The sequence below is a fragment of the Oryctolagus cuniculus genome, chromosome 5 (assembly GCF_964237555.1).
Source record: "Oryctolagus cuniculus chromosome 5, mOryCun1.1, whole genome shotgun sequence".
Taxonomy (NCBI): Eukaryota; Metazoa; Chordata; class Mammalia; order Lagomorpha; family Leporidae; genus Oryctolagus; species Oryctolagus cuniculus.
This window is the reverse complement of record NC_091436.1, coordinates 162,463,700-162,607,878: the sequence shown is the minus strand read 5'-3', so window position 1 is coordinate 162,607,878 and position 144,179 is coordinate 162,463,700. Positions and strand designations below refer to the sequence as shown.

Here is a 144,179-nt window from a genome sequence, read left to right as displayed (position 1 = left end):
TTTGGCAGGCTGAGAGCTTCAACTGTACTGTAGCATTGAGGTGCTGGTGGCCAAAGGACTAGGCATCTGGGTCTTCCCTAGCCCCAGCAGGAGGCTTGCTGATCCTCTAAGGACATGCGTAGACTGAAAGTAAAGGGTAAAGACATTCCATGTAAATGGAACCCAGAAGGAAGCAAGAGTGCCATACTTTTATCAGAAAATATAGATTTTAAATGAAAAGCAGTAAAGAGAGACGAGGAAGTCTTTATATAATGATAGAGGAAATAATTCAGAATGAGGAAATAATGATTGTGAATACATAGGCACCCATATCAGAGTACCCAAACATATAAAGCAAATATTAGTACTCTGAGAGAGATAGACTGCAGTACAACTATAGTGGACTTTGTATCATATTTTCAGCAACAGCTAGATTATTCAGACAGAAAACAGCAGAGTTAAAGCATACCCTAGATTGATCAGACCTAACAGATATCCTCAGAACATTCCATCCAATGGCTGCAGAATTTACATTCTCTACAGTATATGGAACACCCTCCAGGATAAATCATACGATAGTTTGATCAAGTTTTTAAAAATAGGAATCATGGCCAGCGCCACGGCTCACTAGGCTAATCCTCCGCCTTGCGGCGCCAGCACACCGGGTTCTAGTCCTGGTCAGGGCACCGGATTCTGTCCCGGTTGCCCCTCTTCCAGGCCAGCTCTCTGCTGTGGCCAGGGAGTGCAGTGGAGGATGGCCCAAGTCCTTGGGCCCTGCACCCCATGGGAGACCAGGATAAGTACCTGGCTCCTCCCATCGGATCAGCGTGGTGCGCCGGCCACAGCGCACCGGCTGCAGTGGCCATTGGAGGGTGAACCAACGGCAAAGGAAGACCTTTCTCTCTGTCTGTCTCTCTCTCACTGTCCACTCTGCCTGTCAAAAAAAAAAAAAATAGGAATCATATTGAGTATCTTTCTGACAATGCAAAAAATATATGCAATCAATAACAAGGAAAGCCTTGGAAACTATATATAAATACATGTAAATTAAATGCCTTACTCCCAGGGGCTGGCATTGTAGCATAGCGGGTAAAGCCACCGCCTGCAATGCCGATGTTCCATACAGGCACTGTCTCGTGCCCTGGATGTTCCACTTCTGATCCAGCTCCCTAATAATGGCCTGGGAAAAATCACTGGAAGATGGCCCAAGTGCTTGGGCCCCTGCCACCCACATGGAAGACCAGAGGAAGCTCCTGGCTCCTGGCTTAGGCCTGGCCCAGCCCTCGCCACTGTGGCCATCTGGAGAGTGAACCAAAAGTTGGAAGATCTCTTTCTCTCTCTCTCTCTGTCTCTCTCTCTCTCTCTGTCTCTGTCTCTTCCTCTCTCTCTGTAAAACTTTCAAGTAAATAAATAAAAATATTTTAAAAAATTTACTCCCAAATAACCAATGAATTAAGGAAGAAATTAAAAATTTTCTTGATGAATGAAAATGGAGGGGCCAGAGCTGTGGCATAGCGGGTAAAGCTGCTGCCTGCAGTGCCAGCATCCCGTATGGGCGCCGGTTCGGGTCCTGGCTGCTCCACTTCTGATCCAGTTCCTTGCTAGTGCACCTGGGAAAGCAGTGGAGGATGGCCCAAGTCCTTGGGCCCCTGCACCCACGTGGGAGACCCGGGAGAGGCTCCAGGCTCCTGGCTCCTGACCATGCAGCTCTGCCGTTGCAGCCATCTAGGGAGTGAACCAGCAGATGGAAGACCTCTCTCTCTCTCTCTCTCTCTCTCTCTGCCTCTCTGTAACTCTGCCTTTCAAATAAATAAATAAATCTTTTTACAAAATGAATGAAAATGGAAACACAACACACCAAAGACTATGGAATACAGAGAAAGCAGTGTTAAGAGGGACATGCATAAAGGGGTCCCAATGGCATTTTAAGCACTGAGCCAAATTCTCACTTCCTGTTGCATACTTGAAGCCACCTTTAGGTCACCTTTAGAACCCAGTACAATGGAGACACTGTAAATAGTGGTTATACCGTATTGTTTAGGGAAGAATGACAAGGGAAAATGCCTGTACATGTGCAGTACTGATGGAATATGTATTTTTTCCCAAATACTTTTCACCTGCAGTTGGTTGATACAAAACCCATGGATATGACTAGGGATTCAACTTTGTTCAGTCTTTGCCCCCAGCTTCTGGGAGTTTTCTTTAAGGTCTCTGTTTGCCTGGGGTTCTGGGTTAGGCAGATAGAAGCAATATTAATGTGGGGGTAGGGGGAGGAGCTAACTACACTCACCCATGTTAGAGGTACAGAAAGCCCAACCGTGTGAGCGACTTGTGGAGAGACTAGAGACCGAGACAGAGCATGTGGCTATCAGTCCTGCTAACCTTGTGGAAGCCCACTCGTGACTGTGAACACTGAGGCGGGGGCTGCTTCCCCGCCTGCCAGTGTTCCCTGCACATTGTCACAGGTCCCGACGACCAGGGACAGTGGACGCTCCCTGTTTGCTGCTTCTTTGGACTTTGCTCTATGCATTCCTTCTCTCGGCAGATGTTAATTTGTATCTTTCCTTGTAACAAGCCAGGACCATGAATATCACATAACAAGGGGGAGAATGGGAGCTCAGAGAATTTAAACAGCTCACTGTGGTCATTTAGGTGGAAAACAATGAAATGAGCTTTTAACCTGTGAATAACACAGCACCAGGACACAAACAGGAACATTTGTGTAAAAACAGTAGAAAGAGGGGTGGGCATTGTGACACAGCTGGTTAAGCCTCTGCCTGAGGCATAGGCATTCCACATTGGAGTGCTGATCGCAGTCTGAGCTACTCCACTTCAGATCCAGCTTCCTGCTAATGTGCTTGGGGGACAGCAGATGAGGCCCTGCCAGCCCCGTGGGAGACCTGGATGGAGTTCCTGGCTCCTGGTTTCCACCTGGCCCCGCCCTAGTATGTCAGGCATTTGGGGAGTGAACCAGCAGATGGGAGAGCTCTCTCTTTCTACCAATCTGTCACTGCATTTTAAGTAGATGAAAATACACATTTTAAAAAAGGCAGATGTGTCCAGGACACACGGCCTAGGCTTGCTCAGAGCCCACCACGCTGCTTGTGGCCGTGGCGTCTGGATCACTGACGTGGGCAGATGAGACCCCTACTTGCAATGACCCAGGAGACTGGTGCAGGCCACATCCTATTCAGCTACTGCCCCTCAACACCACGGTGCTGAGTCCAAGCTGCAGCTGGAGTTCTACTTTGCTTTCCTTCTTTGCTACTGCTCTTTGTTTTTATATAAGGCTGCCTCAAAAAGCTCATGGAAAATGAAATAATTTATAAGGTTTATTTATTTATTTGAAAGGCAGAGTTACAGACAGGCAGAGAGAGAGAAAGAGGTCTCCCACCTGCTGGTTCACTCCCCAAATGGCCAGAGATGGACTGATCTGATGTCAAGAGACTCTTTCAAGTCTCCCATGTGGGTGCAGGGGCCCAAGCACTTGGGCCATCTTCTACTGCTTTCCCAGGCCACAGCAGAGAGCTGGATCAGAAGAGGAGCAGCCAGGACTCAAACCGGTGCCCATATGGGATGCCAGCACTGCAGGCAGCAGCTTTACCTATTTCACTATAGCACGAGCCCCAGAACATGGAATTTAAATATAAATTTGTTTTTGGTGAAGAAAAATTCTGAAATCCATGCATGTGAAGGGTTTTCCAAAGGTTCATGGGAAATTTGAAATCCTTACATAGTTTTTTTTTTCATAATACAATTTTTATGAACTCTTTGAGTGTCTCATAAAAATATGGAAAGATATTTATTCATGCCTGCAAAGTAAACATAACTCAAAGTTGAAATTATTGTTCCTTTGAAAAATACATACCAAAATACAGACTGATCTTTCCCTTACTAATGGATTTAGCTTCAATTTCTGTTAGTTTAGTTCTGAGTTTTTGTGCCCAGTTTCTGTTCTGGATGGCGTGTTCACCATCAGGTATCAAAAAAGTCAGCATAGGCCGGCGCCGCAGCTCACTAGGCTAATCCTCCACCTTGCGGTGCCGGCACACCGGGTTCTAGTCCCGGTCAGGGCGCCAGATTCTGTCCCGGTTGCCCCTCTTCCAGGCCAGCTCTCTGCTGTGGCCCGGGAGTGCAGTGGAGGATGCCCAAGTGCTTGGGCCCTGCACCCCATGGGAGACCAGGAGAAGCACCTGGCTCCTGCCATCGGATCAGCGCGTTGCGCCGGCTGCAGCGCACCAGCCGCGGCGGCCATTGGAGGGTGAACCAACAGCAAAGGAAGACCTTTCTCTCTGTCTCTCTCTCTCTCACTGTCTACTCTGCCTGTCAAAAAAAAAAAAAAAAGTCAGCATAGTCTTTATAGTATCTAAAGCATAGTCTTTAGAGTATCACTGGGATAAAATGGCTTATAAGTTTTAACCATTAGGAAGGCTACTACTGAAAAACGGAAATGACAAGTGTTGGTGATAACATGGAGAAACTAGAGAACTTGTGGTTGCTGGGGAGGTAAAATGGGGAAGCTACTATGAAAAGCAGTGCAGCAGCTCCTCAAGTAGTTGAAAATAAGATGACCGTATGATGCAGGAATTCTACTTTCTGGTACGTATCACTAAGGACTAGACAGGAACTCAACGAGATACTTACGCATCCATCCACATTCATAGCAGAATTACTCACAATAGCCAAAAAGTGAAAGCAACCCAACTGTCTATCAAAGATAAATGGATTGTAAAAGTGTGGCCTATGCATACAATAGAATACCACTTAGCCTTAAAAAGGAAAGACATTCCGATTCATGTTACAGGACGTGATGCCAAGTGAACCAAGCCAGTCAGTCACCAGTGCACAAATGCCAGATGACTCTAGCTGTGTGAGGTAGGAGAGGACTCAGAACCACAGAGACGGGAAGTAGAATGGTGGGTGCCAGGGCCCGGGAGGTAGTGCCTAATGAGCAGAGTTTCAGTTTTGTGAGATGCGGATGGTGGTGATGGGTGCAGAGCCATGTGAATGTACTTATGCCAGTGGAACGCTCATTTAAAAGCGGTGAAGAAGAGCAGTTCTATGTTACATACATTTTACTGCAATTTTTTAAAAAAGTTCCTTCTAAGTAGAGACTCAACTTGGGGGCCCTGGAGACTCAGGCTGTCTCTCGGCAAGCAGAGTCGCTGTGCTAAGAAAGTCTTAGGGTCCGATTTTGTATTTCATCATGTCATATTTAGAGTGGTTCTAAGATAAAACATATTCAAGTCCTTTGTGGAATGCTCATCTGAAGGAAAAAATAGTTCACTCAAGAAAGAAATGATATCCTCTCAGATGGAACAGCAAGGAAAACATAAGGTGCACAGAAATAGAATGCAAAGAGACGGAGTCCTCAGGAAATGAAAACCAAGTGTTCAGAGGTCGCACGTTGCAAGGAGAGCAGCCGCTGTGGAGTGCTTAGAGTGAGGAGGATGCAGTGTGGGATTGCCTCGGAGCCTGTGGTGCCAGGAGCCCACGCTGGCCAGATTCCTAGGCGATCAATCCGAGCAGAGGAAAACCAGCCCCGCAATTATGCATCAAATGAACAACACCAGAAAAGCACAGGAGCAGGCCTTCGGCCTAGTGGTTAAGGTGCAAGCACCCCGGATCAGAGCGCCTGGGTTGGATATCTGGCTCTGACGGTGACTCCAGCTTCCTGCCAGCGCAGACACTTGGAGGCAGCACAGGTGACTCAAGTAATTGTGTTTCTGCCACCCGTGTGGGAGCCCTGGGCTGAGTTAGCCTGACCCATCTCTGGTTGTTTCCGGCATTTGGGGAGTGAATCAGCAAATGGTATCTCTCTCTCTCTGTCTCTTTCTCTCTCTCTCTCTCTCTCTCTTCTCTATCCTACCCCAATTAAATAAGTAAATACATGTGTAAAGTCACACTATGTCGCATTTCAGGGATAATACTAGTACCTCTATACCCTCACTCCCTAAAGATGCTACCTCATTGAGGTTGAAGGGCAGGAGCTGGCCTTGGAGAACCATAATACTTCTATAGTTGGGTGCACTAAGATAGGTTAATAAAGCAATTATTTTAATAGTCAAATACTTCCAAATACACCATATGTTTAAGTACCTATTAATGATATTATCACATTGGTCATTCCGCAAATATTTATTAAGCAGTTTCTCAGTGGCATGTGTCTTCTATACGTTTGTTTATTTAGAGACAAGTAAGAACTAGTCAGTGCCCACAAGTGGAGGAGGCAGGGAAAGAACAGACGCACAGTTCCAAGAGGCTCTGCTGAGAGCTGTGTATGTGTGAATGCAAAGAGAGAATCCCACGCGATCTGGCCACAGAGCTCAGGACACGCTGCCTAGAGGAGGGTTCTTTAAGTTCTGAAGGAAGAACGTGAGTTATCGGAGAGAAGGGAAAGGAGATATTGGAGGCAAAGACGACATTTGCCAAAGAGCTGGGGGAATAAGCACACCCGTCCGGGCGCACCCCTCTCTGGGTGTACACAGCAGAGTGCAACAGCACGTCTGAAGCATCACATGTGTGGTGCATGGCGACAGATAAGATCAGAGGGGGATGGGCTGGGTAAGCCGGAGCAGAGGGGCACATGGCCCAGGTATACTCACAGGTACTGCTTTGTTTTTAGACTGCAAGACATGACTTCCGAAGCCCTAACAGATTGCCTGGTATCAGACTGGTCTTCCCCCTGTAGAGGGTTATACAGCTGGACAAAAATCTATGAAGCCAATGTGTTTTGGCATTGGACACAAGGCCATCACAGAACTGTGGCCCCTGAAAGAAGGGGCACTCGGGGGCTACGTCCTTGAATCGCTCTGGCCGCTGCCCAGGGACAATTTCCTGACTGTGGTACAGGCAGCTGGGCCTGAGCTGAGGAGGTGGGGACCAAGAGTTCAGGGCTGTTCAAGTTATGGGAACCTGTGAGGCCAGGCCACAAGAGAAGTAGGGGCAAAAGCAGGCCCTTTGCCAAGGGTAGGGCTGTGTCCACAGAGTGAGGCTACACCAGACTCACCAGACAGTAATGTTAGAGGGCGGAGAAACACAAAGTCCTGACGCTGACCCAAGAAGAAATAGAAAATCTAAATAGTCCTGAGCCGGCGCCGTGGCTCACTAGGCTAATCCTCCGCCTTGCGGCGCCAGCACACAGGGTTCTAGTCCCGGTCGGGGCGCCGGATTCTGTCCCGGTTGCCCCTCTTCCAGGCCAGCTCTCTGCTGTGGCCCGGGAGGGCAGTGGAGGATGGCCCAAGTCCTTGGGCCCTGCACCCCATGGGAGACCAGGAGAAGTACCCGGCTCCTGCCATCGGATCAGCACAGTGTGCCGGCTGCGGCGGCCATTGGAGGGTGAACCAACGGCAAAGGAAGACCTTTCTCTCTGTCTCTCTCTCTCACTGTCCACTCTGCCTGTCAAAAAAAAAAAAAAAAAAAAATAGTCCTGTATCTACCAAGATTGGACAACTACCTCCTCATAAAGACCACTCCAGGCCTGGGTGCCTCACTTGTGGACTCCGTGGAACATCTGAGGGAGAAATAATCACAATCTTAAACAAATTCTTTCAGAAAGTGGAAGAAGAAGGAAGCTTCATAACTCATGGAATGAAGCCAGCATGACCCTCATGCGCGATCTGACAGGAGACCACAGAGCTGAGGGGTTCAGCACAATATCTCTCAGAAACATAGATGCAAAAAATGAAACCAAATCCTGCGGTATACAAACAGGAAATGACTACGCGAATGTTCTCCCAAATATGCAAGATTTGTTTTACATTCAAAAACCAGTCAATGCAACTCAGTACATTATGAAATCAAGGGAAAAAAATCATAATCTCGAGGTATGAACAAAAGACATTTCTAAAACCAAAAAATCTCAAAGCAAACTCAGAGTTGAAAGAACTTTCTCATTTTTATAAAGAGCATTGATGAAAAACTTGTGGCAAGTGTGATACTTAAAATATCAATTTTCCCCAAAGAATAACTAAGTAAAAAATAAAAATATTCATCACTTCTATTCAATATTGTACAGGAGGTCCTACCTGGTAGAAAAAATAGAATTAAGGAGCTTAGAAATATAAAAAAGAGAGGAATTGAAACTATCTGTTTCAGTGTGATCATGCTCATTGAAAAAATCCTACACATCTGAGAAACATTTATTAAAATTAATGGATAAATTTAGAAAGGACACCAGCTATGTGATAAGCATACAAATGTAAATTCTCTTTACTAGCAACAGATAATTAGTGAATTTTAAAATAATACATTTAAAATGGCAGCAAAATCATGGGATAGGAATACATTTAATGAAATACATGCATGACTTCTGCACTGAAATGCACAAAACATTATTACAAGATTTAAATAAATGAATAAGAAGGTCGAAACAGAAGACATGTACCATGCTTATGAATGCTATTTGATTAGTTCTCCATGAAGTGATATATAGAGTTGATGCAAACTCAAACAATATTCCAGTAGATTTTGTTTGAAAAGTTAATGAACTAATTTCAAAATTTATATGGAAAATTTTTAAATATTTATTTATTTGAAAGGAAGAGTTACACAAAGAGAGACAGAGACAGAGAGAGAGAGAGAGATCTCCTCCATCTGCTGGTCCACGCCCCAAATGGTTACAACTGGGGCTGTGCCAGGTTGGAGCCAGGAGCCAAGAACTCCATGCAGGTTTCCCACATGTGTGGCAGGGACTCATGCACTTGAAATATCTGCTGCTACTTTCCCAGGTGCATTAGCAGAGAGCTGGCTCATAAGTGATGCGGCTGGGACTTGAATTGGCACTCATATGGGATACTGACACTACAGGTAGCACTTTAACCCATGGTATCATGATGCCAGTCCCTTCTATGACATTTAAAGAATTTAGAAAAGTTTAAATAATTCTGAAAAAAGAAAAAGCTGGTGGCTTTATATTACCTGACTTTAAGACGTTTTATAAAGCCACAGCAATTAACACAAGGTGGTATTGCTGATGGGCTAAACATGCTAGCCAATGGAATAGAAAAGAGTCCAGACATACATCCACCTATATGATTGATTTTTTCAAAGCCACAAAGAGTCATCAATGGGAGGAAAGACAGCCTTTTTGACAAATGGCATTCGAACAACTGGATATTCATATAGGAGAGAGATGAATCTTCAATCTGACCTTTCTATTCAGAAAAATTACTTTAAGATGGTTCCTTGGCCTAAAGGTGCAGCCTAAAAATATAAAATTTCCAGAAGGAAACATAGGAGCAAATTTTATTCTTGTTCTAGTACCATTGGTTGAACTCTGTGATTAACACACAATTATTCTTAGGTGTTTAAATTTTAACTGAAAAGTGATCCCTGTTAGGAATTTGGAAAACATTATGCTGAGTGAAATAAGCCAATCCCAAAGGGACAAATACCACTTGTTCTCCCTGATAGGTGACAACTAACTGAGCACCAAAAAGGAAACCTGTTAAAGTGAAATGAACACTATGAGAAATGGTGACTTGATCTGCCCTCACCCTGACTGTTGATGAGCAGCTTAATATGTTATCCCTCTTAGTATTTTTTTTTGTTTGTTCTACTTAATACTTTTGGTTGATACTGTAATCAATACACAATTCTTCTTAAGTGCTGAAACTTAAATGAAAAGTGATCGCTGTTAAATATGAGTGGGAATAAGAGAGGGAAGAGATATGCAATTCAGGACATGCTCAAGCTGACTTACCTCAAACGGTAGAGTTAGAAACATACCAGGGGATTCCAATTCAATCCCATCAAGGTGGCATGTACCAATGCCATCTCACTAGTCCCAGTGATCAATTTCTGTTCACAATTGATAGGACTAAGAACCAAAGGGATCACATAAATAAGAATAGTGTCTGCAAATACTAGCTGATAGAATAAAAAAGGGAGAGAACAATCCAACATGGGAAGTGAGATACACAGCAGACCCATAGAAGGCAGATGTCCTAAACAGCACTCTGGCCTCAGAATCAGCCCTTAAGGCATGCGGATCCGGCTGAAAAGCCCATGAGAGTATTTCAGGTATGGAAAGCCAAGACACTCTGGGAAAAAAAAAAAAAAAAAACTAAATGAAAGATCTCCACGAGTGAGATCCCAGTGGAAAGAATGGGTCATCAAAGAAGGAGATACCTTTCTCTGAAGGGAGGAGAGAACTTCCACTTTGACCATGGCCTTGTCTAAATATGATCAGAGTCGGTGAACTCAGGGGGCTTCCATAGCCTTGGCAGCTCATGACAAAAGCCTAGGGTGATTACTGATGCCATAAACAAGAGTGTCAATTTGTTAAGTCAACAACAGGAGTCACTGTGCACTTACTCCTCATGTAGGATCTCTGTCCTTAATGTGCTGTACATTGAGATTTAATGCTATAACTAGTACTCAAACAGTATTTTCCACTTTGTGTTTCTGTGTGGGAGCAAACTGTTGAAATCTTTACTTAATATATGCTAAACTGATCTTCTGTATATAAAGAGAATCGAAAATGAATCTTGATGTGAATGGAAGGGGAGAGGGAGTGGGAAAGGGGAGGGTTGTGGGTGGGAGGGACGTTATGGGGGGGAAGCCATTGTACTCCATAAGCTGTACTTTGGAAATTTATATTCATTAAATAAAAGTTAAAAAACAAAAACAAAATTTTATTCTTGGATAAAGATTTTCAAATTGCTAAAAAGAATTTAAAAATCATTTACCATTGAGGGGGCCAGTGTTGTGGTGTAGCAGGATATGGACGCTAGTTCAATTCCTGGCCACTCCACTTCAAATCAAGTTCCCTGCTAATGACCTGGGAAAAGCAATGGAAGATGCCCCAAGTGTTTGCTCCCACATCCACACAGGAGACTGGACCTCTGACTCCTGGCTTCAGCCTGGTCTAGCCCTGGCTATTGTGGCTATTTGGGGAGTGAACCAGCAGATGAAAGACCTCTTTCTCTCTGTGTGTGTCTCTCCCTCTCCTTCTGTAACTCTGTCTTTGAAAGAAAGAAAAAAAGGAAGGAAGGAAGGCGGGCAGGCAAAGAAAGATTTTATAAACTGGACTTCATTAAAATTTAAGACTTTGGCTCTTCAAAAGAAATTGAGTCTGATGATTGTTTTCATGGTGTATATAGATCAACACTTACCAAGTTACACTTTATTTTATACTTTATATTATTGTCAGTTATACTTCAACAAAGTTTTAAGGAAGAAGAATTGGAAATAAAGGTATCATGGCAACTAAAAAAGCCATTTAAAAATACAGACTAAATATGTACTGTGGAGAAAATACAAAGGCAAGCTACAAACCAAGGGAAAATATTTGAAATGAATGAATCTGACAAAGCAGTTGTATCGAGAATACACAAAGAACTCTTACTACTCAATAATGAGACAAACACAAAATAACATGGCTTGAAAACTAAAAGCACACATGCTTCTCAAAAAAGATGTACAAGTGACCAAAAATAACATGAAAGGACGCTCGATACCGTTAGTCATCAGAGAAATGCAAATTCAAACCACAGTGATACCACCAACACCCTGGGCGAGCTAAAAATAGGCTAGCAATAATCTCACAAGTGGAGTCCAAGAGGTCAACTCACAGAAGCACAGTGGAAGGGCGGTTCCCGGGCCTCAGCGGCAATGGGCCAAGGGTACAGACCTGCAGTTGTAATGGGAAAAGCTCAGGAGGCCTAAGGTACACGTGGACTATGTTAAGCAGTGATGGGGTGAGCATGTGGCCCAGCAGTGAAGTAACCCCCTGGGACACTTGCATCCCGTAGCAGAACAACCGTTAGGGGTCCCAGCTGTATGCTGCTCTCTATTCGGCTTCCTGCTAACGCCCACTGTGGGACGCAGCATGTGGTGGTGCAAGTAGTGGGTCCCTGCCACTCACGTGGGAGACCCAGATGGAGTTCTGGGCTCCTGGCTTCAGCCTGGCCAAGCCCTGACTTGCAGGCACTTGGACAGTGAACCAGTTGTTGTAGTGCAACAACTTAAACCACTGCTTGGGCCCCTGCACCCACCAAGGAGACCCTTATGAAGCTCCTGGCTCCTGGCTCTGGTCTGGCCCAGTTCTGGCTGTTGTGGCCATTTGGGGAGCGAACCAGCTGATGGAAGATCTCTCTCTTTCTGTCTCTCACTAACTGTGCCTTTCAAATAAAAAATAAAAATAAAAAAGAACACACCCTTACAGAACACCAGTGGTGCGGCGGGATCCCCCATACTAATGCAGAACCTGATGCAGAACTTGGGCCAACCTGGATCACCTGGCTAAGCCTTAGCTTCCTCCCTGTGCTGTCACTTTGCCAGGGTTCAATTAAATGAGAAAACCCATGCCAAGCTTTTAGAACAGTGGCTGTTATAAATACACAATGCTCTTACCATCACCGCAGGCATTTGGTTTAGTTCTATCCGGGAAGGTGCCACAGTCCTGCTGTCTGTCCTTCCCAGGTTGACAAACAGAGTGAAATACACACGAATGGCCAATCACTCCTATAAACTCACACATCCATCAGCCTTGTCTTTAACACACGGTGGTTATTAATGAGGGACACAGTCATCAAACCACACCCCTAGGGCTGGGGTGCCTGGAGACAGCGTCACCCGGTGTGCTCACTGCAGGATGGGGGGATTGAAGGGGTCTCATGACAGAAGGGGTCCCGTGACTGAGGGACAGACACTGCAAGCGAGAGGGCACTGAGAGAGGTGGAGAGCGTAACACAAGAGCGGCAGAGACAAAGCAGAGTGGATTCAAGAGAAGGGGGAGGAGCAGGTGAGGGAGGGAACGCAAGAAAACTTCATGTGAAAATTACCTTCTTAAGTCAACACACGACCTAGGGAAAGGACACAATGGTTGTTTTCAACCAAAAGAACCATTGGACATATTCTGTACGCCCCCCACTGGACACAGAGCTAATTCCAGTGGCAGAGAGAAATCCCAAGTCAGTAAAAGAGCTTCCTGAGAGTCAAGGCTGTCCAACAGTGGAACTGAGAGTGATAAGAGCTGGTGAGGGGCCGGCGCTGTGGCGCAGTGGGTTAACACCTTGGCTTGAAGTGCCGGCATCCCATTTGGGCGCCGGTTTGAGTCCCGGCTGCTCCTCTTCCAATCCAGCTCTCTGCTATGGCCTGCGACAGCAGTGGAAGATGGCCCAAGTGCTTGGGCCCTGCACCCGCGTGGGAGATCTGAAGTAGCTCCTGACTCCTGACTTCGGATTGGCGCAGCTCCGGTCGTTGCGGCCATCTGAGGCGTGAACCAGCGGATGGAAGACCTCTCTCTCTGTCTCTACCTCTCTCTGTAACTCTTTCAAATAAATAAAATAAATCTTTTTTTTTTTTTTTAAAAGAGCTAGTGAACACCAGGGACCCTGGGGTGACACTTGCAGAGTTAAGACCCTGGTGACAGAGAGGTCTTGGGAATTGCTGGCTTGTGTATTTCAGTTCCCTGCTCTGATACTGCTGTTACCCAGAGTGTGGTAAGCCCTTTACAGGCAACTTTTCATTATGCATGAGTGGGTTCTTCCTGATAAGGATCTGATGAAATCCTCACACAACAGACTGCAGGGTGGCTGTGGTGGTGCTCTGGCTCGCCGCTGACTCCTTGCTGACTTCCCTACTGGCCGCAGCATCAAGTTAGCAGGAATGGGAAGGGGAAATTCTGAAAGGAAGCCCAGTTGTGCAGAGGAAACGCCAATGGCAAAGCACTGTGCATTTCGGCTTCTATCCGCCTCCATTCCTCAGGGTAAGGAGGGAGTTAGGCAAAGAGGGCAGAGAGATTCTCACCAGGCCATGCTGTGAGTTTTGTGGGTGGCAGCCAGAGTGAGGTGGGTGGGAGGGGAAAGAACAGGAAGCCAGATGAATTTTCAGGTGTACTAAACACAAGTATTTGCACGTAGAGCTTGCAATCTATTAAGTTCATTTGGATCAAATGCTATCCTGATGACTGGAAACTGATGTATTTTGGATAAGTTACAATCAAGAACTATAATGAAAGTGTATCTTCAAGCCAGCATATTACACTGACTTGAGGCTTCAAAAATAGCTCCTTATAAAATATTCTGAGAAAGTTGCTGAACGCTCTCAGATTGGGTCACCATCCAAAAGTGATTTTTTTTTTCCCCTGCAGGACTTAATAAGGCATTCAGTCATGTAAGGGCTGCCTGCCTAGGGAACAGCAGCACCAGCCTGCAGAGGGCTCCTGGCTGCTCCTGGTCTCCAGTTTCATTGTCATTGTCATGGTCAGCTCCCCACTGCAACACTTGAATTCGGAAGGCCTCCTACAGTGCCCCCAGGCTGACTGTGACCTTGTGTGTTATGAAAACACAGGAGACTCACTCACCACCCTAAATAAACAGAAGGAAGGTCTATTCGTGGACAGAGAGAGGAGGAGATGGAGGTGGCAAAAGAGAGAGATTGAGCCACAGAATATCAAGGAGCAGCATCCGGGAGGTTTAGTCTTGAGCTCAGACTTCAGTAGGAAACCAGTATGCTCCATGGAGGCTCTTCCGGGACTACCAAGGGAATCGGTGCAAGAAGGCAGACTGGCTTCATTGCCTGGTTCATCACGCTGACCCCCCGGGAAAGGCTGTTGGTGCTCTCCCAGGGCAGAAGGCTTCCCACATGTGAACTCACAGCAAACTCGCACTGAACCAATGTTGGCCCAGTGTCTCCAATTTCAGAGCTTGACACGAGGAGCAAATAGTTCTTTATGGTCCTGAAGTTCATCTCCAAAATCCGTGGTGTCCACAAGCACATTCCCCTGGCTTCCTCTCTATCTGCTCCCAGAATTCTCTCTTCCCTTGGCCCAGTCTGTGACGGGTGTCCCTGTGGCCCAGTCTGTGATGGGTGTCCCTGTGGCCCAGTCTGTGACGGGTGTCCCTATGGCCCAGTCTGTGACGGGTGTCCCTGTGGCCCAGTCTGTGATGGGTGTCCCTATGGCCCAGTCTGTGACAGGTGTCCCTTGGCCCAGTCTGTGATGGGTGGAACCTCTATGGCCCAGTCTGTGATGGGTGTCCCTGTGGCCCAGTCTGTGATGGGTGGAACCTCTATGGCCCAGTCTGTGATGGGTGTCCCTTGGCCCAGTCTGTGATGGGTGTCCCTATGGCCCAGTCTGTGACGGGTGTCCCTATGGCCCAGTCTGTGACAGGCGTCCCTTGGCCCAGTCTGTGATGGGTGGAACCTCTATGGCCCAGTCTGTGATGGGTGTCCCTTGGCCCAGTCTGTGATGGGTGTCCCTTGGCCCAGTCTGTGACGGGTGTCCCTTGGCCCAGTCTGTGATGGGTGTCCCTATGGCCCAGTCTGTGATGGGAGTCCCTTGGCCCAGTCTGTGACGGGTGTCCCTTGGCCCAGTCTGTGACGGGTGTCCCTTGGCCCAGTCTCTATGGCTGTCTCAGGCAGAAGAGACAAGACCCAGACCGCTGAGGTTTGGGCTCAAGAGCTGCCTCCTCAGAAGAGCCTTCTCTGAGCATCCAGACTCGTCTAGAACCCCCCACCCAGCCATCACTCTCATCGGAGCCGGTCTGAATAGTTTCCACAGCCCTTCGCCCAGTCTGAAGTTACCGTGGGTATCTGCCTGCTTGCTGTGGCTACAGACACTGGTCTGCGGGTTCTCCCAGGAGCAGGCAGGTTTTTTTTTTTTTAGACACTGCTCTGGGCTTCTGCAAGGGCAGTGCCTGGCCTAGGTGAAGAGCTGAGCAGATGGATCAAACCTGTGAACGGATCACCAGGGCAGTGGGTCAGGGAAGTTTGCTTTGAGGGGTGAACAGATTAGACAAAGAAAAGGAAAGAAAAAGGTGACCAACACACCCACAACCTGCAAGCACCTACCCTCCAATTCTCCCATCTCCGGTGGGTCGCAAGTGCACGGGGGCTCCCAGGCTCGTGGCTGGTGTCGGAAGTGAGGGGAATCCTGTGGAAGACCAAACCTTGAGCCTTGACTGTGATGCTGAGTCGGGGAGTTGGTCGCAGGACACCTACTTGGGGTGCACACAGAGCATCCGCCCACTGCCTGCGGGGTGCACACGTTATCACACAATCATGCCAGGCCACGGAGGGAGTTTTGGAGGCCTTGCTCCAAATAGAAAATTACTGAACTTTTTTTATTTTATTTCTGAGGATTCCAAGTCATTGAATGACCATAATTAAGGAATTCTCAATGTGTTAGGGGTAATGCTTTTGTTTAAAATTTTATCTGCAAAATCGCCTTTGTGTGTGAGATCACTTTAAGGATAACCACTTAATTAAAGAAAAAATAAACTCAATCTTTAAAATTTAATATGTGAAATTATAGCTAAGAGGCTTTATTGCTTTAATTCTGCCACCAATTTTTAAGACAATGACTTAACCCATTATGTCCCATCACTTTATATAGGATACCTATAAAGACTTAAATGGAGCTATAAATATAGCACTTATGGTAAATATGAAATACATAATTGTGTCACTGAAATATTCACAGAGTTGACACTCGGGACATAGGGGGTTAATAACAGATTTTTGGGGGACTTGAAGAGGGAAGTGGCACTGACACATTAAAGCTAGGTATCCACGATCAGATATGACCCCACTTCAGAAATAATTAAGAAAATAATTCAGTGCGTCTTCTGTTTGAGCATATACAGCCACAGAGGCATAACTCACATTGTCTCTGCTTCCCTTGACCTTTCCGACAATTTGCCTTAAGCATGTTGAACGTTATCACTTTTTCCTAAACGCTTTTCCATTCCAAAAATACGCCGATCTCAAAACATACCTGTACTTACAATAAAATGTCCAGAAGATGGTAAAATCGCTGAGAGAGGACAAAATCTCACTTTGTTCCATAACAAGCCTTCTGGAAACAAGGCTTAATGTTTCTCCATCAACTGGATTTTGAAAAAGAATTGTTCACTAACCACACCTGTGCATTCTGTAGTGACAGGAACGGCTTTTCCTCTCTCTCTCTCTGTCTCTCCTCTCTCCACACACACACACACACACACGCATGCACACACACACACGGCAGCCAATGGAAGTGGCTTTCTCTCTCTCTCTCCTCTCTCCACACTCACACACACACACACACACACACACACGGCAGCCAATGGAAGTGGCTTTCTCTCTCTCTCCTCTCTCCCCACACTCACACACACTCACACTCACACTCACACATGCACACACAAACATGCGCGCACACACACACACAGGGCAGCCGACGGAAGTGGCTTTCTCTCTCTCTCTGTCTCACACACACACACACGCACACACGCATGCACACACATGCACATGCACACACACAGGGCAGCTGACAGAAGTGGCTTTCTCTCTCTCGGTCTCTCCTCTCTCACACTTACACACACATGCGCACACACGCGTGAACACACACACAGGGCAGCTTCTTCAGAGCGAGCAGCCTTCATTCTCCTGCTGGGTCCTGTCCTGCCAGGTGGAGAAAATCCCGAGGACAAGGCACCGTCATCAAGGTGGCAGATTAGCTCCACAGACATGAAAATGGGCAACAAGAAAGGGATACCAACGATTCTGAAGACCCCAAGAGAGGGCCCTTCAGGCCGAGCTGGTGGGGGGCACACGGAGGCAGGCTCACGGAGGGAGGGCTGCCCCCATCCCCCGCCCAGCAGAGTGTGCTGCCAGCAGGCACCTGCAGCCTCCGGCTTCCAGACGAAGTATGTGGCTCCCCACCTGCCTTCCAGATGGCCGGCCCAGAGGAGGCGAGAGCCACAAAATGACGATTGTATTTTAAGGGCTCTGGGAATGGAAAAACCCTACAACAAGTAAGTCAAGTCTATATCTCCACGACCTTAAAGTTGCTTGGGTTATCTATGAGGGTCCTTCAAAAGCTTCAGGGGGGAAATGGAATTAAAAGATAAGTTTATTTGGGTACAACAAAATTCAAAATCCATGAATAGCTCACTTTTTGAGATCACTTGTATACATGGATTTAAGCTTGTGGCACCAATATAAAGTTAATTTTTAACTCGGTTTTCCTTGAACTTCTTGAAGTCCCCTCATTTATGAAGTGAGTGAACTGTCCAAGAAATGCTACTGCTGCGCTCAGATGGTTAATCAGTCTTGATCAGACCGAGAGACTAATGAAAAAATGCCTCAACCGACGTGGGCAGAAAGCAGGCAGTGGGAGCTGAGGTCTACCAGCCCCAGCCAAACCCCAGTCAGACAGCTGCAGCCAATGCCTGAATCAGTGCAGGCCACCGTGTGGCAGCTCCAGCACGACCTGCTGACCCTCCGCCCCGCCGCGAGACAGCTGCAGCCACGCCCTGCGGACAGCTCGGCCACGCCCACCTGGCAAGTTCTGTTCTGAGCACTACCCAGACTCTGTTCCCTGCACCATTCCCTGCCTTTCTGTGCACCACCAAGCCCCACCCCTTCTGCAGTGTTGCACATGTAGAACCAATAGTAGCTGGAAATGTCCAATATGGCTGCAGGGTGTCCTTTTTTTTTTTTGACAGGCAGAGTGGACAGTGAGAGAGAGAGAGAGAGAGACAGAGAGAAAGGTCTTCCTTTTGCCGTTGGTTCACCCTCCAATGGCCGCCGCAGCCGGCGCGCTGCAACCGGCGCACCGCGCTGATCCGATGGCAGGAGCCAGGTGCTTCTCCTGGTCTCCCATGGGGTGCAGGGCCCAAGCACCTGGGCCATCCTCCACTGCACTCCCTGGCCACAGCAGAGAGCTGGCCTGGAAGAGAGGCAACTGGGACAGAATCCGGCGCCCCGCCCGGGACTAGAACCCGGTGTGCTGGCGCCGCAAGGCGGAGGATTAGCCTAGTGAGCCTCAGCACCGGCCAGGATGTCCTTATAATAAAATGACCATGGAGGGGCTGGTGCTGTGGCGTGGCGGGTTGGGGTCACTACCTGCAGTGCCGACATCCCATATGGGCGCTGGTTTGAGTCCTGACTGTTCCTCTTCTGATCCAGCTCTCTGCTATGGCCAGGGAAAGCAGTAGAAGACGGCCCAAGTGCTTGGGCCCCTGCACCCATGTAGGAGACCAGGAAGAAGCTCCTGGCTCCTGGCTTCAGATCAGCTCAGCTCTGGCCATTGCAGTCATTTGGGGAGTGAACTAGCGAATGGAAGACCGACCTCTCCCTCTCTCTGCCTCTTCTCTCTCTGTGTAACTCTGACTTTCAAATAAATAAATAAATCTTTAAAAAAAAAGACCATGGGAGCACTCCTACTCCCATCATGCACCTGATGCCATGACACTTCCAATATTTCCAAAAAAGTCCACACAATGGGCAGTACTTCAGTCTTGCCCTGAACTCCACCCCTTTTGAATATTCAATTAAGCTCCACCCAAGACACTACTCACTATGCCTCCCCATAGTATAAAAGGATGGCCCCAACCTTGTTGAGGATTTTTTTCTGGCTTGGGGTCTTTTGGGTTTTGGCTTCTTGTCCATTCTCTCTGCAGCTGGCCTGCACTTTTCCCTTGCTTTTCCCTGCACATCACACTTTGAGTTCCATCATGCATGGAGGGGAGTATCTGGAATTAACCCAGCCGGGAACCCCACTGCTCAAAATACAACTAAAGCATGCAGTCCTTACCCAACCAATCTACCAAAGCCGCACCCTAACTTGCCCAAAACTTGCTGAAAATATGTTGTATGATGTAAACATGGCCTTGTTGGAGGGAAGAGTCACAGTCCACTAAAGACCCTCTCCTCACGGCATTTAAACGACCACCATGTGAAAGAAAACACCATGTATGAAGAGCAAGGAAGGAGGCAGCACCTGAAGAGAATGGAGTAGGCTTGGCCTAGCTTCTGAGACACCACCATGGATGCCAGCATCCCACATGGGAGCGCCCAGGACTGAGTCTGGCTCCAGCTTCCTGACAATGCACACTCTAGGGGGCAGCAGGTGATGGCTCAAGTACTTGAGTCCCTGCTACCTGGGTGGAACAGCTGGATTGAATTCCAGGCTACTGGCTCCACACGGCCTGGCCCCAGCTATGCAGCTATTTGGGGACTGCACCAGCAAATGGGAGCTCTCTCTGTCTCTGTCCTCTCTCTCTCGCCTTCAAATAGAAAAAAAATGAAGATAAATAACTGGTTTTGTTTTTAACTTGAAGGGAAGAACATTCTGCCTTCCTTAAGGTGACAGACTTTATAGTCTCTTCCAAAGGCGAGCAGAACACACTGCATTAATACACAGAATGACCAAGTTGCTGAGTATCAACATGGGAACGGCCCCATGTAAAGATGAAGTATGCATCCAAATTCCCACCATCCAGCAGGCTGTAGAACATTCACTTTGAGTCATTGTTGAAGAACAAGCTGTGTCGCTGAAGACTGATGAAACAGAACTCAGATTCCTGACTCTCCACGCCCTCGTCTTAATCGTGAAGAATTGACCCTTTTGTGCAGGCTTACATAGCACTCTAGCGTTGACGTGACTTATAGCACAGTGTTGAGCTTATGGTTAAAACAGTAAATTCCTTTACAGAAGTTCTAGGAGGAGCCGGCACTGTGGTGCTTTGACTTAAACCACTGCCTGCAGCGCCGGCATCTCATATGGTTCCCGGTTTGAGTCTAGGCTGCTCTACTTCCAATCCAGCAGCTGGGAGAGCAGCAGAAGATGGCCCAAGTGCGTGGGCCCCTGCCACCCACATGGGAGACCTGGAGGAAGCTCCTGGCTCCTGATTTAGGACTGACCCAGCCCTGGCCCTGGCTGCCATTTGGGGAGTGAACTAGAGGATGGAAGATGCCTCTCTCTCTCTCTCTGTAACTCGATCTTCCAAATAAATCTTTATTTAAAAAGAAAAAGTTCCACGAGATCCTAAAGGACCCTTTTAGAGCAAATCTACAATGGAAGCTCTCAAAGGTGATGCCTACCCACGCATCTCAGGACTGGAGTTCAAGGCGGCTGCAAAGCGCTGTCTGGAACCCCGCGTCTCCCTGAAAGGCACGTTTTCTAAGTGAAGAGAGCATCTTGCTCTTCAGGCAGCTCAGAACAACTAGGTCCAACGACTAGGCTGCCGTCAATTGGCTGTCTAGATTATCAAATCGATTCGTATAGAATTAAGGATGTGCCAACAATAGAGAGGATGATTGACATCAACCCCCACCTTGGAGGGGCACTTGAGACACTGGCTTCTCACACCCGAGGGCCTGGGCACCGCTCCCGGCTCCAGCTCCCGCTGATGCAGACCCTGGGAGACGGCAGAGAAAACTCATACGACACTGGGTCCCCACCACGCATGTGGGAGACCTCAGTTGATCTCCTGGCCCCAGTCTAGCCCTGTCTGTTGAGGGCATTCAGGGAGTGAACCTGCAAAAAGGAAGCTCTCTGTCTGCTTCTCAATTTTTTTTTAAATCAAGGAAATTAAAAAAAAAATCTTAGATTGACTATCCCATGCTTTCCCAAGGATCGCTTTCTCTCTTTAGGGTGGCTCGCCTGCATTCGCTGCAAACAAAGTCAGGTACTCCTGACCGGACCCAGGAGCAAACGGGGCTTTGCCTGTGTTGACAGCATGGCCCGGGCGTCCCGGGCGCCCTCTGCTCCCTGGCTAAGGCTTCACCCCTGTCCCTGGGGGCCCGCCTTCCAGAACGCGTCTGGCTCTGGCGTGCGCGCGCGGGTGGGGGCGCCCTGCCTGTTATCTCCGTCTGGCAAACAGAACCCCCGAACTCTGCAGGGCACGGAGGATGATAAGGCACTCTCGGCCGACTGTGCCAGAGCTCCTGGCCCGGGCTCTGAGGAAGGCCATTGTTGTCGCGGGGCTGTTATCTGCCGCCTGGCAGAGGCGCGAGCGCGTCCCCCTGGGGTGGCATCCGGCGCTGGGCGCGCGGGCCGAGCGGAGGCACGGAGGAAATAGCAGCCGGTCTTGAGCGCAGAAAAGAGAAACACTTCGGATGTTTGCGCTCCGCGGCTCAGCCCGGCTTTATCTCCCTGCGCAGCCTTCCTATCGGAGAACCGCGGAAGCGAGCAGTTTATCCGCGGGGAATCGGCCGTCGTGTTTTTGGGTGACTGACATGGCCTGGAAAGTATTTTCTGGTGCCGGGGGCACTGTTTTCTCTCCCTGCGCATGGCTATCTCTGTCATTCAGCCCCCTCTTTGTCAGACGCCATGGTCTGGGAATTCCCAGTCTACCGAGACATTTCTTGTCCCCCCCTCCGCTTCCCCCTTCTGCTGTGGCCTGGGGGCCAGCTTGTGCTCCGGACACAGACAGCAGACGGCTCGGACACTGAGCTCCGAAGCGGGGGTGCAGGCCGGCGGCAGGGCCAGCGCCCCCTTCCCAAACCCCCTGCCAACGCAGCTCCTCGCTGCGCACAAGCCAGCCCCGGCGCGGGCCCCGGGTGGAGGGGGGACAGAAGGTGGATCTCAGTGAGTTCGCAGGAACCCAGATGGGGCCCACAGCGGGTGCGCGTTCATCTGTTGAAAACTGGGCGTGTCACCATCCAGACTCTCGGGGACACGCAGGGGCGGGGGCTGGCCACCTCCCTGAGATCTGCAGAGGCTGAGTGTGTGCCTGTGCTGTGTTTAGGAGACACCTCGAGGTTGAGATCCGAGGAGAGATGTGACTCAGGGACATCTCGTCCTAACCCTGTGGTGACCGAGTCTTGAGACAGTGCCCACGGCTCTCTGTTTCCTCCAGAGCATTCTGGTTTTGCCCTCTCGTATGTATTAATAGCTCCCTCTTTCATGTTCAAAATGGTCTTCATTCCGGTGGGTGAATGGCCCCACCAGTGCGCAGCTGATGGGATTAAAGATGACCTTTCTGGGCCACTCAGCTGCACTGTTGAGGTCCCTTTACCACCTGGGCTTTTCCTTAATTTGGTCTCAACAAACAGGAGCTAAGCGTTCATAGGGCAGGTGCCGTCGCCGCGCTGAGCAGAGGGGACCACATGCGCATGACAGCGCTCACCGCAAGCCTGCGCCTGCCTGGCCGGAGGGACAGACTTGTCTCTGGGCATCCACCTGACGCTGAGGGAGCTGTGTCAGCGCAGGCAGGCACTGCACAGCACCTCGGCGCTTGCTCTCAACGTCAGCTTACCCAAAGAGCTGCCCACTCGCCTGGAGAATGATCCGGGGGACGTCTCGTCTTGCAAGAGGGGCTGGGGGTGGTGGCAGCTGCAGTGTGCACAGGGGGGCTTCTGGAACCCGCAGAGCAGGTGCGCTGCTCACTGAGCTTCACGGCCACGCTCAGCACTGGGAAGGCGGGGTGTGAGTTGGGCACACGAGATCTCCTCCATTTTTAAAATTTAAATTATCTATTTGTTTGGGCTTGGCTACTCCCAAACATGTAAGCTAAATCCACTCTAAAGAAACTGAAGTCCAGGAGTCTCAGTGTTGTCGTGTGTTAGAGCACACTGTAAGCCAGGTAGCTCTTTTAAGGATTTTTTTTTTTTATTTGACAGGTAGAGTTACAGACAGTGAGAGACAGAGAGAAAGGTCTTCCTTGGTTCACTCCCCAAATGGCTGCCATGGCCAGTGCTGTGCCGATCCAAAGCCAGGAGCCAGGTGCTTCCCTGGTCTCCCATGCGGGTGCAGGGCCCAAGCACTTGGGCCATCCTCCACTGCCTTCCCAGGCCACAGCAGAGAGCTGGACTGGAAGAGGAGCAACCAGGACTAGAACCTGGCATCCATATGGGATGCCGGCGCTGCAGGCAGAGGATTAACCAAGTGAGCCACGGCGCCAGCCCCAGGTAGCTATTAAACCATAGAAATGCCTTAATTATAGGGCTGGGGGCTGGGAGAGGTCCAAGTTCAAGGCCTGGGCAGAGCTGGGAGGGGCTGCTTCCTGGTTCCTAGATGGTGCCTTCTTCCTGTGCCCTGGCCATGAAAGTGACAAGGCAGCTCCCTGGAGTCTCTCTCTCTCTCTCTCTCTCTCTCTCTCTCTCTCTGGTTTGTTTATTGATTTGAGAGGCAGAATTACAGACAGACAGAGGGAGATCTTCCATCTGCTGATGGCTGCAATGGCTAGAGCTGGCTTGATTCAAAGCCAGGAGCCAGGAGCCTTTTCTGGGTCTCCCATGCAGGGCAGGGAGGCACTTGGGCCATCTTCCATTGCTTTCCTGGACCATCAGCAGAGAGGCTGGATTGAAGAGGAGCAGCAGAGACATGAACCAGCACCCATATGGGATGCCGACGCCACAGGCGGAGGCTTAGCCCACTACGCCACAGCACCAGCCCCTGGAGTCTCTTTCCTAAGCCCTCTTGTGGCACTCATGAGGGCTCCACCCTCATGACCTCATCACCTCCCTAAGCCCCCGCCTCCTAACACTATCACTTTGGGGTTTGGGATTTCAACATGGGGATTTTGAAGGACACAAGTGCTCGGACCATAGCACCAGCCTTTTAGGAGTTTAGTATGAAAAATTCTCCCTGATTCCATTTTCACTCAGGCCTCTGGCCATTTCCCCTGCAGTCTATTAACAGTCTTTACACTAATGCAAAATTTATTACTTACTGAGTTTTCTCATTATTTTTTTAGTGGCTGAGCAGACGTGCCTGCGCTCTTAAACTCTGCCTGTTCATGCACTTTCTACAAAGAGCTCTCCCGTCTCCCTTCTTCATGTGATGAATGGCCACTCATCCATTCAGATAATTCACATGCCAACTCCTTAGGAAAAACCAATCCTGCTCCCATGAGGCAGGACCCGTCCAAACTCTCTCTGTAGATTGATCCATGAGGGCACTCAGTACGGGGCACAGCGATCTGTCTGTAAGTCACTGCCCACAGCTGCAGTTTGAACTCCTGCCAGCCAGATGCTGTCTCTGAGTCGCTTCTAGCACAGAGTTCAGCACACGTTATGTACCATTTCAACAGATGCAATCATAGCGTTGGCAAAATCGTTTCTAAAAAGTATACAGCTCAGTAAATTGTCCAGAGAGCACAGACCTGTGCAGCTGCCCAGCCAGATCAAGAATGATCAAACACCTGCCTCTCAGGAGCCCCGCCTTGTGCCCCCTCCTGTGCCTGCCTTCTTCACTCCCAGGGGCAAGCACTGTGTTGAGCTCTGCTAAGTTTACCATTGTGAACATTACATAAGTGAAGCCATCTTTCCCTGAACACGTGCTCGCAGGAATCATCCACACTCCTGGGGTCCCTGCATTATTTCATGCTGGGAGTTGATACAGCATTGCAGTCTAGGACTACGACTACAGCACCATTTGTGTTCCTACTGCTGGGGGTACTTGGGTTCTTTTCAGATCATGCTCTTGTAAACAGTGTTTAATGGTGCTCATGGACACACCTTTCTGTTGAGAGTAGACTGGCTGGGTTGGGGCAGACTTTTGTTCAGCTTTGGTGTGTGTGCCAAAGTGGCATATTGCGTGTGTGTGTGTGTGTGTATGTGTATGAGAGAGAGAGAGAGAGAGAGAGAGAGAGAGAGAGAGAGAGAGAGAGAATGTAATGATGCATTGTGGTTTTAACTTGATTTCCCCATAATTAATGAGCCTGAGCATTTTTCATAACCTTCCTGCCCACCTCAATAAACTCTGATGAATTTTCTGTTCAAATGTGTTGTCCATGTTTTTTTTATTTTTAAAGATCGATTTATGGCCGGCGCCGCGGCTCACTAGGCTAATCCTCTGCCTGCGGCGCCAGCACCCCGGGTTCTAGTCCTGGTCAGGGCGCCGGATTCTGTGCTGGTTGCCCCTCTTCCAGGCCAGCTCTCTGCTGTGGCCTGGGAGTGCAGTGGAGGATGGCCCAGGTCCTTGGGCCCTGCACCCCATGGGAGACCAGGAGAAGCACCTGGCTCCTGCCATCGGATCAGCGCGGTGCGCCGGCCGTGGCGGCCATTGGAGGGTGAACCAATGGCAAAGGAAGACCTTTCTCTCTGTCTCTCTCTCTCACTGTCCACTCTGCCTGTCCAAAAAAAAAAAAATATTGATTTATTCATTTGAAAGGCAGAGTTAGAGAGAGAGAGAAGGAGAGAGAGAGAGAGAGAGAGAGAGAGAGAGAGAGAGAGAGAGAGAGAGAATCTATCGCTGGTTCACTCCCCAGATGGCTGCAATGGCCAGAGCTGCACCGATCTGAAGCCAGGAGCCAGGAGCTTCTTTCAGATTTTCCACATGGGTGCAGGGGCCCAAATATTTGGGCCATTTCTTACTGCTTTCCTGGGCCATAGCAGAGAGCTGGATTGGAAGTGGAGCAGCCGGGACTCTAACTGGAAGAGAGAGAGAGAGAGACAGAGATGGAGAGACAAAGATCTTCCATTTGCTGGTTCACTTCCCAAATGCCCACAGTGGCCAGGGCTGGGCAAGGCAAAGTCAGCAGCAGGAACTCAGTTTGGGTGACCTATGTGGGTGCCCGGGACATCACCACTCATTTGCTGCCTCCCAGGGTGCACATGAGCACCCTGGAATGGGGAGCCACGTCAGGACCCCACATAGGCACTCTGAGATGTGGCTATCCCATGTGACATCCTAACCACTGTGTCAAATGCCCGCCTCTTCACTTTCTTGATGTTATTGTTTGGTAACAAAAAAATCCAAATTTTAACAAAAACCACTATAGCAGCTTTTTCATTTATGGTTAAAACTTTTAGTTTCTTATGTAAGAAATCTTCCCTTTTTCTGAGCTCATAAAGATATTCTCCCAAATGTTCTAGATTTATAAGTTTATCTTTCATATTTAAATCTATAGTCCACCTGGAATTAATTTTGCATGGTGTGGACGTAGGGGTCAAATTTTATTTTTCTGTATGGATACCCAATTCTCCCAGAACTAATTGTGAAGACCACTTTCCCCACTGCAGAGTAACACTTTAATTCTCTTTCAGTTACAATATTGCCTAGCCTCTACGGTGTTTTCTTCTTTGGCTTTGATTTATTTATAGGTATGTTGGAATTATTTCTAGTAATACTGTTGCCGTTCATTTCCAGTTTCATTCATTTCTTAAAAAGAGCTATTTATTTATTTAAAATGCAGAGTGAGAGAGAGGGAGGTCTCCATCTGTTGGTTCACCCCCTAAATGGTCACAACAGCTGGGCCTGGGCCAGGCTGAAGCCAGGAGTCGGGAACTTCATCCAGGCCTCCCATGTGGCTGGCAGGAACTTAAGTACTTGAGCCATCACCTGCTGCCTTCCCAGGCAACTCAGCAAAGAGCTGGATCAGAAGTGGAGTAGCCTGGGACTGAAATGGCACTTGGAGACGTTGTAAGCAGTGGCTTAACCTGCCGCACCACAACACTCGACCCTCTAGTCTAATTCTATTTTTTTTTTTTTTTACAGGCAGAGTGAACAGTGAGAGAGAGAGAGACAGAGGGAAAGTTCTTCCTTTTTCGTTGGTTCACCCTCCAATGGCTGCCATGGCTGGCGTGCTGCAGCCGCGCACCACAGCCGTTGCAATGCGCTGATCTGAAGCCAGGAGCCAGGTGCTTCTCCTGGTCTCCCATGGGGTGCAGGGCCCAAGGACCTGGGCCATCCTCCACTGCCTTCCTGGGCCACAGCAGAGAGCTGGCCTGGAAGAGGGGCAACCGGGACAGAATCCGGCGCCCCGACCGGGACTAGAACCCGGGGTGCTGGCGCCGCAGGCAGAGGATTAGCCTAGGGAGCCGCGGTGCCGGCCTAGTCTAATTCTTTTTAAATTAATAGTTTAGATTAACATGAGTACCTGTACATTTTATGGTGTACAGTGAAATATTTCAGCATATACACAGCATAAAGCAGTCACGCCAGGCTATTAGCACGTCCATCTCTTTCATCACAGGCTACAGTTCCTCTCCTGCTCTGTGGAACACCAGAACCCATTACTTTCAGCCAACAGCATATTGGTAACCATTCCAAGATCTCCCCACAACCTTCTCCAACTCTCTTCCCAGCCTCTATGACCACTACTTTAGATTCATATCAACTCTGTGTGTGTGTGTATGCATTTTTTAACTTCTACGTATGAGGGAAAATGTGGAATTTGTTTTTCTAGGTCTGGCTTATTCTGTTTAACATAATGATCTCCAATCCATCCGTTCTGTTGCAAATATCAGAATTTTGTCCTTGCTAATGACTGAGCAATTTTCCATCTTCTTGACTCATCCTTGATCTAGAATAATCCATATCTTGGCTATTGTTTACAGAAGTACAATAAACAGGGGCCAGTGGGTTGAAGCCCCAGCCTGCACTGCTGGCATCCCATATGGGCACTGGTTCTAGTTCCGGCTGCTCTACTTCCGATCCAGCTCCCTGCTAGATTTTTCCCTGGGAAAGCAGTGGAGAATGGTCCACGTCCTTGGGTCCCTGCACCCGTGCAGAAGACCTGGAAGAAGCTCCTGGCTCCTGGCTTTAGATCTGCTCAGCTCTGGCTGTTTGAGGCCATTTGGGGAGTGAACTAGCAGATAGAAGACCTCTCTCTCTCTCTCTCTGTCTCTACCTCTCCCTGTAACTCTGTCTTTCAAACAAACCAAAAATAAATAAATAAAGTTTTAAAAAGTGCAATAAACATGAGCGTGCAGGTATGTCTTCTTAAGCTGACTTCGTTTTCTTTGGATGTATTCTCAGAAGTGAAGGTGCTGGGTCCTAAGATCTAGTTTTAGTTTTTTGAGGAAACTCCATTTAAATCCTTGGCTCATTTCTTAGCTGTTTTGTTGTTACTATTTTTAAAGTTCTTTATATATTCTGGATTTTAATCCTTTATCAGATGTATAGTTTGTAAATAGTTTTTCCCATTCTGTCAGCTGTCTTTTCACTCGTTGATTGTGTCCTTGGCTGCAGAGAAGCTTCTTGGTTTGATAGAATCCATTTGTCTCTTTGTGCATTTAGGGATTTATTATTTTTTAATGTCCTGTGCATTTAGGGATTCATTCTAAAAAATGCTGCATTTGCCAAAATCTCAAAGTGTCTCCCCTCTTTTCCTCTAGTAGTTTCATGTTTTACATTTAGATCTTTGATTCATTTTAGCTTATTTTTTTATTGGGCTAAGGTAGGGGTCTTGTTTCAAACTTCTGCACATGGAAATCCAGTTTCCCCAGCACCATTTAATGGAGAGACTGTTCTTCCTCAAGGGAGGGATTTTAGCGCCCAGTGTGCATGATATTAACATTTTGAAAGGTTTTGAGCCTGGCTTTATGACTCAGCATGTGACCATTTTCTATAACTATTCCTGGGTACTTAAGGAATTACATGTGTTCTACACATTGTGTAACGACAGGTGCACTGTAGTATAGATGTCGATTTGATCAAGCTTAATTGTTGTGTTTGAATCTCCTATAGTTACTGCCTTTTTAGAGCAGTTCTCATTTATTTGAGAAGAAACAGAGAGATGGAGGTTGTGAGCTCCCACTTGCTGTGCACTCCCCGTGGCTGGACTGGAGCAGAGGCTGGGAAGTGGGAATATCATCCGGGTCTTCCACAGGGCAGCAGGAACCCAACAACTTGAGCCCTCTGCACTGCCTCCCAGGGGCTGCATTGGCAGGAGGCTGTAGTCAGGAGCCCGGGCCAGGAATTGAACCCAGGTACTCCACTGTGGGACACAGATATCTTAACTTGCATCCTGACCGTTGGGCTAAATGCCCAATCCCTTACTGACGTTTTTAAAGGGTCTTTTCCGCCAGTTAGGTTATTTGCTGCAAATGTGGAATTCTTACAGTCTGCTGGTGAAGTCTGTGTCTCTCTCTATCTCCAGGAAGTTATTTTTTGGGCTGGGTTACATGGCATAATGATCAAGGCACCACGTGGAGTGTCCACTTCCCAAGTGTAGGGCCTGAGTTCGAGTCCCGGCTCTGCTCCTGATTCCAGCTTCCTGATGAAGACGACCCCGAGAGGCACTCGTGACAGCGGAAGCAGCTGGGTCCCTGCCCCACCTGAGACGGGCTGACTCCCAGCTCCAGGCTTCAGCCTGGCCCAGCCAGGGCCGTTGCAGACATTTGGGGAATGAGCCAGTGGATGGACAATCACTCTGCCTCTAAAACAAATAAGATGAAAACAGACAAACTAAAAACTAGAACTTTAAAAAAGGAAGTTGGCTGTCGATGTTATTGTTGATTTGGGGAGAGAGTCTGCCTACCCCCATCTGTGGCGGCCTTGAAGATCTTTCTCTTTGGCTTTCAGCAGACTTTTGCTCGAAGCTTTGTTTTCTTTATCTTGTTGGAGGGTTGTAACGATTCCCGAATCCATCACTGTGTTGGTCGTCAGTTCTCAGCTGCTGTTTCTTGCAGTGTTTTATCTCTGTCTCCTCTCCCCTTCCCTTCCAGAATGCTATGTCCACTGCTAGATTTTTTCACTGTATTCCTGTTTGTCTCTTTCCTGTATTTTATAAACTTTTATTTTTTTATTTTTCATTCTACATATTTTCTTCTGTTGCTGCACTAGTTCTCTCTTCCATTGTATCTGGTGTGTGGAAATCCTATCCACTTAATTTGCTTTTGTATTTTTCAGTGTAGAATTTCCATTTTGTTCTTTTTATAGACTTTACATTTCTTTGCTTAAATTTCCAATCTTTTGTTTCCTTCAACATATTAATCAGGATTATTTTAAAATGTGAGATAATGCCACTATCAGGATTATATTTCTTTAAAAAAAAAAACTTTCTCTTTCTCTCCCTTCATCTTTCCTTCCCTCCCTTCTTTCCTTTCTTTCTTTCTTCAAAAGGCAGAGAGAGAGAGAGAATCTTCCACCTGCTGGTTCAATTCTCAAATGGCTGCAACAGCCAGGGCTAGGCCAAGCCAGAGCCGGGAACTAGAACCACTGTCCAGATCTCCCACATAGGTTGCAGAAGCCCAAACACTTGAGCCATCTTCTCTTGCTGTCCCAGGAGCACTAGCAGGGAGCTGGACCAAAGGAGGAGTAGCTGGGACTCAGACTAGCATCTCAGTGTGGGGTGGCAGTGTTTTAAGGGGCAGGTTAGTGCACTGTGCCGCAACGCTGGCCCTTTATCGTGTTCTTTTAATCACACTGTAGACTCCTTATGTGTACGATTATGTTTGACTGAGTTCTGGGGATTCGAAATGAAAACTTGTGGACAGAACCTAAGGCCTAGGATGATGTCATACTCCTCCAAAGAGGAATGCAAGTTTGTTCCTGGTAGACATCTAGGCACGTCAGCAATCTCAATTATCTTAATCCAAGCAGGACCGGGGTGATCCCAGCTGAAATGCAGTGTCTGTGAGAGGTGGTGTAGCCTTCAGGGTTCTGACCCAGTGTTCTGGAGGCCTGCCTGTCCGCTGGCATGTAGAGACCTGCTTCAATTTTGTACTGCCTCGTCCTCTGATTTGATCAAAAACTCAGTAAGAGCCCCATGTTGTGGTGCAGTGGATTAAGCCACTGCTTGTGACTCCCAGATTATCTGCCTTTTTATTTTAAGATTTATTTATTTATTTTAAAGAGTTACACAGAGAAAGGGGTGGGGGAGAGAGAGAGAGAGAAATCCTCTATCCACTGGTTCACTCCCAGTTGGCCGCAATGGCTGGAGCTGCGCCCATCTGAAGCCAGGAGCCAGGAGCTTCTTCTGGGTCTCCCACATGGGTGCAGGGCCCAAGGACTTTGGCCATCTTCTGCTGCTTTCCCAGGCCACAGCAGAGAGCTGGATTGGAAGTAGAACAGCCAGGATTAGAACCAGCGCTCATATGGGATGCCGGCACTGCAGTCAGCGGCTTTACCTGCTACGCCACAGCGCCGGCCCTTGCTCTGTTTTCAATGCAGCCCCCTGCTAATGTGCCTGGGAAAGCAGCAGACAACAGGCCAAGAGCTTGGACTCCTGCTACCCACTAAGAGACCCAGATGGACTTCCTGGCTCCTGGCTTCAGCCTGGCCCAGATCTGGCTGTTGTGGCCATTTGGGGAGTGAACCAACAAATGGAAGATTTCTCTTTCTCTCTCTTGGTCTCACTCTGCCCTTTAAATACACACATACATACATACATCTTTTTTAAAAACTGAATTAACTTATCATCTTTTCAGTTACCTCTTATGGAAGATTCAGAGGTCCCTACGTTAAAAAGTGGGCCCATTTTCTCACCCTGCCTTCATTTCTTTCCCCAGATTTTGACACTATAATTAGCTACTAGCCTGTCAGTACCCCAGTGGAGTCAACCATTTTTTTTTTTAAATTTGTTCTTTGAGGAAAGTTGGTCTGAACTGACCGATGCACCATTAACAGAAGCAAATTCCCGGCGTGAATCCTTTGTTACAATCATAGGTTAAGTACTTAGCCATTCACGGTGCTATGCTGAGGACACAGCAGGACACACGATGCCTTCCATATACATTAAGTGCATAATTACTTCTGCTGATGCCATCATATAATTGTAGCACTACTTGATAATCACAGAGCGTATCGCTGGCATGGGTTTTGACAGGAGGGTAGGGACTAAGCACTATTTCTTAATCCCATGGGTGTTCGGATGTTAGAAGTAGATGGAAGGATCATTTGCATTCACCCAGGTACCTTCATCCCCACTTTACAAAGCAGCAGCACAGCCCCAGGGGGCTGAGTCACTTGTCAAACATCAGACAGCCAGCCTGCGGCACTCACAGATTTTCACATGCGTGATCACATCTCCGAGAGCTCAGATCTCTCACAACACACCGGTTTTCGTCATTTGAGAATTCTTCCGAATGTGAGTGGGACTTCAAGTGTTTCTGATCCTAAGGCAGTGAGGCTGGAACACTTGATGGGACAGGGTGTTCGAGTCCTTAAGTACAACTGGAAGAAAAAGGGCACAGGCAGGAACAGGCTGATCTGTTGAATAAGCTGATGGATTATTTTCATGAGAACAATGAAGAAAGTGGACAGGGAGCAGGGAGAGTCACGGCTACCTTGTCCCAAAGCACCTGAAAGCAGAAAGCGAGGCCCCTGGGTTGTTGTTTAACTCGTGCACCTGACCGTAACAAGGGTAAAGCTTAGCAGGAGTGACAGCCATCGGGGCAGCGGTGCGAGAGTGCAGGACGGAAAGGGATGGCCAGTAAGAGATGCTGCTCATGAAGATAAACGTAGAAGGAAAAGCTTCGTGCAACACAGGGATTGTTTCTGGACCCACACACCACACAAACGTAGGGCAGCCCTTATATGGTAGCGCACTTGAACTAGTCATGGGTGAATTCCCCAAGTCCCTAAGTCCAAACCATTGTCTCCCCTCTCCTGTGCTCCCACCCTGCCACAGGACGTGTGCTAAACAGAGATACCTGCTCGGGTGCGGGGTGCTTGAAGGAGAGACTGCTCTGGTGTTGTGCTACTGGCATCGCTCTGAACGACTTTATCCGTTCACTCGTCCGCGAAGCACTCGTTCAAATGCATGCTAGGAGCTAAGGAAGCTGATAACAGACAGGACTCCCGCGGCCAAGACGCCGCTCGGCTGGCTCGTGGGATTTCCTGGAGCCCATGTTGCTCTTGGCTGTGCAAAAAACAAGATTCTTAACTTTTATGATTACATAAAAATCAGAGGTTACAGCATTTAGAGGAAAGTACTCAGGATGGCTGCAGGCTGCGTGTGCCACTGGGGGACGGGTATGACCGCAGGGCCTGTGCGAGGGTCCCAGTACCCGGCATGACCTCGCATACTGACAACCAGTGTCCCTTTTCCTAGCATGGTGGGAATACAGCAACGTGATATCTCAGGACTGCTCTCAAAGATCTGGGTGACCAGAGAGCCACCGCTCTGTGCAGCAAGGAAGAAGAGGGTGATGGCACTTGGGAATGCTGGCCGTATGCTACAGTCAAAACGAGCTGAGGACAGAAGGAATGCCAACATCAGATGACATTCTTGTTTATCAGCTAACTAAAATTAAATCACATCAAACACACCATTCCTCAGTAGCGCTCAGTTCATTCCAAGTGCCCCAAGTCACAGATGGCTGGTGCCTACTGTCCTGGTCAGCCTAGGCACAGAATACAGAATGTCCCACCAGGCAACATGGCAGGTGCAATGTGTCTTAAGACCACTGAAGGTTGGGATTGTACATGGTGCTGATGGGTTTAGACAGCAAAGAAGAGGAACTATTTAAAAATATGATTATGTGGAATATGAGGTTTTGTTTTTTAAAAATTCAGCTATAAATCTGAACATGTAATTTAAAAAAATGAAGGCTCTTTGGGTGACTGTTTCAAGTCTTCTCTGTGGGACAGGCAAGATGCTGTGCCCTCGTGTGTGGCCACACGGGATCATCGTTACGTCATCTCAGTGCCACACGGCTCCTGGATAAGGGAAAACGACCTGCAAAGTAAAACACTGCAGAGGGGGCGTGGCTTCATCCTGCAAACAGGACGGGGATTCAGAAAATACATGGAAAGACAAAGCCTGCATTGTAACACAGCAGCCTGAGCTGTTGCCTGCGACACCCCACCCGACATCACAGCTCCAGTTCAAGTCCTGGCTGCTCGGTTTCTGACCCAGCTCCCTGCTAACGTGCCTGAAAGGCAGCGGAAGACAGACCAAGTTCCTGGGCCCGTGCCATCCACGTGGGAGACCCAGACAGATCTAGTTCCAGTCTCCTGGTTTAGCCTCGTGGTGGCCATCTGGGGAAGTAAATCAGAAGATGAAAGATCTCCTTCTGTCTCTCCCTCTCTCTCCCTGTCACTCTGCCTTTCAAATAAATAAAACAAATCTTTAAAAAAGATGTTTATTTTAGTGTAAAAAAAGTTTGAAATCCATGCACACAAACTTACACTGTCTGCCTCCTAGTAGCTTCAATAATATGGGAGTTTTTTAAAAAAGTTTTCTATGTTTAAACTTGGCTCAGCCGATTAATTTATTGCAGCCTGAGCCCATTTCTTCCCACTTTCCTTCCTTCCTTTCTTTGCAAATTCATTTGAGAGGCAGAGTTACAGAGAGAGAGAGAGAGAGAGAGAGAGAGAGAGATCTTCCATTCTCTAGTTTGCTCCCCAGAAGTCTGCAAACTGCCAGAGCTGGGCCGATCCAAAGCCGGGAGCCAGGAGCTTCTTCCAGGTCTCCCATGGGGTGCAAGAGCCCAAGCACTTGGGCCATCCTCTATGCTTTCCCAGGCCATAAGCAGAGAGCTGGATCAAAAGAGGAGCAGCCAGGCCAGGAACTGGTCCCTATTTGGGATATAGAATCCATGGAGGAGGCTTAGCCTTCTATGCCACAGCACCCGCCCGAGAGATAATTCAAGGTTTGCCCCGGACCTGGTCATGAAGGAGAGACAGGATGGAGCTATTCTGCAGTGGATTTTGGTTAGTGCAACTTCTCTAGCTCATGTTGCCATGTTGCATTCTACGTGGCAACTACTTGCTCAAATCCAAGTCAGTTTGATATAGCCTACTTTCAATCTGACAACACAAGACAGCAGTTCATTCGTGCAGTATTCTTCGCGTCCTGGGCACGAATGAGACCTGTGGTACCGTCAAGCCTATAACCCCGGCTGAATGAGATTGATTAGCACTGGTGTCTTTGATGCCTCCTGACCGCCCCCTGGTGGAGGGATTCATGTCTAGATGGCAGCAGAGAAGGAAGCCAGTTATTTCCTGAATATCTATTCCGTCCCTCAGTAACCTGGGGTTTGTTGTCAGCTCTACAGGAGAAGGGAAGCCCAGGATGTCCCTTTGAACACGTGCGTCCTCGACCATGGCAGGGGGCGCCCAGCTCGGGGTCCTGCCCAAACGCTTGGAACAGAGGGGCCGTTCTCTCCAAGGTGCAAAAAAAGACTTAACCAGCGTTGCTGCTCTGCCTGGCCTGGAATCCTCCCCTTGGCAGTGGCTAACACCCAGTGATTCAGAGGAAGTCCTGTCAGCTCTTCAAAGCAGACCTAACTCATGGTGTGATGTTATTCGGAGGCATTGGAAGAAGCCAAGAAAGGAGGCAGGCTGGGGAGAAATTCCTTCCGTTGCACGATCAGCTTACATGCCATACCATCGGATTTGGTTATCCTTATCTTTTCTCACATAGCTACAAATGTTATGACTGGTCATGGCGACCAGACTTCCAGAAAGAAGTCCAGCCCCACTATCTGCCTCCGTGACTGCCCGTGCGGCTAAGTTGCTCGGCCCAGAGCCGTGCTGTGCGGATAGCTGCACAGTGGAGTGGGTCAGTTACCAGTCCTCAACTCCCTCAGGTGCTTCTAGCTCTCACGTTAGCACGTGAGGCATTAAAAAAAGCCTTTTAATTTTGCATCAACTCCTTTCGGTTGAGCAATTTAATCTAAATAGCCATTAACCTCTTTTTCTTATAGTAACTTAAAAATTAACTACTTTAAAAAAAAACCTATGAAGTCCTGATTACAAATATTGAGGGGCTACAATAAAAAGGAAGGTGAATATCTCTCCCATTGCACACCTGTGAGCCCCTGGCTCCCAGCCCCTACCTAAGGCAGCCATTAGTAGCAGCTGCTGCTGTACACTTCAGGAAGATGACACACACACACACACACACACACACGCACACTCACAGCTGCATAGCACGCCAGTTTGAACATACCACATTGATTTAGGTAGTTCTATACTGATGAATGTTTATGTCGTCTCCAATAATTTGATCTTTGTACACATCTTTTTTTTAAATCATATATTACTTATTTTACTTAAAAGGCTGAGAGACAGAGAGCAAGCTCTTCCAATTCTGATTCACTCCCCCTGAATACCTGCAGCAGCTAGGGCTGGGCCAAACTGAAGCTGGCCGTCTGGGTCTCCCACATGGGTGGCAAGGACTCAAGCACTTGAGCCATCATTTGCTGCCTGCCAGGGTGTGCATTAGGAGGAAGCCGGATCAGAAGTGGAGATACGACTTGAATCTAGGCACTCCGATTTAGGAAGTGGGCATCCAAGTGGCATCTTGCCCGTGGCACCAAATGCCCACCTCAGACATTTTCATTTACTGACGCAAGTATGTGCATTTGCATTAACAGATCCTTCTAGAATGCCCTCCAAAGAGTTTACGTCAGAGTTTCTCGTCCCACCAATAGTGTGTAAGAGGTGCTGTTCCCCATGACCTGCTAACACAGTCCCTTCTAATCAGAGTTCACAGTTCTCTATCTTGTGCCAGTTTTGCCTGAACAACACACAAGGTACAGGGACTGCCAGGTTATTCCTGGTCCTGACACTGAGCCTCCACCTTGTCTCTCGGGACATCAATGTCACTTGTAGAAGGCCTAAGACCTAATAAAGCAGAAACAAACAGGACCAACAAACCAAACAGCGAACGTGGACAAACCAACTACAGGCACCGACAGATCTCTGGGCTCCGTCGGATCTAGGAACTAACTATTTCACACCCATAATTATTTGTGTGTTTCTGGAGGCAGAGGTGGGGTGGGGAATCTATATATTTCATCACCAGATCCCCAAAATGTTCTGTTACTTCTGCCAAAAACAGCTGAGAATCAGTGATATGTGCTAACAAGAGAGAGAAGGGGCCAGTAGTGGTGGTGCAGTGAGTTAAACTGTTGCCTGCAAAGCCAGCATTCCACACTGGAGCTCTGGTTTGAGCCCGGCTGCTCCACTTTTGATCCAGCTTCCTGCTAATGGCCTAGTAAAAGCGGCAGAGGATGGCCCAACTGTTGGGGCCTCCGTTACCCACATGGGAGACCTGGATGAAGCTCCTGGCTCTGGCTTCAGCCTGGCCCAGGCCTGCTGTTGCAGCCACGTGGGGAGCGAGCCAGTGGATGGGAGATCCCTCTCTCTCTGTAACTCTTTCAAATAAATAAATTTTCAGAGAGAGAGAAAATTAAAATAGGATTAAAATCCAAAGGCCTGACTTTATGTCAGTATCAACTACATAATGCATAGAGCATTTAAATCATTGATATGTAAAATCAGTGAAATCACTCTACACATCTCTTTTTTTTGTTTTTTTAATTTGACAGATAAAGTTAGACAGTGAGAGAGAGAGAGAAAGGTCTTTCTTCCATTGGTTCACTCCTCAAATGGCGGCTATGGCTGGAACTATGCCGATCCGAAGCCAGGAGCCAGGTGCTTCTCCTGGTCTCCCATGCAGGTGCAGGGTCCAAGTACTTGGGCCATCCTCCACTGCACTCCCCGGCCAAGCAGAGAGCAGGACTGGAAGAGGAGCAACCGGGACTAGAACCCCGCGCCCATATGGGATGCCAGCGCCGCAGGCGGAGGATTAATGAAGTAAACCACGGCAGTGGCCCCTCTACACATTTCTAAACAAAATCTGTGACCCAATGTGGTTCTGCCAAAGTTCTGTTGCATCAAGTAGAGATGTTAGCAACGACAACTTAGCTTCCTGGTTCTGTCATCTCCTAAGAGAACACGAAGGCCCCAAAGCAGGAAAGCTGTGACCCGAGGGGAACCGGCAGCTCTCTCCCCTCAGCGCACTCCGAGGACCCGCGTCCCCCCATGTCACAAGCCTGAGATTCTGCAAGACACAGGCAAACCCTGTCCTGTAGGGTCCACTGCAGGAAGGACCAGCTCCCAGAAGCCACTGCCAGCCGGAACCGGCTCTGAAACTCAAAAGGGCAGGCTCAGTGCCGCCATCTTGCTTTCGATAGGTGTGCTGGGGGAGCCCAAAGCAAGGAGCCGCATTTTGAGTCCTGGATCTGCTGCTGGTGAACTTCGGTTAAGTACCGAGCCTCTCTGAGCTTCCGTTCTCAGCATCCGATAAACATGGTAACCTCTTTACTGCTGGCTTCAGGGCACTGAAAGGTTCAAAGAAAATCAATGTGAGCAGTTTTTTAAAATCACCATAGGGGGAAACTGAGGCAGAAGACTGTGCTAGGTTATCCAGCAAGAGAGGAGTAAGAGTGGGGGGCCGGGTGCCATCGAGTGGTTCCAAGTCCATATTCTTCCCCATTCCAATAAACTCTTTCCTAATGATACAGTTATTGCTATGATTATTACAATTTTATATGCTTCAAATCAGCTACTGGTTAAACTTCAAAAAATTCATGAAAAATGTGTACTACAAAAAAAACTACGCAGGATTTCAAATTGCAGCAAGATAAAACTAACTTTTAATTCCATTTTCCATGAACTTCTTGAAACAGCTGCATATACTAATAATTGACAGCATCGGACTCGGGCTGTTTGGACGGGTTAGCTAAATCCTCTAGATGGACCCCTGTCTCCCATGTAGGAGACCTGGATGGAGCTCCTGGCTCCTGGCTCCTGGCTTCGACCTGGGTCAGACCTGACTCTTGCAAGCATTTGGGGACTGAATCAGTAGAGGGAAACGCTTTCGCTCTTTCTTTCTCTATAATTCTTTCAAATAAATAAATAAATATATTTTTAAAAAACTGTGTTAAATCTTGGTTCCACTGTATAGTTTATTCACCCTACTAAGCTTGACCCAGATGTGGTTATCTTTCATTTACAGGTGAAAAAAACTGGAGCACAAAGAAGTAAAACACAGCCAGCCGCTGAGATTCAGTCAGTCGCCTGTACCACTGCTTACTGGCAGCTTAACAAGTTGTGTAAACTTCAGCCAACTCCCGGCCCTCTGCACTCCTTCAGATTCTCTTGTATAAACAGACAGAAGTGCCTGCTCTGTAAGATCAATGAGACTGTATACATAAGGCTGCTATCAAAGAGCCTGCCACTCGGCGGAGGCTGCAGCCCCCTTTGTCTCTTTGCCCCCCTGCCCAGTCACATGGCACTTGTCTTCTACGTCCTGCCTCCAGCACGAAGCCCCCTGCGAGGGGGAAGGACCGAGCACAGCGATCTCTCCTTCCCCTAAAACACAGTTCCAGCCTTCACCTCTAAGTTGCTACCCAGCCGTTCCCTTTACTTCTAACTTCTGCTTCCTCGACTCAACCTTTCCACAGGGCAGCTGCCGCAGAGCGTGCTTCATTCAGCCACGTACACGGGGACAGCTGGGTAAATGTTGACTGGCTGGGCAGCGCGGGCCCCTGGGTGCAGACACTGCTGGGCCCACGTTGTGCTGCAGCAGGTTAACCCACCACCTGCAATGTCGGCCCTCCACATGGGAGCGAGGGGCCGAGTGCCAGCTGGCCCACCGCAGATGCAGCTCCCTGCTAATGCACCTGGGAAAGCGGAAGATGGCCCACATATCTGGGCCCTGTCACCTATGCGGGAGACCCAGGTGGAGCTCCAGGCTCCTGGCTTTGGCCTGGACTGGCCTCAGCCATCGCAGCCATTTGGGGAGTGAACAAGCAGATGGAAGATCTCTAACTCTGCCTTTCAAATAAAGAAATATTTTTTAATAAAAAGAAAGATACGGTAGGGGCTGACGGCGGGGGAGGAGCCGGGCCCAGTGCCGGGTGCAGGGGCGAGAGACGAGTGTCCTTATCCTAGCGACTGAGGCTCGGGGCTTGTAAGCAGGTTGGAGTCTGTAAGCAGGTTGATGTTTCTGAGGAAGGCAATTCAGCAATTTCCAAGAAGAGCTAAAAGAATGTCTGAAGAAACAATTAGAATTCTGTTTCTCACGAGAAAATTTGTCAGGATCTTTACTTGATATCTCAGATGGACAGTGATCAATTTGTCCCAATTTGGACTGTTGCCAACAAGGAAGAAATAAAGAAGCTGACCACAGACCCAGATTTAACTCTCGAAGCATTGAGACCGTCTCCCATGGTTCAAGCTGATGAGAAGGGCGAGAAAGTGAGACCAGGTCGTACGCGCTGCATTGTGACCCTCAGAGATTCCTGAAGCAACACCAGTAGAGGAAGTGAAAGCTCTGTTCAAGAATGAAGCTGTCCCAAAGCGATCAGCTGCGCATTCGCACACAATAGCAACTGGTATATCACCTTCCAGTCAGGCACAGATGCACAGCAGGCTTTTAAATACCTAAGAGAGGCTGGAGCCGCGGCTCACTAGGCTAATCCTCCGCCTGCGGCACTGGCACACCGGGTTCTAGTCCTGGTAGGGGTGCCGGATTCTGTCCCGGTTGCCCCTCTTCCAGGCCAGCTCTCTGCTGTGGCCAGGGAGTGCAGTGGAGGATGGCCCAAGTGCTTGGGCCCTACACCCCATGGGAGACCAGGAAAAGCACCTGGCTCCTGGCTTAGGATCAGCGCAGCGCGCTGGCCGCGGCGGCCATTGGAGGGTGAACCAACGGCAAAGGAAGACCTTTCTCTCTCTCTCTCTCTCTCTCTCTCACTGTCCACTCTGCCTGTCAAAAAAAAATACTTAAGAGAAGAAGTTAAAACTTTTCAGGGCAAGCCAATCATGGCAAGGATACAAGCCATCAACACTTTTTTTTGCGAAGAATGGTTATGGATGAATGGATGCTAGTATGTATAACCAGCCCGTTCAAACTCACGCACAATACGCCGCAGCGGTCTTTACGCAGCCTGTATATAATGCTCACCAGCAGTGCTCAGTCCACGTGTCGTGCCTCAGCCTTGCTCTCCAGATCCTGCACCTCACTTTGAAACACCCCTGGCTCCCTTTCCCGATGGTAGTTCCATGAATGGCTTTAATTCACCAGGATCTTTTAAAACAAATGCTGCTGCTATGAATATGGGTCGACCATTCCAAAAAAAATCATGTGAAGCCTCATTTTAGGTCATCTGGTGGTTCAGAACACTCAGCAGATGGCTCTGTGTCATTGGGGGATGGACCACTGAACAGGTCTAGTCCAAGGAACTTTCCAACGGAACGGCCTACCCCTGTAGTAACAGGGCACCAGGAGCAAATTCTCCTTCCAAAGGAGGCTCCCACTTCGCAGGTGGAACAGAATGGAGAACACTTTTCAGAGGTCAGAGACGACGAGAAGAAGACAGGATCCCAAGACCCCATTCCTCCAGCGCTGAAGCAAAGCCTCCCACCCCGAAATTTGACTTACTAGCCCCAAATTTCCCTCCTTTACCTGGAAGCTCATCGAGAATGTCAGGTGAACTTGCTTTGGAGAATAGGATGTCTGATGTCGTTAAAGGTGTCTACAAAGAAGAGGATAATGAAGACTTGAGAGTGAGTGGCCCAGTGCCTGCAGAGGATGAGCGGACAGACTGCACTTCTGCCCAGCAGCTCAGTATGACTCCTAGTCCTCCCAGTGCAGGTGCACCTCCTGTGTGAAGCACAACTCAGCAAGAAGAGGGTCTAATAGAAGACTCCGCTGTTCCGAAGGATGCTGTCAACCAGACGAATATACCAGGTTCTTCCCCAAGTACTGCAAAGCCATCCGGGACAAATACTTCTTCACCTTGTAGCAGTAACATAAATTCAGCTGTCACTGTGGCTCTACAGGAACCCCGAAAATCAAGTTATGCTGAAGTGTGCCAGAAGCCCCCTAAAGAGCCATCTCCAGTTCTTGCGCAGCCACTATGGGCACTTCGCTCCAATGTGGTGTCTCCCACCAAAAATGAAGAGGATGGAGCTCCTGAGAAGTCTGAGAAAGCACATGGAGAACCAGAAGCGAGTGCTAGGAAGGATTATTCTGGCTTCCGAGGCAATGCCATTCCCAGGGCAACAGCTGGAAAATCAGGGAACAGAGACGCCAGTTCAGCCATAGGGCTGCACCTCAGGAGTGACTCGACGTAATGGTAAAGAGCAGTATGTGCCACCCAGATCACCGAAGTAAAAAAAAAGAAACAAGACAACAAAACAAGAAATTATTTGGAAACTTCTCTCTCTTCCCATTGAACTTGAGCCGGATAATTTGAACTGTTTTGGAGGGGAGGGTGGAGACAAGAGTGAAACAAGAGAAAGAATGTCCTTAAATCATTGTGGATTTTGGAGCTGTGAGCAGTAGAATCCCGAAATTCATCTCTAAAATGATTTTAAAATGCTGGAGGATTCCAATCAGTATAAATATAAATATATAGAGAGAGGTAGATATATATACGCATATAAAAATATAATTTTTCTATTTTTGTTTTTGATTTTAATTTGCAGAGATTTTCTGCCTGGAATCAATTTTGAGGGTTCAGATTTAGCTTGGAAAAAAAAAAAAAAAACATTGTACATCCTTCGGTATAGGAGTTGAGGGAGTGAGAGAAAATATTTTTTGAAGAAGTGTTTCTGTAAAATTACAAATTACTTTCTTTAATCTATTCAAAGTTTGGCTTGAAGAATGCCATCTCTGACCCTATGGCCTTGTGTCGCAAAGCAGATCCGTGGCTGGGGTGCCTGTTGTGGGCGTGAGTGTGTGATTTAAGCCAAATCGGTTGTCATGTTCATAAATGATTTGAAAACTGAATGTAATACTTGAGTAGATTTTTCAGTTTGAAAATTTAGTTTGTCTTTTTGACCTTACTAATATTTCTTTCAACAAGTTGTTAAGCTCTGATTGTGCTTGGAGATGTGACTACCAATCAGTTTGATACCCAAGGAAAGAGTGGGGATTATTTTAAAACTGAAAATTTCATCTTCGATCCGAGTGGACGTGTCAGGTGGACTGAAGACATTTGAACTGCTCTGTGGTTTTTCTTCTCCTCTTAAAATGAGAAACAAAAAAAAAAATTATTATTCTGTATTCTTTGCCTACCCCCAAAAACAAAATAACCAACCACTTACTGAATTGTATGTTTCTATCTACTTTGACCAGTCTAGTCAAATCATATAACTGTTATACATTTCAGAATTCCATGTTGAAGTATTTTACTCTTCTGTTCACATATTTAGAATTTTAGGTTCTAGAGTGATAAGGGCAGATTGACCCTACAGTAATTTATTTGTGTTAGTGTTAAAGATGGAAGAAGCATTATAACTGACTTTTCAAAGTGTTAAATAGTGTAGTAGAAGAGAATTTTTTTTAAAGGCTTAATTTGAGGAGAACTTTTTTTCTGTTTACACTCTATTTGCCACCTTCTTTCCCTCCCCCTAAACACACACACACACATACACACACAGTTTGGAATTCACTCAGGCAGAACATGCAAGTCATGAAATTTTTGAGTTAAGATAAGAAAGGTGGTTGAGCAAAATTAATGCATAATTCTCAGACAATAAAGTTGTAGCTCTCAGATAGGCAAGTTTACATGCTGGTATATAGAAAATAGCTAAAATATTAAAAACCATGTTGCATTCATCTGTTTTAAGTCACACCATGTTCAGAGTTCTATGTAAGATGGAATTTGTTTTTCATTTTAGGGGATAGTTCAGAATAGCAGTAACTATCTCAGTGAGTCACATATGTACAATGGAAACTGTAAATTGTGAACACTGGAAAGCACCATTGTGACAGCATAAACATCTTAGTAATATATTAATGAATGTAAATGGAGGTTAAAATCACGTTACTGTGAAACTCCTCTTCCAGCTCTGTGCTTTGGAGATCTGTATTAATGGGTAACTAACTGTTAAGAGCTTTGAAAACACTGCACATTTCTTTACAGGCTGGAATTTTTATTTCTTTGTAACTTATTCAGCTGGGCAACTTGCTTTTGATTTGGTGGGTTGATAACATGGTATAATACATTTACAAAGTTTGGAACTATTCATTTCTATACGCTATTTGTTTTTAATCATCTACTAAATGAAACATACAATACTACCTGTGCTGAAATTTGGGGGAAGTTTAGGTCCTTTAAAAAAAAAAGCTATTAGGCCGGCGCCGTGGCTCAATAGGCTAATCCTCCACCTTGCGGCGCCGGCACACCGGGTTCTAGTCCCGGTTGGGGTGCCGGATTCTGTCCCGGTTGCCCCTCTTCCAGGCCAGCTCTCTGCTATGGCCAGGGAGTGCAGTGGAGGATGGCCCAGGTGCTTGGGCCCTGCACCCCATGGGAGACCAGGAAAAGCACCTGGATCCTGGCTCCTGCCATCGGATCAGCGCGGTGCGCCGGCTGCAGCGGCGGCCATTGGAGGGTGAACCAACGGCAAAGGAAGACCTTTCTCTCTCTGTCTCTCTCTCTCACTGTCCACTCTGCCTGTCAAAAAAAAAAAAAAAAAAAGCTATTAGCCGGCGCCATGGCTCAATAGGCTAATCCTCCACCTTGCGGCGCTGGCACACCGGGTTCTAGTCCCGGTTGGGGCGCCAGATTCTGTGCCGGTTGCCCCTCTTCCAGGCCAGCTCTCTGCTATGGCCAGGGAGTGCAGTGGAGGATGGCCCAGGTGCTTGGGCCCTGCACCCCATGGGAGACCAGGAAAAGCACCTGGATCCTGGCTCCTGCCATCGGATCAGCGCGGTGCGCCGGCTGCAGCGACGGCCATTGGAGGGTGATCCAACGGCAAAGGAAGACCTTTCTCTCTCTGTCTCTCTCTCTCACTGTCCACTCTGCCTGTCAAAAAATTAAAAAAAAAAAAAAAGCTATTATTAATCATTGATTACACCTATGAAAAAAGTGCTTATTTTGGTTTACTTAGATAATGCTGCGATTGGTGGAAATGATAAACACTAGAAGTGTTAGCACCCTGTGAATGCACTGGATTTAAGAGAATAAACTTTTTTTAAACTTCACTTGGCAAGGATTATAAACTTAATTGTTGCACTTAAAATGAAACATTACTTTTTTTTGTACAGTGTGTCAGAGGTGTAGACTTATTATTTGTATGCTTGTGTGACTTATATGTAGTCCACAAACTTCTAAAAATCTAAAGGTCCTAACTGAAACACAAGGGAAAAAAGTCTTCTTTTTGAAGAAAGAAAGTATATTCTTGCTTTTCCTCCGAAAGTTATTAAAAGTAGGAATTTTAAAGACATGACCATTTTTAAATTTCTTATAAAATATAGTATTTTTAATTTAATTTGCCTCTTTACATCCAATAGTTCCCATTTGATGGGGTATATAGGGAAGAATGTGAGTGTGTGTGTGTATGCGCATTATATATGTGTGTGTATATATATATATTCACAGTATGTATTTAGCATTTATTTTATTACAGCAGATTCAAGGTTTGTGTCTAAATGATGCCTGAGAGATGTTGGCTTTTTTTCCAGCATTACTCTAACTGATGAAGGGTGAGTGTTTGTTGTAGTTCAGCTATTTATTTGATTGTTTAGATGGAGGGATTTAAATATATTTTTCTCTTCACCCTTATGACTTAACATTTCCTTGGGCTGTTGAAAGCTAAAAGTAGGTAGAGATGATACTGATTGTATGGTACAGTGATCTGCCATAGTTGTTATCACATGAAGAGAACAAAGTCATACAAGTTCATCACCTTGTACTTCACAGGCAAGGTACAGGGAGACATTGCAAAGATATGTCTCTCTTTTCTGTCCTGATAACTGAAGTTTTCCTGATATCTAGGACCTGTCTTTAATCTGATTTTATGTCATGTTTGCCAGACATAGACAATGGAATTTAAAATAATGATCCATCTAAATTTATTTCAACTTGATCTTGGAGGAAGATAAGAGCTTTCTGTGATAATGGGTTTGTTACCATCTTATGTACTTGATTTGCAAGAGATCAAATGACATACAGAATTCTGATTTATTTTTGGTTCCTAAAATTAAGGTAACTTGAATATTGTTTCACATTCCCTTTTCTTTTTAAATAACCAGGTATGCTTTGCAAAAGCTTAATGATGGAATGTTGGCATCTCACTGGTTTAAAAGAGAACGAGGAAAATGCTGCTGGACAGAAAGCAGTTTTTAAAGGTTTCTCCACACTTTCTTCTAGTTTTATTAGTTATGGCCTTAATAATTAGTCAATAATTGGCTTAAATGTCCACTGGTTTTACTTTGACACAGTTGAGCAACACTGGGGTTAAGTCTCTGGTATTTGTGTTAGCAATATATATTACGCATATTTTAAAAGTACCTGTTTTTGTTTTTGTTTTTTTTTAAACAGATAAAATTCAAAAGAGGACAGACAGTATTCCTTTTGAGGGGGTTTTAAAAATTCTTAACTATAGTATACAATGGAGGTTTTTTTCCTATTTTTGTATTTCCTTAAGATTTGGAGGCCATTAATTTAACTTTCTGGTTTTTGACATATGCTAATGTGTCTAGTCTGAGCTTTCAAGACATTTCAATTTTCATTAACTGAATGAGGCCATTTTAAGAAGTTGAAAGAAAATTTGTTTTGAAGTTAGAACAAATTCTCTTTGAAAACACATGATTATTAAGTACCTTAAAGTTTATTTTTAAAAGCTGCAAACTTTTTATGAATCTTTGAGTAGACCATTTCTAAAAGTGTGTGTTAAATGGTTTAATTTTCAGTTTTGCAGCACAAAACACTGGTAGTATATGTAAAGAAATAACCACATGAAAGGATTTTTGTTGTTTTAAACTGATTCAGGTGTCCCTTGAGTGATATCTCTTAAATGTTGGGGCCGGGGTTGCGAGTGGAGATCAGAACCAGTTATCTGGCTTCTATGTTGTCCATTGCTTAGGTTGTTCCTGTTGTCAAAACTACCCCCACCCCCCACTCCAAATGGTGTGACACATGCTCATGCATAAAATGTTAAACTGAGTACATCCTTGTATTTGTATTTGTTCTCAACATTGCCAAGGTGCTATGGGAAATTGAAGTAACAAAATTAGAAAAAAATAAAATTATTAAAAGCAAAAAAATAAATAAAAAGAAAGATACTTCTATTATTTATTTATTTATTTATTTATTATTTTTTAAAATTTATTTGACAGGTAGAGTTATAGACAGTGAGAGAGAAAGAATGAAAGAAAGGTCTTCCTCCCATTGGTTCACTCCCCAATGGCTGCTACGGCTGGCGCGCTGCGCCAATCCGAAGCCAGCAGCCAGGTGCTTCTTCCTGGTCTCTCATACGGGTGCAGGGGCCCAAGCACCTGGGCCATCCTCCACTTCCTTCCCAAGCCACAGCAGAGAGCTGGACTGGAAGAGGAGCAACCGGGACTAGAACCCGGTGCCCATATGGGATGCCGGCACTGCAGGCAGAGGATTAATCAAGTGAGCCACGGTGCTGGCCCCCAAGAAAGATACTTCTATAGAAAAGTTTCATTCTACATTAAAATTGTTAAAAAAAATGGTAAATATATATTCACAATCTACCATCTATCTTCCGTGAGTTACAAATTAATGAGATAACTGGGCATAAATTCTAATTTTAACTTTCCTGTATGTGTGGCCAGTGATGTACATAGTTGCTAAAGCCCAAGCAATTTTTGGTGTTTGCTTCAAAAGCCTTACCGTATCTTACTGACCTGCTCCTTTGCCATGAAAATAATGACTACAATAGAAAATAGTAATAGCCCCCAGCTTTAAACATAGATGGCAGCCTATTAGGATTTAACTGCTTCATAGACGGGTTGATTATTCTTGGCTGGTGATTTCCTTCTGAGGTAGACATAAAGACGAATAAAGCAACTGCAATTTATAGAATTGGCTAACCATTGTGTTAAGCCAGTCCTGGGAGTGGGCCAAGAAAAGAAAGCCAGAAATGATTCCACTGACACAGACCAGAGCCAAAACAAGGAAGACAACCGACTGAAGGTTCTAGCGCAGTTCCTGCTCGTCGAGTTCTTAAATAGACCCAGGCCATGGAAACCTGGTCCCAGCAGATCCCACAGGAAGAAGGCAGTGCCAAGCCCTCAGGCCTGGCCCTCTGCCAGCAGGAAGACTCCTGTAGCCACAACTCCAGGGCCCACTTTCCCCCCGTTAGTGCAGGGGGCACACACCTGCCTTGGCATTTAGCTCTTGTAACGACTCTTCAGACATTCTTACATTTACCCATTATTAGTTTTTTTTCAATGAGACAAAGTGATCCATTTCTTCCCTAGAGTTTCTCAATCTGAGTCCCTTGGATTGAAAAAAGTTGATGGGAGTCGAAAGGAGACAATGTCAAGTGGCAATGATTTCTCTAATGGGGACACGTGGCAAACCACACCTTCCCACCAAGCAAGGGCCGGGCCAAACGGAAGAGAACCTCGAGTCAGCCATGTCCACGACTTCTACGGAAGTGATCAATTTCTGATATAATCAGAAATGAGTAGCTTTAAGGGCGAATTTCACAACTCCACTTCTAAAACTACATATTTCATTAGAGAAAACACCAAACAAGTTGTGGCTAATGTATCGGGAAGAAGAGACACCAGAGTAATACCTAAGCTTCCAGACGGGGAGAGAATTTACCAAAACCCAAGGAGGATAGTGAGTCCCTGCAAGGAGAACTCCCGGACCCACCTAATTCAGGCTGCGGCATCTCCAGTTTCTCTCCATTCCGCTCAGTCCTCTTCCATGACACATACAACATATTATCACAACTTTTATTCAGGGAGCAGGGGCAGTAATGTCAATGCAAGGTCAAAGGCTCAGAAGAAATAGGCAATCTTCTAGAAGCTTCCACATAGTATTGTACAGTCCCACTGTGCAGAGTTCTCGTCCCATTTTCCTTCTCAGGATATGAAGAACACCTTCCCACGAGAATCCCAGGTGGCAACATCTGAGTATTAGTGATGTCTTACTTTTTTGCCATGACCACCACAGCAGGCTACTTTGGTCACACATAGATGACAGAGGACCAGAGACAGGACGGCGCTCATGATGGACGTCTCCCAGTCTACATCTAGAGGAGGGAGCTCTGGGGGTTCACCTCGCTCTCACACTACTATAGAACATGCTTTTTGATGTGGATATTCAGTTGTTTTCTAGAAGGTATACAATTTCTTATCTGAAGAGTCTAAAACAGAAGTCCCAAATACTCCTTAGGGGTAAAAACAAAATCAATGTTAAATATATATATATATATATATATACACACACGTGTGTGTATACACATGTGTGTGTGTGTGTGTGTGTATATATATGTGTGTGTATATATATATATATATAATAAACCACAAGTAACTCCTGGTATGGCTCCCCAGAGTGGACATAAAGGACATGGGGCCATCACATAGCTCACAAGAGGTACAGCAGGACAGAGTCCACAGACCGAAGACAAACAACTCACCGCGGCCAGAGCTCTTCTCAACAGCTCTGGCTGCTTAGTGATTTGTTGCCCCTGGCCACTGGATCCCAGCGTAGGAGACTGGAATGTCATACCTCCATTCACAACACCGTCTCATGGAATTATTTTTTCCGGATTCCTTGGGAAGTTAAAGTATTTGAGAAGAATATCAGGAACTGTTGTTCCAGCCTGTTTTGCAAGCAGATAATTGCCTTCCAAGTCCATTCTTTCAGGAAATGATGTGTGCAGCATTGTTCCCGGAGGGGGTGGCAGTGTGTTTTAGCAGGACGCACACATGCACGTTAGAGCAAAACAAAACAGAAGCAGGCAGGCTGAGCCACTTCGCTGAGCTCAGACTTTCTGAGTCTGTCTCTAGATAAGAGGCTGGCCCCAGACAACCCACTCACATACCAAGAACATTCTTTTGAGAGGGTGTAAGCAAGACCTGTTTCCAGAAATGAGAAATTTCACCAAAATCACTAACTGTGGTCATAAATAATGTTGGCAAATTAAATGTAATTGAAACACTGCTCAGCACAGAACCATCTGCGAGGTTACACTTTTCTCTAGTCTGGGCCTGAGTCAAAGGCCAGCCTGGGGACGAGAAGTAAAGCACATTTCACCCTGAGAAGCACCTTTGGTTCCATGGAATATATTAGCTGACCTTCCTGAAGGTGACATCATTTGTGGTCCCAGCTGGATGGGTGTGCCAGCAAAGGACTTACAAAACCAGTGTTTCTTTGGCCTCAATACGTATTTCAAGACCATAGGAAGCTGTCTAATGCAGCTGGGTGCTCCACAGAGGACTGCTACAGACTTCACCTTAACCTTGAGCTTCTTTTGATCATGACCAATCAACTTTTATGGGTAGGTGACAGAGTAAATGCCCCTATGGATATCTATGAGATGACGACGACGAAGATAATAACATCGTTAGCAAACAGTAAATAGAGCACTTACATGTGAGAGTCTAGTGTAAATATACTATTGTAAATACACTTTTGAGGAACATATTGATCCTTTCAAGTTACAGATGAGGAAGCTGAGGCACAGAGAAGCCAAGCAGCCCATGGTCGCCCAGCTACTACGGGACAGAGCTGGGATTTGAATGCCCAGTGGGCCCTCTTCCCCTCAGCTACTCCGCTGTTCATAGCTCTGGTTCTGCTATTTCTGTCTGACTCAGTGATGACAGAGTGGCCATGTCTTCATAGAGGGTGGCACTTGGATGCTTTGTCACTGAATGGGAAGTACTGAACATTCTCTAGTTACAGTCCAAATGTCCTAAACAGAAACATCATAGTTCTATTACGAATCAACGTTAGCTTCCAACAGAGGCTGTGGACAGGCTTTGCTTTCCCCTGAACGACACACTGCCTTGCTCTACGATATGCTACTTCGAAAAGGAGGGACCTGCCTCCAAGGCCTGCCTATGCCTGCACTGTCACTCAGCAGTTTAAAGATGTACTATTACTTTTAATCCTTAAAGGCTTTTAAAAATGAATTACCAAAGGCAGAGTTAGGTTATAGAGAAAGGCTTCAGTTCTTTCATTTCACACTTTAAAATAATAAATGTGAAGAGACACTGGACTATAGCATATATATCCACCCACCCATCCACTCACTCATCCATCTATCTACCCATCTACCCGTCCACCCACCCACCCGCCCATCCATCTATCCATCTACCCACTCACCCACTCATCCATCTATCTACCCATCTACCCACCCACCCACCCACCCACTCACTCACCCATCCATCCACCCATCCACCCACTCACCCGCCCACCCATCTATCCAATCAATAAGCTCCATACGCCTGGCACTGAGACTCGAAAGGGGTCTAACAGACAAGGTTCCTATCCTCGTGGAGCTTGTATTCCAGCAAAGGGAACTTTAAAAACAAGTTGAGAGGGCACCGCTTCAGACTGAGTCGTCACAGAAGGCCTCTCCGAGGAGCCAGTGTTTGCACAGAGAGCTAAAGAAAGTGGGAGACGGACTCCTGACAGGCCCTGGGGGAAGAGGCCGGACAGCAAGGCCCCCAGCTGGGCGTTAGCTGAGGTGTTGACCATCAGCAGGACAGTCAGAGAGGCTGGATGAAACTCGGCAGGCACACAAGGGTGAGTGATGAGAAAGAGGGCAGGGCCTTAAAGGCCAGGCAAAGAGCATGGATTTTATTTTATTTTTTAATTTTTTACTTATTTGAAAGTCAGGCCGGCGCCGCGGCTCACTAGGCTAATCCTCCGCCTGCGGCGCCAGCACACCGGGTTCTAGTCCTGATTGGGGCGCCGGATTCTGTCCCGGTTGCCCCTCTTCCAGGCCAGCTCTCTGCTGTGGCCAGGGAGTGCAGTGGAGGATGGCCCAAGTGCTTGGGCCCTGCACCCCATGGGAGACCAGGAGAAGTACCTGGCTCCTGCCATCGGATCAGCACGGTGTGCCGGCCGCAGCGGCTATTGTGGGGTGAACCAACGGTAAAGGAAGACCTTTCTCTCTGTCTCTCTCTCTCACTGTCCACTCTGCCTGTCCCCCCAAAAAAAAGAAAGAAAAAAAAAAAAGAAAGTCAGTTAGAGAGAAAGGAGGAGAGACAGAGAAACAGAGAAATCTTTCATCTGCTGGTTCACTCCCCAAATGTTGCAACAGTCAAGGCCTGGCCAGGCTGAAGCCAGGAGCCCAGAGCCTCCTCCAGGTCTCCCACGTGGGTGCAGGGGCCCAAGCACTAGGGTCATCTTCTGCTGCTTGCCCAGGCCACTAGCAGTGAGCTGGATCCAAAGTGGAGCAGCCGGGACTTGAACCAGAGCCTGGGAAAGCAGTAGAAGATGGCCCAAGTCCTTGGTTCCTACACCCACATGGGGAAACCTGGAAGAAGCTCCTGGTTCCTGGCTTTGGTCTGACCCAGCCCTGGCCTTGTGGCCATTTGGGGAGTGAACCAGCAGATAGAAGATCTCTTCTCTCTCTGTGTCTCCCTGTCACTCTTCCTTTCAAATAAATAACAATAAAACCAAGATTTTGAGAAGGCAGAGTGACAGAGAGGGATGTTCCATTCACTGGTTTACTTCCCAAATAGTCACAATGGCCAGGGCTGGGCCAGGCTGAAGGCAGGAACTGGGAGCTCCATCCAGTCTCCCACAGGAATGGCAGGGGCCCAGGAACTAGAGCTATTACCGGCTGCTTTCCCAGGTGTGTTAGCAGGGAGGTGTATCAGAAACAGAGCTACCAGGAATTGAACAGGCACTCTGGCTGCCGGCATTGCAGGCTGTGGCTTAACTCTCTGCACCACAGTGCCAGGCCGCAGCTTGGATTTTATTGCATGGAAGAGGAAGTCATCGCAGGGTTTAAGCAGGTGAATACATGATTCGATGCAGGCTTTCTAGAAGACAGGGGGCAGCTGTGTAGAAGATGGTTGGGGGGCGGCGAGAGTGAAGGCAAGGAGGATGGCAGTAGTCGAGGTCAAAGACAAGGAGCTTCCAGTAGAAGTGTAGCAGGGGAGGGCCGGCGCCGCAGCTCACTAGGCTAATCCTCCGCCTAGCGGCGCCGCCACACCGGGTTCTAGCCCCGGTCGGGGCGCCGGATTCTGTCCCGGTTGCCCCTCTTCCAGGCCAGCCCTCTGCTGTGGCCAGGGAGTACAGTGGAGGATGGCCCAGGTGCTTGGGCCCTGCACCCCATGGGAGACCAGGAAAAGCACCTGGCTCCTGCCATCGGATCAGCGCGGTGCGCCGGCCGCAGCGCGCCGGCCGCGGCAGCCATTGGAGGGTGAACCAATGGCAAAAAGGAAGACCTTTCTCTCTGTCTCTCTCTCTCTCACTGTCCACTCTGCCTGTCAAAAAAAAAAAAAAAAAAAAAAAAAAAACCTTAAAATCTGCACCAAGTAAGCGGGGAAACTGAGAACTTACTGTTTTGAGGCAGCAAGTATAATAATAGAAAACAAGGCAGATGAGGGAGGCCGGGACTGGGGTCCAAGAAGGACTTGGCCCTAAACAGACGCCTCTCTCAGCGACTGGGAACCAAGACCCTGCTTCCTCTGCTCTGATGCGCCCTGTCGCTTTCAGGGGGTGTCCACGAGGAACACCTCAGCGCAGGCATTGGAACCACCGCTTGGGGCACCCACACCCCACAGTGCAGGGCTCTGCTCCCAATTCCGGCTTCCAGCCAAGCTGCACCCTGGCAGCAGTGATGGCCCAAGCAGATGGGTCCCTGCCACCCACGTAGGAGACGGGGACTGAGTTCTGGGATGCTGGCCCAGTCCTGGCTGTTATGGTTGTTTGGGGGACTGCATCAGCAGATGTATTTCAAATAAATAAAATAAATTAAAAAAAAAAAAACCTCAGGTCCCCCCAGTTAGGTCCTGGGTTCAGAGGGCCAGTGATGCGGTGTGGCTGGTTAAGCCACTGCTTGCCACACCAGCTTTCTACTGGAGCGCCGGTTTCAGTCCCGGCTGCCCTGAACTGATGCGTCTCCCTGCTAGGGAGCCTGAAGCAGCAGCAGCAGGCGGCTGACGTACTGGGCCCTTGTCATCCACATGGGAGATCCAGATGGAATTGTTGCTCCTGGCTTTGGGTCTGGTCCAGCCCTGGCTGTTAGAGCCATTCTGGGATAGAACCAGCAAATGGAAGTTCTCTCTGTCACTCTTTCAAATAAGTAAATAAATAAATCTTAAAAAAAAAAAAAAAGACTCTGAATTCATTTCTTTAACCAAACAAGGAAACCTGCTAAGGTGGCCCCACATAGTGCACCTGGCCCCATGCCTGGGAGCATGACAGCTTTCGTGGGCCAGCTAAGAGCCTCATCGCCACGCACCTCATTGTCTCCACCAAGAGACTCACTCCAAGTTCCAAACACTGACCCAAGTGATGTTTTAGGGAAAAATAGTGTTAACTGGGGATAACTGTGATATCTTCAAAGCAGTAAGATTTCAAGTTTCTACTTCTGCAGTTCATGGTCTACCTTAAAAACTTAGAATCTTCCAGAAATAGCAAATAATATAAACGAGGTGATGACCACCTGTGCAGAAGCCTGACGGTGCAGGTGCAAAGTAGCAGGATGCACTCACCTGCTCTTTCCACATTTCTCCAGGTCCAGCCACTGCAAAATGCAAATGCAATGCAAATGGCGAGGAGAATTCAAATCTTCCTTACCCAGATTCATGACCGGCCCTACAAGGAGAGCACTTCCTGTTTACACAGTAAGCACGTTTCCCAGGCAGAGGATATAAAAGAGCAGAGGACACATTCTTCACCCTGGAACAATTTAGTCTTCTGGGAAAGGAAGTGGGAAACCCTTCAATGAGGGCAGCCGCCGCACAAAGCCCCGTCCTGATGTCTCACTAATCGCAGGAAAGCGAACTACTTATCTGAAAGCCAGAGGAGACCCTTCAGCGTCTTTCTCGATTTCCCTCATTTGCAGCGATGGGGCTCTCAAGAGCGAGAACTCAGTGACCCGGGTTCACAGTTCTGACATGGGGCACGTTACCCAACCCTGACGCCGTGCCAGCGACTGTATAAGTCACACACACAGTACACAGACATATCTATATATGGATGACAAATCCTCGCAATCTAAATTCCAAACCGAGATCTTCATCTGCATCCCTGCCCTGTCTAGACGAGGAGTTACTATTTTCAGCTACATTCTGAAAAATCCAGCGGCAGGCTGCTCACTTCCTCGAGCCACCATTCACACAGCTGAGACCGCGGAGTGAGCTTCCTGCGACTCTTTCATTGGGCCACTTACTCTAACAGTCCTAGTACCTACAGGATGAGCACTGGGAAAGCTGGAGGTGATGTGGAAGCCGTCTCAGTGACATGTTTAAAGTCCTTGTATGACAGGAAGCAAGTAAGGCAAAATGCTAAAAACTATTACATCTTAAACAGAAGCTTCTAGGAGCATAAAGAAAAAAAAAATGCCACTCTGTACCCTATATTAGACTGACATATGTCAGACTGACTCAAACCGGTGTGCTTTCCAATTTCCAGTCTTATCTAACTGCTGTCAACATCAAAGAAGTTTAGGAATTTTTTGTTTGAATTTGCTAGGCGTATTTCCAGCCATTTTTTAAAAACACTATTTTATTTTAAAGGAAGCAAGAAACAGAGAGAATTCTCCCATCTGCTGGTTTACTCCCTAAATGCTAGCAACAGCTGCAGCGGGGCCAGGTTGAAGCCAACAGACTGGAACTCAATTTGGGTCTCCCCTGTGTGTGACAGGGACCTAAGCATTTGAGCTGTCACCTGTTTCCTCCCAGGGTGCACCTGCACCTGAGTAGAACTGGGAACAGAGGTGAGAGACTTGGACACAGGCACTCTTGATCTAGGAGGTGGGCATCACCAGCAACATCTTAACCACTATGCCAGACCCCCTAGAGCTGACCCTTGTACACATACGGGCAGAAACGAAGCTGTGGTCACCGTTTTAGCCCAGCACTTCTAGGTGTCGGAAGTACCTGGGACACTGGTGATCTGCAGATGCCTAATGAATACAGCGGACTGGAAACACTCTGCCACCTCTTATTTCCTTAGCCCTGCTGAATTCAAGATCTTTATTCTAAGTCATTCCATGATCACAGCTCACAAAGACAGCTTCTACTGGGATTAGCTTATTAGAACCATATACTGCGGGAGTGTATCAGGGTCCTTTTATTGTAAAGATCTATTTACGTGAAAGGCAGAGAGGTAGAGACAGAGAGGTCTCCCATCTGCTGGTTCACTCCCTAGATGACCACAGCAGATGGAGCGGGGCCAGGCCACAGCCAGGAGGCAGACGCTCCATTCTGGTGGCAGGGACTCAAGGTCTGGAGCCATCACCTGTTGCTTCCCAGGCGCGGGGGCCCAGCATGGCCTGGAAGCAGGGCCAGGGTGCCACCAGGCCCTGTGATGGGGAAGCAGGGGTCTCAGCTGTGGCTTAACCTGCTGCACCACAACACTCACCATTTTCATTTCTATCATTTTCCACAGATTACTGTATTTTATGTCTTTATCAATTTAGAAATTATAACTCTACTTTAATTTGAAGGAAATGTCCAAAATCCATAGAAAAACTTGATTGTGAATGTTCTCTTTCTTGGTTTGGTTTTGGTTACACAAGCTGTAACCTTGTGGTTTGCCCACCATTCTATACTTCAATGTAAAGTCCAAAGAATTACCAGGACCTCTTTAACGTGTTTTTATTTTTAATAAAACCTCCACATTAATTATATAATGAAAGAATCTGTGTGTTTAAGACATGAAGAAAATTAGGAAAAAATACAATTCTCAAAAGTAGGGACATTTCATATGCTTTCCTACATTTTGCTATTTTTATTCAGATGTGTCAATTTTTTTTTTTAAATATCTGATACATCTTTGTCCATAGATTATGCAACCATCTACACTAACCTGCTTAGATAGGGATTACAGCTGTTATCACAGCGCCACCTGCTGGTAATTAACGGTAAATTTTAGACACTCGAGATAGATTCTTCAGTGTTAAAAATTTAGTGTAAATGTTAATTTTTTTTTTTTTTTTTTTTTGACAGGCAGAGTGGACAGTGAGAGAGAGAGACAGAGAGAAAGGTCTTCCTTTGCCGTTGGTTCACCCTCCAATGGCCGCCGCTGCAGCCGGCGCACCGCGCTGATCCGATGGCAGGAGCCAGGATCCAGGTGCTTCTCCTGGTCTCCCATGGGGTGCAGGGCCCAAGCACCTGGGCCATCCTCCACTGCACTCCCTGGCCATAGCAGAGAGCTGGCCTGGAAGAGGGGCAACCGGGACAGAATCCGGCGCCCCGACCGGGACTAGAACCCGCTGTGCCGGCGCCGCAAGGCGGAGGATTAGCCTAGTGAGCCGCGCCGGCCCTAAAACACTTTTTAAAACGCTGCTTAGGCCGGTGCCGCGGCTCACTAGGCTAATCCTCCGCCTTGCGGCGCTGGCACACCGGGTTCTAGTCCCGGTCAGGGCGCCGGATTCTGTCCCGGTTGCCCCTCTTCCAGGCCAGCTCTCTGCTGTGGCCAGGGAGTGCAGTGGAGGATGGCCCAAGTGCTTGGGCCCTGCACCTGCATGGGAGACCAGGAGAAGCACCTGGCTGCTGGCTTCGGATCAGCGCGGTGCACCAGCCATGGCGTCCACTTGTGGGGTGAACCAACAGAAGGAAGACCTTCCTCTCTAACTCTGCCTGTCCAAACACACACACACACACACACACACACACACACACACACACAGCTTAAAGTATTAGTTACAATGTCTCCTTTTTCATCTCTGATTTTATACTTGGATCTTCCTTCTTTTTTTTTCTTGGTTAGCCTGGCAACAAGTTTATAAATTTTATTTATCTTTTTTAAAAAATAAACTCTTTGTTGTGCTGATCTTTATAAAGATATTATGAACAACTACACAGCAACAAACTTGAAAACCTAAAGAAATGAATAGGGTATGGGGCTGGCACTGTGGTGCAATGGTTTAAAGCCTCAGCCTGAAGCGCCGGCATCCCATATGGGCGCCAGTTCGAGACCCGGCTGCTCCACTTCCGATCCAGCTCTCTGCTGTGGCCTGGGAAAGCAGTGGAAGATGACCCAAGTGCTTGGGCCCCTGCACCTGCGTGGGAGACCCAGAAGAAGCTCCTGGCTCCAGATTGGCACAGCTCCGGCCGTTGCAGCCATCTGGAGAGTGAACCAGCAGATGGAAGACCTCTCTCTCTGTCTCTACCTCTCTCTGTAACTCTTTCAAATAAATAAAATAAATCTAAAAAAAAAAAAAAAGAAATGAATAGGGTTCTGGACACACATAACCTACGAACATGGAGCCGTGAGGACACAGAACATGGCGGCAGCACTGCTTAGAGCAGGCTAAGCCAGCGGGAGTCCCAACTGCTTCACTTCCAATCCAGCTAAGATGGTCCAAGTGCTTGCGCCCCCTGCCACCTGGATGAAGCTCCTGGATTGGAGATCTCTCTCTCTCTAACTCTGCCTTTCAAAAAAGACTCAGAATACACCTGAACAAACCAATAATGAGCCACGAAACCGAATTAGTAAAAAGTCTCCCAATAAATAAAAGCTCAGGCATGATGCTTTCACTACTGAAGTCTGTAAAACATTTAGAGAAGAATGACCACCAATTCTCAAACTATCTCAGACTCATTCTATGAGGCCAGCACTACCCTAACACCAAAGACAAAGACACCGAAAGATGGCACCAAAGGAAAACTACAGACCAAGATCCCTGATAAATATGAGTTGCAAAATTTCTCAACACTTGCAAGCTGAATCCAAGAGCACACTGAAAAGACTGTGTGTCGTGATCAAGTGAGGTTGAAATCAGAGACGCAAGGATGGTCCAACACACACAAGTCCACAAACATACTACAACCGACCAAAAGGCACAAATCCTTAGGCCATATCAACAGACTCAAAAATTCATTTGATAAAATTCAACATCCCTTCATGGTAAAGATCCTCAACAGAATAGGGAAAGGAGGAACAGATCTCAACACAACCACGACCATCCATGACAAACTCCCAGCCAACATCATGCTGCCTGGGGAAAGCTTACAGGATTTCGTGGAAGACCTAGAACAAAACAAAGAATTTTCCATCACTGAAAATCCCATCTGAGCATTAGGCAATAGAAAGAAAGGGCATCAAAATTGGGATATATGACAAATTATTCCTGCATGCAATTAGGATGATTTTATATGTTGGAGCTGCTAACCATTGGTAAATTTCTAGGGCAGAAAATCAGCATACAAAAACAGCAGCATTTTTATATATCAAGTAAGCAGAAAGAAAAATCATAAAGCATTCCTGTTCACAGTAGTGCCCCTCCAACAAGTATCTAGAATAAATTTAATGAATGAAGTGAAAGATTTCTATGATGAAAACTGTAAAACATGAATGGCAAAATCATTGAAAACACACAGAAATAGAGATATCCCAGGCTCATTGGTTAGAAGAATAGTGTGAAAATATTCATACTATCCAAGTAATTTACAGATTCAATGTGATTCCCATCAAAATAACAATGGCATTCTTTACAGAACTAGAAAAAATAAGCACAGAATTCATATGGAACCACAGCTGACCTTGAAGAGCCAAAGCAATTCTGAGAAGAAACAAAACCAAACCTGGAGGCATCACAGATCTGACTTCAAAACACAGTTGCAAAGCTACAATAACCATGACATTTAAAAAATGGCAGTACTCATGGGATGCACACACACCCAGCAGCAGGCATTTGGTCTAGTGGCTGACACCTACAGCCCATTTTCAAGTGCCTGGGTTCAAGCGGGGAGCTCCTCTCCTGATTCTAACTTCCTGCTATTGCACACCCTAGGAGGCAACAGGGATGGCTCCAGTAGTTGGATTCCTGCCATACGTGTGGGAGATCTGCACTGACTCCCAGGCTTCTGGCTAGGACCTAGCTCAGTTCCAGCTATGTGGGCGTTCAGGGAGTGAGCCGATGAATTGGAGATGTCTGTCTCCCAGCCTTTCAAATAATTAAAAAGAAAAAAAACTTCATGTGATTTAAAATGTGTAAGCCACTCTTAAAAACTGACACTTAGTACTGGCACATGTTTGTGGGGTCTAGTGCTGTCATTTGACAGGTGTATACACCATGTAATGACCAAATCACTCCCATCTCCTCAGATACTCTAATTTCTGCGTTGGGAGCCTTCAAACTCCTTCAGTATTTTAAAACGCATGTTAATCGCTGTCGAGCTCGGCTGGTGCAGAACATAATTCCTTCTCCCGTTACCCCACCTCTCACCACCCCCAATGCCTGGCCTGCAGGGCTCTATCCCACCCTTCACTTCCAGGCTGGTTTTTCAGCTTCTACAGATGAGCGGGACGGTGCAGTGTTTGTCTGTGCCCAGCTGGTTTCCCTTCATGTAACGCCTCTCATTTCCATCCCTGTTGCCATAAATGACAGGATTCCATCCTTTTCATGGTTGAGTAATATTCCACCCTGCATACACACTCTTTTAAAAAACTTGTCCCTCGATGATCATCTTGATGGATTCCACAGCTTGGCTTTTGGGAAGAGTGCTACAGTGAGCATGAATATGCAGGTGCGATTTCACTTCATTTGCAGATATACCCAGCAGTGGGACCGCTGGGTCGTATGACAGCTCTGCTCCCAGTGTTTTGAAGAACATACGTACCACTTTTCATAATGGCCACATCAATTCATATTCCATCAACAGCGTGTAAGAATTTCGCCTTCCTGCATCCTCATCAGCACTGACTGTCTTTTTGATTAGAGCCATTCTAACTGGGGAGAGATTACACATCACCGAGGACTTGACCTGCATTTCCCCAGGTGATTCCCACTGTTGGACGTTTTTTCATAGATGTATAAACCGAGACATAACTATTCAGATTATTTGACATTTAAAAACCAGATTTTTCTGTTTGCTGTTGTTTCTTACGCGTTCTGTGTATTAACCCCTTGTCAGATGAATATTTTACATACTTTCTCCCATTTGTAGGTTATTCCTGGACTCTGCTCCTTTGCTGCATGTGAGCTTCTTAGTTTGACATAATCCCAGCTGTCTACATTTTAGAAGAGAATTTCACACACTGACTTGCTTGTGGTACACGAAGCTTTCTTTTAGAAAGTTTCATAAAGAACAACTTCAAGATCCAAATATACTATGGATTTTCCTATCACTCATGGGATTTTAAAAACCAGAAACGTATTGTTTAGTCTACTATTTGATGTGCTGCTGCCAGCTCAAGTGTGGAAAAAGCACTATTTCCTTTTATTTCTTTACCATTTTGCTCCAGCTTAAAAAGAAAAAAGTGGGCGCCTTCTTGGTTATAAGGACGGAATAGATTGAACTATACATAAAGCACTTAAAAGTAGACTGTGACTTATACTACACAATTGTTTACTCACCTTAATCAGTGTTTACTACCTCGTTAGAGGTGATTTGAACCCTGAGTTTTTGTAACGATCAAATGTAACTACACAAACTTACTGCTCTGTGATGCGTATCACATTTGAAAATCCAGTAACTTCATTTTCCCTTGCTATGGAACATTAATACGAAACTATCTGAAGAAACAGTGCTTTGCTATTGTTGACAGACCTATTTTTAGCAACTGAAATTCAAAACCGCACAGAACAAGGCCAGGCCATAAGTGATGTGATTGATTTCCACTCTCTGTTCATTGTGTGACCTTGAGTTGTACAAAGCTAATACAATATTAATATGCACATCTTGCTAAAGTTCAAAATTAATAAAATAACACCAATTTGAAGGCTAAAAACCAATTACTGGAAATATATTTTCTATGATGTTTTGACTGCATTAATGCTTGAAGTATTTTTCTGGTATTTTTCATCCTGAAACAGATTTACAACCCCAAATGGCAAACAGGAGCCCCTGGAGTAGAACTCCAGGAAGGACAGTCAGTATGCTAGATTCCAAAGCAATAAAATCCTCTACCTTTTAATTTGCAATGGCAAACAGGACACAACACATCCGAACACAGGCACCATCAGGAGTCAGTTCAGACAGCAAATGGGAAAGTTCAGACCGAAGCAGCACTCAAATGGTATGTCAGCATCACAGGCGGCCTAACCTGCTACACCACAACGCTAGCCCCTAGTTAGTTTTTAAGATGCGTATGTAGGGGCCAGCGCTGTGGTGTAGCGGGTAAAGCTGCCGCCTGCAGTGCCGGCATCCCTTATGGGCACTGGTTCGAGTCCCGGCTGTTCCACTTCCAACCCAGCTCTCTGCTGTGGCCTGGGAAAGCAGAAGAAGATGGCCCAAGTCCTTAGGTTCCTGCACCCATGTGGGAGACCTGGAGGAAGCTCCTGGCTCCAGATCGGTTTAACTCCAGCTATTGCGGCCATTTGGGGAGTGAACCATCGGATGGAAGACCCTTCTCTCTCTCTGTTACTCTGATTTTCAAATGTAGGGGCTGGTGCTGTAGCATAGCAGGGTGAGCCACCAGTGCCTGCAGTACCGGTATCCCTTATGGGCACCAGTTTGAGTTCCGGTTGCTCCACTTCTGATCCAGCTCTCTGCTATGGCCTGGGAAAGCAGCAGAGGATGGCCCAAGTCCTTGGGCCCCTGCACCCGTGTAGGAGACCCGGAAGAAGCTTCTGGTCCTGGCTTTGGCCTGGCCTGCACCTGGCCGTTGTTTCCATTTGGGGAGTGAACCAGCAGATGGAATATCTCTCCCTCTAATTCTGCCTTTTAAAATAAATAAAATTTAAAAAAAAGATGCACATGTAAAACATAAAAGTTCAACAGAATAAAAAAATACAATTATTAATGAGTTAGTATTATATTTATATAATGGGCCTATATGCTTTTTTAGATCTTAGAGCAACATAAAATGAAGAAAAGTATTAGACATAGAAGCCTTGCATGTAAATACTAAGATTCAATTTTAAACTTGCAAGATAATTTTAAACTTTTATATACCTAGCAACAAAACAAAAATAAGACAAAAATTGATAGAATTACACAAAGTAACTAGGAAATCTACTAGAATAGAAGTTCTTACCCTTCTTAGAATCTGAGAGATCAAGTAGAAGAAAAAAGAACAGTAACATAACAAGCTTGGTCTAATGGACATCCAATAACTGGAAAACACACATACTTTTCAAATATTCACGAAACATTTATAGAAACTGACCAGATTCTAAGCCATAAAGCAAATATCATCACAAGCAAACAGATCAGTTTTATATGTACTGTTCTCTGACCACAGTTCAATAAAGGAAATTAAAAAAACCCATATATATATATATATATATGTCAGTAAAGAAATCACAGTGGAGGCCAGCGCTGCGGTTCAACATAGCGGCGCCGGCACACCGGGTTCTAGCCCCGGTTGGGGCGCCGGATTCTGTCCCGGTTGCCCCTCTTCCAGGCCAGCTCTCTGCTGTGGCCCCGGAGTGCAGTGGAGGATGGCCCAAGTGCTTGGGCCCTGCACCCCATGGGAGACCAGGAGGAGCACCTGGCTCCTGCCTTCAGATCAGCGCGGTGCGCCGGCCACAGCGCGCCGACCATGGCGGCCATTGGAGGGTGAACCAATGGCAAAAGGAAGACCTTTCTCTCTGTCTCTCTCTCTCACTGTCCACTCTGCCTGTCAAAAAAAAAAAAAAAAAAAAAAAGAAAGAAAGAAATCACAGTGGAAAACAGAAAATACTTAGAATTTTTTAAAAAAAATATTTGAGAGGCAGAAAGGGAGAGAAAGAGACACTGGTTCACTCCTCAAAGGCAGGGCCAGGCTGAAACGGAGTCAGGAACTCAGTCTGGGTCTCGGGGGGGGGGGGGGGGGCCGAGGACTACACGCTGCCTCCCAGCACGTGTGTTAGTAGGAAGTGTGAACTGGGATGGAGCTGAGCCTTGAACCCAGGCCCTATGATATGGGATAAGAGGATTCTCAACTGATATCAAGTACTAGGCCAGACGCCTGTCTCCAAAAATATTTCAAAGTTTTAACACATTTTAACTTTTGTAAAACTACAAAACATTATTGCATTTGACCATGACAATAATTGGTCCTGTGCTCAATGACATACACAGAAGAAATCCTGAAGTATATACTTATTAAATCGATTTTTATACCTAAATAACAAAATGACTTTGAAATGGGCAAACAAAAATACTTACCAGTAAAAATACCAAAATGAGGGAGGGCATTTGGCCTGGCAGTCACAGGCTGGTTATGATGCCCATGTCCACATCAGAGTATCTGGGTTTGATTCTAGTTCCTGAATCTAGGAGGAAGGGGCACTGAGACTCCAGTCCCTGGTTCCTGCTCCCCCTCCCCCAACAGGGGACAGCTGGATTGGGTTCCCTGTTCCTGCTGAGGGCATTCTGGGTGGGACTGAACCAGTGGTGTGCGGGGGGGGGGGGGGGGGGCCCACGTACTGGTCTCTCAAAACAAATTCTAAAAATTTAAAATATATCAAAAGGAAAGTAAATCAACTCTTTTAAAGCTATGTTGACTAGTTACAAAGTTACACAGACAGACCTGAGTATCTTCATGTTTAACACACAAAAGCATTCACTTTGTTTAGGAAGCCCCTCGGATGTTTATGGACTATATACAAATGCATGAGGTATTCACTATTCGTAGGAGATGAGCAAAAACTCTCCGGAATCTTCGCCGCACAAGGTGGGTAGCACGGTTAGGGCACAGTCCTGCTGGTCCACAGAACCCTGGTCCCTTGGTCACAGCATCCGCTCAGCAGTGTGCTGGCCATTCGCAGCATTCCAGAGAGTGCTGTGACACAAAGGGAATTTTCATCTGAGATTCCCCTCCCTCTTCACGTGTGGGATATTTTTGGAAGTATTTTTTTTTTCAGCCACTGAAAGAGAATTAAGGACATTCCAACGTGCCTTGGTGTCAGCAAGTGCTCTTTCTGGTCCAGGTACCGAGGATGACTGATGAACCTGTCAAGCCCGCAGTAGCGGACACAGAGAGTTGGCAGACGGTCAGTGTTACTGAAAGAAATCTCAAATACTTATTTCATCTCCTCTATCAACTTTAATTACATTTTCACCATGCAGCCAGGAACGGAGCTTTGACAGTAAGCCATAAATTCACACAGCAAGCACTGTCAGTGCACCGCAGTTGCCACGCTGAGACACCACGACAGACTTGGATGTTTCTTCCTTCTGCCTTTCTGTACTGAAGAGCAATAAAAAGCATTCAAAAGGCTTGCTTACCCACATTTGCCATAAACCTGACATTATTGCTTTGAACTTCTGCATGGCTTATGGCAAATAAAAAAAAAAACCTAACTTACTTTCTCAATTAGATTGTTAAATGCAAATTTCCAACCATCACAGTGATGACAGAATTGGTACATGTTTCACCATAATACACTTGCTTGTAAGGACAGACGTTAACACTAAAGAGGATTTACATGTCATGTGGATCATTTACCATGTGAGCAAACACTTCTGGTTCATAAAGAGCCCAAATCCTTCCGGAGGGGTTCCTTGGCAAGCTTCACAGAATACTCACTCAACAGCTGAAACAGGTATAGACATCAGTATCTTAAAAATAAAGCTCACCCACAGCAGACAGACACAAAAATGAGGTAAATACCATGGGCAAGAATATGGTTCTTGGAAAGGCTAAAAAGAGGTCAAGATACATTTTTGGTAAGCTTTTCCTCCTAAGCATGTTTTAAAAGCTGAAAATATTAAGTGCTGGAAGGCTCCCAGACTTAACACGTGTGCTTTGTTATCCAACAAAACATGGCGTTTGGCTGCACTGCAAACTCGCAGCCTCTCCCAGCTGGCAGTGCACGGCCAACTCGGCCGCCGTGAAGACAGTGTTGGGATCTCCACTTCTCTTAAACGTGATCTGTGCTCCAAGGCCAGCTGACTTTTGTCTAAATTCCTCATGGAACAACACTTAATGCATTCTTCTAATAGCCGGTGGGCTACAACAGGTAGCTCTTATACTTGTCTTCTAAACCACAATAATAAACCTCAATTAATTCTGCATATGAATGAACTAAAATATCCTCCTAATCTATACCTACAGTTCTCTGAGACAATCAATGGGAAAAAGGGTCAATTCTGATTAACAAAAAAGTAAAATTATCCATTTTTTTCCTCCTACTCCTTCCCTTTCCAATAGTCGGATCTAGGCACTTAAAACCAGGAAGATGTAGCACTCTGAAACACCCCATCAGGACCCCAGAAGCTCCCTTCTTCTGATGGAAAAGTGTGTTCTCCAGTGCGTTGCTAGGCTGGAAGCAGAGGTGAGGCGGCTGGGTGGGCATGTCTGGGAGTCAATGTTTCCTCGTCGTCTGCACTGCTGCGGCTCAGCTCCTTAGAAGGTCGCGAACTTGGTGAGGTCCTTCTGCATCTCGGCATACTGCCCCCGCAGCCTGGCCAACGCCTTCCTGTGCTCTTCGTCCACTGCTGCCCGCTTCTGGGGCTGTTCCTTCATAAACTCTTCCCACTGGAGGCTGCGCCGCTTCTCGTTAGCCACCAAGCGGTCATTATACATCTGGGAAAAGAGAATTGGAAAGTCACATGACGTTTTCCAATTACTTCCCTATGCAGAAGAGACAAATCTAAGTATCTCTTGATATCTGGTTACTGTGACAATCAGCTGGGAAGCCACGATGATAAAATAATATTCTAGTTTAATGTCTGGCTACAGTATGACACATTAGAAACAACTAAGGTTTCTATTATCATAACAGCATGGACACGCACATTTGTGAAATTTTTTTATTTTTTTTATTTATTTTTTTTTTTATTTTTGACAGGCAGAGTGGACAGTGAGAGAGAGAGACAGAGAGAAAGGTCTTCCTTTTGCCGTTGGTTCACCCTCCAATGGCCGCCGCTGCAGCCGGCGCACCGCGCTGATCCGATGGCAGGAGCCAGGATCCAGGTGCTTTTCCTGGTCTCCCATGGGGTGCAGGGCCCAAGCACCTGGGCCATCCTCCACTGCACTCCCTGGCCATAGCAGAGAGCTGGCCTGGAAGAGGGGCAACCGGGACAGAATCCGGCGCCCCAACCGGGACTAGAACCCGGTGTGCCGGCGCCGCAAGGTGGAGGATTAGCCTATTGAGCCACGGCGCCGGCTTGAAATTTTTAATAACTTTAAATGACAAAGTTAAGCACAACACCCAAGTAAATTTTCCTAATTCTACTTTTCCTTATATTCCATTGAACTGCATAATTTTTTTATCAAGTTTAAAGAATACTTGCTAAAAGAATCACTATTGTAAGAAAGTAAATGCCTGTCTTTTTTTAAAATTTATTTATTTGAAAGTCAGAGTTACTCAGAGAGAGAAGATGATGGAGAGAGAGAGAGGGGGGGGGGGAGGGAGGGAGGGAGGGAGGGAGGGAGGGAGGGAGGGAGAGAGGTCTTCCATCTGCTGGTTCACTCCCCAGTTGGCTGCAACAGCCAGAGCTACGCCAATCTGAAGCCAGGAGCCAGGAGCTTCTTCCAGGTCTACCACGTCGGTGCAGGGGTCCAAGGAGTTGGGCCATCTTCTACTGCTTTCCCAGGCCATAGCAGAGAGCTGGATTGGAAGTGGAGCAGCCAGGACTCAAACCAGCACCCATGTGGGATGCCGGCACTGCAGGTGGTGGCTTTACCTACAATGTCACAGGGCTGACCCCATATTTTTTAAGCCTGTCTTATTTTTAAAATGCATTAAAAAGAAACACCACACATTATTTTTTGGAAAGATTTATTTATTTGAAAGGCAGAATGAGAGAGCACGAGAGAGAGAGAGAGAGAGAGAGAGAGAGATCTCCCATCCACTGGTTCACTCCCCAAATGGCCCCAACAGCCAGATCTGGTCCAAGTTGAAGCCAGGAGACTGGAATCCACCTGGATCTCCCACATGGGTGACAGAGGCATACGCAACTGGGCCAACCTCCACTGCCCTTCCAGGTACATTAGCAGGAAGCTGGAGCAGAAGTGGAGCGAGCAGGACTCAAACTGGCACTTCCACATGGGATGCCAGTGTTGTCACAAGCAGTGGCTTAAACTGCTGTGCCACAACGCCAGCTCTAGAACCACAAATTATTAATCACCAAATGAGAACCCAAGAAGTCTGTTTAGTTCCAGGCCTTAATGCGAATCAACATATAAAACCTCTCTGTTAAGGATCTAAGTTCTTCTTGAGATGATCCTTACTATTTCCACACTGGGATGCAAAATTTTTTTCAGCAAAACAATATAGATGAAACACTATATAAATGAAAAAAGGCATAAATTTAGTCTTCTTACCCTAAATTGTATTTTCAACTATCTTTGAACTGTTCCGCAAGTTTTGACACAAAGTTTTATTAAACAAGCCAGAAAAACCCACAAAGCATCTGAGGCCTTCGCTGACTCCAGGGTGCTAATTCCAGAACTCTAACAAGAAAATGGCACCTGGTATGCTCAGATGTTACTAACACAGTTGCCAGCAGCCAGAAAAACGGTCACTAAGAAAAAGCTCTGTCCAGAATGCCCTTGACGTACTATTTTCTCTCTCTTCTGGGTGAAGAGCAGAATGCAGAGCTGGTTAAACCCGTCTGCTCTACCCATGCATGAAATGCACAGCTTAGCCACTTCTAAAAGTATTATCTACTTCATGAAAGATTACACCACTCTCGTTCTAGACAAAGAAATGAGGCTTAAAAACACTTCATTACTTCTCCATGTTGCTCAACCAATAGCTGAGCTGTAGATTCAAACTCAGGTCTGTCTTATACCCAGACCTATGCGTTTCCCATCACAGAGTACGAGGAGGAAGTCTGACATGGGCAGCTGGGTGTCTTTCACAAGACCAACAGCAAGCTCTTGCAAGAGCTTTTCTGCCAAGCTGACCTGACGTCCCTCGAGCATCAAGGTTTTCCCAGCGAGGGAGGTCCAGCGAACCTGAAGCTGAATGACAAACTCCCTTACATACGACCCACAGAGCCTTGGCATCACAGGAGTGGGGGAGCTGAGGAGGGATTTCCTCATACCATGAATCTGGGAAGTGTGGGGAGCAACTCGGACTAGACTAAGTTACTGGAATTAAGACTTATTCTATGCATCTGCTCTCCCACAACATGGCGCTGGGAGAGGAGAAAACAGCTTCTACACAGCTGCCTCCAGTTCAACCAATAAACTGCAGGAGCTGCTCCTGATTGGAGGAGAGCAGCGTACTCGGCGTGTGGGTAGCAGAGTTGGGATTGGTGGAAGAGGACTATAAAGGAGGAGAGAGACAACATGCACCAGGAACATCTAAGGAGAACACCTGAGGAACATCTGAGCAGCCCCCGAGAGAGCCGGCTGGCGGTGTGCCGCTCCCCGCGGAAGTGGGGAAAGTGGCCAGGGGGAACCGCCCTTCCACGGAGGTGGAAGGGACGGTAGCCAACCCGGGAAGAACCAGCAGCAAACCCGGGGAGGGCCGAGCAGACGAAAGAACAGCGCAGGGTCCTGTGTTGTTCCTCCACGAAGAGGGGGAGTGACAGGAAGCAGGTCAAACACAGTTTAATCCATTACCCTTTAATGTTTCAGTTTCATGAATTCTAAAAAATAAGTGAAGCATGAAGAGTTCATTAAACTCAATGGCACTTTTGGAAAAATTGTTAGTCTCAGAGAAAAAGGCATAGGTTAGAAAGAGAAAAATGCAAATAAACATCAAAATGGTATTTTGTTTTAATTTTTTAAGATTTATTTATTTATTTGAAAGGCAGAGTTACAGAGAGGCAGAGAGAGAAAGAGAGAGAGAGAGAGAGAGAGAGAGAGAGAGAAAGTCTTCCATCCAATAGTTCACTCCCCAAATGGCTGCAATGGCCAGAGCTGTGCCGTTTCAAAGCCAGGAGCCAGGAGCCTCTCCCAGGTCTCCCAAGTGGGTGCAGGGGCCCAAGCACTTGGGCCATCTTCTACTGCTTTCCCAGGCCATAGCAGAGAGCTGGATTGGAAGTGGAGCAGCCGGGACTCAAACCAGAGCCCATATGGGATGTCGGCACTGCAGGCAGAGGCTTTACCTGCTATGCCGCAGCACCAGCCCCATTTTTCTTTAGTTTTAATTTTATTAAATACAGAGGATTGCTCCTCTCCACGGAGGCGGGGGGGCCGGCAGCAAACCCGGGAAGGGCCGGGCAAAGAGAATAGCGCAGGGTCTGGTGTCGTTCCTCCACAAGTGGGGGAGTGACATAATGGTGCCATGACGCGGATATGAAACCTAGGAGGGAAGAAGCGGGAAAATACCGGAAAGAGACTAGAGAGAGCCTAGGGAAAAGCCGGACGGAAGAAGTGCGGGGAGAAGCTAGGAGAAATCTAAGATTTAAGCGAAAGTGAAAGTTAGAAAAAACTTAGACTCGGATATGGACTGTGGGGAGAAGCTAGGAGAAATGAGAGAGAAATATCGCTGGAAGAAAGCTAGGAAAAGTACCAGGGAGAGAAAAATATAAGCTAGGGAAAGTGAAGCCGCGGGGGCAGGCCAAAGCGGAGACGTAAGCAAAGTTGGGATTTGTCAGATTAGCCCGGGGAGCAAAGACAAAGCCAAACCAAAAGCGGAGACGTAAGCTAGGTTGGGATTCGTCAGATTAGCCCAGGGAACAAAGACAGAAAGCCAAGCCGAAAAGCAGAGACGTAAGCAAGGTTGGAATTCGTCAGATTAGCCCAGGGAACAAAGACTGAAGCTAAGCTGTAGCGGAAACGTAAGCTAGGCTATGATTTGCGGAAGCCGCCGAGCAGATAGGAGAGCGCGCGGGGCACAAGCAGATAGGAGCGCGGGGCGCAAGCACATAAGAGTGCAGGGTTAGCACGGAGGCCGCAGGGCGAGTGTGAAAGGGGCGAGCGCGAAAGGCGCAGAGACCGTGGAGCACACGTGGAGCCGGGAAGCCGTGCAGATAAGAGAAGTGCAGGGCGAGCGCGGAGGCCGCGGAGCACGTGCGGAGCCGGGAAGCCGCGCAGATAGGAGGAATAAAAATGCCCGGAGCTATTAGTAAAATGAGAGAAATAGGAATGCCCAGAGATAGAAGTAAAATGAGAGAAATAGGAATGCCCAGAGACAGAAGTAAAATAAGAGAAATAGGAATGCCCGGAGATAGAAATAGAGAAAAATAAAAAAGGCCTCCCCACAACACGGCAATGAGAGGACCCGGATTTGGTCTGCCTGATTAGTAAAGCGATAAACACCTGCGGGCAGCTCGAGCAGAGTATGCGCTGCAGGGCACCGAAGACAGGCATGTATCAACACCAATAAAGGCCTCCCCACAACACGGCAATGAGAGGACCCGGATTCAGTCTGCCTGATTAGTAAGGCAATAAGCACCTGTGGGCAGCTCGAGCAGAGTATGTGCTGCAGGGCACCGAAGACAGGCATGTATCAACACCAATAAAGGCCTCCCCACAACATGGTGATGAGAGGACCCAGATTTGGTCTGCCTGTTTAGTAAGGCGATAAGCACCTGTGGGCAGCTCGAGCAGAGCAGAGCATGCGCCGCAGGGCACCGAACACAGGCACGTATCAGCACCTAAAAGCCTCCCCACAACATGGCGATGAGAGGACCCAGATTTGGTTTGCCTGATTGGTAGGGCTATAAGCACCTGCGGGCAACTCTAGCAGAGCAGAGCAAAGTATGCGCTGCAGGGCACCAAAGACAGGCACGTATCAACGCCAAAGAATAAAAAGAAAGGGGGAATTGTTGGGAGCAACCGAGACTAGACTAAATTACTGGAACTGCTAGGACTAATTCTATGCATCTGATCTCCCACAATATGGTGCTGAGAGAGAGAGCAAACAACTTTCACACAGCTGCCTCACCAATTCAACTAACAAGCTTCAGGAGCTGAACCTGCTCCTGATTGGAGGAGAGCAGCGTACTCGGCGTGTGGGCAGTAGAGTTGGGATTGGTGGAAGAGGACTATAAAGGAGGAGAGAGACAACATGCACCAGGAACATCTGAGCAACCCCTGAGAGAGCCGGCCGGCAGTGTGCCGCTCCTCCGCGGAAGCAGGGAAAGTGGCGAGGGTGCTGCCCCTCCACGGAGGTGGTGGGGGGGACCGGCAGCAAACCCAGGAAGGGCCGGGCAAAGAGAACAGCGCAGGGTCTGGTGTTGTTCCTCTGCGAGTGGGGGAGCGACAGAGGATATCAAACATGCATTATTTAGATGCTACTTAATTTATTCATTTCTTTTTTATTCAAAGCCCATTCACCTGCTCGGGTCAACAGTGCAGGTTTCCGCCTGAGGAGGCAGCACTTGCCCCAGTGTAGCTCAGGGGAGAAAAACAGACACGGAAGACACGATATTAACCTTGATCCAGACTCTGGCTCACTCCTACGAGATGTATGACGCTGCACAAGTTAAAGTTGCTTTAACTTGAAAACCAGGGAAGTAACACATTCATGAATACATTTGTGAAGAGTAGAACAACACATGCCAAGTTCCTAGTTCAGTCCCTGAGACGCTTAATGAAAGGGAAGTGTTGTTATACAAATCACTAGGCAGACCACACCACTGCTCATCCCCTCGTCATGCAGGTTTTACTCTGTAGTTGAAAAATTTTTGTAGACTTTTTTTTTTTTTTTTTGACAGGCAGAGTGGACAGTGAGAGAGAGAGACAGAGAGAAAGGTCTTCCTTTGCCGTTGGTTCACCCTCCAATGGCCGTCGCACTGCGGCTGGCGCAATGTGCTGATCTGATGGCAGGAGCCAGGTACTTATCCTGGTCTCCCATGGGGTGCAGGGCCCAAGCACTTGGGCCATCCTCCACTGTACTCCCTGGCCACCGCAGAGAGCTGGCCTGGAAGAGGGGCAACCAGGACAGAATCTGGCACCCCGACCGGGACTAGAACCCGGTGTGCCGGCGCCGCAAGGCAGAGGATTGCCTAGTGAGCCGCGGTGCCAGCTTGTAAACTTTTAAAAAAAAAAGATTTATTTTTATTTATTTATTTGAAAGGCAGAATTCTGAGGGGGAGAGGGAGAGGGAAGGGGGAGAGAGGGAGAAGGAGAGAGAAGGAGAGGGAGAGATGGAGAGAAGGAGAGAGGGAGTGAATCTTCCATCTGCTGCTTCACTTCCCAAATGGCAACAATGGCCAGAGCTGGGCCGATCCAAAGCCAGGAGCCAGGAGCTTCTTCCTGTTCTCCCATGAGGGTGCAGGGGCCCAAGGACTTGCGCCATCTTCTACTGCTTTCCCAGTCTACAGCAGGGAGCTGGATGGGAAGTGGAGCAGCCAGGTCTCAAAGTGATGCCCAAATGGGATGCTGGCACTGGAGGTCGAGGCTTTAACCCACTGCGTCACAGCGCCAGCCCCACTAGTAGATTCTTATAATAATGCAGACAATACAGACAATTCATAGCAAGAGTCTCCCCCACTCCTATACTCACTACAATCCTCCTGTTGACCACTGGCTCTAAGACAAGACTTCAAGGTGGAGCCAAGGTCAGTATTCCTACTTCATGGTATCAGGACGTTACAAAAGACACTCAAGCAGCTTTTGCACACCTGGCATATCACTTCTTGGCCTCATATCCTGAGGAAAACACTTCAAAAGCTGACAACATCCCAGCCCCAATAAAAATGTAGTCTTGCTCTTGTCAGAAGTTCCTGAAGTCACCCCCACTTTCTTTTCTTAGTGTCCCAGCTTTGATGGTAATTGTAGGCATTCTTCACAATAATTATTTAAGATTTATTTTATTTGCTGGCGCTGCGGCTCACTAGGCTAATCCTCCGCCTTGCAGCGCCTGCACACCAGGTTCTAGTCCCGGTCGGGGCGCCGGATTCTGTCCTGGTTGCCCCTCTTCCAGGCCAGCTCTCTGCTATGGCCAGGGAGTGCAGTGGAGGATGGCCCAAGTGCTTGGGCCCTGCACCCCATGGGAGACCAGGAGAAGCACCTGGGTCCTGCCATCGGATCAGCGCGGTGCGCCAGCCGCAGCACGCCGACCGCGGGGGCCATTGGAGGGTGAATCAATGGCAAAGGAAGACCTTTCTCTCTGTCTCTCTCTCTCACTGTCCACTCTGCCTGTCAGAAAAAAAAAAAAAGATTTTATTTTATTTATTATAAGTAAGAATTCCGGGGGTGGGGGGGGTGGGGGAGACAGGGAGAGATGCGGGGAGGAAAGGGAGGGAGGGAGAGGGAGGGAGAGAGAAATGAGAATGAATATTTCCAACCACTGGTTCATCGCCCAAATGGCCAGGGCTAGGCCAGGCTGAAGCCAGGAGCTTCTTCCAGGTCTCCCACGTGGATACAGGGGCCCAAGCACCTGAGCCATCCTCCACTGCTTTCCCAGGCGCATCAGTTGGGAGCTGAATCGCAGGTGGAGCAGCTGGGGCTCTAACTGGCATCCACATGGGATGCCAGCGCTGTAGACGGCAGCTTTATCTGTTGCACCACAGCACTGGTGTCCCCTCACAATAATCATTAAAGAAAAAAAAATACATTCCTGTTAACACATTTGTGTATTAACAATACTGTAGTATTCACATGTAAGTAAAATTCATATACCTCGAAATAACATTTACCTGAAACTTAGTTGAAAACTATGTGGTAAGACCTTAACACCATCAAAAAAAATACCACAAAATTCATTTACGAATACTGCACTATTCATGAAATCTGCTGATTCTGAACCTAATTCCCATAATACAGTGATTCTAACCAGTTTAGTTAACTGGTTTCTAAGACTGCACCATGTTAAAAATCGCCAATCAGAAACAAAAAAGGTTGATATATGAGACAGGGGGGAATGACAGTCGTCAGCCTCACAGCAAAAGAGGAGACAAAATCCACAGCACAGTTTATGTGAGGGCATTTGGTGCAGAAACACAGCTCTCACTCTCTCTAATTCCCTGAAGACAACACCATATGCACCGTAATATGAAACTTGACATTCACAATAATGCCCAATTCATAAAGAAAATTAACCTGTGGTATTTAAATAAATTTTAAGCGTGGATATATTTTAAAATATTTCCATGCAATATAGTTAAAGATTAAAAAAAAAAAAAAAGAGCCTGTTCTTAAAGAAGGCAAAAACCTTAGCTTTGTGGTAAGTCTGACTAAATGGAAGGGTAGGGTGGTTCCTCAAGAATTAACACAGAATGACTATGGCATCCAGCAATTCTAGTACTGGGTATAAACTTCAGTGGATTAAAACCAGGGACGTGAACAGATATTTGCGCAGCTATGAAAACAAGCAGTGTTATTCATAATAGACAAAAGGTAGAAGCAACTCGAGGGTCCACAGGCAGATGGAGAGGCACGCGAATGTGGTCTATACGTACAATGGAATTATTCAGCCTCAGAAAGAAAGAACCTCTCACACACGCGGCAACAGCCTGAATCCTGAGGGTATTGTTCTCAAGAAATAAGCCAGCCACGAAGACAAATGTGTATGATTCTACTTATGTGACTTCCTAGAGTAGTTAAATTCAGGAGACAAAAAGCATGATGGTAGGAGGCGGCGGCGGGGGTGGGGTAGGGCTGAAGTTGCTGTTGAATGGGTTCAGAGTTCTGGTTTTTAAGAAGCGTCTTGGAGTTGGAGGCGGTGGTGGTTTAACACGTGAAGGCACTTACTGCCACCAAAATGTGCACTTAAAAATGGTTCAGCAAAGAAGTTTTATGCTATACCTTTATCTACTACAAACACCCAAAAACTCAAATCGAGTTTCAGGTTTTATCTGAAGTGAAACCAATGGCATTCTCACATAAATGGATACATTTGTTTTCTTTTAGAGATAAACTTTAAATATGTTAACTTTAAAAGAAAATGGAGGCCAGGGCCGCAGCTCACTAGGCTAATCCTCCGCCTAGCGGCGCCGGCACACCAGGTTCTAGCCCCGGTCGGGGCGCCGGATTCTGTCCTGGTTGCCCCTCTTCCAGGCCAGCTCTCTGCTGTGGCCAGGGAGTACAGTGGAGGATGGCCCAAGTGCTTGGGCCCTGCACCCCATGGGAGACCAGGAGAAGCACCTGGCTCCTGCCATCAGATCAGCGCAGCAGCCATTGGAGGGTGAACCAACGGCAAAAGGAAGACCTTTCTCTCTGTCTCTCTCTCTCTCTCACTGTCCACTCTGTCAAAAAGAAAAAGAAAAAGAAAAAAAGAAAATGGAGAGAGATTACTAATGAGCTATACCTATGTATCCACAGTGACTAGCATGCCCCTCATGGCATTGCCTCCATCTGGTAAAATATTTAAGTTACAGCAGAGAAAGAAATCCAGTAACTCACTGGTTTCTATGTATTCCACTAAGGGCAAGTTTAAATAGAAAACAATGGGAAGCTTAACTCCGCTGAGAAGCAAGTCTATAAATGAACTTTGGAACATAAAACACAAGCTCAGCGTTGCCCGTGGGCATCTACGTCAGGTTCTCAGCGGGGCAAAAGGAGGGGATGAGACACAGGGCTGTGCTACAGAGTTCCAGCTGTCCCAACTCAGGCGGGGCAGGTGCAGCCGGCCAGCGGGTAGAGACCAAGGCTGCTGCTAGAGCAACATCCTACCAGCCACAGCGCAGCATCCACACCAAGGAATGATCTGGCCCACAATGTCGGTAATGTCACAGCTGAGAAACTTTGGTCTAAGGAAAACTTTGCATTAATCCAACTACGATCTAAAAGGCGCTCTGGAATCTACATCGATGATACACACCAACTTTACATATGCCTCGCACAGGCACAGGAACAACTGTTTACTTGGGTAGGAAGTAAAGCCTGACTGTCAAAACCGATTTTAAACAGAACACTATGTACGGATACGTTACCCTGTACTTTCAAACTCTGCCAAGGACCATGTGTAAATCATGTGATCCGAGCACTCTCTTGAAAGAAAACTTGTAACAGAGTATGACCAAACCCAACAAATATTTGTGAGCAAGATGGATCAAAAGCATTCGTGTTTACTTCATCATCATCTCCAGTCTGGTGGAACGGGGCTTCAAAAGTTGACACCTGTGCATGAACCTAAGTATAAATTATGGACAGAAGATATTAACCGCTTCTTCTTCCTTGAAGGCATATTTTTAAAAGCCAGTGAATTTTACAAAGCAACTGCGTCTTCATTCCACTGTTCTTACTGCTAGTGCCCGAAATGTGACTTAACATTTGTGGTAGCTTTCGAGACAGGTCACATAACTAGGGAGTATGCATTTATTGTTGTTCTGAATGTACTTTCAGATATCAATTGTGGGAAATGGGACTTGGATGAATGACGCTTATCAATTTACTTCCCAGTGAATTCCACAAATTGTCTTAACATAAAAGAATTAATGATTAATGGCAATAGACTTTTTTATTCCATTACTACTCCCATCTTTCTTTGTTCCGAGAGCCATTCTAATGTATAAAATGCAGACAATAGTATAACCAAAGGCCACAATTAACTGCCAGTAAAAATGCAACCAGAGATCAGTTTTGCTTTGTACATTTTTGCTAGAGAAGAAACTGAACTTATCTTCTATCTATCTATCTATCTATCTATCCTGAAACTTAGGCAATGTTAGTTTCAAGAAAAGCTAGATATGCTTTAAAAAAAAAAAGTCCTTAACAACTCATATTTCAAATAGTCTGCTAACTAGATACGCATGGGGGGGGGGGGCGGAGAGGAGGGAGGGAGGAGCAGCAGCGGGCAGGCTGGCCTAGAAGTTTACTGCACCAGTAAGAATGTAAAGACTTTTCACTGTTCTCCGAGAGGGAGCTGAGAAACACAGCTCTCCATGACTTTCAGCTGGCTGATTCTATAAACTGGAGGAAAGACAGTCAGCTGGCTGGGCCAACTGCACCCTGACCTTGGATAATGATGCATGATTTGCAAAGCCACTCACAAGCTCTATCTGTGAGATCCAGGGGCCAGGTACTTGTTTTGTGGATGAGGGGGTGGAAGCTCAGGGCCTGCCCCGGGGCATACATCAAGGCCACAGAGGGAACCCAGCACCAGAAAAATCAACCAGGGGCTTTTTACCCCATCTGCTCATTCTCCTCCTGTACTCGGATATCTGGCTAATAACCTACATGTAAGAATAGCTCAATGTGACAAGAGGCACTATACCAATTAGGAGGAACTGTGCCAATTATAATTTAATTTTAGGTTCATTCTGCTTAAGAATGACAAGAATTGCCATTTATCATGATTTTAACTGCTTTTATGACGTCTCAGGAAGAGCAATTAACACCGAGTGCACACTCAGCTGAACCTGCTGAGGCCGCACACAGCTGAGTGGCGGCTGCGACACGAGACACGAGACTGATCTTACTTGGAAAGCCTCTGTTCAGCCGCACGGCCAACTCCTAACAGGAAGCTACTCTGCTCTCAAAAGCACAAGTGCTCCTGGTGCCCCGGGAATAAACTGTTTAATAGTCTGCAGCACATTTCGTACAGGCATTAACTGAGTGTTACCAACTGTTTTTGATGAAATATTAAAAATTAGTATTTTAGAATATGCTTAAATGTTGTGTTTCATTGAGAGTCGGTGTGGAGTCCACGAAACCTCCTTTTGTAAGCACCGCCCTGATCACCTCCAGAGACATCCACCCCGATTCTCCACAGCCAGCCCCACCACCCTGACTTCTCACCTCTTCTGCCTCCATTCACACGGTATTCCTTACCCCACAAGCGCTTTTCTTAGTGAACAATTTAAACAGCTTTAAATGTAATGGTATTTATTTACAAGGGAGAGACACTGTGAGAGATCTTTCATCTGCTCCTTTACTCCCTAAAAGCCCACAACAGCCGGGCTAGGCCAGGCTGAAGGCGTGAGCTGGGAACTCAGTTGGGGTCTTCTACTACCTTGCAGTGTCTTTCTTCCCGTCTTCTAGCAGCTAAGTTCCTGCTTATCGATTAGGGGTTGGCTTGAATGTCACCTTCTTCCTAACAAATTACTACCTCTGCCAACACCACAAAGTTCTTTGTGACTTGATTACAGCTCTCACTTGACATGGCTAGTGATTTGGGACTCCTAGGCGGTTAGCTGCTGCATATAGGAATGACCTTAAACTTAACAAAATGCTTCATCCCCAGTGGCTCCCAGCAAAGTGGAGGATTAAAAAGCTATCTGCTGTCCAGCCTGCTGTAGCCCCTCAAACACCATGCCCTTCTTCAATAAAGCTTCAGAGCTCCTCCTACAGTTCTAACTCTGTATCAGACACTAAAAACTCTGGCGAGGTTCCTACAATTGTATCTGTATGCACGGACAGGTCTGAACTATGATTGTGGATGAACACATCCCAGAGCAATACAGAAACATTCGCACATTTGTCCATATACACATATGTAACAAGGCATTATTTTCAGGCTTAGTGTTAACATTTCTTAATAATTGTAATGTGTGTCTTTATTAGTTCAATCAGTAAGTTACAAAAACACTATGAAAATCACAAGTAAAAACACCACATTATCACAGGAACTTAAATTCTTACACTACTTTTGTACATCTGAATTTAGTTAAGATATAATTCAAATAAGCAAAGCACAGCCTGGCAAGAGATTCATATACTCCTGTGACTATTCATTAAATAACCCATCCACAGGCATGAATGGTTCCCTTTCTAGAAGAAATATACATGATACATTCAAAGCTTCAGGCTCAGAGGAAAGATTTATATTTCCAATCTGGATATGTCTTGTTCCAAGTAAAAGTTCTATTTTCTCTCCTCCATGAGATAAATACCACTTTCAGGGCAAAGATGGAAATGTTGAAAAGGAAAAAAAAGGCATGCAATTGGAATTACGAAAATACTGATAGGACAACCAAGTGACCACATCTTCAATGAATTAGCCATTTCTAAATCATTTAAATCATTACACAAAAGAGAATAAATTCAAAGGACTGTCTGATGAAAATCAACTGCTAATTATATAATGGCTGACAAACGCCCAGGAGGAGCAGGCCTTTGGAGCAGTGGTTAGGAGTGGCACTTGGGAAGCCCCACGCCATGCTGAGTGCCTGGATTCAAGCACCAGCTTTGCTCCCAATTCATTTCCTGCTAATGAACACCCTGGGAAGCAGCAGGTGATGGCTCAAGTCCTTGGGTCCCCATCACATACCAGGGAACTCACATGGAGTTCCTAGCGTTGGCGCTACCCAAACTCAGCTTTGGCAACGGGTGTGAATCAGCAGACAGGAGGTATCTGTCTCTTATATCTTTCAAAAACAAAACACAAAAGTCCACAGGCGTCACACACCCCATTACCCAAACGATCTACTTTTACCTTTTTTCGTTCCTGTTCTCTCTGTTGGAGTCTACAGACTGAGTCATTAGCCGCTTGCACTGAAATAAAACAGACAGGGGTTTTCAATCAGAAGCCCTTGTTCAAGAAGAGACTTACCTGGGGATGGGGTTGGGGTGGGGGGATGCTTGGACTGTTTTAGATCACAAAAAATTGATATTATCGTGGCGGTGATGGGTGGCTAGAAGGGACAAATAAGTTTTGCTATATGGTCAGAATGTCCTAATTAGAACAATCATCATCTGGCTTTTGAGCTGCCAACCAGGGTCATTTAAGTGCCAAGTCCAATGACAAGTTGTCATCAACCACCTCAGAGCTCGCCAAGGATGTCAAGTGCCTGCTGCATTCACCTTTCCTGCTGATAGACTTTGCCTTTGCAGTGTGTCCTCATCCAGGAACTACCCTCCTCCTACTCATTTGCAGGCGGCACTTGGCATCCAGACCACATCAACAACCTTCCACTGCCCCTCCCGTTGCTACTCTCATGTCTTCCAGTTCATCTGGGCTGCCGCTGTAAGACTCCAACTTTCTCTGGCCATTTTCAGTGAGTCACTGCCCTTTCTTAAGAACCAGACTGCTAGTAATAATTACGGCAGTTATTTATAAGTATTTGACCTGAGACAAGAACTTTGCATTTATTATCTCCAGAGTCTTACTTCCCTCTTAGGAAGTGAACACTACCCCATTGTAGAGATGACAAAATTGAGGCACAGAAAGGTGAAGTTGTCACTCAGGAAGGTCACGAACTAATAGCATAGGAAACAGGGTTTCAAATCAGGTCTCTTTAACTCCAAAGTCGCGGCTCTTTCTCTTAACGCTCTATGACTCTCCTGCTAGTTCATCAACAAAACTGCTTTTAGTCCTTCAGTTACCAAACCTTTTCATTTATCAGGCCCATTTTGTTTCTGTTCACAAACAGTCTGCTTACTTCATCCAGATAAGGACATTAAGGTGCCAACCGAAATGCCAGCATCCCATCTCAGGGTGCAGGCTGGAACCCTGTCTGCTCTGCTTCCAACACAGCTGGCTCCCTGCTAATGCAACTGGGAAGGCAGTGGAAGACGGTCCAAGTGCTCGGGCCCCGGAACCCACACGGGAGACCCAGATGGAGCTCCCGGCTCCTGCTTCAGCCTGGCCCAGCCCTGGCTGTTGTGGGCATTTGGAGACTAAACCAGATGGAAGATCTCTCCCTCTCTGTCATTCTTCAATTACACACATAATTTTTTTAAGTGTGAAGGCTGAGAGTCAGTCTTAGTCCAATCTAGGCTGAGGCACCCACCTTTGTGACTGACATGGACATGGTTGCCTGTGGGAGCCTTTGTCTTTACAGAGCATGACAGTGCCAGGCACTGTTCCTGCGGCTGCTCCCACTCTGCCAGCTCCTTAGTTCCTCACTTATAAAGAGTATCACAACTAGTAAGAGAGCTTCAGAACTGACATGAGAAATAAACACGGTAACACAGTAGCTATTAACAACTTAAGTATTAATAATAAAACCACTTAGGATAGTTCTTCAGAGAGCAGTGAGCAGCCAAGAAATGTTATTTTTGCCATTACTATTATACAGAAAGTGCTTTCCCAATTTTTTTCTTCTAATTAGAATATTTTACTTGTTTCAAAAGCCTAATTCAAGCCTTCCTGTTTTTATAAAGCCTCCCAGAGCAGTCCTTTCCCATTTCCCCTTATTTGAAAGTCCTTCATCAGGCATGTGCCCCTGCCTTTGCTTCAACTGCTGAACTCCTATCCCACCCAACCTGGCCCTGCTAGGTCACCAGTTCCCAAAGTGGGAGGAACTGTAGACCTTCTTTCCCTATGGGAGTACAGTTTAAAAAAAAGGAGGATTTTGTTTTCAAAAAGTTTTATCAGTTTGTTCAAAGGTAATATGTAAGTACTGAAAATTAGGTTCCTAACCATTGTTTTTTCTAAAAGATGAAAATAAAACAAGGCAGGAGTTGATTAGCCCTGCCTCTTTTCTGTATTAAGTTAGTATTATATCTTTCCCACAGAGGGTTCTATCACTTCCTGCTGTCTCCCTCCCCTATCCCCAACACACACACACTCTAGGACACCTGTTTTGCTATTTTTAGGTGATCCATTTTTTTTTCTGATCACTCAGCTTGATCTGACCAAACTGTCACAGAACTATAGCACTTATTTGGTCATTTGTTATGTTCTTTAAAGATTCAATTAGAACACCATGCTTGGAAATTTCAATCCCTCTGAAATAATTCACTTTCTGATTGTTTTAGCTGTACAACATAAAGGGTTTACTTTCTGCATTTAATAAATTTGCCTTTCTAAAAATCTAACAAAATCACAGATGACACCAAACATTCCCTTTCTTCACAATTTGTGACTCGAAGAGGAGAAAGGCTCATTTCTCCAAATCTTCCTATCACTTCCTGTCTCTTACTGATTACACATAATTCAGTGTGAGACAATGTCTCCTGCTGCCTCCGTGTTGTGGGAGACTGTACTGACCTAGAACAAAGTTGAGATTTTATCAAATGCCTTTCTCTGAACTTAAAGATCAAGGAGATCAGCACCCCATCCAGGGTTATTGTGCCCCAAACACAGTTAACAATGTCCTGCTTTTCCTCACATAAAAGTGAATTCATTCTATAATTGTTCAATTACATACATAAGAAAATAATTTTGGTTTGGCTTCAGGAGCAGATGTTGGCTGACTGCTCACTCATTCATTTTAGTGAACAAATAATTACTGAGTGGCTACAAAGGGGCTGGCACGCTGCTGGGTGCCTGGGATACGGCGGTGAACAAAACAGAATCCCTGAGCTCATGGCATGCACAGCCTAGCTGGGAAAAAGCAGAAGACACAGACAACTACTTAGCATGCCAGGCGGTGACGGATGTGATGGAGAAAAACCAAGCAAAACAGGGAGCCACAGAATGCCAGAGGGAGGGGGCGGAAGGCTCACAATGGACGTCCCAGCAGAGCCTCCAGGAGACGAGAGAGAGCAGGGCGGAGTGCTCCAAGGAGCAGCAAGAGCAAAGGCCGCAAGGTGAGAGTGTGTTCCCCAACCAAGAGAGAACAGTGAGGTGGTGTAGGCCGGCATCTACAACACCAGCTTCCTGTATTCCGAGTGCAAGTCTGAGTCCTGACTGCTCTGCTCTTGATCCAGCTCCCAGCTAACAAGCCTTGGGAACGCAGCAGAGATGGCCCAGTACTTAAGTTCTTGTCACCCACGTGAGAGACCCCAGCACAGCTCCTGGCTCCTGGATTTGACATGGCCCAGCCCTGGCCCTTGCAGGCATTCAGGGGAATAAACCAGTGGATGGAAGGAGATATCTTTCTTTTTCTCTCTTCCTGTCATTCTGCCTTTCAAATAAATAAAAATAAAATTTTAAAAGAAAGAGAGAGAAACAGTAATGAGGCCAGCACAGTTGAAGTAAAGTGAGGGGGGAAGAGACAGGAAATCAAATCCAGAGTGGGGGGCATCACGTAGACTCCCAGGCCATGATGAGGACTTTGGCTTTTAACATACGCACAGTAAGGAGAGTCTGAGTCCATGAGGGCACTTCAAAAGATTACTGGAAGTGGAAATTCAAAGGTACATTTATTTTGGTGCAAAACTTTTTTTGAAATCCATGTATATGAAGGGTTTTCAAAATGCTCATGAAAAAAGTGTAGTATGGAAAAACTATGTGTGGATCTCAAATTTTATTTTTGTACCAAAAATAATTCATCTTTTAATTCTGTTTTTGAGTATGCTCATAGCGATAACAAGAGCTGATTTACATAAAGGGTCACTCAGGTTCCTGTGAGAAGGCACTTGCAACTCAAATATGCTTTGACAAGAACTGTAGATGAGGGATCTTCCAACAACTCACAGAAAATGTGTCCAACAAAAAAACTGTGGCTTTCAAGATTTTTTGCACCAGAAGAAACTTATCTTTTAATTTCATTTTTTTCTACAAGCTTTTTGAAGCATCTTCATTTATGAAAGGCAAATAAGACACATAAAACATCCAAAGGGCCAGTGTTTGGCGCAGCAGGTTAAAGCTGCAGCCTGCCCTGCCGACATCCCACATGAGTGTGGTTTGAGTTGGGCTGTTGTGCTTCTGATCCAGCTTCCTGCTGATGCACCTTGGAAAAGCAGCAGAAAATGACCCCTGCCACCCACGTGGGAGACCGGAAGAGTTCCAGGCTCCTGGCTTCGGTCTGGCCCGGTGCTGGCCATTTTGCATCTGGGGAGTGAACCAGCAGATGCAAGATCTCTGTCTCTCCCTCTTTATGTATAAACTCTGCCTTTCAAATAACTCAGTAAATCTAAAAAAAAAAAAAAAAAAAAAAAAAAGGCATATAAAGTTTCCATTCAGAAAGAAAATCTAACAAAATTTCTTATAGGTGCTTTGCAACACAAAATAACATGATTTAAAACATGGGATGATAAGATACAGAATGAAATGAAAAATGAGGTTACAAAACTAAAGAAACAAATCGAAATGTACCATCATTACGAATCTAATAAATAAATCAGAAATAGTAGGACTAAAAACAGCATTAAACAACTAGGATAATTACAGCTGCAGAACAATGCAGCTGAGTCCTGATGACGTTAAAGTCACAAGTAAGGGGTGGGGAAGGCAGGGGAAGGCAGGCAGGAGGGGATGATCAAAGTCCTAGCCCGGCCGTCTCTCATGGCAAGGCATTAACTAATACTAGGAACAAATGAAATATCATATAAACAAACAGTAGCAATAGGACTAACTTCTAAACTTGCTCTAATTATTTTTCTTAGAATGACCTTTCAGGGGCATTGTGGCACAGAAGGTTAAGCGGCTGCCTGTGACGCCACTAGTTTCCTCTGTTGGAGCCCGGGTCCAAGTCTCATTGCTCCACTTCCAATCCAGTTCCCTGCTAATGCACCTGGACAGCCCAAGTATCTGGGCCCCTGCAACCACATGGGAGACCAGGATGGAGTGCCAAGCTCCTGGGTTCAGCCTGGCCCAGTATCAGCAGTTGTGTCCATCTGTGGAGTGACCCAGAAGGTGGAAGATCTTTCATTTTCTTTAACGATTTTATTTATTTATTTATTTGAGAGGCAGAGTTAGACAGAGAGAGGGAGAGACAGGGAGAAAGGTTTTCCAACTGCTGGGTCACTCCTCAAATGGCCGCAATGGCTAGAGCTGGGCTGATCCCAAACCAGGAACCAGGAGCCTCACTCCCCTAGGTCTCTCATGTGGATGCAGGGATCCAAGCACTTGGATTCTCCTCCACTGCCTTCCCAGGCCACAGCTGGATCAGAAGAGCAGTCGGGACTAGAACTGGTGCCCACATAGGATGCTGGCATCGCAGGGAGAGGCTTAGCCTACTGTGCCACCGCGCTAGCCCCAGAAGATCTTTCAATCTTTCCTTCTTTGTCACTATGCCTTTCAAATAAATAAAAGTAAAGATCTTAAAAATAATTTTTAGTAACTACTATATCATACATTAAAAAAAAAACCTGTGGCTTAAGGTATTATCTATTGTTTTACTTAAAATTTTGTCCTATTAAATTCAAATAAAATTAAAAATACTTTGACTTAAATCGTATCACCTGATTTTTATCAACTTTCTCTCTCCTTGTCATCCCTTTTCCTCCATCCTCTGCTTCCTTGATCTACTCTTTCAGCTATGGTGTCTCTATCCTTCCTTCTATCTGGATATACACAAGCATTTTGCTTGCTGACTTTCTAGAGGGTCCAAGAGTAATATCTGATATGAGCGTGTTTTGAGAAAGCGCCAGAGCTTTAGCAGAAAAATGCCCAGGAGAGCTTTACCGAGGAACCTCTGCCCACTATGAAACACCCAGCTTCTGCTCCCTCCTCTCACACTGGCAATTTTTTAATGGAAAATCATTAGGCATCTTACAGTTCTGATTTGGTTTCTTCTGATTCTTTTGATTTCCTATTCTTAAAAAATCTTTAAAGGAAACTCATTTTTCTTCAGTTAATAATAGAAAAAAGCCTTGCACTGACCTGATTAAATTCCCAGGACCCTGTTCTTCAGGGACGGACTAAATGGCTGATATTATCACTTACAGAAGGGATGGAGCTTACGTTGAGAAATAAAGTCACAGACAGAGGCAGAGAAGAGGAGAGCAGTCTTTCGTCTGCTGGCTCACTCCCCAAATGGTCGCAATGGCCAGAGCTGAGCCAATCCGAAGCCAGGAGCCAGGAGCTTCTTCCAGGCTTCCCATGTGGGTGCAGGGGTCCAAGGACTCGGGCCACCCTCTGCTGCTCTCCCAGGCACACTAGCAGAGAGCTGGAGCCAGTACTAGAACTGGCGCCCATCTAGGATGCTGGCACTGCAGGCCAGGGCTTTAACCCACTGTGCCACAGCACCAGCCCCCTAAAAGTTTATATCTTTTAATGCCATTTTTCAACGAACTTTTTTAAGCCCTCTTATAGCTGGAGCCTACTTAAAGAAGCTTTTCCTGCTTCTAGGGAAATAGCTCCAAAAGCCACTGCCTGGTTTCTAAAGCTAACAGTGAGACGCAAAGTATCCCACAGATATTAGTACCCTAATTATTAACTTTGCATTTTGTAGCTCTAATTCTTCCATTCAAGAAAATACAATTATGTTCTGGATTCCAAATTCCCATTAATACCTTTTTATTTCACTGGGAAGAGTATACTTTTAAGAGGCTTATCTCCATATCAGAAATAACTTTAGTTCAAGTATGAAACAAGTCAAAATAATTGAGTTTTACTTTATTTATCTTTAAATAATCAAGATGGAAAAAAGAACAGACACATCTCAAATGCTTGTAAATAAACACTTTAAAATTTTTATAAAATATTGGCCAGCGCCATGGCTCACTAGGCAAATCCTCTGCCTTGCGGCGCCAGCACACCAGGTTCTAGTCCCGGTCGGGGCGCCGGATTCTGTCCCGGTTGCCCCTCTTCCAGGCCAGCTCTCTGCTGTGGCCAGGGAGTGCAGTGGAGGATTGCCCAAGTGCTTGGGCCCTGCACCCCATGGGAGACCAGGAGAAGCACCTGGCTCCTGCCATCGGATCAGCGTGGTGCGCTGGCCGCAGCGCACTGGCCGCGGCGGCCATTGGAGGGTGAACCAACGGCAAAAGGAAGACCTTTCCTTCTGTCTCTCTCTCACACTGTCCACTCTGCCTGTCAAAAAAAAATTTTTATAAAATATTTATTATTTGAAAGGCAGAATTTCAGAGAGAGAGAGAGATCTTCCATCTGCTGTCTCACTCCCCATTCCTTGTTAATAATTGAGGTTTTCTTTTTTTAAGCCTAGCACCCAGAAAGTTAAGGGTATAGCATTATGAGTGAAGAAAGGCATATTTATAGTAAAACACAAACATCTACTGTCAATGTGGAAAAAGGAAGGGATGTCCAAGGACAGGAAGCACACGATCTCCTAACAGACATGATCAGCAAAGATCTTCACCAGAACACACTGCAGTCAAATTCCCCACAGTAAAACATAAAGAAAAGATTGCAAAATGTGCACGAAAGAAACCCCAGATTACTTTCAGAGGACCTCCAATTAGACTCACAGCTGACTTCTCATCAGAAACCCTAGGCTAAGAGAGAATGGAGAGATATAGTGCAAGTCTTAAGAGAAAAAAAACAGTCATCCCAGAATATTATATGCTGCAAAGCTCAAATTTATGAAGGAAGGTGAAATAAAGACCTTCCATAACAAACAGAAATTAAAAGAATTTGTCACTACTCATCCAGCCTTACAAAAGATGCTTAAAGATATGCTAAACACAGAAAGATGGCCATCATTATGAAAGAAAGTGAAGGTAGAAAATACCCCAGTAAAAGTACAGAAGTATGCCAACAGGAAGTAAACAACAAGAATATGTGTGGAAAATGGCAGGGCCAAGTCATTACTTATTATTTATCAAAAGTCACCTTGAATGTAAATGGCCTCAACTTTTCAGTTAAAAGAAAGGCCGAATGGATTAAAAAATAAGATCCATCTATTTGCTGCCTACGAGAAACACATTTCACACAGATACACACAGACTAAAGAGAAAGGATGGAAAAGGTATTCCATGCTAACAGAAAGCAAAAAAGGGCAGGTGTTGCCACCTTGATATCAGACAAAATACACCTTAACACAAAAACTGTTAAAAGAGACAAAGAAGGGCACTACGTAATGATTAAGGGACCAATTCAAGAATCTCTAGAACATATTCTAACTCATGGAGACTGAACAACATGTTCCTGAATGAACAAGGGGTCTTTGAAGAAATCAAAAGCAAAATAAAAAAGTTCTGGAAATAAATGAAGATGACAATACAACATATCAAAACTTATGGGATACAGCAAAATCAGTGTTAAGAGGAAAGTTTATAGCAATTGGTACCTATATCAAGATATTGTAAAGGCCCCAAATAAATAAGCCATCAATGCATCTCAAGGACCTAGATAAACAACATCAAACCAAACCCAAAACTAGTAGGAGAAAAGAATTAACTAAACTTAGAAAATAGGGGCCAGCACTGTACAGGCCTGCAGTGCCGGCATCCCATATGAATGCTGGTTTCAATCCTGGCTGTTCCACTTCTGATACAGCACTGTGCTAATGGCCTGGGAAAGCAGTAAAAGATGGCCCAAGTCTTTGGGGCCCTGCACCTGCATGGGAGACTCAGAAGAAGCTCCTGGCTCCTGGCTTTGGATCCATGCAGCTCTGGCCATTGTGACAAAATTTGGGAGTGAACCAGCAGATGGAAGACCTCTTTCTCTCTCTGCCTCTCCTTTTCTGTGTAACTCTGACTTTCAAATAAATAAATAAATCTTAAATAGAAAAATAAAATTAGAGAATAAATAAAACAAAAAATAGAAAAATTAGCAAAAGGAAAAGCTGGTTCTTTGAAAAAAATAAACAAAATTGATACATCATTGGCCAGCTAACCAAAAAAAGGAGAGAGAAGATCCAGATCAGTAAAATTAGAGATGAAAAAGGAAATGTAACAAAAGACACCACAGAAATAAAAAGAATCATCAGAAATTACTATGAAGAGCTGTATGCCAACAAATTAGAAAACCTGGAAGAAATACATTCCTGGAAACATACAACCTAACTAAATTGAACCATGAAAATACTGAAAACTAAATAGACCCATAACCAAGACAGAAATTGTATCAGTAATAAAGACTCTCCCAACAAAGAAAAGCCCAGGACCAGATGGCTTCACTGCTGAATTCTACGAGACACTTAAAGAAGAACTAACTGAATTCTTCTCAAGCTATTGAAAACAACTGAAAGGGAGGGAATCCTCCCAAATTCCTTCTACAAAGCCAGCATCACCTTAATTCCTAAACCTGAAAAAGATGCAGCAGAGAGAGAATTACAGACCAATTTCCCTGATGAACATAGATGCAAAAATCCTCAGCAAAAACTAGTAAACCGAATCCAACAACACATCAGGAAGATCATTCACCTGCAGCAAGTGGAATTTATCCGAGGTATGCAGGGATGGTTCAACATTCACAAGTCAATCAATGTGATACACATTAACAAACTGAAGAACAAAATCATATGATTATCTCAATAGATGCAGAGAAAGCATTTGATAAAATACAACACCCTTTCATGATGAAAACCTCTAAGCAAATTGGGTATAGATGGAACATTCTTCAACACAATCAAGGCAACTTATGACAAATCCACTGCCAGCATCCTATTGAGTTGGGAAAAGTTGAAAGCACTCCCATTGAGATCCAGAACCAGACAAGGGTGCCCATTCTCACCACTGCTATTCAAAATAATCCTAGAAGTTTTAGCTAGAGCCATTAGGCAAGAAAAAGTAATCAAAGGGATACAAACCAAGAAGGAAGAAGTCAAACTATACCTCTTTGCAAAGTCCAAAAGACTCCACTAAGAGACTACTGGAAGAGTTTGGGAAAGTGGCAGGATATAAAGTCATTACACAAAAATCAACAGCCTTTGTATACACAGACAATGCCATGACTGAGAAAGAACTCCTAAGATCAATCTCATTCAAATAGCTACCAATAAATAAATAAATAAATAAATAAATAAATAAAAACCAAGGATGTCAAAGATCTCCATGATGAGAATTACAAAACATTAAAGAAAAAATAGAAGATGAAAAAAATAGAGAAATCTTCCATGTTCATGGATTGGAAGAATCAATATCATCAAAATGTTCATACTACCGAAAGCGATTTACAGATTCAATGCAATATCAATCAAAATACCAAGGACATTCTTCTCAGATATAGTAAAAATGATGCTGAAGTTCATACGGAAACACAGGAGACCCCAAAAAGCTAAAGAAGTCTTATACAACAAAAACAAAGCCCAAGGCATCACAATACCAGATTTCAAACACATTGCAGGGCAGTTATCATCAAAACAGCTTGGTACTGGAACAAAAACAGCTGGACAGATCAATGGAACAGAATAGTAACACCTGAAATCAACCCACACATCTACAATCAACTTATTTTTGACAAAGGAGCTAAAATCAATCCCTGGATCAAGGATAGTCTCTTCACCACACGGTACTGGGAAAACTGGATCTCCACCTGCAGAAGTATGAAGATGCCCACCTTACACCTTACACAAAAATCCATTAAAGGGCTGGTGCTATGACACAGCAGGTAAAGCAGCCACCTGCAGTGCCAGCATCCCATATTGGTACCAGTTTGAGTCCCAGCTACTCTACTTCCAATCCAATTCTCTGCTATGGCCTGGGAAAGCAGTAGAAGATGTCCCAAGTCCTTGGGACCCTGTACCCACATGGGAGAACAGGAAGAAGCTCCTAGCTCCTGGCTTCCAATTGGCTCAGCTCCAGCCATTGTGGCCATTTGGAGAATGAACCAGTGGATGCATTATCTCTCTCTCTCTCTCTGCCTCTCTTCATCTCTGCCTCTCTGTAACTTTCAAATAAATCTTTTTTTAAAAAATCCACTCAAAATAGATTAAAGACCTAAATCTAGAACCTGATAACCATCAAATTATTAGAGAACAATGGAGAAACCCTGCAAAACATTGGCATAGGCAAAGATTTCTTGGAAAAGACCCCTGAGGCACAAGCAATCTAAGCCAAAATTGATAAATGGCATTACATCAAACTGGGAAGCTTCTGCACTGCAAAAGAAACACTCAGCAAAGTCAAGAGGCAACTGACAGAATGGTAGAAATTACCTGCAAACTATGCAAATGATAATGGAGTAATACCAGAATATATAGAGACCAAGAAACTCAACAACAATAAAACATACAACCCAAATAAGAAATGGGCAAAGGACTTAAACAGTTATTTTTCAAAAGACAAAATCCAAATGGCCAACAGACATAAAACTCATGAAAAAATGCTCAGGATCACTAGTCATCAGGGAAATGCAAATCAAAACCACAGTGAGGTTTCACCTTATCCCCATAGAATGGCTTTCATATAGAAATCAACAAACAACAAACGCTGGTGAGGATGTGGGGGGAAAAGGTACACCAATCCACTGTTGGAGGGAATGCAAACTGGTAAAACCACTATGGAATTCAGTTTGAAGATATCTCAGAAATCTGAATATAGACCTACCATATGACCCAGCCATCCCACTCCTGGCAATTTACCCAAGGGAAATGAAATCAGCAAAAAAGAGTTATCTGCACACCCATGTTTATTTCAGCTCAATTCACAATAGCTAAGACATAGAATCAACCTAAATGCTTGTCAACTGAAGACTGGATAAAGAAATTTTGAGATATATACTCTACGAATACTACACAGCAGTAAAAAAAATGAAATCTGGACATTTGCAACAAAATGGATGAATCTGGAAAACATCATACTTAGTGAAATAAGACAGTCCCAAAAGGAAAATATCATATGTTCTCCCTGATCTGTGGTAACTAATAGAGCACCTAAAAGGCAATCTATAGAAGTGATATTGACACTTTGAGATGAGATGATTTTGAACAGCCCTTGTCTTGACTGTTGAGGAACAGATTTTTATTTTACATACTATTTGTTGAACTTATTATAGAGTTAATCTTATGTGTATTAAGTTAACTCAAAATAGATCTTAGTAAAAAAAATAAGAATGGGAATTGGAGGAGGAGGAGGAAGAAGGGTGGGAGTGTGGGTATGGTGGGAAGAATCACTATGTTCCTAAAGTTGTATTTATGAAATGTATGAAGTTTGTATACCTTAAATAAAAGGTTTCTGGAAAAAAAAAATCAGGAGCTTACATAAATGGAACATTCCAGATTGGAATATGCATTTATCTTCTCCAAGTAAAAAATGCTTTGAAGAGAGGAATAAAATCTTCCATTCAACAACAACATATTTCAAGTTTCTCAAAATTAAAAGATGGCATTGTGCACTCAGCACACAGCTCACTTTGGGGATTAACACTCCATCAACGGTGGCACATCAATCACCAGATGACCACTCTCCCATGATCGAGCTTCCCACCATATGCCCCAGTTAAGAATTCTCTCTCTCTCCATCTCACACCATACGATGCAAGGAAATATATTTTGGCATAGTATTCACTTGAAATGAAAAGCAGTATAAAGAAGAAACTGTGGGCTTACATCTCTGGAGGACTTGCTGTAAGTTGTCCTGCATAGTTTCTCTACATTTGGGGAGTGTGTGTTCATTTGTTTCGTGGATCATATTCTTCAGATTTTCAAGAACTCGCATTTCTCGAAGACCGCGTTTTTCCTATTAAAAGAAAATAAATGACTGGTAAATATTGTGTGTTAAGTCTTAACTTTCTGGGATTTCCACCCAGGGTTTGCTTGTTATGTTATTACTTATTACTGAAATTCACATGACCTTCTTCTAATTATTTCATAATAAAGGAGGGCACATGTGGAGGCATTTTCTTTTACTATGAAATGCTCCAAAAGTTGCAATGTGAGTAGCATTTTTATAGCAATATTTAAAAATGGGCAAAATAAATACTAAACCAGGTCTAGATTGCCACACCTTTCATTACAAATAAATCGGGTATTTTTGAACTGATTTTAAATTTCATTTTGTCATTCTTATCACCATGTAATTTCTATTACTGTATACTATATTTTTATCTTATTCCTTTTTCTCCTCAAAATAAAAATGGTGGTAAAAGTAATTATATGTAGATACTTCCCCATACAGAAAAGAATACTGAAGGCCTGAGGTTGCTAACCTCAGAGAGGCCTGCTGGCGGGGCAGACCCTGCCAAGGCACTGGGATAAAGTTTCCCACATTAAATTCTAGAAGGGTTTATAGAACAGTGTGCTTCATGCTGAACAGTTCTTTGCTTTGGGGAGTCTGAACCTTTTTTATTTTTTAAAGATTTTATTTTATTTATTTCAGAGTTACAGAGTGAGGTAGAAAACAGAGAAAGAGGTCTTTCATCTGCTGGTTCACTCCCCAGATGGCTGCAACTGCCAGAGCTGCGCCAATCTGAAGCCAGGAGTTTCTTCCGGGTCTCCCGCGGAGGTGCAGGGACTCAAGGGCTTAGGCCATCTTCTACTGCTTTCCCAGGCCAAAGCAGAGAGCTGGATCCAAAGAGGAGCAGCCGGGACTAGAACCGGCGCCCATATGGGATGCCGATGCTTCAGGCCAGGGCTTTAACCCGCTGCGCCGGCCCCGGAGTCTGGATTCTTAACACAAGTTAGGGAGAGGATGGCTGACTGACCAGCCCCCAGTAAAAAAACTTGGGATCCTTGGGTTCAGCACACTTCCTTGATAAGTCAAGTGCATCCAGGGTGACTCCACCAAGCTACTGCTTGGTCTCCTTCAGACTTCTCTCCAAGAGCCTCTCTGCTTGGCTGACTTCGCCTGCATCCTTGTTATGATCACGATCATAGGCTGAGTCTTCTGAGTTCTTCCAGCAAATCACTGAAACCTGGGAGGTGGTCCCGGGGACCCCGACACGACTTCTAGACTCACCATCCTGCTGCCTAATATGAGGGTGGGCTGGACTTAATGACTTTCTCCTAAAGAAAAACATCAACTTTACAGTGGGGAAACCTAGCGAACGTGACCTCAAGCTAGCAAGGCAGGCTCACATCACCAGCGGTGTCATGCCAACAAGCAAATACTCCCTGCCACTAAGGCTCCTTGACTGCTGTGACAGTCTCTCCCAAGCCCCTAAACCCAATCGAATCGTGAGAGAAACATGAGACAAATCCAGCCTAGGGACAGGACATCTGGCCAGGACTCAAGACTATCAAGGCCGTGAAAATCAAACACAGACCAAAGACGACTAGGCATACGTGATAATTAAATGCAACGTGATGCCCTGGATTAGATCCTGGAACAGAAACAGGACTGTAATGGAAAAACTGGTGAAATCCAAATAAAGTCTGGTGTTCTATTTCTAGTAATGTACCAATGTCAGTTTCTTAGTAATTACAAACGTGCCATGGTTATACAAGACAATAATGCAAGAAACTGGGGGAGGATTATATGGGAACTCTCTGTACTATCTTTGCAATTATTTTGCAAATCTAAAATTAATATAAAACAATAAGCTCATTAAAAAAATAAGGGTGTTAAACTAGATTGTGAGACAATAATAAATTAGTCATATTACTGGAGGGTGTGAGTCATTCTTCTGGAGAAATTGTAGCCATTTTCTTACTTTTTGTGATTTTTTTCCATCACAAAATTAAAATTAAAAATTACAAACTCATACACAAGTTGGGAGAGAATAATAAAATGAACTGTCAAGTACTCATCACCAAACTTCAATAATTTTCAAGTCATGACTGATCTGTTCCCTCTGTGATACTTCATACATCTCCCTAAATTATTTTGGAGCAAAACCTGGGTAAGTATATTATTTCAACTGCAAGTATTTCAATATATGTCTGTAAAAGACAAAGACTTTGTTTAAAAAAAAAAAAAAAAGATGCCCAACACATCAATAATTCTTCAACATCATCAAATATCAGTGTAGTGTTCACATTCCCTCAAATGTCTTATCAATGTTCTTTTCACTCTCGAGTTTACTGGAAACAAAATCTAAGATTCGTAAATTCGAATTGGTTAATATGCTTCTTAAATTCTGTTTAATCTGTCACTTTTTCTACCTTTGTACTTTGTTGGAAAAAGCAGGTCATTTGTTCTGCACAGTTTTCCCAGAGTCTTATTTTAATGAATGGATCCCCATGGTGTAATTTAACATATTCCTTTGTCTCTTTTCTTTCCTGTAAATCAGTAGGTAGTTAGAACTAAAGGCTTGATCAGATCCACAGTTTCGTTTTTGGTCTGCAAGTTTGCAGGAGTGGGTTGTGTACTCTCAGCAGAAGGCCTATGGCAACCACCTTCATTTATTAGCAGGAATACTGCTGTACGTAGAAAACTGTGCCTCACCAATGATTTGGTTACTCTGAAGACAGTTCACGTACAAAAGGCAAAATCAAACAGTGGTTACTTCCCCTTACTTAGCAGTTCTAAAAAACTAGCTGGGTCTCTAGCATAGTTTAAGGGAAATCACCCAGAGCTTTTGTTTGTACACAGCCCTGACTCCGAGACTGAAGCATATTGGAAGCTTTTCATCCCATTACAGCATTCCTTCTCATGGATACTCAAGACTGCCCCAGCTTTGTCCCAGGATACAACACTCTCTGATAGCCTCTTTGCTTTCTAGTAGGACCTGACACTCCAGATTGGTCCTGCATAGCTCCTGCACCAGGCGTGGAGGCAGCACGTCTGTAACACCACTGCGATTCAGAGATGAACTTAGAGGCTCAGCACCAGGACTGCTCTTCAGTGGACAAGATTAGGAAACACGCATTTTAAAAAAAAAAAAAAAAAAGATGTATCTATTTGAAAGGCAGTTACACACACACACACACACACACACAGAGCGAGCGAGAGAGCGAGAGAGAATCTTCCATCTGCTGGTTCACCCCTTCCAAATGGCCACTGACAGAGCTGCACCAGGCCAAAGTCAGGAGACAGAAACTCCATCTGGGTCTCCCACGTGGGTGGCAGGCAGGGGTCCAAAAACTTGGGCCATCTTCTGTTGCTTTCCCAGGCCCATGAGCAGGGAGCTGGACTGGAAGTAGAGCAGCCAGGACTAGAAACCACACTCGGATGCGCCCTGAAGCATGTATTTTTCTAAAAGATCCATCTTGCGCTCACACTGATAAGATTATAAAATTTTAATTACCTTCCTGTCTCCTTTCTTACCATTTCTCAAAATAACATAATCAACCTCATTTCCCATGCTGCCGATTCAATCAAACAATACCAATATTTTCATCAAAAAAACAGATTACAGAAAAGGTTGTGGTTTTTAATTTCTTATTTTGAAGGAATATCCCATTAGGAATATATAGTCAAGTCGCTGTGTTTAAAGTTACTTATGGGGTGAGCACTCAGCATGCGGGTTAAGATGCTGCCTGCACACCAGGGTTCAGCTCCTGGTGTGGATTCCTGCTGACGCAGACTCTGGGCGGCAGCAGTGGGTTCCTGCCACCCACTTGGGAGACCTCAACTGTGTCTCAGCTCCAGCTTTGGCCCCAGTACAGCTCTGGCCATGGTAGGCATTTGGGGAGTAAATCAGCAGAAGGGAGCTATCTCTCTCTTTGCCTGTCTCTTTTTCTTTTTCTCTGTCTCTCAAATAAATAAATAAATAAATAAATAAATAAATAAATAAGGTACTTAGAACGCTTTCTGAGTAGCAATGTCACCATACAGAAAACACGGGTCTCCTTGGGTGGATATTTGGCCTCGTTGGAGGCCCACATTCCAGCTCCAACTCTAGCTTCCTGCTAATGCGCAACCCTGGGAGAGAACAGACGATGGCCAGATACTTGGGTCCCTGACACGTACATGTCAGACCAGGACTCAGTTCCAGGACTCGGGTCCAGCCCTGGTTGCTGAAGACATAACGGAGTAAACCACTAGATCTAAGATCTCTGTCTCTCTTTGCCTTTCGAATGACAAAAATAAATCAAGTTTTTAAAAAATGTTTCAAAAAGAAACACAGGTTTGCTTCTTTGCATTTTACTTGATTTTTAGGGATTGCTCTTGAAATTTAATGTTATTTTAAATTATGTAAAATATCTACAAAACCATCTCTAAAACAAAGTATATTCTAAGAAGTCTATCCCTGGCCTTTTCATCAATTCTGTGACTTATTCTGTCTTTTTAAGTTTTTAATTCTGTACTGGAGAGGCAGACAGAAAAGCACTCTCATATTAGTTCACTTTCCAAATGTTTACAACAGCCAGGGCTGGAGCTGAGCTGGCAACTCAATCCAGGTCTTCCACACATCACTTATTCATTAGGTAACTTTTTAAGAAGTTATCCAGGGGCCTGCACTGTGGCCTAGTGGGTAAAGCCACCGCCTGCAGTGCTGGCATTCCATATGGGCCCCGGTTGGAGTCCCAGTTGCTCCATTTCCAATCCAGCTCTCTGCTGTGGCCTGGGAAAGCAGTGGAAGATGACTCAAGTCCTAGGGCCCCTGCGCCGTCGTGCCTGGGTCTCTTCGCTTCGGATCAGCACAGCTCCGGTGGTTGAGACCAATTGGGGAGTGAACCAGAGGATGGAAGACCTCTCTCTCTCTCTCTCTCTGCCTATCCTTCTCTGTGTTAACTCCATCTTTCAAATAAATAAATAAACAACAAAAAAAGAAGTTATCCAATGGGGTCGCTGCGGCATAATGGGTAAAGCCACCGCTTGCAGTGCCGGCATCCCATTTGAGTGCCAGTTCGAGTCCTGGCTGCTCCACTTCTGATCCAGCTCTCTGTTATAGCCTGGGAAAGCAGTAGAAGATGGCCAATTCCAGGTCTCCCACACATCACTTACTCATTAGGTAACTTTTTAAGAAGTTATCCAGGGACCGGTGCTGTGGCATAGCGGATAAAGCCACCGCCTGCAGTGCTGGCATCCCATATGGGTGCCGGTTTGAGTCCCGGCTACTCCATTTCCAATCCAATGCTATGTTGTGGCCTGAGAAAGCAGAGGAAGACGGCTCAAGTCCTTGGGCCCCTACGCCCTCGTGGGAGACCTGGAAGCAGCTCCTGGCGCCTAGCCTCGGATCAGCACAGCTCCAGCAGTTGTGGCCAATTGGAGAGTAAACCAGCAGATGGAAGACCTCTCTCTCTTTGATTCTCCTTTGCGCTCTCTGTGTAACTCTTTCATATAAATAAATCTTAAAAAAATAAAAACATACAAAGTTATCCAAATGCTAAGTATAAGGGCATACATCTATATACAGTTGCAAAGGTATGCGTATATACAAACATGCATATAAAAATATATACAATAGAAATGTGTAAGTGTACATGAATGTATATATGCTTAATATCTTCTTTCTTAAGGAGAAACAAAGACTTTTTGTATATCACTCTGAGTCGAATTCATAAACACATGGTCACTTTTTTTTGGCGTACATACTGACATATACAGATGCCCCTCAACTTCATGACGTCCTGGATTAAACCTACTCTAAGTCACGTATGCTGTATGTCAAAACAGATGTAGGAGTGTGCATCTGGCAAGTGGCTAAGATGTTGCTTGGGGAAGCCTGCATCCCACGCTAGAGGTCTAGGTTGGAGTTCTGGATCCACCCCCAATTCCAGCTTCCTTCTAATGTGCACCCTGGGAGGCAGCAAGTGATAGCTCAAGTGACTGAACCCCTGCCATTCACATGAGAGACCAGGACTGAGTTCTTGGTCCTGGCTTCAGCCTGACCTAGCCCCAGCTGTTGCAGGCATCTGGGAGATGAAGCAGTGAATGGAAATCTCTTAGTGGCCTCGGTAAATAAATAAATATTTTATTTCTGCCTTTTTAAAGAAATAAATGTTTTAAAAAACAAAGGTAATGCACCTAACCTACCACATACCCTAGTTCAGCAACACAGTGTACCACAGGGGTCAGTGATTTCCTCCTGACTGACAGGCTGAGTGGAGATGTGCTCGCTGCCACTGCCCAGCGTCACCACAGAGGATAAGCACCATGGCACCAGGCTGGGAAGAGATCCAAATTCAGCACGCCAAGTAAGGCTTCCACTGAAGGTGTCTCCCTTCCGCATCATGGCAAAACCATAAAATTAGGTCAAGCCATGGTGAGTGAGAGAGCATATTCAGAGAAGTTGGCATTGCTGTTCTCATGGTTATGTTCACACTAATACTTTATAGACCACTGTACATAACACCTCCACTCTTGTCTATTGGTACAGTACTCTAAGGAACCTTGGAAATACGTCTGTCTTATTTCAGTAGTTTTCCCCCATACAACAGAATCTAAAGTAAATTAGTATCCTTTCACTTCCAGTCAATATTTATAAGGCAGCCAGTGAAATTATCCTATTTTTTATATACCCTCCCCATCTCCATTTTCTCATCTTCCCCGTCAGGGCACAGAGACATTGTAAGTCACTGTCTCCTTTGAACCACTATTTAGTCTTAGTTCTATAAATAAGTATGCTTTTAAAGCTTGCCAACTGTGGTTAGATAGAAGCGTCCCCAGTCATTGTGTTTATCTGACACACATTCTGTTGAATAACAGATTCCTTAGGCGACGCTCACTTGGAAATACACCCAGAGTCCTTCTGTGGTCCTAATAGTACATATGTGTTCCCCGTTTCTGAGGGTCAGTTTGGCTGGACATAAAACGCCCGGATGTTACTGCATCACCTTCTGGCCCAAGACACATCAAAGCGTTACCAGAATTTCTTACCCTTATAAAGCACACACCAAAGGACGCCCAAAGGATTTCTTTTTCCTTACAAAGTCTACAGATTTACTAGAAAATACCTCAGTGTTAGCTATTATTGGTTAATTTTCCCCGAACGTAGTTTGTCCTTCAATAAAATTTCCATAGTACTTTTATTTCATGAAATCTCCTTGAATCCGAGTTTCTGTCTTTGCTCTATTTGCTGCTTTGGTGTTTCCTGTATGAGCTCATCATCATGCAGATTTTGGCTCATCTGTACATACTGTCAATAACCACTCCTTTCTCTTGAACCCTTTATTTCTTTAGCCATAGCTTTTCAATCTTCAACTTGCCTATCTTCAATTTCATTAAGGACTATCCATTCTGTTCATTCATTTTTGTGTACTTTCTAGCTTGGTGTTCACTTCTGAAATAATTTTTTAAGTTTATTTTTCCTAAATTTTGACCTTACCTTTTGGTTTTCCTATTTCTACTTTAAGCAATCATTTCTAAGTTTTTCTAATTCTGATTTATATTGTTCTTTCCTCACTTCTATACTTTTTTTGTGCTCCTTAAGCCTATTTTTAAATCAGATTATGGTTTTTGTTTTTATTGTGGTCCTATCTGTCCTACTTTATTTCCTTGAGAGATTTTACTCTGTTTGCTACTCTCCAACTGTATGATATTTGACTTGTGCTCAATTTTAAGTGGAATTTGCTATCCTCTATTTTTAGAAGGAAGGGATGATCAGTAGCCTTTCTTATTTCAAAGCTGTAGAATTCTCTTTCTGCTTTTTCACAAAGTGCTCAATCTCCTACAGTTTCTCCACAGTGCAGGATCTTGGAAGAGTTTCAGACTCCCACACTGCTTCAACACCAACAGACTTTCCCCGGCCCCCGGCACACATGTGTAGGATGGGCCCAAGTCCCCTCTGTTTGGCTGCTGTCCTCTGAATGGCTCACCAAGCTTTCCAAACAACTCCATGGGAATTTGGGGTCTGCTAGCATTCAAACCCTTCTCAAGTTGCTTGGCCCTCCCTCTACTTCCTCCAGCAATTTCTGACAGAAGCCCTTTAGCTACTGGTGACTTGGCCGTTTGGTATTGTGGGGATTCTTCTCATGTGGTTTTATTGTAACGTTGCTTGGTTTTGCTATCCTGGATGCTCTGTCTATTCTTATAAACAGATTCAAGAAGAAAAAATAAAACAAAAAATTATTCCACTGCTGTTGCCATCTTCTCCAGGTGGTACTGTAATTTGCAAGAATCCAGAGGAGGGGGAAATATTTCACTCCTCATGGTAGACTAATTTCTTGACATATCTGCACAGGTACAGTCTCTCAAGTCAAATGCAAAGACAACTAACAACAGACAGGAGTTCTGCAGCTCCAGTCAGAGGATAATTTCTTGTTCTTGGGGTCTACGGACAAGTTCTGAGGTTCTAGGAGCCCTGAAACAGCAGTCAGATGTACACTCTCCATGCATTTTCCTAGGGGAACAACAAATTCTCAAGATAGACCAGGACCTACTAAAATGCAGAACGACTTATTTAAGGGGCTATTTATTGTAGCAGGCAAACTGGTCGTCACACATTGTTAGGAGAATGAGTAACCACACTTCTCATTGGCTCATTAATTATAATAATGAAACAATAAATAGGTACTGTAATAGTGTTACACAAGAAAGGATATTAGAAGAAGACTTCTCTTTTGTCTTTCCTACTTAAAAGGCAGAGTGACTGAGACAAAGGAGAAAGAAACACACACACACACACACAGATACTGATCAGCTGGGCCAGGCCAAAGAGTCCTTCAGGTCTCCCATATGTGGGACAGGGGTACACACACTTAAGCCATCATCTGCTGCCTCCCAGGATGCACTGGTAGGAAGCTGGATCAGAAACGGCAGTGACAGGTCTTGAACTGGCACTGCAATCGGGGAAGTAGGTGCTCCAAGCAGCGGCTTAACCCACTGCATCACAATACCCACCTATTATATTCTCTTAAACTTAACCCTAGTATACACTAGCTTGTAAGCTGATTTTTCTATGGACGCCTATTACAAAATAAGACTATAACATGTACTTGTCCACAGATGTACAGTTACTTGTAGTGTGAAAATTCTTAGAACAAAGTTTGACAGCAATCAAGTTTGGTTTCTGACATGTAACATTCCAGACAATTATTTACAGAGCCAACTTCTCTCGAGTGGAATTGGTGAGAGCTCATGCAATGTGCTTAAGGCAGTGACTGGCACTTAGCACTGGCAGTTAAGATGCCCATACCCCCACTGGAGCACCTGGGTTCAACCCCTGTCCACAGCTCCTGACGCCAGCTTCCTGCTAATGCAGGCCTTGGGAGGCAGCAGTATGGCTCACTGCCACCCACACGGAAGACTGGACTGAGTTCCAGAATCCCAGCTTCAGCCCCAATCAGAGGCCACTGTAGCCATCTGCGGAGTGAACCAGGAGACAGGAGCTCCTTATCACTGCCTCTTTGCCTCTCAAGCAGCAATGATTAATATTATTACATTCAGAGTTTATTAATAGTATTACTAGAGTTCCTGTAATGTTTATGCTAAAGATGTAATGTTTATGCTAAAGATGTAATTTGTAATGTAGTATTAGAAAAGAAATAGAGAGACTGACAATAAAATTTTATATCAATCACTCAAAATTAACAAGAGTTAAAATCATATCATGTATAAATATATTTATTACATGCGACACTGGATAGTTACTCTAATAACACAAGTTATTATCCTGATACTTAATAATTTGACAGGTTTTCTAGTAACCTAACTGAAAATGAAAGATCAAGATGTCAAGTGAAATTCTAGTTTGCTTCTGCAATTTAAGGAATTTTTTCTTGATCAATTTAAACTCAACACATTCCCTTTCAACTCCTATAATAACTGTACTTATTGCACAGTGGGTTTTTTTTTTTTTTTTTGCCTTTAACTAACATTTTCTCAATTTTTTCCCCTAACATCTATTTTTCTTTCTCGACACAAGCATCACCTCTATGAAACTTTTCCTCAGAGCTCTGCTGGGAACTGTATTTCTTGCTATCAACATCCAACATTTTACTTGGATCGGTTGAAGTATATGAAAAAAATAAAAACCTAGTTATTTTCCATCTGCTTTCCTTATTTATCTGAAAGTCAGAGTTAGAGACAGAGGGAGACAGAGACATGGAGACAGACACACACACACACACACAGCCAGCCAGAGAAGAGATCTTTCATCTGCTGGCCCACTCTCAAAATGGCAGTAATGTCGAGTGTTGGGCCAGGCCAAAGCCAGGAGCCTGGAACTCCATCCAGGTCTCCCATGTGGGTGGCAAGGGCACAAGTACTTGGGCTACCTACCACTTCCTTCCCAAGCACATCGGCAGGGAGCTGTACTGGAAGCAGAGCAGCCGAGACTTAACTGCTGCTCCTACGGGATGTCAGCCTTGCAGGAGGCAGCTTAACTTGCTTTGCCAAAAGGCCGGCCTCTGCTTTCCTTTCTGCTACATAAAATGCAGATGTAATGGCTGAAGCTCCAAAAGTTATCTTGTAGGCCAAAGGATAAAGATAACACCTGAAGATGGAGCTGGAGGGGTGGAAAAACTGACATTTTAGAACCACTGGGTTGGCCGGCGCCCTGGGTTCTAGTCCCAGTTGGGGTGCCAGATTCTGTCCCAGTTGCTCCTCTTCCAGTCCAGCTCTCTGCTGTGGCCTGGGAAGGCAGTGGAGGATGGCCCAGGTCCTTGGGCCCTGCATCCGCATGGGAGACCAGGAGGAAGCACCTGGCTCCTGGCTTCAGATTGGCACAGTGCGCTGGCCGTAGCGGCCACGTGGGGGGGGGGGGTGAACCAATGGAAAAAGGAAGACCTTTCTCTCTGTCTCTCTCTCTAACTCTGCCTGCCAAAACAAAACAAAACAAACAAACAAAAACCCAGTCTAGGACTGGGTCAGTCCTAGACTGTCTCACCGTGGACTCTGAGCACCGTTAAAGAAAAACAACACCTTGGAGTACGAAGACCAGAGAGACGCAGGGGCAGAAGAGCACCTGTGGGGCCCAACGTAAACAGGACAGTGTTTACAACGCAGTAACCAGGTCGCTGGCACATCCAGGCACAACAAACCACGGGAACTCCAGAGAATGCTGCTTCCAGCCCTGAGAACAGTTCCACCAGGACAGGAAATGGACGATTACTTCACTGACACCACTGTCCAGAGGAGGATGGACACCACTGTCCAGAGGAGGATGGCAGAGAGAAGAGCTAAACACTCTGATGCTTGCATCTGTGAGATTCCTGAAATGGGTAAGTGGCAGGCTGCAGAGATTACCCAACAAAAGACTGAAGTAAAACTTCCTTCTCTTCAAAGCAGAGAATAAGCACTTGTTAAACCACTATTTTTCAGGTATTAGTTATAGTAACCAAACACCTTCCTTCGTGATACTCCCAGGTGCTCACCACCTATTCCAAAAAGCACTGAAGGGAGTGTGCTACAAACCATGCAGAAACCTGCATCAGGCGACCCCCGCATGCGCACTTGGTGAACACTTGGTGACTAACAGGAAGGCTGGACAGGCGCTGGCACCATGGCCAAGGGCTTCCGTGGATACGCTCACACTGACAGGCACTACGAGTCCTCTACCTGGAAACTGAGTTGCTGCTGCAGCTCTTCTTTAAGTTCACTGGAACCAAGGGCAAGACTCTGTGTAAAGTTGGGAAGCCAGTCAGCTCTTCCTAAATGCCAGCAAGAGTTTAAAATGCGCTAACAGCATTTCAGTAACTTAAGTCACGCTGCCACCATGTGGCAGGCACTGACTCCTTTTTTACTATACTCATTTTATATTTTTATATTAGGATACTGTACTATTTCCAAAGCTAATAACAGTCTTCTTGTGTGTGCGTGTAAAGCATGATAAAAGTATTTCACAAAAGAAGTCCATATTCTAGTATTACAGTACCATTGAAATATGAGGTTTAGGGTAATAATGTATTTGTGGGTTATAAACATAGTACATTCATTTTAAAGACTAAACACTTAATGTGAATAACATTATGCTTAAAAAGATATCATAGTAAATGTTAACAGCAACACCTTAAGTCTATGGGTACGAGAAAGGTGTTTGGCAATAGATACCATATGAATGGTAAGGTGTTCATGAAGTGGCTGTAAATTCACAATCATCACGCACTGTTGGGAGCACTTTATGCATGTAGGGATACCCTTCATCCACCATCCTAAACCTCAGCACACAAAGCAAAGGTACCCCATGCTTCACCCCAGGTAGCCAGAGAGTATGTCTACATGAGGTTCAGAATCCTACTGAGCTTTCATTTTACTCCTTTTTAAATCAACTAAAATGTTTAACTTCATATGAAACTTACTTACAAAGAGAACATTTCATGGGTGATTATAAAAATAAATGGGAGTCGGTGCCGTGGCGTAGTGGGCTAAGCCTCCACCTGCAGCACTGGCATCCCGTATGGGCACTGGTTCATGTCCAGTTGCTCCTCTTCAGATCCAGCTCCCTGCTGACGGCCCTGGAAATCAGTAGATGATGGCCCAAGTCCTTAGGAAGGGGCACCCATGTGGGAGACCCGGAAGAAGCTCCTGGCTTCAGATCTGCTCAGCTCTGGCTGTTGTGGCCACCTGGGGAGTGAACCAGCAGATGGAAGACCTCTCTCTCTCTCCCTCTCACTGTCTGTAACTCTACCTCTCAAATAAATAAATAAAATCTTGAAGCCAGTGCTGTGGCGCAATGAGTAAAGTCGCCACCTGCAGTGCCGGCATCCCATATGGGCACTGGTTTGAGTACTGGCTGCTCCACTTCCAATCCAGCTCTCTGCTGTGGCCTGGGAAAGCAGGAGATGGCCCAAGTCCTGGAGACCTGGAAGAAGCTCCTGGCTCCTGGCTTTGGATCGGGCCAGCTCTCGCTGTTGCAGCCAACTGGGGAGTGAACCAGCAGATGGAAGACATTTCTCTCTGCCTCTCCCTCTTTCTCTGTGTAACTCTGACTTTCAAATAAATAAATTAATCTTTAAAAAAAAAGAAAAGAACAGTGAGTTTCTCTGATCATTAAATTCTTCCCAGCTATTCCTTTCTAGCAGATACCACCACAGGGGAAAAAAAAAAAAAAAAAGGAAAGAAGGAAAGCTTAAACCTTTACTTAAAAGTCACTGTGAGGGGTTAAGCTAATGAATTTTAGATCCATGTATTGAAAAAAAAGTACCTGTTCCAACTAAGAATACTTCCTGTCAGACAAATACATTCCCCTAAAACAGAGAGCACACTAACAGTCAACACAAAGGACTTCCCTCATGCTTCCGGAGGGATGCTGCTGCTCCTTTGTTTTACAAATACAGTTGCCTACAGAAGAGACTGTTGCCATACACATTAAATCTTCTAAGTACCTGAACAGCGTCAGCTTCAAACCAGCCAGCTTTTCTTACAGTGAACCGCATGCTACGTCTAGATGACACAGAGCAGACGGAACTCCGGGGCCTGCCAGCTTCGTCTCCCCGCTCCTCCCTGTCCAACCACACCACTCTAGCAGAGGGCGTTCATATCCAGTACAGGCTACTCCTGTTTGGCCCACAACAGAAAGGAACTGGAAATAATGCAGGTATGTATGTATGTATATATATATATATATATATATATATATATATATATATATATCTGCCCCCCCCCCTTTTTTAACTTATTTGACTGGTAGAATTAGACAGTGAAAGACAGAGAGAAAGGTCTTCCCTCCATTGGTTCACCCCCTGAAATGGCCGCTATGGCCAGCATTGCGCCAATCCGAAGCCAGGAGCCAGGTGCCCCCTCTTGGTCCCCCACACTCCCTCCTGGTCCCCAACGTGGGAGCAGGGGCCCAATCACCTGGGCCATTCTCCACTGCCCTCCCGGGCCACAGCAGAGAGCTGGACTGGAAGAGGGGCAACCAGCACTAGAACCCAGTGCCCATATGGGGTGCCGGCGCCGCAGGCGGAGGATTAACCTAGTGAGCCACGACGCCAGCCCCTATGTATCTGCTTCTAAGGTCTCTAAAGTGTTCTCAGCATTTCTGGTTTGAGGGGAGAGGCCAGAGGACCATGTACAGGAGCTGAGTCTGATCTAATTTCTGTGCCTCTGCACCCGGGGAAGCCCAAGTCGGGAGGACACCAAGTGGAAAGTCTGGGTCAGGACTTTGAGAGAAGCAACTCAGGAGCTGGCCAAGTGCCCGAAGCAAGGTACAAGGGAGCTGCCTAATGTGATTCAAAACAAGCGGTGGAGCTTGGATTAAAATTCGGGTTTTCTGGCATTCAATGTCTGTTTTTATTAAGTCCTCTTTTTTTTTTGTCAGTGTGGCTAACTGAATAGCTTCTATTTAAAAAAAATTATAGGGGTCAGTACCCTGGCAAAGTGGGTAAAGCCGCCGCCTGCAGTGCCAGCAGCCCATATGGGCACCAGTTCTAGTCCTGGCTGCTCCTCTTCTGATCCAGCTCTCTGCTATGGCCTAGGAAAATAGCAGAAGATGGCCCAAGCCCTAGGGCTCCTGTGCTCACATGGGAGACCCGGAAGAAGCTCCTCATTCCTGGCATTGGATCAGTGCAGCTGCGGCCGTTGTGGCCAACTGGGGAGTGAGCCAGCGGATGGAAGACTTTCTTTCTCTCTCTCTCTCTCTGCTTCTCCTCCCTCTGTATAACTGACTTTCAAATAAAATAAATAACCTCTTTTAAGAAATATATAAAAAATAATACATACACATCTAAACACCTCCTTGTATTTAAAGAGGCACAAACTTTGGATTTTCCAACACAATCCCCTCACTTCATAGAAACAAAGCCAAAAAATGGAAAGCAACAATTTCTGCGCCGTTCAGATCATTCTTCAAGGCAAACTGACAATGCCTCGCGTCCTGAGGGCGGGGCTGTCGCTGGGCTCCCTGAGCCATCATTACTTCTGACATCATTCTTCTCACAAAGCAAGGGCTCAACACATGCTGACTGTATGTAATCAGCTCGCACCCATCATACCCGGTGTGAACACTGTTGCCTCAGTAAACATTTTAAGATACTGGTTATACTCTAAATGCTTAGATGATCCCCACTGCCCCTAAAAAGATTCAAATTGAACCCAAGCTCATTCAAATTTTTACAAATTCTGAGTACACATTTTTATTTGATTACACTTGCTACCTCCTTACCCTTAGCATAACAGTAACCAACATTTACCCATATTCTAGGGATTTTGAAAGTGATATCATTTCTAGTGGTTAACTAGTGGGTACTAAGTTCTAGCTAAACAGGAGTAAAATTCTGAGGTTCTATTGTACAGCAGCATGATCATAGGTAACAGTAAGGTACTGTATGAAAACAAATGAAATGCCATCTATTCGTAAAACCTCTGCAGTATATGTATTATATATTACTGCTCCCATTCTAAGCACGAGGGAACTAAGCCCTAATGAAGTAACAGCTAGTGAGGGGTGCCAGGACTGGAACCCAGACACATCAGCTCCAGGGCACATGCTCTTACTGCCCTTCAACACTGCCTCCTCCCCAGAAGTTCTTAGTGGGAGCAACGGGGTGCACACCGCAGGTGATTGCTCTTCTCTGACACACACCCATGGTTGTTCTGTTTTTTGTGTTTTGTTTGTTTGGGCAACTATCTTCTATCCTGGTGGAAAGAGGCTTTGGCTTCAAGAAGTAGCCATCTTCATCTCTTTTTTTTCTAGAAAGCTTTTATTAATGAACACAAATTTCATAGGTACAGCTTTAGGGATACAGCGGTTCTCCCCGTATACCCGCCCTCCCACCCTCACTCCCGTCCCACCTCCTCATCCCTTCTCCCACCCCGTTAAGCAGCAGCCATCTTCAATATGATACATTCAGAAGCACAGAACAAACACTTCTCTCATCCTCCATTCAAGAACCTGGTTTCACTTGTGCAGTACGGCCCTCTCACAGACACCACTGCATTGTGCCAAGACTACTGATAGGGGCCAGCACTGTGGGGTAGTAGGTTAAGTATCCGCCTGTGATGTCGGCATCCCATATGGGCAGCAGTGTGAGTCCTGGCTGCTCCATTTCCAATCCAGCTCACTGCCGATGGCCTGGGAAAACAGTGGGAGATGGCCCGAATCCTTGGGCCCCTGTCCCCACATGAGAGACCTGAAAGAAGCTCCTGGCTCCTGGCTCTGGCCATTGTGGCCATTTGGGGAGTGAACCAGAGATGGAAGACCTTTCTCTCCGTTTCTCCCTCTCTCTAACTCTGCCTCCCAAATAACTAAACTCAAAACAAAACAAAACAAAAGACCATTGATAAACATATGACACTTATTCTGGGCCTAACATGGGCACTCCTCAGTTGTCTGACTTTTGAGCAGTTGCTTTCCATCTATAAAGTGAGAAGACTGAATTAGAGAATCCTTCTTAATTCCAAGGTTTATGCTTCTTTTAACCATAAAGCAGAACTTCAGAAATATATTTATAAATTTTTTAAAATGAAAACTTAAAAAAAAAACGAAGAAAATGAATAAATAAAACCTATTCAGTTAATCAGACTACCCAAAAACAGGACTTAGGAAAATGGATACTGGATGCCAGAAAACCCAGATTTTAATCCAAGCTCTGCCTCTTGTTTTCTGAATCACATTAAGCGCCTACATTGTACCAGACATTGTTTCAGGCATTTTGCATGCCACAGAGAATTAGAAACCTAAGTCCCTACTCTCAGAGAACCTGTATTCAAATGAATGAAGACAGGCAATAAATAAGTAAACAATAAGAATCGGCTAAATGCATGTGGCTGGCAGAAGTCTAAATAGCCCTAAGATCCCACACACCTGCTCCCAATTAGCTCACTCAAACCCATCTAATTGCTGCTGTGAAGGGACTCCGCATCGGGCAGCTCTGAGGAAGGCAGTTTATCCTGATGGGCCCGACTCTCCAGTGAGGACTTAGCAGACACTGGCTCTCTCTGCAGGGGAACTGCTGCAGGAGGGGATTCAGCATGAGGGACCTCTCCACTTCTGAACCTGAAGATGGAAGGGGCCATGCGGCAAGGGATGGGGTGACCTCCAGGAGCTGGGAGGAGCCCACAGCAAGGAACTAGTTCCTGCCACAAGCATGTGACTTGGGAAGAGGTCCCGGAGCCCCAGATGAGAACTTGGCCCAGCCAACACCTTGATTTCAGCTTTGAGAGATGTGGAGTTGAGATCCCAGCCACACTGTGCCAAAACTTCTGACCACAAAACTATCTCTGGGTTTAAAAAGGATCTTTTTAAGAGATTTATTTATTTGAAAGGCAAATTTAGGGGAAAAGAAAGAGAGACAGAGAGTGAGAGAGACTGATCTTCCACACACTGTTTCACTCCTCAAATAGCTGCAACAGCCACGGCTGGGCCAGGCTGAAGCCAGGAGCCTAGAACTCCATCTGAGTCTCCCACGTGGGTGCAGGGGCCCAAGGAGCTGAGCCATCTCTGCTGCTTTCCGAGGTGCATTGAAACAGGGAGCTGACTTGGAAGTGAAGCAGTTGGGACTCTAACGAGTGCGCATATGGGATGCAGGGGTAGCAGGCAGCAGCTTAACATGCTGTACCACCACACAGGTCCCAGGATCTTACTTTCAGCTGTTAAAACTGTTGTAACTTGGGGCACAATGTGGCACAGTTGGAGAGGGAAGTCACCACGTGCAATGCTGGCATCCCATATGTGTGCCAATTTATGTCTCAGCTGCTTCACTTCTGATCCAGCTGCCTGCTAATGTGGCTGGGAAAGCAGTGGAAGATGGCCCAAGGACTTGGGCCCCTGCACCCACATGGGAGATGGAAGAAGCTCCTGGCTCCTGGCTTGGGATCAACCCAGTTCTGGCTGTTTTGGCCATCTGGGGAGCGATGAAGTAGATAGATTGATCTCTCGATCTCTCTCTCTGAAACTCCACCTTTCAAAGAAATAAATCAATCTTTGGGGCCCAACACTGTCACATGGTAGGCTAAGCCTCTGCCTTGAAAGCCAGAATCCCATATGGGCACTGGTTTGAGTCCTGGCTGCTCCTCTCTGATCCAGCTCTCTGCTATGGCCTGGGAAAACAGCGGAAGATGGCCCAAGTCCTTGGACCCCTGCAACCATGTGGGAGACCCTAAAGAAGCTCCTGGCTGCTGGCTTCAGATTGGCCCAGTTCCGGCCATTGTGGCCAACTGTGAAGTGAACCAGCAGATGGAAGACATTTTTCTGTCTCTCCCTAACTCTGCTTCTCAAATAAATAAAATCTTAAAAATAAATATATCCAGGCCGGCGCCGCGGCTCACTAGGCTAATCCTCCGCCTTGCAGCGCCGGCACACCAGGTTCTAGTCCCGGTCGGGGCGCCGGATTCTGTCCCGGTTGCCCTCTTCCAGGCCAGCTCTCTGCTATGGCCCAGGAGTGTAGTGGAGGATGGCCCAAGTGCTTGGGCCCTGCACCCCATGGGAGACCAGGAGAAGCACCTGGCTCCTGCCTTCGGATCAGCGCGGTGCACCAGCCGCAGTGCGCCAGCCGCGGTGGCCATTGGAGGGTGAACCAACGGCAAAAGGAAGACCTTTCTCTCTGTCTCTCTCTCTCTCTGTCCACTCTGCCTGTCAAAAATAAAAAATAAAAATAAAGTAAATAAATCCAAAAATATGAATTATTTTTTAAAAAAATATATATAGGAAGAAAGCATGGCTGAAGCCCAGGAAGTAAAAAACTGTGTGCAATGTGGTCTGAAAGACAAGCAGGAATCAGGGATCATCCAGGACCCTGGAGTCCAGCTAAGCAGCTGGACTGTATTCTAACTGTGAAAAGAAGATGTGGCTAAGCATGGGTGCGGAACAGCCATTTACAGATCGCGTGGCTACCACGTAGGAGCAATTAGTTGACACAGATAGACTGAAAGCAGAGAGCAGGCAGGAGCCTATTGCAGGTGTCCAGGGAGGGGCTCGTGGGGCTGGCTGGGGTGGGGGTACCGGCAAGAGGGTAAGTAGGAGGATTTACAATGTATTTTGAGATACAATTGGGGATAGGCTAGTTGCTGGAGTAAAGACAAATAATCAAATATAACTCCTACACTTAATAATAATTAAACCCAGGCCGGCGCCGTGGCTCACCAGGCTAATCCTCCGCCTTGCGGTGCCGGCACACTGGATTCTAGTCCCAATCGGGGCACCGGATTCTGTCCCGGTTGCCCCTCTTCCAGGCCAGCTCTCTGCTGTGGCCAGGGAGTGCAGTGGAGGATGGCCCAAGTGCTTGGGCCCTGCACCCCATGGGAGACCAGGAGAAGCACCTGGCTCCTGACATCGGATAAGCGCGGTGCGCCGGCCGCAGCGCGCCAGCCATGGCGGCCATTGGAGGGTGAACCAATGGCAAAGGAAGACCTTTCTCTCTGTCTCTCTCTCACTGTCCACTCTGTCAAAAAAATTAAAAAAATTAAACCATACTTTAAAAACATTTATATAATACACTGTAAAGGATTCAGAGAAAATTTGTATACAAATTCCTAGTTTACTCTAAGGAATGGTGATATTCTTTACAAAGCATGAAAAGGGAATTGTCTCTGGATTACTCTGTGTGTCTACTATCATTCTTACCCCACAATTAATAACAAGAACAGTTCACAGTTATTCTGGATTCTAGACAATAGTCACGTGTACCTGCAAACACATCTCTAATCTTCACAACTCTGTGAAGTTTTTGAGTTACAGAGTCTATGAAACCCAGAAAATGGCTAATGCCACAGATCTTTCCCTCTCTCTGGCAGGCCCTGTAGCATGGGTTTCCCTCTCCTTTCATTAGGTTTGTATATCCTGCTTGATTGGAATCTCACTTGAAAACAGAACAAAACTGTGCAACATGATTTACCATCTACACAACAGCAGCTTGGAAAGTTACTGTCTCATGCACAGTGCATCAACTACGCATGTGCAAAGCTGCAATGAAATGAAACAGACTGGGCCGCTGGTCAATCAGGGCTGCTCAGAGCACAGCAGGACACGCAAGAATGGAGATGGCAAAGCTGGGAGGGCAGGGCCAGGTCACAGAGGATGCGGGACTTCATCCGTGGCCAGCAAGTGCTAGCACAGGGTTCTGAGAAGGGGAATGACGAGGGATCCCTCTGGTAACAAGGTGAATGCTGAATCTGACAAGGCTGATAAAGCACCCACGCCAGTCAGAGCAACGGAAATGTATGAGTGGATATCCAGAATGTGGCTTAAAAGGCGAGAAAACAGCCCAGGCTGAGTCTCGAGTTTTAATTGAGAGCTTGAGTGGGAGCCAATGCCCCAGCTGGAAAAAAAAGACAGAGAAAATGAATCTGGAAAACCCAGACCCATTGACTTCTACATTTTTTTTCACTACCTCTCAATTTATGTATTAAAAACTGAGAGTGAAAGACATTAAGTCGCAGAACAGGCACCAGAGCATGAACCCCAGGCTCCTGCCACCTAGTCTTGTACTCATCCTGTAAAAAGGACCCTTTTCATCTCTTCACGATTGTTACTTTGTATAATGCATGAACACACGAAACTGAAATCAGGCCTCACAACCAGGAAGCCTCCCCTCTGCAAACTTTTACACTCACAATTAGGGCAGTATTTTCATAAAATACGTTTTAAATACTCACTTCAAATTCTTTTACAAAATAACGAGTTTCTCCTTGAATAACCGGTCTGTGATCCAAAAGTCTCGAATGAATTTCTCCGAGATCTACAGAGAGATAATGAAGTTGAGGGTTAGTCTATGTTAAGTGGCCTAATCTCTGGCTTATTTTCTTCTCCTTCCCCGTGTAGAAAGTAAAATCCAATTCAACTGTGGCTTAGGAGGCGAGCTCACCTACACCACTGGTGTGTAAACTGGTACAGCTACTTCTGAGAACAAGCTGGCAGTTTCTAATGAAGCTGAAGACATGTACGCCTAGCGATCTCATGCCTACGTGTGGACCCTGGAAAAATGCTGGCACCAATGAATAGGGCATTTATAAATGTTTATTACAGCATGGGTGTAATATCAAAAAGAAAATAATCCTAACTGCATTCATACACTGGGATACAAAGAATCAATGTGTAAAAGTGAATAAGCCAGTTATGTTAATTGACATGAATAAATCCCACAAGTAAATGTTGAACAAAAATATCTAACTTTCACAAAGATCCGCTTACATAAACTTTAAAAATATGCAACGTGTTCCTTCTTAGGCCACATACGGCAGAAATAAAGCTAGAAAGAACTGCGTGAGAATGCTAGTAAACTCAGGGTAGCGGCTACCTTTGGAGATGGGAGAGAAATGAATGCAATCTGAGGAAGGCACCTAGCAGAGCTCTCATGAAATATCCACTAAGGCGGGAGGTGAGTGTTTATTCTAACTCCTTACTTCTTGATATTTCTGAAAAGGTCATAATTTTTTTTTTTTTTTTGACAGGCAGAGTGGACAGTGAGAGAGACAGAGAGAAAGGTCTTCCTTTTGCCGTTGGTTCACCCTCCAATGGCCGCCGCGGTCGTCGCACCGCGCTGATCTGATGGCAGGAGCCAGGTGCCTCTCCTGGTCTCCCATGGGGTGCAGGGCCCAAGTACTTGGGCCATCCTCCACTGCCTTCCTGGGCCACAGCAGAGAGCTGGCCTGGAAGAGGGGCAACCAGGACAGAATCCAGCGCCCCGACCGGGACTAGAACCCGGTGTGCCAGCACCACAAGGCGGAGGATTAGCCTAGTGAGCCGCGGCGCCGGCCGAAAAGGTCATAATTTAAAAAGTTCTGAGTTCTGGTGAGTCTATTCATCCTTCTTAGTAACTGCAAATTAGTCACTGTGCAGCTCAAAATCTCTGGTGAAACTAAACTTCTGAAACGTACATGAAGTCTTCAAAAAGTTCATGAAAAAAACGTGTATTATGGAAAAAAAGTTTGCACCAAAACTGTTACCTTTTAAGCCCATTTTAAACAATTCATACAATTTACAAATACAAATATCTTGAAAAAATTCCCTGAATTTTTTAGTTTCTTGTCTTTCAACCTTTAAAACAGTTTTTAATCTTCCTCCCTTCAGTTGCATTGGGGTACAAACTGAGAACTAATGATTTAGCTATTCAACACATTTATCACTCACACGGTCACCGCTCTCCCTTCCCCCATGTGAGAACACTTAAGATGATCTTAGCAAACTTTAAGAATAAAACACTGAATTATCTTTAAGAGAAAAATATCAAAATTAAAAACCCTGTGCGCCGGCACCGTGGCTCACTAGGCTAATCCTCCGCCTTGCAGCGCCGCCACACTGGGTTCTAGTCCCAGTCTGGGCGCCGGATTCTGTCCCGGTTGCCCCTCTTCCAGGCCAGCTCTCTGCTGTGGCCCGGGAGTGCAGTGGAGGATGGCCCAAGTGCTTGGGCCTTGCACCCCATGGGAGACCAGGAAAAGCACCTGGCTCCTGCCATCAGATCAGCGCGGTGCGCTGGCCACAGCACGCTGGATGTGGCGGCCATTGGAGGGTGAACCAATGGCAAAGGAAGACCTTTCTCTTTCTCTCTCTCTCTCACTGTCCCCTCTGCCTGTCAAAAATTTCAAAAAACAAACAAACAAACACAAAACAACCCTGTGCAACAAAAGAGAACAGAATAAAAAGTCAACTCACAGAATGGGGGAGAATATTCGTAAATCATGAATGAGAAAAGGGGCTAAGGTCTAGGATATATAAAGAACTACAACCTGAACACTAAAAAACTCGATTAAAAAATGAGCAAATGATTTGAACAGACGTTTCTCTAAAGAAGATATACGCTCTGACAAATGGACAAAAGGCACACGAAAGCACACTTGACATCACTCATCACCAGAGAAATGCATATCAAAACCACAATGAATCGCAGGTGTTTGGCACAGTGGTTAAGATTCCAGTGGGATGCCCACACCCCATACTTGGCACAGTGGTTAAGATTCCAGTGGGATGCCCACACCCCATGCTTGGCACAGTGGTTAAGATTCCAGTGGGACGCCCACACCCCATACTTGGCACAGTGGTTAAGATTCCAGTGGGATGCCCACACCCCATACTTGGCACAGTGGTTAAGATTCCAGTGGGATGCCCACACCCCATACTTGGCACAGTGGTTAAGATTCCAGTGGGATGCCCACACCCCATACTTGGCACAGTGGTTAAGATTCCAGTGGGATGCCCACACCCCATACTTGGCACAGTGGTTAAGATTCCAGTGGGATGCCCACACCCCATGCTTGGCACAGTGGTTAAGATTCCAGTGGGATGCCCACACCCCATACTTGGCACAGTGGTTAAGATTCCAGTGGGATGCCCACACCCCATACTTGGCACAGTGGTTAAGATTCCAGTGGGATGCCCACACCCCATACTTGGCACAGTGGTTAAGATTCCAGTGGGATGCCCACACCCCATACTTGGCACAGTGGTTAAGATTCCAGTGGGATGCCCACACCCCATACTTGGCACAGTGGTTAAGATTCCAGTGGGATGCCCACACCCCATGCTGCAGTGCCTGGGTTTGAGTCCTGCCCCCATACCCGGTCATGCGCACTCTGGGGGGCGGCAGGGATGGCTCGAGTACTCGGGTTCCTGCCACCATCCAGCGGTGGACCAGGACTGAGTTCCGAGTTCCTGGCTTCAGCCTGGCCCAGCCACAGCTGTGTGCATTTAGGGCGTGAACTACAGGATGGGAGATCCTGTCTGTCTCTACCTTTCAAATAAAAATGTTAAGAATTAAAAAAAAAAAAAAAAAAAAAAAAAAAGAGGAGACATTATTTACCAAAGACAGCAAATAAGTGTTGATGAGGATGTGGGAAAACTGGAGTTTTTGTGCACTGTTAGTGGAGAAAATGGTGCAGCCAGAAAACCACTTATCAATTCCTTAAAAAAAAAAAAAAAAAACTAAATTTCCATGTGATTCAGAAATTCCATTGTGGGCACATAGCCTGAAGGACTGAATGGACGGATACTTGTTCATCCATATTCACAGAAACATTATTTACTATAGTCAATGGATGGAAGCCACCCAGACAGCCTCCATCTGTCCATCTGGATGCAATCCATAGACAAGTAAATGGATACAGAAAATGTGATCTATACTATGAAAACACGCACTCCCATGTACTCATATATGACTATCATTCAGCTTTACAAAGGAGGCAAATTCTGACTCGTGCTACAGCGTGAATGCGCACAGTGAGGCTATGATGCTAAATGAAAAGAAAAAAAAAAAGCTCACAGTAGGACAGGCACTGGATGCTGCCACTCCGAGGAGACACAGAGCAGTCAAATTCGGAGACAGACGTGGAAGGGTAGATGCCAGGGACGAGGAGCAAGGAGGAGTTAGTGCTGAGTAACACGCGGTGCGATTTACAGGGAAAACAATTCTGCGGATGGAGCGTGCCAACAGGAGCACCGGGTGAATGTAACTTAGCGCCACGGGAGCGGGCCTTGTCCATCAGTGAAGGCGATACATTGTGTTACCCTTAGGTTACAATTTGTAAGAAACATCTCAAGTGGTACATCACCAAGAGTCACTTACAAACAATTCTCACTAAGCCCTAATGACCCAAGCAACGCTCCCGCAGCGTACAACTGGAAACAGCAAGCCTGGAAACGGCCAGCAGCCGGGCGAGGCCGGCACACCTGCCGGACGTGGTTAGAGCGCAGACACGCAGCGCGCGAAGCAGCCCAGTCCCGGGCAGGGCCGGGTGGGAGACGAAGCGTGCGTGGGGTGAGCAGGTGCGGCTTGCAGCGGGCAGCCCCCTTCCCGCGGCGGGCTCTGCGAAAGACCCTGCCACGGGTTCCGTGGGAACCCAGCTGTAAGGTCCCAGCTCCAGGGGGCAATGGCCAGCGGTCCACGCACGTGGGCAGCGCGCCTGACGGCGCTTCCTCCTGCACCCCTCGCTGGACCCGGGGGCGGGCGGAGCGACGGACACAGGCCCCAAGCCCCGCGCCCCAGCCCCCAGGCCCTCGCGACCCCCAGCTCGGGGGCCCCTGCGTTTCGGGTGGGTCGCGAGACGCGCGGGTGTGCTGAGCTCCGGGAGGGGCAGAGACAGGGCCCGAAGGCTCTGGACTCCGCCAGCAGACGGAAGCGAGAGGCCCACAGGCGTCCGCCTGGCTGGTTGTCACCGGGCAGCCACTAGCGCGGGGGAAACAGGCGGGGACCCACCACGGCTCCCCCGTCCCGCACACACACACGCGCGCGCGCGCGCGCGGGTCAGAGGGCGCCGCCTGGGAGGTGCAGCAGCGCTGGCGGCCGCTGAGACGATAGCCCGGCCACTGCGTACCCTTGATAATGAGATGCGCTGAGCCCGCGGTCCCCAGCGAGTCCCGCTTCTTGCCGCCGCCGCCCGTGGGGACCTCACAACCCACAGGGGTCTCTTCCCCTCCGCCACTCATCCCGGCCGACTCCGCCCCTCCCCGTCGGGGCTGCGCCTGCGCAAACAGTTCGTCATCACAGTGCGTCTGTCCCGTGGGCGGTTCCGGGAAGGAGCCTATAGGGTACCGAAGAGCCTGAATGGGCAGAAGCCAGCGCCGCCATGCTGGATGAGGGCAGATAGTACCTGAGTTTGAGGGCTTATGAGAGTTAAACCCCGTTTTATCTGCCCTTAAACCTGCGTGGAACTAGTGTGGGTTAGAGAGGAGGAGGGTGAGAGGTGCAGTCGCGTACTGCGTTAGTAGTAGTAATGTACTAGCTGTGTTATTACCTGCCACTCATATTTTTTTGAAGCATTTTGATGTGTATTGTCACATTATAGCAACTCAGGGGAGGTTTGTTTTTTTTTTTCAGTTGATTTTCATTTTATGTTAAAAGCAGAGAGCCAGAGATATACCTGAGACTAAGAGAAGAAGAGAGATCTTCCATCCGCTGCTTCCCTCCCCAAATGCAACAGACAAGGAAACCGGGAACCCAGAACTCCCTCCGGGTCTCCCACGAGGGTGGCAGGCAAGGGATCGAATCCTCCAGCCACCACCTGCTGCCTTCCAGGCTGCCCACTAGCAGGGAGCGGATCGGAAGGAAGCATCACAGTACGGGACCCAGGTGACCCAGGCCTCCTGTTAGCTGCTGGGCCGTTTGCATTCCCCAGGGAGACGTTTATCCTTTCTTTCTAACACGTGAAGTAACAGCCTTAGAGGTTAAGTAACTTGCTTAAGTTACTGTTCAGGCTCATTTGTGCCCACATGGCATTTGTAGTCATATTTACAAATATTCAACCATCTGTTACATGGACTGAGATAAAAATACATGTAATTAGGGAAGGGAGCCGTTTGCGAGCCTGCTGAGACTCTCTCTAACATTCGCCTTGTGTTCTCAGCAAGTCTTCATGGTTTTCACAGAAAAACGTGCAACTTCGCAGTGGCTCCTTCAGCTCCCACTAATGCCTAGCAAGTTAATCACGGGCATCAGGGTGGTGGAAGAACGTAGATCTCCATCTGCAAAACACAGAGCACGAGGCTGGGCAACGATTGCTTGTTCCTGGGCTCCCTGAGGGCTAGGGGTGCCGGTTCTAACCGGTCGTGGAGCAGTGAATGTTTCGCTCCTGTGCAGGTCCCTGGTTTGTCGCCAGTGCTCTTGGCCCTCCTTTGATTGGTCAGCAGTATTGTATTCTTTTGAGAATGTTAATGATGGCAAAATTGGCTTCAGTCAGGTGATAGTTACTTCTTGGTTATGGGCCTGGGATTCCTGGAAAAATCCTCAAGATAAGCGCAAACATCAAGATGTTATCTGTGTTGTGGCAGAGCAGGTTAAACTGCCACCTGAGGCGGCAGCAGCCGCTATGAACGCTGGTGTGAGTCCCAGCTGCTCTGTTTCTGAGCCAGCTGCCTGCTGCTGTGCCTGGAAAAGCCGCGGAACATGGCCCAAGTGCTTGCGCCCCTGCAACCCTTGTGGGAGCCCTGGATGGGGTTCCAGGATCCTGGTGTCGGCCTGGCTCAGACCCGATGTTTGCGGCCGTTTGGGGAATGAACCAGTGAATAGAATCAATCTCCGCCCCTACCCCCCGCCCCAGCCCCATAACTCTGCCTTTAAAATAAAATAAATTTTTAAAGAGGGGCCTATAAATGATGGCGTGAAGGAAGGTACAGAGCACGTGTGGGACCCCTGCGGGGGGAGGGGCCCAGGAGAGGCTTCCTAGAGGAGGCAACTATTTGTCTTTGGCCTTGAAGTAAAAGGATAGCCAGGTTGGGGGGGGGGGTGAAGAAGGAACTTGGGGTTTCCTAGTAGAGGAAGTAATAATCCTAAAGGTCACGAGGCATAAAACAGATGAATTAATAAAATGCAAGCTTAATTAATTGCAAAGAGTTGAGCCTGGCTTGTAACCTTGCTGCATGTGTTTCATTTCCTCAGCATTCGTATTGATGTCTTGAAAGCATGATTCCTGTTAGAGCCCCTTAGTCTCCCCACTTCTATGCACTGTCCTTAATCAAGCTTTTTTTCATTCCAAATTTCCTCTAAGCCTGTTGCCTTAGTGTCCTCAAAATGCTAGAAAACCTGGGAACACTCAGAGTGAGGTTGACTGCTGGATTCAGATAGAATTGGCTTCAGATTCTGGCTTTGCCACTTGCTTGTAAGAACCATCAGAATACCCCATCCCAAATACATCCCTTTGCCATGTTTCATGTTGGCTGTTCAGAGAAACCTCAGACCCCTACAGGAAGGGATGGCTCTGGAGAGCTGTCCTTTTACAAATATTTTTATTTATTTGACAGAGCAAAATGGAGCTCCCATCCACTCTTCATTCCCCAAATGCACCACGTCTGGGGGTGAGGCAGGCTGAAGTCAGGAGTTGGGAACTCAATACAGCTCCCCCACATGGGCAGCAGGAACCCAATCATTTGCAGCATCCACCACTGCCAGCCAGGCAGGGGTTGCATTAATAGGACGCTGGGACTGGGTGGCGGAGGTGAGATTGAAACCAGGTGTTCTGATGTGGGACACAGGTGCCTTCACTTCAGGCTAAAGCTCTCTGTGAAAAGCCTGTATAAAAAGAAATGCATATCTATGTCATTAGTAAACAGAAGATGCAGGCAGGGGCCGGCGCTGTGGTGCAGCGGGTTAAAGCCCTGGCCTGAAGCGCCGGCATCCATATGGGTGCCGGTTCGAGACCCGGCTGCTCCACTTCCGATCCAGCTCTCTGCTATGGCCTGGGAAAGCAGTGGGAGATGGCCCAAGTCCTTGGGCCCCTGCACCTGCGTGGGAGACCAGGAAGAAGCTCCTGGCTCCTGGCTTCGGATCAACTCAGCTCCGGCCGTTGCAGCCATCTGGGGAGTGAACCAGCGGATGGAAGACCTCTCTCTCTCTCTCTCTCTCTGCCTCTCCTTCTTTCTCTGTATAACTCTGACTTTCAAATAAATAAATAAATCTTAAAAAAAAGAAAAAGAAGAAGATACAGGCAGAGCCTTTTCTCTCTGATGTTCCCTCTTTCTGCCTAGACAAGATCTTCTCCCAGAACAGGAGACAGAGTCTGACAGCTACCAGACAGCGGTTACCACCGGTGGCTGTGGCTGTCACCTGGGAGACTTTGGCTCACGGTCCTGCAGACACAAGGCAGCCCCTGCTGGCTGTACAGCTCTTCCCCTCAGCCTTCTTAGCCTGGGCCACCTCCCTTCCCCTGAGAAGCCCAAATCCCTGGTCTTTGTTAAGCCCTGTATTAGGTTCAGCCATAGAGTATTACACTCCCATGCCTCAGGCGTGTAATACATTTTCTGTTCTTTTTCCTATTATGTGTATATTGCCAGTGTGTTTAATAGACTGAAACCACCAAAATGTCAGTGGGAAAAGAGTGAATATAAAGCTTTTCTACACCTGCCGCTACCTGTAAAATGGCAACAAAATTCCCGTCTTGTAGGAATGGTGTGGTGATTAGCATCTTCCTGTGTGGTGAGCATCTGCTGTGTGCCCAGAGCAGTGCTAGGAGCCGAGATATCGTGAGGAACAAGACGATCAAGCAGACGGTCCTGCAGAGGAGAGAACACTAAGTCTGTGCACAATCACTGCGATGGTTTGGGTATGCGTAGGGTGCCCACTGTGGCAGTGGTGGGAGGTGGTGGCTGGTGGGAGGTACTAGGTCGTTAGGGGTGTCATTTGAGGAAGGATTAATGTACATTTTACAGGGCGCTGGCTAGTTCCCACAAGAATGAGTTGTTCTGGAATGGGAGAACCTGCTTCCTGAGTCTCTGGCTTCCTGTCTGGCCTTGTGGCTCCTCCTCGCACATGCTCCTACAAGCGATGCCGTCTTCCATGTTGTGGTGCGGCCAGTCCGCGCTGGAACCAGCAAAGGTCAGCACCACAAGCTAAATAAACCTCTGTATACGTTACCCAGCTTTGTAATAGGGAAAAAAGTTACTTTCCTCCAATTCTGTTGTTGGTAGCCTATGAGCATGTATTCCAGTCACTTGATTATATTCAATAATTGTATTGTTGCCTGGGCTGGCCAGGACCAGCATATACCTCCGTTTCCTTCTTCCTGTTTCTGGAAAGGTTCACCCACACCCGTTTCTTCCTCTCCTTTTGCGGAAGTCTTTCACCTGCCAGCTCTGGCAGCTGGGGGAGGGTCCCTGAGGAGCACCGTGAGCAGTCCCGTTCTGCTGGCACTTCCAGTTGCTCTGAGTGTGTCCTTGGGCTCACATCTGTGGAATCGCAAGAGTTTTGAGGCTAAAAGCGGATTCTACCCGTTTATCATCTCCCCGGAGTTCTTGTTTCTGGATGGGTGAGGCTTTTTGTTATTTTAAATGAAATTTCTATTGTAGATTTTTTTGTAAAGATTTATTTATTTATTTGAAAGTCACAGTTACACAGAGAGAGGAGAGGCAGAGAGAGAGAGAGAGAGAGAGAGAGAGAGGTCTTCCATCCACTGGTTCACTCCCCAAATGGTCGCAACGGCCGGAGCTGTGCCGATCCAAAGCCAGGAGCCAGGAACTTCTTCTGGGTCTCCCACATGGGTGCAGGGGCCCAAGGACTTGGGCCATCTTCTACTGCTTTCCCAGACCACAGCAGAGAGCTGGATCGGAAGTGGAGCAGCCAGGACTGGGACCAGCGCCCATATGGGATGCTGGCGCTTCAGGCCAGAGCCTTAACCTGCTGAGCCACAGCGTTGGCCCCTGTTGTAGATTTTTGACAGGCAGAGTTAGACAGTAAGAGAGAGAGACAGAGAGAGACAGAGAGAAAGGTCTTCCTTTCCGTTGGTTCACCCCCTCAAGTGGCCGCTACGGCCAGTGTGCTGTGCCGATCCGAAGCCAGGAGCCAGGTGCTTCCTCCTGGTCTCCCACGCAGGTGCAGGGCCCAAGTTCTTGGGCCATCCTCCACTGCACTCCCTGGCCACAGCAGAGAGCTGGCCTGGAAGAGGAGCAACCGGGACAGAATCCGGTGTCCCAACCCGGACTAGAACCCGGTGTGCCGGCGCTGCAGGCAGAGGATTAGCCTAGTGAGCCTCGGCACTGGCCGATACTTGTGCATTAATTGATATTTTATTTTGTTGTATTAGGCAACTTCTTGCTACTTTAATAAAACACCTGAGAGGAGGCAGCTCAGGAGGATGCAGTTTGTAGTTTCACAGTCCAGCCCTGTTATCCTGGCATCCGGCCAATGCTACAATGGTGGAGCAGCTACAGAGGAACTGATGTGGGTAGGCAGGTAGCTGGTGAGTGGTGAGGCACACTAGACATAGGCATCAGCTTGGTAGATGTAGAGGGCTGCGTGTTAGCGTCCAGGGTCTTGTAGGTGGCGATGACTTTAATACTCTGGTATTGAATCTTCCTGTATCAGATCCTCCTGGTTTCCCCTGGAGGTGCTCCTGGCACAGCTGCATCAATTGGAGGACATGCAGTGCTTCCCTGGGATAGCTGCAACTATGGAAACTGCCCCCGTGACAGAGCCAGCCTCTCAGAACTCGGAACCCTCCATCACCACCCTGGGCACACCTTCAGAAAATCACTCAGCCACGCTAAAACACAATAGCATGGGTTCTTGGATGGGTGTGCCTACCTCTTTGACTGTCACCAAAGCTTTGACAGGTACAGCCTAGTGATTCTCACGGTGTGGTTATCACACCAGCAGCTTTACATTTACCCAAGAATTTGTTAGAAATACAGACACTTACCTATGGCCATAGCACCCTGAACGCACCCAATCTCGTCTGGTCTCGGAAGCTAAGCAGGGTTGGGCCTGGTTAGTACTTGGATGGGAGAAATACAGACACTTGGGAGCCACTGCCAACCTCGTGAATCAGAAACTCAAACCAGAGTTAGGATCTGTGTCTGAAGAAGCACCAAGTGCTTCTCATGCGTGCTGAAGCCACTGCCCTACAGCGGTGCCTGTTACCTGTCTCCTAAGTGTTTGGTAGTGACAGCTGATGACTGTAGTACCCCATTCACAGTTTTGCTGTCACTGTTTCCCAGGTACCCAAGGGCAATGGTTGTCTGAAAATATTAAATGGAAAATTGCAGAAATAAACAGTTCATAAGTTTTAAATAATTTGAGTACAATATTATTTTATTGTTGGTTGTTGGGCTCATCTTTTACTGTGCCTGATTTTTAAGTAAACTTTATCATGCACGTATACAAAGAAATATGGTACATCCCTTTAAAGGCAGTTTCAGGCATCTACTGGGAGCTTGGAATGCATCCCCAGGGTGGGAGGGTAAAGGGGAACGAATGTGAAGAGTTCTTTTATCCAAGTGACAGGCTCAGAACAAGTGCTGAGGACAGGCAGGACCTAGTGCTGCAGTGAGGCAAGCCTGAGAGTGAAAAGTCTCTCTGGGTCTTTAAGATGGGGTCTGTGGGTGGTGCAGGAGGTCCGGGGAAAACGGGGCAGTAGAGGGATGATAACTTACAAGAGATGAACAGACTCATTCTTAGATTGTATCCAAGAAAGTGCTGGAATTTCTAATCAGGTGGCTGGAAGTTTCTCATCAAGCCTGCGGCCTTATTGTTCAGAGTATGCCTTGTCAAATTAGTTCTATGGTTACTGTATTTCAAGCTTAACTTGGACAGACAGGCCTGCCAGGCATGAATTTCTCAAGCAGATGATGTTAGGACAGAAATTAGCCACGGCAAGGCTGCAAGGACAGATGACACTCAGTAGGGATGGCAAACCCAATCTGCAGGATCCATAATACAATTGGCCAGCCCTAGGCACCTGGCCTCGGCGAAGTGGAAGAGACAGCACGGATGAGCCATCAAATCAATTCATCAGGCTGGAAAAGATGCAAAGCTTCCACCCCCCCACCAGGAGACAAAAGTTTGAAAGATTCCTAAAGGGGTCACATAATGGAAGCACAGATTCTTGAGACACAATCGCAAAACTGGTAACATCGCAAATTCTCCAGACTTCCCATGTGCCTTCTGTTGGCCTCTCTCCCCTAAGTGAAAGATGAGTTTTGCCAGATTAGGTAGCAGTTGAATTAGTTTTATCCACCAGGAGCATGGGGAATAAAGGCAGAGCCTGCAGGAATGTGGGCCCCAGCAACAAGTAATCATTATTGCAAAATCAAATTCTCTACCTCATCTTTGATATGCCTGCATGTAACCCTAGAGCTGGGCTTCACAGTGTTATAAATCCAGCCTACAAGACGTGGAACAGCGGGATACGGAGCCCCTCGTGGATCTGAAAGCTCTGCCCAGCAAGAGAGATATATGATGGTAACTTTCTCCCCATTGCTTTTGCAATAAAATTCACCCAGAGCTCCAGGAAGTTAAGAATGTAATTCGGCTTCGATAAATCAAGACTAAAATTAAGATGGCCAGATATGTAGCAGCCTGCTCAGGTGTATGGAGAATGTGAAATTTAGTGCCCTGGTAATGGGTAGCAGCAGATTATCTAATTACAGAGAGAAAGAAGAAATATTGCTCTCTGGGGTAAAAAGCTAAATGTTGCAATCCATTAAACCACCACATCTCTGCCAAAAGTAGATTAATATTAAAGTTCATGTAACATCTGACTTTTTTTAAAAAAAAAAGAATGAAGTCAAATGTTAGGAAAAAATAGAAATGAAAAAGCCATAGTTCAAAATAATTTTAATTTGACTGCTTGTCAAGTAGTTGTGTTTTTCATCTCTCGGTGAGAGGTTACACGTATGTGATTATAATAGATAAAGCTCTATTTTTCCCTAACGCTGTATCTGCTTAAATTTTTATCAACATATCTTGGAGCTATGCTGGATGGACTTTCTCATGAATTAGATATGCTTTACAGGGGCAGGAAGGATACAACGCACTCACAGTGGGTGAGCCTTCCCACTCATCTTGTCTTCATCCCTGTGGGAAATCTAACCGTGTCCTAGCACGGTTAACCATGGCTTCAAGTATATCGGATGGAGTCAATATCACACTAGTGTCCAACAGGGAGCAGAAACGAGAATTCCCACGTTGAAAACCTTAGTGAACTGGATGGGGATGGGGTGTTTAACTGGGAAGTCAGGTCACGGGTGGATGATTACGTTGCCCTTGAAGTTCCATCACCTTTCCTACCATAGTGTCAGCAGCCACTCGACAAAGATTTACAGCCACAGAATTCCACAAAATGCTTTATATCTTGGATGCTTTGAATATACCCATGCCTATGAGAAATAGCCCTATTGCTCCCAGTTCTATTATTTCTGTTTTAAAACTAGTATTTATTCTAATTAATGTAAACAAGTCATGGCTTCTTGACTGAAAATGATTCTTCCCTATTTGGAATTTCTAATCTGTTCTTTCCTGAAAGTTGCATGTGGAACAGGACACGAATCAGATCAGGGACGTTAAATCAACCGCAGTGGACAATAATATGGCAACAGATTGTCTTCCAACCCTGAAATCATATAATTCCCACTCACTGCAGCCATGGTCAGCATGTGGGTTGGTCTGGCTTCTCGCTGGCTCCTAAATAAACAAGAGATGATGTAAAGTGTCCAGAACACAGCAAACACTCAATAAAGGGCCTCCAACTATTTTTATTTATTTTCAAAGAATGCCAATGGCTGGTACATGGTGGGCACTAAATAAGCATTTGGGGCATCTCTTAATGGTCAGTGGCGCAGGCTTCCAGGAATTACAGAGTGTGTTTGGGAAGAGCCATTTACTTTTCAGAAGGACCAGCATGCACAAGGATGGCCACACTCTCTTTTAGATGAGTCTTCTAGAAACTGAGTAGGAAAAATGGCATGGTCTCTCTTTTTCAACAGCTTGAAAGATGTGAGGATCAGAGACTGGTAAGAATATGAACTTATTATGGTTTTACCAGAATCATAATAAACTCTGCCACTATTTCTTTTATTTATCTATTTATTTATTTATTTTTGACAGGCAGAGTGGACAGTGAGAGAGACAGACAGAAAGGTCTTCCTTTTGCCGTTGGTTCACCCTCCAATGGCCACCACAGCCGGCGCGCTGCGGCCGGTGCGCCGCACTGATCTGATGGCAGGAGCCAGGTGCTCCTCCTGGTCTCCCATGCGGTGCAGGGCCCAAGCACTTGGGCCATCCTCCATTGCACTCCCGGGCCACAGCAGAGAGCTGGACTGGAAGAGGGGCAACTGGAACAGAATCCGGCGCCCCTATTGGGGCTAGAACCTGGGGTGCCGGCGCCGTAGGCGGGAGATTAGTCTTGTGAGCCGCGGCGCCAGCCCACTATTTCTTTTATGTTAGATGAACTCTCATACTGATTAGGTTGGCATCTCAGGGATAGAAGATTGCAGAAGACTTAAGAACTTCATTTTAGGCTGGCGCCGTGGCTCACTAGGCTAATCCTCCGCCTACGGCGCCGGCACCCTGGGTTCTAGCCCCAATCGGGGCGCCGGATCTGTCCCGGTTGCCCCTCTTCCAGTCCAGCTCTCTGCTGTGGCCCGGGAGTGCAGTGGAGGATGGCCCAAGTGCCTGGGCCCTGCACCCACGTGGGAGACCAGGAGGAGCACCTGGCTCCTGGCTTCGGATCAGCACAGTGCGCCGGCCGTAGCAGCCAATTGGGGAATGAACCAGTGGAAGGAAGACCTTTCTCTCTCTCTCTCTCTCACTATCTAAGGCTGCCTGTCAAAAAAAAAAAAAAAAAAAAAACAAACAAACAAACAAAAAAACACTTCACTTTAGGGGCTGACGCTATGCCACAGCGGGTTAACACCCTGGCCTGAAGTGCCAGCATCCCATATGGGTGCCAATTCAAGACCCAGCTGCTCCACTTCTGATCCAGCTCTCTGCTATGGCCTGGGAAAGCAGTAGAAGATAACCCAACTTCTTGGGCCCCTGCATCCAGGTGGGAGACCCGGAAGAAGCTCCTGGCTTCAGATCAGTGCAGTTCCAGCCATTGCAGCCAACTGAGGAGTAAACCAGCAGATGGAAGACTTCTCTTTCTCTCTCTCTCTGCCTCTCCTCTCTGTATAACTCTTTCAAATAAATAAATAAATCTTAAAAAAAAAAAAAAGTAAAAAAAAACCTTCATTTTAAAATTTGTGGATTATGATTTTATAGTGTTCCACTGTAAGTTTGCCTTTAACTGACCATTTTTTCCACGTCCAGGTGCCATGCTAGGTAATTTTTAGTCATTCTTATAGCACATGAAGCAATGAGCATTATCAGTAGGGGTAACCCTATTAACATGAGGAATTTCACGGGCAGTGTCTTGTCTAAAGTTAACAAATGGTGAGGCTGGTGTGTTCGACTCACTGTTTTCCACCAACTGCTTTATTAAGCTGTAATTCACCCACTACAGCATCCTCCACTTAAGTGTAGTGAGAGCTTTTTATTATATCCACAGGATTGTGCAGCCTCTCATTCTTTTTTTTTTTTTTAAGATTTTTATTTATTTATTTTACAGGTAGAGTTACTGACAGTGAGAGAGACAGAGAGAAAGGTCTTCCTTCTGTTGGTTCACTCCACAAATGGCTGCAACGGTTGGAGCTGCGCTAATCAGAAGCCAGGAGCCAGGTGCTTCCTCCTGGTCCCCCATGTGGGTGCAGAGGCCCAAGGACTCGGGCCATCCTCTATTGCTTTCCCAGGCCATAGCAGAGAGCTGGACTGGAAGAGGAGCAATCAGGAATAGAACCAGCGCCTATATAGGATGCTGGTGCCGCAGGCGGAAGACCAACCTAGTGCACCATGGCGCCGGCCCAATTCTTTTTTTTAATAAGATTTATTTGAGGGGCTGGCGCTATGGCATAGTGGGTAAAGCCACTGCCTATAGTGCTGGCATCCCATATGGGTGCCGGTTCAAGTCCTGGCTGCTCCATTTCTGACCTAGCTCTCTGCTATGGTCTGGGAAAGCAGTAGAAAATGGCCCAAGTCCTTGGGCCCCTGCACCCATGTGGGAGACCCTGGAAGAAGCTCCTGGCTTCAGATTGGTACAGCTCCATCTGGGGAGTGAACCAGCAGATAGAAGACTCTCCCTCTCTCTCCCCCTCTCTGTAATTCTGCCTTTCAGATAAATAAATCTTTTTTAAAGATGGGTATAGGCATTAAGATTCAACCAAGGTTCAAACAAGGCAGCTTTTTAATTTAAAAAAAAAATTATTTGAAAGGCAGAGTTAGAGATGGAGAGACAGATCTTCCATCTGCTGTTTCACTCTCCAAATGGCAGCAACAGCTGGAGCTAGGCCAGGCCAAAGTCAGGAGCCCCTTCCAGGTCTCCCACGTGTGTGGCAGGGGCCTAGGGACCTGGCCCATCTTCCTGTACTTTCCCAGGCAGATTAGCAAGGAGCTGGTTCAAAAGTGGAACATATGGGATGCTGGTGCTGAGCAAGTGGCCTAACCTGTTAATCCACAATGCCAGCCCCTGAAGTACATTCACATGTATTCTAGCCAGTGCCCAAGGCCACTTTCTTCTAAGGTGGGAAAAAACTGAGTTCACCCATTGACTCAGAATTTCATGAGCACACCTGTAAAGTGGTTTACACTTTCAGTTTGAGCCAGATGCTCAGGTTTCATCCTAGCCCCTTGATGACTGGGACCAGTGTGTGACCTTGGACTAGCTCCTTAATTTCTCTGTTCTCTTATCTGCAGAAAGGGATTGTAAAGGAGCAAATTCACTAAAAGCACCTGCACTGGTGCTTGATTTATACTACATACTCAATAAATGCAGCCTTAATAGATTTTCATAATGATAAATCTGCATATCACAGGGTCCTGAAAGTAGTTTCTGAATTATGAAAATAAAATTGTGGTCAGTTGTAGGGACTCAGTTTGACATTACTGCAACCACTTTGGATGTAACAGTCATTTAGTCCTTTAGGTTAGCTGGAAGGTCAACCTAAGCCCTTTGGGAGAAACAATAAAGTAGCCTAATGGGCTTGCCTTTTGGGGCCAGACATTGTAATATCCCTATCTAATGCTGGCCATGTTAAATTGTTTGTTAAATTGTTATTTATTTGAGCAGCAGAGGAGAGCGAGCGAGAGCAAGAGCAAGAGCAATTGATTCCATCCATTGGTTTATTCCCCAAATGCCTACTACTGCCAGGGACAGGCTAGCTCAAAGCCAGGAGCAAGGAACTCAATCTGTCTTCAACGTGGGTGGCAGGAACTCAAGTCCTAGAGCCACCACCTGCTGCCTCCCACGATGTATATTAGCATGGAGCTGGACTGCAGGAGCAGGACTCCATCTCGGGCACCCTGGTGTGGAATGCAGGTGACCCAGGCAGTGGCTTAACTGGCCCTGAGACAACCATCCCACCCTCTGGATGTCAGTATTTCTTGAGAAAGTCCAGGCACACGTATTAGCTAAGGGCCACTTTTTTTTTTCTTTCTTTTTTTAGGTGTTGTGTATTCACATACACACACACATTTTGATGGCTAGTTATAAGTTATCTCTATTTGTTTGACTGTAGGCATTATTCCTGTAAAACCTCTTGGTAGTTATAAGACTTTTTCTTGTTAAATTCTTGGGTTGTTATCTGTCAATCAGCCTATGACAAAAAAATTCTTGAAATGAAGGTTAAGGTGGAAGAGAAGGCAACGTGCTTTAAGTAGAGTGCGTACATCAGGCCAGACTATGCAGGCAAACAGGTGATCGGAATGTTACTTGTATCTCCACAAATTGAATGCTCTGTGGCTTCTTGATAAGACTATAACAGGGTCATAGGAAAGAAAAGGAGGGCGAACAGAAGATAAATAACATTCCCTTTATTTTTACCAGTTTGAGTTTACTGTTTGAATTGTTTGGGGATACAAGGTTGATTAATCTCTATGACCAGTTAACTAAGAAACTGTTTCCTTAGCAGCAAATCCAAGATTCCACACCTTCTTGGAAAATGGCAAAGTAGTTTACTAGTAGTTTGATAGAAAAATTCTTTAATCAAAACAAGTTTACACATTGACACTTATGGCTTAACTAGAATAAATTTGTCCAAGTTAAAACTGAATTATGGACCGAAACAGGGCCACTTTTGTCTATAAAACCCTTTTTCTTCTGCTTTGTGACACAGAGATCCATAGGACTGTCTTACAGCTGCTGGAGACCATGCTTCGGTCAGTACATAAATCATTCTGGGTCCTGGATTTGTCCCTTTCCTTTGGTCTCATGGCACTATGTACCCTTGATGACCACTTTTCAAACAACATTTTCCAAAACAGTGAAGTGATTCATGACCTGTCAACAGTTTACTAAGTTCTTTTACAACTGACCCTCTGGCATTCAGAAGGTATTTCCCTGTTTAAGATCCACTCTCTGAGGTGCCAGGTGCCTACCTAGTGTCACCTTTTCTCATTCTGAGAGAGCACCGCATTTATTCTGGGTGGCACTGTGTCCATGGAAGGACTGTATTTTTGGCCTCTCTCCCAGCCGCGGTAGCCAGATGTGAAGACAGATGTAGCTTAATAAGGTTTCGGAGAGGGGTCCGTCAAGCAGACTGACTGGAGCTCTGACGTCAATACTGGCCCATAAACTGAACGTAAGGACGGAATAGGCATTCAGCACCTACTATGTGCTACCCATTGTTTTGAGAGGACTGGATATGCAAGAGAAAATCCCTGCTCTCAAGGAATGAGAAGTCTGGTGGAAGAGGTGAATTAATTACAACATGATGAGGCTACTGCCACAATCAGGGGTTGGAGCAGGCTTGAGCGGTCAGGATGGACTTGAGCACGCAGTGAACTTGAACACAGAAGAGGCCATCAGGTATGGAGAAGACATTTTGGGCAGTGCTGTTGGACATCATCTAACCCTTGGCTACCGTAGGAGCCAGGGTTTTCTCTTCCTCCATCCCCTCATCTTTTAGGATCTAAGTTAGTGGGGGGATGTCCTGACACACGGTAGAACCAAGCAGCACCTGTTATGTCAACACTGTGCACTTCATTCTATCAAAGGCCGGGATGGAAAGGCTACAAGGCCCATGTCCTGTCGACCCTACCTGCTCTGCTTCACTCCTGCCGTACACGGGGAGAAGGCAGTGCTGGTGGAGGGGTACTCTGAAGCCACGACACCGTATGGTGGGCTCACAGACCCAGCTGGGCAGTGGTTTGCCTGAAAGGCAGAGGGGCCTGATGACAACTCCAAGATTCACCTGTGTCCTCCAGTCTCTGAGCATGCAGAGTCAAGTTTATGATTTCTAATGTAAAGACTGGTATGTACAAGTAAAAACTGTCCTCATCTAATATAACACTCACACACTTTTTTTTTAAAAAGAAATTTATTATTTTGCTTATTTGAGAGGCAGAGAGGGAAAGAGAACAAGAATGAAAGCAAGCAAGTGCGCGAGTGAGAACGAGCGCTTATCCGCTGGCTCAGTCCTAACTGCCGCCAAGTCAGGGCGAGGCCAGCAGCTAGGAACTCCACCTGGGTCTCCCATGCGAGTGGCAGGGGCCTAACTACTTAAGCCATTGTCTCTCAGGGTGTGCATCAGTAGGAAACTGGAATAGGATACAGAGCCAGGACTCAAATCGAGGCACTCCGATAAGGGATACAGGCATTCCAACTGGCATCGTGACTGTTAGGCCCTAGCCACTCTCTTGACTCAGTAACATGAAGGGCAAAGTGGGGAACTCAGAATCTTCATGTCCTCGGAAGCCAGGGTGGGAACTGTGGCCTACAGGCCACATTAGCTCCACAAAGCCATCTGGACTGGCCCTGCCAAGGCAGCTGCAGACAGGACTGGAAATTCAGGAAACCTACAGCAGGCCATGGTTAAGCTGGTAACTTTGTATGGCCCGTGAATGTTGTAAATATCCAAATAGCCTTGGAAGAAAGGTTCCCCAACCCTGTAAAAAGAAACAAAATTCTGATTTGCCTGGAGAAGGGAAAGGAAATTAACCTTTTCTGACAGCCATGGATCCTATGTTAAGCTTTTTCCACACACATTTTCTTCTTTAATGCTCCAAATTTACAGAGTTACTTTATTTTTCACATTAAGGAAACAGGGTACACTGCTTGGCTAGTAAGTGATTAAATCAGGACTCAAAGTGCTGCGTATCTCCTTAGTAACTGCTCATCTGCTTGGACTTTGAGCTGTACACTGGTTAGACTCAGCAACAGCACCGAAACATTAAGCAGCACGAACCAGTCCAGCGCTCGAAGGCTCCATTTCCCTGAAGATCTGGATGGGTGAGCTCTGGAGCGCTGGAGCACTGGTGACGAGTCTGCCGAGTCAGGAGGGCTCTATAACCAACTGTCTCTTCACACAGTGCCCAGGCAGCAGCCATCCTTAGAAAATCTCATCATTCAGCTTAGAAAAATCTCATCAATATAAGCCCAAAACTTGTGAGATCCCGGACTTTCCCATCTCTTCTGGCACATGCCAATAAACCAACAAGGAAGAAGAATCATCCACCCAAGGGGAATGTGCCTTAATCCAGTGTCTTCCAGGGCAGTTCAGTCGTTGGCTTCACCCCAGTGAATACTGGGAAGAAAGACACCACAGGAAAGAAAGAAACAAAAAATTTTTCAATCACGTTTACTAGCTCACATAAATATCTGAATACAAATCCACTGGTCTCCCCTTTCTGTCTTCTTGGCACCATTTATCGTTCTCAACGAACAAACCACTATAAGTATCCATAAGGGCAAAAGGAACTTTTGGACATGAGAGGTTAATTGATAGCCAGATACGTCAACCACGGTAAGGACTGTCTTTTTTTTAAGGTTAAACCATTGATTTGGAGCTTTTATTAAAATAAATTTCACCTATAAAAACAAGGTTATTTATAACTTGATCTCAACTTTCTTGGATAGCAGTTGAATTTTTACATAAAAAAAATTGCAAAATGTCAAACTAAAGAAGGAATAAAATGTTAAGACACCAGAATAAACTTGAAAACCTCCATCAACTTCAGCAAAGAATGACCGCAACATCAATTCACGAGTCCGCCGGTCCAGGACAGACCTTGCGTTTACAACACCTGGAATCACTCTTCTGGACGGTAGGGGCAGCTTCTAGTGGGAATTAGTATAGAGTCTGTTCTTGATGAAGACAACACTAGACAGATGTTGCCTGATGCCTGGATAATGCTGGATGTGACAAAACCAGCGAGACACGTTAAGATATTTCTCCTTTTCTTGAACTGTCAGGTCAACCTAAGTAGAGATGAAAAACACACAAACACAACACAGACATTACATGAGCCCAGCTGTTAATGCCAGTTAGGTTAAGAGACAGAAACACCCCCCATCGTCCCCTGCAACAGTTTTCAAAAGCCAGTCTGTTTAGGTAGGAATAAAATTTTCAGCCACTTGGAACAGCTCTTCATTTGTTCAGTGCTTTTATGTTTAATTCAAAACCAGATGTGCTTTCTAGGAAATTACATCAAGTGTTTAACAAATACAAAATCCACATCAACACAGGACTTCGCTGGAGGCCCAGAGATTGTTTTTTTTACTTTATTGGAAAGGAAGATAAAGGAAGAGAAGAGTTTCCAAAAGTCTAAGATAGTGTCCTTTTTTGCAAGCAAACCTAAAATATGAAAGGTTTATTGATACCTAACATCTTTAACATGTGAATACTATGTTCTGTCCCTCTCACACACACACATCTACCTCTAAATGGCTCATGTTTTGAGGGTTCTTACAAGTTAAGTTTATTTTGATGTAAAATTTTTGAAATTCATGCGTAGTTTTTTCATAATATTCATTTCCATGAACTTTTTCAAGACCACTCAAATGAGTGGACTTCAAATTTTTTTGCACCAGAATAAATTTAATTCTACTTTTCCATGAACTTTTTGAAGTCCCCTTGTATGTAACTACTTCTGCCATTCTACTCAAACTTGAACAAAGATCTGCCTCATTTCGTAAGTGATCACTGATGAACAAAAGGGCTATTTCTACTGGCACATGGCTCAGATGAGGGAGACCAAGTACATAATACATGAGAGTAACATGGCTTGCAAGTTCTGTGTGCAACAAAGGTGAACTCTGCCTTTTTAGTGGAGGTAGCAGCTTCCATAATTTACTACCAGGCTACAGGAATGCCCAGAGATTTGGTTAGAGAGACATGCAATGAGGACTCCAGGCGTTCTTTGGGCTCAAGCCCCAAAGCAGGTGACTCAAAGATTTTTCTCTAAAGCAAGTTCTGGAATTACTAAGAGCTGCCAGGTGAAGAGACAGACAATAGGGGAGGAACTTGCAGCCCTGATCCCAGGTATGGGCAGTGTAGTTCCCTCTCCTGCCACTAATTTGACATTTTTCTAGATGTCACGATTATTTTACAGATGTTACTACAAGTCTTGATAACAGCATCAGGAATGTTAACACAAAGAAAAAAAATTAGCCACCCTCCAAGAGGGTCAGACTCCTTAGGGATCTGCTTATTCAGTGTCATTTTAGTGAGAGGGAAATCCTGCAGCTTTTCAGAATTTAGCTTGTAGAGCCCGCATTGGGGTGCAGTGGGTAAAGCTGCCACCTAAAGATGCTGGCAACCCATCTGGGTGCCGTTTCAAGTCCCGGCTGCTCCACTTCCGATCCAGCTCCCTGCTAATGTGCCTGGGGAGGCAGCAGAAAATGGCCCCAGTGCTTGGGTCCCTGCACCCACATGGGAGACCTGGATGAAGCTCCTGGCTCCTGGGTTTAGCCTGGCCCAGCCTTGGCTATTGCAGCCATTTGGGCAGTGAGCCAGCAAATGGAAGATGTCCCTCTAATTCTTTCAAATAAATAAACTTAAAAAAAAAAAGAATTTAGTTTGTATTTGCTGGCAAATATCCTAAATTATCAGATCAACAAAAATGAAGGACAAACCACTCTAGTATGCGATAATTAATACGGAATACACACTAATATTAACAGTAAGATTTGAAAGTAGGAAGCGTTTGCTCTAAATGCTTAGCTGACCTAACTGTTAGCTCAGCTTCCTTCAGCTGCCACAGCAGTGAGAGTCACATCACTTCTTGACATCAACACTGAGTTTCAGGTTTCGTGACACACGCAGAAGGCCTACACTCAAGCTGCTATTGCAAATTGTAAACATATATTCATTTTGGGGCCGGCACTGTGGCGTAGAGGGTAAAGCTGCCCCCTGCAGTGCTGGCATCCCGTATGGGTGCCAGTTTGAGTCCTGGCTGCTCCATTTCCAATCCACCAATCCAGCTCCCTGCTGATAAATGTGGGAAAGCAGTGGAGGATGGCCCAAGTACTTGGACCCCTGCACCCACGTGGGAGACCTGGAAGAAGCTCCTGGCTCCTGGCTTCAGATTGGCGCAGCTTTGGTTGTTGCAGCCACCTGGGGAGTGAACCAGTGGATGGAAGACCTCTCTCTTCCTTTCTCTGTAACTGTTTCTTTCAAATAAATAAATAAATATTTAAACAAACAAAAAATTCATTTTGTTTGAGGAGGCATTTTGTATTTGTCACTCATCAGAAAGGTGTTAGTATATTGTCTTACCTACAAGACAGTCCATGGCACAGAAATAAATACCTCACACATTGGTCAAGAAAAGTGGACAAGAACATCTCTTTTTTTCACACAAAAGTTAGTTTATATTGAAAGGGAATTTATAGTTTCAGATGTAAAGAATTATATCTTTAACTATTTGGTGCAAAATTAGAAGTAAGGTATTTGAAAAATTTAGTCACTGTAACTCTAACACTGTAATAAGAAATGGGGATGAGTTTTTTCCCCAAAAATGAGTGAATGAATAAAATTCAAAGCCAGCTTCAGCAAACCTATTTGCTGACAGTTAAAGCAAACAGAAGCAACAGTAAGTTTTACCCCAACCTGATTTCACGTTCTCTGCTCAAATACGATTCAAATCTGACTTGTTCGTTATTACCAGGTCTATTATTTGAAACAACAACAATATGCAGCACACAGCAAAAGAACTCCAGCTTTAAAACTTCACACGCGGTCTCTAGTATGTAAAGATTATGAATAGGGCCACCATACAAAATTCTACATGTCCTGATGTGTCCCAACAATTTCTGACTAGATGATCTGTTATGGAACATTGTGCCAGAGATCCACAGAGCTCTTCCAAGAGGATCAGGGTGCCACCTTCTACTGTTTAAAGTCTGAGCTGGAGAAAATCGTGACTGATGCTCTCTGCTACATTTGTGGCAGATACTGCACATATGAACGTTCTGTAAACAAAGAAACAGCTGACTCTCCCCTACCAGATTCACAGTGTTTTAGACAGTTTGGATGGACGTCCTTGGACTGTTTCGCTATATAGCATAGTTTCTCATCAGCCCTTTCTAGTCAGCTAACATTTTCCACCACTTACACACAATGCAGCTGTTCCAGTTACCGTTGCCTGATTCCTTACTGGTTGACACACCAGTGAGTCTATGGTGGTGCCCAGCTCTCTCCACCTAATCATTCCTTGTTATTTGTACTGGCACTACATCATTACTTTGAACTTTACAGCCAAACAGTTTATATTCTGAGTCACTAATTTTCCATGGAGACCAGTGAGAGACACTTGAACTGACCCACTCCACACCAGGGTGCAATGCTGGTTTGCAACCCTTCTAATTGGCACCAGCCTGCCGTTGGGCTTTCTTTAGGCCAGTGCTCCTGGATTGTTTTCCAGCTAGTTCTTTTACTTTTCCTTCCTTTCCATAAGAGAACTACACACTGGCACTGGTGCGCTATACTTCAGAACAAATGGATTTCAGTTGATAACAACCCCAGAGTCAAACAGCACAAAACAGTACAGAGGACTTCAGTATCTTGAGCAGCAGGCTGTTTTCACAGGGACGGCTGTCTGCTATGAAATCATTCCAAAAAGGCAGCGAGCCGCTCCCTGGTGTTAGAACCAAAGCCACACCAGCGGGCACTTTAACAAAGGAAACAACACACCATTCTCCAAAAGGAATTCAGATGGAGCAGATCTTACAATCAGAATAACTCAGCCACAACTGAAAGGGGGCTGACCTCAAAGCTCCTTATTTACACTCTGTGCTGATGATAGATACACTAAGTATTCAATAACGTGAACAAACAAACATAACCAAAGCAAATTAAGCACAAAAACTTGATGAAAACAAGCAGGGAGCCAATCTAAACTTCTCATCTACTCTACCTGAATTTAACATCTAGCAATCACTTGTCTCACCTGGGTCAATTTAGTCCCAACAGGGATGTCATCCAATGCCACAGGGCACTTCCGTCACTGTGTAGGTCCTTGTGAGGCCTGCTCCTGGGGAGGGCGCTTATTTCTCTCACTGCCTGCACTTGGATCAGGGTGAGGTTATGCATCCAAAAGGACGGTCAGCAGAGTGACTTACATATTAGTCCACTCAATTTCAATTTGAAAAAAGTAAGTGTGACATCCTCGTCACCATATATAAAGAGAACAAACACACTCACACATGCTCATTCCAAAATAGGAAACAAATAGCTACAAACTGTTAAGTACTGTTGTTGTAACCATAACTTCAACAGGCAGAATCAAATGAAACACTTCCAACCGTCTGAAGACCACACGCTCTCATACTTGAGTGCGCCTGCTTTGCATCATGGGATGACGCCCTCATTCACTCTGCTGGCAGAGGAATTCCACACAGGCTCCCCCCTTGTCAGGCCACTTCCTTTCTCTATCGCATGGGTGTGGAAGCCAGAAGACAGGACAATGTAAATGTATACAAGGCTGGCCGGAGTTATACCTCCTTATTATCTCAAAAAAAAAAAAAAAAAAAGATGGGAGAAATGCTCTTTTTTAATGACAGCTCCATGCTACATACAGGAAGCCAGAGCGCGTGAGCCCTGACAGTCCCTGGACGCCATCATCACCCCCAGGATTCAGACTGGCACTTCTCCTGGCACTCAGCTTAAAACAGTCGAACAATGTCAAAACATTATGCTACATTTGAATACGTTTGAAAAATGCCAACAGGTTTGTTGCTGTGTTCCCAGAGGAACTGCCGCACACACCCCGCCATAAGGCAGCCGTGCCGGGAGCAGCAGAGCCTCACTCGATTGACGCTAGGGGTTCCCCCAGGGTGGAGAGCTATCGGTTTGCCACCAGGACACAGATGCTCAGAGAACTCACAGCAGACCCTGTTTACCTTGGAGAATTTTTTCGTTCTGAAATGAGGTAAGCTGTATCACGTCATCATTCTAAATTCAAAAAGCCACTAAAATACACTGAACCTAGAATGGAGTAAGAAGAGGCTGGTGTGATCGATATATTTCCGCCGCACTTAAACCTGCTTCACCTTTATGTACACTTAACTTTGACTGAATTAGATTGAAGCTATCTGATGAGGACACTTTCACCATAAAGATGCCCGGGACTATAGATAGGTAGATTGTTAAATACTGCTCTTTTTTCTTTTTTTTTTTTAAGATTTATTTATTTATTTGAGAGGTAGAGTAACAGACAGTGGGAGGGAGAGACAGAGAGAAAGATCTTCCTTCCGTTGGTTCACCCCCCAACTGGCCGCTACGGCCGGCGCCATGCCAATCCGAAGCCAGGAGCCAGGTGCTTCTTACTGGTATCCCACGCGGGTACAGGCGCCCAAGCACTTGGGCCATTTTCTACTGCCTTCCTGGGCCACAGCAGAGAGCTGGATTGGAAGAGGAGCAACCGGAACTAGAACCCAGTGCCCATATGGGATTCCAGTGCCGCAGGCGGAGGATTAGCCAAGTGAGCCTCGGCGCTGGCCCAAACTGCTCATCTTGGTAAGCATTCAGCTGCCCAAGGCGATATGCTAGGAGCCAGGAGGGGTACCAGAGGAACAGGACGTGACTTGCCATTATGCATCTCTTCACGTAAAGTCGAGCCATGTTTCTGATGAGTACAGAGGGCACTCATTCTACCTCACTGCTTCTGCCTCCTTCCATAGCCAAAACTGTTGTTCCGCATGAGAAATCAGACGGCCCTCTTACTTAGAAGCAATCTTTACAAACTCACCACACGCTTCTAAAACCACCCAAAGTTCTCTCGGAGAGCCAAGGACACACAGATTGTACATACAATTTTCCAGCCATTTAATGATTCTACCTCCTATTTTGTCTTCACTTTTAAAAGATCACCTGACGTTCTGATTGGAAATCAGCACTGGATATCATTTTCTCTAATTCACTCACTGTCTTAATGTAAATCAGTTTACTCCTTTTATGAGAGGAACAGTTCTTTGAAAACAGGGTTTTGTGCTTCTTCTGAGCCCCTACAACTTCAGTACTCTGGGCACCTATGGGAGGCTCCCAATAACTGATTTTAAACACGCTAACTGCATCACACAGCATTATGGCTTCCCTGTACTTCAGGCCTCTGAGTTGGGAGTTCTGGTTAGTCTCGGACATTGCAGCACTGAGCTCTGTGCCTGGACGTAAATCACCCGACCTTTGCAGCCACTAATTTCCTTCTCTGTAACAGGGGGAGTACTGCTGGTCTCATCTCCTTCACAGTTATGGGGTACACTAACAATACATATATGAAGCTCCTTGCAACTACATAAATATGTTAAAAATGTACTCAATGCAACAGAAGACTGACTATATATGTGTACCAGGAATTACATCAGACAGTGCTTTCACAAGTATGAACTGGTGGGGCTGGTGCTATGGTGCAGTGGGTAAAGCCGCCGCCTGCAGTGCCAGCATACCATAACGGCGCCAGTTCAAGTCCCGGCTGCTCCACTTCCAATCCAGCTTTCTGCTATGGCCTGGGAAAGCAGAAGATCCCCCAAAGCCTTGGGCCCCTGCACCCACGTGTGAGACCCAAAAGAAGCTCCTGGCTCCTGGCTCCAGACAGGCCCAGCTCCAGCCATTGCAGCCAATTGGGGAGTGAACCAGCAGATGAAGACCTCTCTCTCTGCCTCTCCTTCTCTCTCTGTGTAACTTTGACTTTCAAATAAATAAATAAATCTTTAAAATATATATATGAATTGGTTTAATCTCGTAACTCAAGCAGTGAATAATTAAGGGAAACGTTCAGAATCACAGTACAAAGTGGAACAAGCTAGAGCTGGGGTCATCTATGAGGTGCAAAGAGAAACGCAGGAAGGAGTATTCCAATGCGCCTCAGGAGCCTGAGAGGGCTCGAACCAAGGAACGAGTGCTGGGACTCAGAGACACTTGCTGAGCTGTAGATGAGTGGGCGAGGGGATCACAGAGCCAAAGAGCAGAGCAATGCTAGGACCCAGGGTGGAAGAGCGCAGTGGTCAGCGGGCTCCGGGCAGGCTATCGCTGGACGACCGTGATGTGTATGAGGCTTGAGGGAGGCAGGATGCAGACAATGCAGTGTCTCCCACGCTATCAAATCATTCTGTAGGGAGCGAGCAGCACTGAACTCTTTAGAGAGAAAAAGATATGCCACCTCTCAACGCTGGCCATCCAGAGTCCTAGCGCTTCCTGAGATGGCCGGTCAGAGATGAGACTGGTGGCAGGAGGGCAGGCAAAACGTTATGAATTCTGGAACGAGGGCAGTGTCATCTGGGATGCAGGAAGACACATGTGACAGGCTCCCAGGAGTGGGAACGTCAGGACCTGGCTGACGGGAAGCACAAAGCACCCAACAACGGAGGCCTTTCCCCACAGCGGGAAGCTGAGTGCTGCGTGGCAACAGAAGTCTTCTGCTGGAGACAGATTTAAAAAGCAGGAACTCCGGAGCCGAACTGCCTGGGTTCCGGACCTGATCTCTCACTGACCCGGGTGACCTCAAGGACAACATCCGATCTTCCTGTGCCTCGGTTATCTCCTCTGATAACAACAGGGCCCACTCCACAGGCTGTTCTAGGGATTAAATGAGACTACAGCATGAAAACAGTGTCAAGTGTCATAAAACTGTCTGTAAATGCATCTAAGATGTGAGACAATTTGAAATAAAGCAACTGATCAGAAGGAGGGCAAAACTGAAGCTATGAGAGAGAAAGGGGATAAAACGTGGGAGAAGACCCAGCAGGGGCAGGAGGCTGAGGGGAGCTGAGGTGAAAAGCCAGATGGATGGACTCTCCTGGGAAAAAAGCAGACCACGAGCCTCCATTTTCTAAATGAAGGAAGGAGGAGAGTTTAGGGATAACAGCGGGAGATACAGGGGGAAGAAGAGCAAGGGGGCGTGGTGAAGGGGTACTGGTCGTGAAGCATGTCTAGGAGTAAGGAAAGAGCTGATCAGGGAGTCAAGGTGAAATGCACAGTATAAATCTGCAGTGGCAGTAGCCTGCACTTCTGTGGTTTCTCCAACAGATCTGCGCTTAGATACTGGAATGAATATACTTATTTGAACTGGCCAAGAATCAGGGATTACCAGGGAAAGATGGTGACCATACCACGAGCAGAGGACCTAAAGGTGCTAATAAGAGAATGTACATGGGACCAGCTCTGTGGCGCAGTGAGTAAAGCTGCCGCCTGCAGTGCTGGCATCCCATACGGGCACTGGTTCGATTCCCGGCTGCTCCACGTCTAATCCCGCTCTCTGCTATGGCCTGGGAAAGCAGTGGAAGATGGCCCAAGTCCTTGGGCCCCAGCACTGGCGTGGGAGACCTAGAAGAAGCTCCTGGCTTCAGATCGGCACAGCTCCAGCCGTTGCAGCCATCTGGGGAGTGAACCAGTGGATGGACGACCTCTCTCTGCCTCTCTGTAACTCTGCCGCTCAAATAACTAAATAAATCTTAAAGAGAAAGAGATATGGGTGGGGATTAGGGATTAGGAGATAAAATGCATAGGGCTGGGACTGTGGTGCAGCTGTTAAGCCCCTGCCTGCGATGCTGAATCCCACACTGGAGTGCCTGTAAGTCCCAGCTGCTCCAATTCCAGATCCAGCTCCCTGCTAATGCACCTGGGAAAACAGAAGATGGCCCAATACTTGGACCCCTGCAACCACGTGGGAGTTTCAGGTGGTAGTCCTGTCTCCTGGGTTTGGCCTGGCTCAGCCCTGACCATTGCAGTCATCTGGGGACTGAACCGATAAGGAAGATCTCTTTCTTTCTATCTCTTCCTCTCTCTGTCACTCTGCCTTTCAAACAAACAAACAAACAATAAGTCTTTAAAAACAAATGCGTGGATAGGAGGCCTAGAGGGAGAGTGGGGTGAAGACGGGGTCCAGAGAAGCAGTTGTAGCAGGGCAGAAGCACAGGCAGAGAAACGAGCACTTCAAGGAACAGGTAGCAACAGGTGGAAGGACTCTCTGTGCAGGTACTTTACATAAAATTAATTCTGGGCCTTTTATTTGGTAAATTGAAAATGCAAATTTGATCTGAACTCAAGACAAACTGTAACAACTCACTCTGAACACTAGAGAAGAGTCAGTCTACACTGAAATACTCACTATAAAGCGATGTAGCCCATAGTAGAGGAGGATATCTGCTAAGGTAAAGTTGTGTCCTGTAAGGTAGACTTTGTCTTCAAGATACGAATTGAGATCCTAGAAGAGAACAGAAGTAAAGTTAATTACCGCGTCATGGCTAAAAACACGTAGTACAGTAAAACAAAGCACTGGCTTCTTTGACGTTAATATTCATTCAGAACCACAAATCATTTTCCAAATACCTCACTATGAAATTGTATATACAATATTAGTCTTAAAGAAATAAGAAAACATTAGGAAAAATATTTGAAGTGCTATCTATGATCATTTCAAAGAGTTCAGTTATTGTTCTTGGAAGCATTTTGTAAATTATGTTCAGCTGGCATTGTGGCGTAGTGGATAAAGCCTCTGCCTGCAGTGCCGGCATCCCATATGGGTGTCGGTTTGAGTCTCAGCTGCTCCTCTTCTGATCCAGCTCTCTACTATGGCCTGGGAAAGCAGTGGAAGATGGCCCAAGTCCTTGGGCCCCTGCACCCAGGTGGGAGACCTGGAAGAAGCTCCTGGCTCCTGGCTTCGGATCAGCCCAGCTCTGGCCATTGCAGCCAACTGGAGAGTAAACCAGCTAATGAAGGCTTTTCTCTCTCTCTGCCTCTCTGTAACTCTGCCTTCCAAATAAATAAATATTTTTTAAAAAAAAAGTAAATTATGTTCAGATTAGATCTCCTTTTTTTCACTAAAAAACTCCATAGCAGTTTCTGTCTCTTCTCTTCTGAGAATCCTGCTATTGGTTGTTGCACTTTTTGTATATATGTGTATTTTATGATTTTCAGTTGGGGTACCATGCACATAACACAAAATGTACCAGTGTAACTGTTTTCA

At 46.1% G+C, this 144,179-nt stretch overlaps 2 protein-coding genes and 1 pseudogene across 8 annotated transcripts in view; 1 reads left to right on the top strand and 2 right to left on the bottom strand.

Moving 5' to 3' along the window:
• The first annotated feature begins 35,756 nt into the window (after nt 1–35,756).
• On the top strand, nt 35,757–42,281 carry LOC127482655 (la-related protein 4-like; annotated as a pseudogene).
• Nucleotides 42,282–64,969: 22,688 nt separating this feature from the next.
• On the bottom strand, nt 64,970–118,196 carry BLOC1S5 (biogenesis of lysosomal organelles complex 1 subunit 5). Its single transcript, XM_002714162.5, has 5 exons — nt 118,018–118,196; nt 113,368–113,450; nt 92,679–92,808; nt 80,111–80,169; nt 64,970–66,471 (listed from the first exon to the last, which is right to left on the bottom strand). The coding sequence occupies exons 1-5, from the start codon at nt 118,127–118,129 to the stop codon at nt 66,292–66,294; spliced, it is 564 nt and encodes a 187-aa protein (XP_002714208.2). The 5' UTR covers nt 118,130–118,196; the 3' UTR covers nt 64,970–66,291.
• Nucleotides 118,197–132,297: 14,101 nt separating this feature from the next.
• EEF1E1 (eukaryotic translation elongation factor 1 epsilon 1) overlaps nt 132,298–144,179 on the bottom strand; it is a 20,107-nt gene continuing 8,225 nt past the window's right edge. For 2 of the 7 annotated variants that reach the window (XR_517825.4, XR_011388821.1), the window contains exons 3-5: nt 143,322–143,417; nt 134,006–134,196; nt 132,298–133,522 (exon numbers count right to left, since the gene is read on the bottom strand). Coding sequence is in view for 4 of the 7 variants with exons in the window: in XM_002714163.5 (XP_002714209.1) it covers nt 134,056–134,196; nt 143,322–143,417 (237 nt within the window). In the remaining 3 variants the exon portion in view is untranslated. Of the gene's footprint in view, nt 134,197–143,321; nt 143,418–144,179 lie in introns of all 7 variants that reach the window. The other 5 variants (XM_002714163.5, XM_051855879.2, XR_001794184.3 and 2 more) reach the window with 4 other exon arrangements.

What these genes read in the sequence shown, in the direction of transcription:
- BLOC1S5 (XM_002714162.5), bottom strand. Translation starts at nt 118,129, where the DNA reads ATGAGTGGCGGAGGGGAAGAGACCCCTGTGGGTTGTGAGGTCCCCACG. An exon ending in AGCGCATCTCATTATCAAGG is followed by an intron (nt 113,451 to 118,017) that starts GTACGCAGTGGC and finishes ATCTCTCTGTAG; the next exon opens with ATCTCGGAGAAATTCATTCG. An exon ending in ACAGCAAGTCCTCCAGAGAT is followed by an intron (nt 80,170 to 92,678) that starts GTAAGCCCACAG and finishes GTTTTATTTCAG; the next exon opens with TGCAAGCGGCTAATGACTCA.